General features: G+C 40.4%; 1 long non-coding RNA gene across 1 annotated transcript; it reads left to right on the top strand.

Annotated features, from left to right (window-relative positions):
* The first annotated feature begins 25236 nt into the window (after positions 1 to 25236).
* Positions 25237 to 109511, top strand: LOC125012550. The gene is made up of 3 exons (XR_007113297.1): positions 25237 to 25384; positions 26187 to 26252; positions 109399 to 109511. It is a non-coding gene; the product is annotated as an uncharacterized LOC125012550 (long non-coding RNA).
* Positions 109512 to 120383: the final 10872 nt, after the last annotated feature.

The following is a 120383-nucleotide window of genomic DNA, read 5'->3' as shown; positions in this document are numbered from 1 at the left end:
TCTCACCACCATTGAAGGCTGCTCTGAATTAAGTAGTTCCAGAGGCTAAAGCAGATGTCTGTTCATTTAGTGCCACTTCCATTATAGTGTCAGCTCTATAATACAAACTGAGCCTGGTAACATGCCAGGGGATTCCATTATGGGGCGTGTGCATGCAATTGGAGGTACAACCAATCAGAGCCGTTTTATTGTTTAGTGTTTTTATTATAACACATTCCACTTCATGGCACTCAGATTATGGGTATGACTACTTCATTGTCACTCTTCTGTTCATCACTGCATAAATTCTAAGTGATGTGAGTCAGCAGACTTTAAGCAGACCATCATCAGTTTCCAACAAAATGGTTCCAGACCATCTTTCCATCCCGGGTTAAATTTGTGTACAGGGAAAGTCTGGCTTCGGAACTGGTAAAAACTACAATAACACACGTAGTACTGTTTACACTTTACTAGACCGGCATGTTTCTAAAAAGTTGTTCCATACGGTACAAGGGAGTTTTGACCACTCTATTCTTTCCCTCCTTCGTGTACCTTGGACGTAGGCACAGTTGTACCAGAAATGCAGCTCTTAAGTTCCTCTTTCAGACCAGTGAGCACCCAGTGAGCACTCAGACTACACCCATCATTAAACTCGACTGATCTGATTTGATTAACTACCACTTGCGTGGTCGCAACATTCTCAAGGACATAATTCTCTTTCCACAGTAATACAGACACGCCGCATAAACACCTGCCAAATTACTCAACCCACCTTTGTGCCATTTCCTGCTACAGAAGATGTCTCCTGGACCGCATTCTGCCATGATGACGCAGATAAACTCAGAAGGCTGACTAATTAGCAACTGCAATTAACTAGCAACCGCATTTCTCTGTTGGAGTTCTTTTCATTTAGTAATTTCAAACCTTCCATACAATGCAGAGTTCTGTGCGTTAATACAATCAGTAGGACACATTAACAACAAAAAAGAGGAACAGGCTGGTCTACATGCGTGTCTGGTGTGTGTCGTGCATTTCCCACCAGAGTGTCACACGCTGCGAGGAGCTCTGCTGAAGTCTTTGCTCCGGATCGACAGTCATGAATATTTCATCGTTCATACCTTTACTTTTTACTGGTCTCTGTTGGTGGAATCTGCCGGTTACTTCTCCTTGCCACATGCAAGTGCAGATACACAAGTGGGAGGTGTTTGACAGTTTGTTTGTATAGGGGCATCATAAGGACAATCCAGCCTGCCTCAGCATGACTGTAATACATGAAAAGACTCGGTGGTGGTGCGGTGCAGAGAAGATGATTCCAGCGAGTTGACATGCTGTTTATCAGCAATAAAAAGGCAAATATGAAGGTGCCGGCCAGCAAGTCACAAAGCACAGAAACAGATGCTGTGCAGACAAAGAATTCATGTACGTCTGAGTGTCTGCCTCCAGCTTTCCCCAGCATGTGTTTGGGAAGGTGAAAGGAGAGAAACACTACACGCTGAGCTCAGCTGGGTGCAAGCTGAGCTTCCAAGGCAATTCATAGGTGTTTGCATGCTTCAAAATCGTCAACTTTTTTTTTTCATGAAAAGATTACACAGTGCTTCTGAGGTTCATATCACACCCACACTTACAGTTATATGTTCTTTAGTCTTTGATTTGCAGAATCTTTGCACATGTGCAGCTTGAAATCTAATTAGTAAACATTGGCTTCTTATGCCATCCGTCCTCCATCTGTGCAGGGGAAGGTAGTCTTATTAAACATGTATTGGCAACATATGCTGCATTTATGTCACATGAGAAGTCATGTTCTCATGGATTTGAATCCAAGAGTGGGTAAACACCATTTCTGTTGGCTTTTGAATTGATGTTTTACAGGGACATTTCTTATTTCTTATTGAGAGCTGTCAGGGTTTTAGGGTCAGAGTGAATACAATTAGCAATAGGGATTGAAATTTTTTTCTACTTAGTCACCGTTTAAGGTATTGCTCCTTTGTCGCTACCTTTATTTATTTTTCCTAACGCTGATATTTCAAATTTCAATATTTCTAAAATGGTTTGGCTATGGTCAATGAATTCTGTGTCCACACAGTCACACACACACACACACACACACACACACACACACACACACACACTTTCATATTGTGTAAAAAAAAAATGTGTTGAGATTGGAATCTGACTTTTTGATTTCTATTTTACATTTAAAATGTTGTAACAAAAGCTCAGAGGCTGCACTCTTACTACTGAGTTAGACTGGGCCAAAACCTTGTATCTACAGGTAATGGCTAAAACTAAAGCTAATTTAGTGGGAAGATTCTCAGTCATCCAGTTCAGTGTATATCTTCAGAGAGTCTGTGTTGCTCTGAAGTGGTGTGAACAATCACACTCCATTTCAGAACAAATTAATCGAATTGAAGCCAGTTGTCTGCCAGCTCACTGCTGGGTATGTGTGGCGGTGGCAGTGCACCTTCTCACCCTATATGTGTGAATATTGTTTTCATATACAGACCACTGGTACATGGACCAGAGAATGGCAATGAATACCAGCGCACACAATCTCTGCTGATGCTTCACTCTAGTTTCAATTACTTCCTGAAATCCATCTTTTCCCCAAAATTCTGATTAATCACAATAGTGTTTGAAAGACGATGGTTTTGAAGGGATGTTGAATCAGTTGTTCCCTGAATTAGAAAAAAATATAGGTGTGAAAGCCCCGAAGGAAGCAAGTTCTTGCAAAGGCTTTCTTGAGGATATGTAGGTAATCATAGATAAGGGTGTATGTATAGTATTTTTTGTATTATGTACCTCCATTGCTTAACGTAACGTTTTTTTGTGTTTATGTCTTGGGTCATTCTATGTTATGAATGGCCTACTCTGTTTCTCTGACCTCTTAGTTAATTACAGTGTGAGCTTGCAACACCTGTCCGACTTGCCAAAAAAAAAAGAAGACGGTCAGGTGGATTTTATGATGAAGAAGCACTGCACCAGGAAATTAGCCTGAGTTATGAATGTCCTTGTGTGTACCAGACAGGTCGTCTTTGTGGTGATAGCAGTTTACTTCGTGAGTGTAATTTAACTTTAACCATTAAACCATTAAGTCCTGAGCTGCAGTGAAGCATAACTGCCTTTAAGCTGGTGTTTACCAAAAGGAAAAAAAAAAGAAAAAAAGATGAACGATGTTCCCTAGTCTTATTTACACTGTGGCTCCACAGTGTTTGGCAGTATTCACTGACAGGGGAGATTCATTTTATTTTATTTTTTCCCCCAATCCTCCGCTTTCAGCACTAAATGTAGCACGAGGCAGCAGATGAGCAGATGTCAGCTCTTTGTCCAGTCATATATCCTTTTTCATGTCTGCCTCATTAATAATTAGCCCGCGATGGTGCAGGGAGGGGGGCTTAATCATGAGAGTGAGAGCAACAGATTGTGATTGATGGGTGGCATGTCTGCTGAGACGTGGGTGGAGGAGACAGTAATGGCACAGGCAGCGCGTCAGCAGATGGCTGGTGATATAGAGCGGCAGCCGTGCTCCAGATAGGTTAATTAGCCTGATAAGTAAAAAAATGTGTTGAATTCGGTGCCTTGTCTGCACCTGGTTGATAAGTCTTTCATATGGTCCCCACTTATCCATCAATGTTCGGAAGGCAGCGCGTAAGCCTTCCCGTGTACGTGAGAGTCAAACTGTCGGCGCTGCATGAGTAGGTGTTGTCAGCTTCCTCCGTTTTGTTGACCTGCGAGTGATTTTACTAGCACGCACCATTAAAAAAAGAAAAAAAATAGATTAAAAAAACAAAAACAGATGCAGCTTAAACCATGTTGTGGAAGCAAGCTGCTCCTGCACGTATATCAACCCTGTTTCTTGTAAAACCATGATTATATCAATCATATCATTTTCAGCACATTATAGGATATGTTCAGGATCAGGATAAACTTTGTTGTTCCTTGGAGGAATTAGAGAATCACTGCAGCATACGACATAAATGAACTAACATTTACCCTGAAAATGACAACATTGCAAAAAGTCAGTTTATAGAAACAAGAATCAAAATATCAAAATAAGATACATAGATGTGTAACTTAAAATGAGTAAAATGATCTGCCAATAGAATAAGAACATTTGACTTGCCAGGATTTCTTAAAACATGAAAATACACCGGTCAGTCATAACATTATGACCATGTTCCTAATATTGTGTAGTTCTCCCTTGTTCCTCCAAAACAGTTGTGCTTCATCAGAGAATGGACATGGGTCTTCTGAGGGTGTCCTGTGGTGTCTGGTAACAGAATGTTGTTAGTGGGTCCTGTGGGTTTAGGAGAGGGGCCTCTGTGGATCATCCCACAGATACTTGATCAGTTTGGGATCTAGTGAATTTAGTGACCAGATCAACACCTTGTGCTGTTCTTCATGTTTTTTTGTTTTGTTTTTGTTTGTTAGTTGTTTGTAAAGTTTTTTTTGTGTGTGTGTCTGTGTCAGGCTGCATCCTTATGGGAATCCATCAAGGAGTGTCATTGCTATAGTGTGGGGGTGTCTGGTCTGGTCTAGGTGGGTGCTACACGTCTAAGTAACATCCACATGAATGAATGCCAGGCCCAAAGGTTTCCCAGTAGAACACTATCACAAAATGTTTAATGTTATTTACTTCATCTCTCAGTGGTCATAATGTTATGCCTGAACTGAACTGTGTACATCAAGCCTCAAAGAACCCAACTATATGTCAAAACTAGAGCAGATTTGTATTATTGCCTTAGAACTGAGGAAAAGCACATTTGTTTAGAAACAAAGATGCTCCAAAAGCTGCTTGTCTAACCAGTACGCCACAGCTCCCAAATAAATACAAAATGTGTGTTATAAGGTTTACAGTAAATCAGTGCATGATATTTGGTGATTATCTGTTTTAAATATGTTAGGAGATTGAAATTCTAACTATAACAAATGTGTTAATTTATAACATTTAGAACTGCAGTAGTTCTCATTTGAAGCATTAAGTCACTAAGAAGAAAAAAATCTCAATAACAAACTACAATAGCATATCACAATAATTTAGGAACAAAGCGAGCGACTGAGACAAATGCCTTAACGCAAAAACTGCCTGGAAGAATTATTTTGGTCGACAAAAACAAGCATATTTCGCCGTGATTTAAGGTTTGTCATCTTAGTTAGATTTTTCAGTTTAAAAACTGTTCCTGTTGGTCCGCAGATCACAACAAGTATGTGTGCATTTGACCTGGAGAGGCTTAAGTTAACTTGTCAGACATGTGGACTGTAGCCGCATTCTTGATTGATGGACTGAAGAGAGGAACGTTTGAGCATAGTTTGCATAGAAAGCTTGCATTTTAAGTGGGTAGGCGTAAAGGCCGTGACTCACCGTCAGCTGTTTTCCAGTGTCAGGCTGTCGGCGGGCGTCAGTGACCCGCAGTGACCCTCGGTGAGACCCGTTGACCCTAGTCAGATGATTCAGCATGCTGAATAGGAGTTACGCAAACGACACTCAGAAACTGCTCTCTGCCATTTAAAACAGGTAAGCACAAAAAAACTGTTGCATGCATATTCTTCTTAATATTGCATAATCTGCTGCTAAGCACACTAACATCTGTGATAGGTTAGTGCCAAAATTCAGAAAATGGGACTAGTGGGTTTTATAGTCAAGTGTCTCCAGTACTTGACAAAAACTACATCACGGGGACTGGTTGCACCATGTGGAGACTCGAGCAGGCAGCTGACTGTGACTGGTTGTTTCATATTAAGGTTTGATTAGCTGCTGAAAGTAAGATAAGGCCGCTCCAGAGATAAGCCTGTCCTGCTCTGTTATAATGGTCATCTCATAAGTAAATACCCAGGTCAGCCACAACATAATGACCACTGACCATCTTGTGACAAATCAAATAGGAAACTTTTGAACCTGGTATTCATGTGGATGTTATTTAGACATCTACCACCCACCTAGACCAGACCTCCACGTCATAGCAATGACACTCCTTGATGGCAGCAGCCATCCCCAGCAGGATGCAGCCTGACACACACACAAAAACAGGAACAACTCAAAAAAAACCAAAAAGATATGCATGCACAAGGTGTCGACCTGGCCTCCAAATTCAGTAGATCCCAAACTGATCAAGTATCTGTGGGATGATCCACCAGACTCCACAGGACACCCTCAGAGGGCCCATGTCCATTCGTTCTCTAATGAGTCACAGCTGTTTTGGGAGACGTACACAATATTAGGAAGGTGATCTAAATGTTATGACTGATCAGTGTACGTCTAAACATGGCAACAGTTCAAAAATAGTCCAATATTGTTTGTTCTCAAAGGCAAAATAAATTGATGAATGGCCTTATAGGATGATATTAAGGGAATACTGTGCATAATAAGTGAAAGCTTCAGGGAGGCATGCAAATGTATGTTGCAGGGACTGTGGTGTTTGGCAGCAACATAGTTGCACCATCTGTTGAGTCTGTAACTAAGTACAAGTCAGTAAGAGTATCGCGCTCTGGGTTGTTTCTGCATTTTAAACTTTCCTATGTGCCCCTGCTGGCATCGCGTCAACTCCTGCCAGAGTCTCCACTGCTGCCCTCTCAGCCTTTCTGCAGCTGCTGGAAAAAAGAAAAAGAAAAAAAAGCACACACACACACAAAAAAACCCTGGCAGACTTTCTCTGCTCCTTTAAACAAATTTTTCAAAGGTGAGCAAGCAACATTAAAACTAGAATTGACCCTCTTTGTGCTGAATAGTGAACAGATGTATATAACACTGTGGCCAGCAAGCAGAAGGTATTTCATTAAGATGTGCTTATTCCCTAATACCTGCTGGCAACGTGGTATCACTAGCTTCCAATTTGCATATAAATGTATTCTCTTTTACTGGTGTATCGTGAGGAGGATTTATTGTGAGCAGCTTACTTAAACACAGCCTCTCTGACTCTATTATACCGTCATCAAAGAATGGTCTCTAGTATTAAGACTTCAACCACCAGAGCCCAAATACAGACCTGAATAATAGATTAGGGAACTTTGATTTGATGGTCCTACAAGGCGCTTCAAACATTTACTGGAGTCTGATGTAAACAAAATACTGTTTGTTCAAAGGATATCAGGGAAGGAGAAACACGTTCGTGGACCTGAATAATGCAAGACACCGAGAATGATCACAGCCCGCGTGAAACTCCATACATATTGCACCGTGTGCTGCTGGATGGGGGTGCCCTCGGATCGACATTTAAGACTTTCATTACTCCTTCTAACAGAACAGCAACAAGGTGTAGCAGTTGAACCCTGTGTGGTTGATAATACATTGCAAGAATCGTGCATGCCCCGTGCATGGCTTTGTGAACTCCCCATCGTTCGGCTTCACATCTAACAAATGTTTGATTTATTTCCAGCATGCAGTCCACGCTGGTGAGGAGGCCCGAGGAGGCTTTTAGTATGTAACACATGCTGAGCTGGATATTTTGTATAAAGATGGAACATGTCGTGACAGAAGTCAAACATAGCACAGATTCCAAATTGGATGGCCGTGAATGTAATTTCATTACAAAGAGCACCTCTTTGTACCGACTACCTTCATCAGACTAAACTTTTTTCTTCTTTTGTTAAGCTCCTAAAATGACCTAGACTGTAGCAAACTGCTGTAAAATAACTTAGAGAGTTTTAATCTAAAACATTGGCAAAAACTGGCAAAAACACTTCATTCTAATTACAGTTACATCAGTAAGACTTAAGATAAGTTTCTGCTTTAAGATTTACTGAGCTTACCTATTTGGAGACTTGTTTTCTCCTACTCTTTATGCATTATTACCTGTATGATTTAAAAGATGTTGCAGTTTAAAAGGCTGAAAGTGTATTCAAAGGTATGTGTTGTGTTGTTTGCGTCTACAGTCATGACGTGAACACCACATCACAAAGGAACAGACTGTATGTCTGTCCCATGTTGCACTTTGCAGGGGATCAGTGGGGATCATTCCAGAAAGAAAATCAACGTTCAGCCAGGGCAGGATTATCCAAAAATGACAAGGAAAGTTGTTCGGAAGAAGTCCTGAAACGTCAATTCCCACATCTCCTCTTTTCTGAGAAAATTTGTTGACATTAAATGGCATTTCATATGTCAGCGTGATCATCACTACAACCACATTTGTCATTTTTGTGTTAAAGCTTTGCCCTATCGTCAATTTGTTGTTATCTTTTTATATTCGATTTAAAAATGAGATACTGTACCTGTACAACATGATTTCTATTAAATAAATGTTGATATAGGTGTCTTTTCTGTCTGTGTTTTAGTAACACAAATCATTTAATATAAATGTTGAAGATTGTCATTGTAATAGTGTTAAAGTAATAGAAAAGGGCACCAGTATGTTGGTAATTTCATGCAAAATATAGACCTATGCTGCATATTTGAACTTGGTTATAAACAGTAATATTCTGTAAAATAGTTTTACAGCAAACTAAAACATTGTCAGCTCTACATAAATTCCTCACCTCCTCCAGGTCAGACATGCAGACACTGTTAGCCGAGCAACTTCTGATCCACAACCTTGGACACATCGTCAGACAGTTACAACAGACATCCCTCGCCCGGGCGACCCGATCAGACCCAGACCTGTGTCTGAGTGGTATTCTGCCGCCCCCACTGATCCAGCCTCCTCAACCAGAGCCATCTAGATGCCTTTTCTGCTGCCTCCACATCGCTGTCGATGGCTTTGCTTCTCCGAGCATGAGTCATGCCAAGGCCTTGCTTGGGGAGTGACTGGCAAGTAGTATTTACGGTTTCTTTATTTCATTGTGGTGTGTTTACTGTCAGTATGGTTGCCGTGCTATGGGCTTGTGCTTTCTTACAGTTTTTACAGGTGAGATATGGGATATGGACCTGAGAGACCAGAGTGGCTTCTCTGCATGTTCTCAAAAATATTGGCCACCATGCACAGCCATTTTGCATCACTGAACTTCTTATTAGGAATCTTTATCAATGTGCTAATAATACAGGGGTAATTATACTAAAATATGTTGCAGAGCAGCTGATGTAATCCAGAAGAAGTAGCACTTTGCAGCTTCTTTCCCAGTGCATTAACTGTCTCCCAAACACTTGTGCAGGTATCTGGATGATGCGGAAAATCCGTCAGGCAACTACTGCCGCTTGTTGTGTTTTATTTTGAGCAGCGCTGGTGAGCTTCAGAGCGCTGTCAGTGTAACATCTCCTCGCTCCGAATAAGATGAAGGAGCCAAAACTCCCCATGACAACTGAGAGTTGTTGTGTCTTCGCATGTGGTGCAGCCAGAGCATCAAGCATGCAGATTCTGACAGCGCTGATGAGCAGCTACACGTTTTATCCTGAAGGGCAATTCAGTGCTCTTCAGGAGAAGCTTTAGAAGAAGGGCTTTAGATGTTAGAAATTAAGGCAGAAGACAGGGGAACAAACTTTCATCTCGGTTTACATCGAGGTAGAATTAAATGACAAGAGGAAGTTCGGAGCTCAATCAGTGTAACCAGCTTTAATATATAATTTTATTTTATTTTCTTAAAAATATCATAACCAACTCCCTAGTTACTGAAACATCTTCTGATGCACAACCTTGGACACAGACACACAGCAACAGACACCCTCCTCCATCCACCATAGCTCCAGCAAGGTCAGTTGTCTTGTGGCCTCAGAGACCGAGGTGATGTCAGGTCTCACTGTGGACTGAGTGATATGTGGTGGAATCTTCGGTTGCCTGTCTAGGTCAACTGTCATCGCCCTGTCTCAGGCCATACAGAACAAACCAAAAGAGCAGCTATTCTGTGTTTTCTCTAGTCTTTGTCCTTCCTTGACAAGGTGAATGGCCTTGGCTGTGGCTCGGCGGTATTGGCTGTCCTTGATTCCCTTGCTGATTGCCTCTGCAATAGACTTCAGGACCTGGTCGTGCCTCCATCGATACCGGCCCTCGCTCAAGATGTGTTCTAGCGTCCCCGGTGCAGGTGTTTTAATTTTGTCCCATGTGCACAGGTTAGATTTACTATGTAGGACATCGTAGACCCCATGACTCAAGAACCTGATTCTCATTATATTAGCACACATTACTACATTACCGTAAAGAAACAAATTGGCAATTGTAAAGTAGTTAAATATCGTGATAAAATTACAAGTTGCATCCTCAACTTAACATGTAGCATCCCTTTTTTTAACTGACCAGGCCCCCAACATGTTTAGGTTTTGTTAATGCAGTTTTCAATAGCAATAGCCTGTAATGTAAAATTTAAAGAGCCTCAAATTGCTCTATTACATTTACAGTCTCTGAACAAATATTCATCAGAAATTTCTTCACCTCTCCCTCAAAGGTGTTGAAAACAGCAGCAATATAGAAATTATCACCTACTAACATTTATTTTGAGTGAAAGCTCATGTGAGTCTGAGTTGCAACAGTCAGTTAAGTAAGTGATTTACTTGCAGAAACTTGTTGAAAAAACAAAGATAAACTATTTCTTTCAAGGAACTGTTTTTGTATTGGTTTTATCCTGGATGAGATCATGTATAAAACATTATCAAAACTCTGATTATATTTACAGAGTTAGATTTTAATTGAGGGAAATTGTAAGAATACAAAACAACCCTAAACCCCTGATTGAGAATTTAATTAGAGTATAAATAATTGAAACAATAAATTTAAATACATTTAAAAGTGCATCGCAGTAATAGACCATTTCATTCAGTGTGTGCAATTTTAAAACACAGCTACAACAACAACAAGAACAACAACAACAACTGTCTGCAGTTTGTCCAGCAGAGGCTTTAGGTTTTTCAGAGAGAGGCATGAGATAGAGATGAATTTCAAAGGAACAACAAAGCCATTTATTAATAATCAGTTCCCTACAGTTGAAATTTAGAATTTCCAACTGTTTCTTGCAAAGGGTTAAGGTTTTTCTCATCTCACGTCAGGATGGCCAATTTTCCTTTTCACATCCATTGACAAAATGATTAAATAAATAATAAAATAAATAAAATCAAGTGCAAGAATAATATCTCATACATCCAGAAGGATATTTGTCCTTTTGATTTTTTATATACATATTTTTTTAAATTTGCCGCATTTCTTTGAGTATCCAACTCTCGCTGGCTTATGTTTAGCCTGCCAACAGCAAATTGCCTGCAATATTTCAAAGAGAAATGTAGCTGTGTTTTGGAAATTACATTCAATTGGGCTATTGTATGTTGGGCGAATGAATTAACAGTTTTGACTTATGAAAATTTGCATTCCTCATGGGTCCACTCTTTACAGCTCCCACCTTATGCCTACAATTCTTCAGGCCTTGATGAAAAATGGCATGGCTTTTTGAGTAAGCAAATGGCATTGAGACATCTTCCAGCTGCTGTGGATATTCCTTTATCTGCTCCCTCCTGGAATGGAGTGCTACAACCCAGAATCCCATGCTGCAGAGGTCAGCCCTCTGGATGAACAAGTGTGAGGACGTGCTAGACCCTGATATGACTCACTGTCAAAAACAGTCCTAGTTTGGCAGAAGACACTTTATCCACCAACCTGTCATTCTCCCCCTCCAAGTGAGAGTTCACTGAGCAAGCTTGATGTCATTCTGGCTAACAGAGGTTTGCTCTCCTTGTCACTAAAGCATCCAGTCAGCGGTGACCATCTTCAGAGAAATCTCTGCCCCACGACAAAAAAAACAAAAAAAAAACTCAGTGTGCCCCCTCTTGTGGTAAATGAAGGCGCAGCACAAACAGACAAACAGTGATTTGTAATTGCTTGCTTTAGTGGGTGTACTGGAGAAAAACTGCCACAGCCTGACTCATTGGCTGCACCAATAAAGAAAGTAGAGCCTGTGATTAATCATGAAGGGCTGGAAGTTCTTTCTGGATTAACTGCAGGCCATGGTGATGAGGGCATTTGTTTTACACCCTTTGGGAGATTCTTGTTTTGTTTGTGGACTGTTTTAATAGAGTTTCACTCATTTTCCGCATATCCTCGCCTCCAGAGTGATGGGGATCCAGGACATCAGCCAGGTTGTTGGAGATGCTATGGAAACTGACGCTAGTTTCCTGTGGAACCATACTGACAAATGTCTTCCTGAAGTATGTGAACCAGTCCTTCCTGTGATTTCTTTCCTCTGCAATACCTCCGGGACACAGAGATCAAATGACCTACAACAACAGCCTTCTGTTTTAATTTATGATGGCCAGACTAATGCTATTTCTGACTCTTCTCTCCTCCTTGGGGCATAGTCCAAAGTTAAGTTCAGCTAGCCTCATCAAATACAGTAAGTCAATAGTTGTGCCCTCCCTGCGGAAGCTCCTGGCGCCCATTCTCCCAGCTCTTCTTTGACTTATAATATGGCAAATGAAATGTGCTTTTGTGGAAGTTTTGCACGAGGACTTTTATCTGATGGATTTTTCCGACACTTCTTCTTGCAGATCATTGGACACGAGCGCCTTCTTCCTCTGCCTATTTCATGGCATTGTGGAAAAGCAAACGCTGGGGCAAATTAATCAGGATGTGCTCTCTAATCTACAAATGTAACATGCGTTCTATACAAACCAGAACGTCATGCACGGCATGGGGAAACCTGAGCTAAGTGATGTAGAACGGAACAAGCAGACAAAACCACTGTACACTCAAACTGAACTTCTTTCTTTGTACTAAACTTTTTCCTTCATTCCAGTTGCTAGCAGTCTGGGGGGGTTTGGCGTTCCACTGACATCTGCTTAAATCTGATATATTCTTTAGTAAATACGATGAAAAATGCAAAAAGGGAAAACTGGACGTATGCACTAAAGTAATTGAGGGGTTATAACTGTTAAAATATATTAATCAGGAAACTATTGATATTGATTTATCATCGTATAAAATAATGCCAGCATGCGTTACTAAGTTGTTAAAGAAGCAGCTACTCTTTGTGTGTGTAGTTGGGGAGCTGAAATAGTATAGTTTAAAGATCCAAATGTCAAAGTCATTCTCTCTGTAGTGCTCCTGGGCCAGGTGTCGTCTAACTGTCGCCTAAGGAGGGGGGATGATATTCTTGGGCACAAGCCTGGTTCACAGATCAATACTAGCGCCCAGTGAATCTTCCCAGATGAATCAGCAGAAGCAGCAACTCTCTCTGATGTATTACTTTGCTTAGCATGGCCACATGCGGCACTGATGAACACAATAGACACACAACAACGGTTCTTTGGGTCTTCTGATACAGTCAAGGCCGGCCCAGGTTGCAGGGTAATAATTCTCATGCCTGTATTCAAAGTTTTCCTGATTCCACGTTTTGTATTGGCGCAAATTCTGCAGACATTCGATATCGATGGGCGATTAGTCAAGCTGACATGTGGGAATTGATTTCACACTCCCGAGGGAACACTATGTAGCTGCACTGGATCTGAACCCTCACAATTCCACAAAGGGTTGGAGTGTGCTTGTCAAAGTGTCAGCCCAGCTCCTCGACTCACCAAAGTCTAGAAATTCACTGTTGAATAATGAAAAAAAAAAAGAAAGCAATTGTAACCAGAGTTATTCTGTGCATGTGACGCCTCAAGTCTCTGCATAATTTTTGAAGTAAGTCAAATATAAAATTCAAACCCAGAATTTCAAAGCAAGGTTGACGTGTGGAGTACTTTTGGCTTCTGATGGGTTTGATGTTCATGAGAACACTACTTGGAGCACGGGGGTGTTACAGTAAAAGAACAGTACAGTTACAGGCTTATCATATTAATGTAGTCATTGTCTGCCCTACAGTTACCTACTCTACCAAAGGGAAAGCTAGACTGAAACTGACATACAGGCCTATAAGTCTGGATCCGTAGGGATTTCTTTTGTTGTTTCTTTATTATTTTTATTTTTTATACCTGGGTCCAGATGTAGGACACCCTGTATGTCAATTCAAATATATCCATTAACCTAGTTTCAACCTATGCTCTGTCTCAGACAAAATAAAATCCTAGTTATTAAGCACTGAACATGGTCCACTCATAAAGTGTTACTTTATATTGCAACTACTACAACTACATGATATTGCAGAGCCAAAACCTTAAACACTTTTGGCTAAAATAGACAGTTTTCTGCCTAGGTATTTGTCTTATAACATGTCGGTAAGAATCAGTGCTCTAACATATAGCCTAACTGCTTGTTAGCTACAGTCATGTTGTTGAGAGTAAGGAGAAGCTTGTGGTCTTCCACCTCCCTGGAAGGTTGGGTTTCCTACCCAAGTCACCAGAATCTCCACTCTTGGAAACAAAATGACAATCAAAACAGCAATTTAACAGACTGAGAACTGTGTGTTTGCGCCTTTCGGTCCAATAGCTTGTTTTTATGCTGCAGTGAGAGCACCTCCATAAAAAGGTAATATAATGGAGAGTTTGAAGAGAGCACACTCAAACTTTGACATTTCCAGTGGGCTGTGAAGCTTTAACACACTGTCCTTATTTGAATTGTTACAGTTTGCTAAATTGTTAATTGCAGAGGGAGCCTCAGCATGATCCACAGTCCACATGATGTTGTAGAGAATATTTTATGATTATTGAATCTGACATTCCTAACATTCAGTTTTCCTCTGTAATATATATCCAACAGAGTATTTTAATTGGTTTAGACACATCTGAAAGTATTCAGGTCTCCTGGGGGTTATATATGAGAGTGCTGTATTCCTTGGCAAGATGCGTGCACTGCTCTTACCTTTAGCAGAGAACATCTTAACGATTTCCTCTGTGAGCAAAGTTTACCATAATCAGACACATCAGGCCTCAAATGGAACATCCACTAGTCTTTTGCATGCCACATATGCACAGAGACGCATAATGGCTTGGAGATAAAACCCCTTTTCAAAATGTGTATCCATCAACGTCTGGATTGCCGTCTTTTATCGCACACAGCTCAGGGCAATGGAGGAACAGTGCTTGAATTTCACAGACTCAGATTCCCATTGATCTGTCAGAGCCCATGAGCCGGATAGGCATACATGATGATAATGACAGCATTCCTCTTTTTATTCGTCTTATTGTAGTGGCAATGCTGGAGGAGCTTAAGGAGTTATACAGGCACTCTGGTGACTGTAGTAATAATGTAACGGTGGCATCGGTTTTAGCGTTGAAAAACCGTTTGCTCTGCCTTCCTTCCGTTATCCATTATCATTTACCTTCTTAGTAGAATTATATTGTATAAATCCTCTGTAAACTGCAGTCTCTGTGAACTTGAGCAGAATTATGGTGGGAAATGAGTTTAACCTTGAGTCCTAAATTACTGAATTTCAGGTGTAATGAAGTAAGCAATATCTGCAGTGACAGCACTGCACACCATACAAACTAACGCTGGTAAAACAAGCTTTGCAGCCAAACTCAGTTCAAATCCTTTATCAGAACTTATTTTAAATGAACTGTTTTATGACACTGAGCGTGATAACTACAAATTTTCTAGCATCTTCTAATCTGATGTTAATAACCCCGTTTGGTCGTTTTAATTATTTTGGGACCAATTAGTTAGCAAGCCTGACAGTGATTCAAACAGAAACCAGGATAATTAACGATCAAACCGTGGACATTGTGGCCTGCTGAAGGGTTTGTAGAGGTCTCACCACCTTTTTTAATCGCTGCTCTGTGGCATTAATTAACCTTGTCCTGACTTATTTTTTCCTGCCACAGAAGCTGAAGTAAAGAACAACACCATAAGAGTTAAGTTATTTGTTGTTTGACAGCTTGAGGTTAGGTTTCACTGTATTGTTGGCTTAGGCGTGATCAAGTTGACCATTGTGTTATTACCACATGGCACATTTATTATATAACACTAAGGATTTTGAATTTGTTTTGTACGTTTTCATTCAAATCTGCTTGTGGTAGTAAATCGGCCAGTCCAGATTAATACCTGGGCCGAGCTAAGCATTTTTTAAAATGATCAGACCTGGTTGCAGCCAAGCAAATCCAAAGCTCCCTGCAGCATCAGAACCCCTTCTTTGTCTTCTGTTATAACTAAGGAGCTAGCATCAAAGCTGCCAATAAAAACAAAGAAGAGGAACCAAATTGATACTGGAAATCAGAACAATGAATATAAACTACACAGATACTGATGAATGCCATGAAAGTTCTTACTGGTTCTAGGAATTCATTCTAGGAATCAGCCAAAATTGCAAAGCAGTAGGCCACAAGAACTGTAAGCCAAACCATAAAATGAAAAGACTTACAAAACATATTGTTTTGTTTGTTGTCTTATTATTTTGGTGAAGACACGAAGTTGCCTGCTTCCTTAATATATAGAGATATCTGCATGACAGCTTAGGACAGCTGTGCTTCATAAGAAAATCCAAAGCCAATTTTGTGGCTTGCATTTCCTGGTTGTGTGTTGTTGTCTGTTTTTCTTTTTTTTTCCTATTCTCATAGATAACAGGTTAAACAGATGTTGTGATGTCACGTTGAGATACTTCCAGCATCTGCTGAAAAATATTTTCAGCCGCATGGACTTGCCACCGTAATCATCTGGTTTTTCGATATTTTGTCTCTCTGTCTCTGTCTCTGTCAAACTCAGCATCAAAGCCTGAGGCATCCAACTGTTGTACAAGCAGAAATCTTTCAAACAACAGGTAGAAATTGGACTTTGTCTACATATGATGGCACAATAGGCCACGGGCACATGATTACACACACCAGTCCTCAGCAGGGTCAGGGCAGACTGTGGGCAAACAAAGCACAGAAGGTCTAGGTATTTCAGGATATTTTTTTCATAAGCCAACAACTATATAATAGTAGATACAGATTATTTACTAAAGAATGATTGGATACTATATCCTAATAATAAACCTTTACATAATGGTCAGTTTCCTGCCGATAGATTTGGACTGCTGGGACTAAAATGCTACATCTCATTGGATGAAGTTATAAATGTCATGAAAGCCAAAGTACAGGGAACTGCGGCTTCAGTATCAGTTATTTTCAGTTTTCTACACCACTTGATTGTACCGTCTTGCAGATAACCTCTCACGTGAGATCGTCTGCCTTCTGTTCCTTGGATTCAGACCCTATTTTTTCCAGACTGACACACGGCCATCATCAAAGGCCTGGCTTTTAAATGACCTCCAGTTTTTTTACCTGAGGAGATGCATAGTTGTGCTCATTTACTCATCAGTCGTGCTTAAAGTCCATTTCAATTTCTCTGTTTGAGATGCTGTTGTATCGAAAGCAACATCAGAAGAGGCAAACCTTTGCTCTTATAGTAAAATACACAGGGAGTAAATTCAGGTTACAATGCATTCTTAAAATCCTCCTGGCAAGTTTAGTCAATAATCTTTAACTCATGGCTGTACTGCAACTCTAATTTATTTAAAATCCGAGAGGACTAAAACTGTATTCATTTTTTATTTTGATTAATACAAAATCAGATTTTGCCCTATCATTTTCTAAAATGAAAATCTTCAAGACAAAGATCAGATTTTATTTCATTTTATTTCATTTTACACTAAGCTGCATGTTTTCCCATCTAGCTTACTAGTTACGTAGGTAGGTGCAAGTAGGTGTCATGTCCTTCCAGTGGCAGTCAATTATATTGCCTCATGCAAGACAAATGAAAAGTAGCATTGCATGGACACATTTTCTTATGAATGCATTTTGTTTCCACTTTTGGTCAGATCTCAGTTCTGTGCTCCATATGCAAGTCGTGTATGGAAGTGGAAGCTTTGTGGAAAGAGTTGCTGTCTCAATTTGAAGAGAGTGCTGTTTCAGACCCAAAAAGCGCTTGTTTTGTTGTGTTTATAAGGTTCATGAGGTTCATAATGTTCAAAAGTGTGTTTGTGTGTGAAATATAATGAGCAGTGAAGTCACCCTCGCTCTTAAAAAGCACACCAGTTACACCATTATTTATTAATTTGCAAGATGTCCTGTGTTATAAAAACAAATTATTAGTAGTATTTGCATTAAGGAAGACAGCACAGAGACACCACAGCCTGTGGTGAAAAGAGAAAGCGGCACACATCTTTTTATGTATTGATTAAATTAGAGCCAATTTCACAGAACTAAAAACTCATCCAACAGGAACAGAGTGAGTTAATAAGGAAGGGTGACTTTATGGGAAGGGGGAGGATAGATTCCAGTGGTCAGGGAAACAAATATGAGTTAGACCATGTATGATAGCGAGGTCAGTTTGAGTACCAAAGCAGAGCAATGTCAAGAGGAATAACTACTAACAGTACAACAATAAAGGCACAATGACACTAACCTACAATACACTCAAACGTCTCACCCATGTTCACTCTTATAGCTTCCTTCATTCATCCTTCATTCATCCTTCATTACCACAATCTGTTTCCTAGTTTATTGCAACCAATTGCTCCAAACTTCTTTATTCCTTTCTGAATACCAGACTGATCTCAGACGGGATGGAAGTGACTGTCACAATTTAAGAAGTTGTTACAGATAGCTTAATGAACTACTATAAACGTAGATTGATTTTCTTGTGTTTTCACTAGGGGTTTGCACACACCAGTTGGGTTGTCAACTTCACTGCAGTGTCATGATGCTGCATTATGTCAACAACCACTGATCACGTTACAGTAACAACATGGATGCCTCAGAGAAGACCGGTGAGTAGCTCAGTGGGTCGTGACAGCAGCAAGCAGCGGTTCATCAAGTGCGTAGAAATGCTTCATGAAGGATGAAGCCCATACTACTGTGACATGTCAGTCCCGAAATAGCTAGCAGAGGAACGGTCCCAGTCCTCTCAACAGCAGTCTTTTAACAACTTCACCAAATGCCCTGTGGTAACAGAGGGATGGAGGCTTCAAATCAACAATTTGCTGATGAAGTTATTAGACCTTTGGCTCCAGTACACAGAGAAGGCGTCAGAGACATACCACAAACCACACAGGACTATTATAGGACGTGGTTTAACTGATACAGAGAACTAAATATCTCTGCAATAAATTGAGTACACAACCAGTTGTTGTCAAAGAAATGCAACTCAACAGCGTTCAAATGAAATATACACTGCCTGGTGAAGGATAAAGTTTTGATTACAGCCGCCTTCACTGTGATCTTGTATTGATGATGGGAGAGTCTGACCACTGCGCAAAGCCATCTCCAGCACATCCCTGTTTCAAATATGTTTATTAGGAAACAATTAACAGTCAACAGTTATGTTTCCTTAGTTTTTACTGATGAAAAAAAGTAATCCCTGACAAAAAAAAACTAATGACTAACAAGTGGTGTATAGCAAGTAGACAAGCAGAGCCCTGCTTCAACAAAGCAGATGAAACAAAAAGGACAGGACAAAAAAGGAGGGGGGCAATAAATCGAACTCTTTACAAATGTAAGGTGTCTGTCAAAGCAGTCAACCAATGTTTAAATGAGGGGACCAGTTAAGAAGAATCAGCTTCTTGCTGTTAAAAGGCCATATGCCAGAAAGTGCTGTCGTGCACTATTTAGCTTTCATAGCCCCCCAGGCGTTCTGGGTCTAGTTGAATCCCCAAAATTAACAAAAACAAATCAAATATTTCATGGCAATAGTTTTGAAGTTTGGGGCAGGTAGTGAAACTATGAGATAGGGTAGCCTCCACTCACATTTCTCACATGAAGGAGAGACTCCAGGAAATATTTTATGCAGCTTCATTTTGGAGTAATGTAGTGCAATATTTTAAATTGAATTGTACAGTGTCGAGCGTTTATAGAACATTCATGGATGTGCTCCTCTCCAGCACATCCCAAAGATTCTCAGTGGGGTTAAGATCTAGATTCTGGACTGATTTCTCATGCTCCCTGAACCAGTCTTTTATAATTTCAGCCCCATGAATCCTTTCTTTGTCATCTTGGAATATGTCCAACTGCAGCAGCCCCAGATCATAGCGCTGCCCCAACAGGCTGGTACAGACACTAGGCATGATGGGAGCATCACTTCATCTGCCTCTCTTCTTACCCTGATGTTCCATCACTCTGAAACCCAATCTAGACTCATCAGACCAATGACCTTCTTTCAGTCCAATCTTTATGCTCCCTAGCAAATAGAAGCCTTTCTTTCCTGGTTAGCCTCACTGATCAGTGGTTACTTACACTATTAAACATAGCCCTGAGTTCTACCATTGTTTTTCTTAGATTTGATTTCACCAAACGTTAAATTGATCTCTGATCATGATCAATCAGGACTGTTTTCCAACCAAGACATTTATAATAATGCTTTTTCTGGGGATCAGTGAGTCACACAAGTAAATAAAGTAAAGCTCATATCTTCTAAACAGTGAAGGCGTGACGTGTTCCCAATGCTTTCGTAAATTTCGTAAATAAGCTGGTGCGGCTGAAGCCAGACGTTTTTAAGTGGCTGACTGAGGCTGAAGTAGCAGACGAGAAAAAAAGGGCCAGATAGGGTAGGAGGAAGAAAAAAAAAACACAACTTGATTTTTGATTTGCTTCTCAACTGCAGAAAGCAGAACTCCGCTCCTGCCTCCTCACTCGCTCTTCAAAAGTCAAGTCACTGTTAAAAATCCCCCTGAGGTTTCTGCTCACCGACTTTGCACCAGAGTGCACACTGCAGCTGAGATGATTTAAAATATAAAACATGCCATGACAGTGTTATCTCTCCCCTCTTCATTCCTACCAAGTGAGGAAGATGCGCTAGATCAGACGGCAACTACATTAGCTGACTTGTCTCTTGGCAACACTGGGCTTTTATGCTACATTTTTGATATGCTGCATTCACACTTAATGCAACCACTGGGGAAAGAATGTGGGGGAACTTTGTTAGTGCAAGCTGCTACTTTTCAGAACCGACTTTCACAAACACATCAACACAGGTTGGAAATGAAACAGACAATCTGGATATCAACTCCCTGTTCTTAAATCAAAGCTAACCTCCAAGAAAACCTGCTATATTGGTTCTTTGTAAAGATAACTTTCATTAATTAATCTTCAATGATGTTGATCAGGGCATTCAGAGTTGTATATTGAGGAAATGCATGCATACCAAAGAGACGAAGAAGGGCAGGTGCAAGGCCGAACTGGAGAAAATAATGAAACAAACCACGAACAAGTGGCTTGCACACTGCAGGGCTTCAATTTTCACTTGCTTTACGAAAATTATTCACCCGCTGTCTGATGAAGAGCAGTGGCGCTTGAAATGTCACTAGTATTTTGATGCAGTAAACAAGAGAAAATTGGAGCCCTGCAGCGTTCTAGCCATTTGCTCCTTGTTTGTTTCATTATTTAGAGTTAACCTGATGCACTGGATGGTTTGTTACACAGAAGCATTTGAGAACGTCCTTGGAAACTGTTTGAAAAAGGTGCACTTTCAAAAAATAATATCACTAGTACGATCACTAACCCTGAGTTGTGTCTTAAACACACCCATGGATGTCAATGGTTGTTGAGCCACATATGCAAAACTTGTATCCTGTCAGGATGGGTTCTCGTGTGATCTAACAAATCCTAAAAGTCATCAGTGCACGTGATGAAGTGTCCAGTTGCTGGTGGCAATTAGGACCAACAATAATGCTTATGATCTTTCCCTGGAACTTTAAAAATTTAATTCAGCTGCTGTCCAAATGATTTAGTTTCAGCTCAGTTCCGCTCTCATTTACCAGTCCAGCTATTCCTTCACAAACTTGATATCGCTTGTAAAGATGCACGATACATTTTCCTCTCTAGCCAGTACTAATTGGGATGTTCGTTGTTGCAGTGATGCGAGTCAGAGTTGGTTGGATCTTAAATTTGAAAAGGAAAAGCGCGTAGGACTGCAGAACCGGCTCATCTGTTTAATGCCGAATGTTCCAGTCTAACTGCTGCTAGTAGAATAGTCAGCAGTCACTGGGGTTAATGAAGGCCCTAGATTTAGCACCAGAATCCATAAAAAGGGTGATATTGCTGTTCTGCTGGATCACCATGCTTTCTCCAAGCTGTCCACAGTAAGCCCAGCAATACAGTGTGGTGTGCAATGCTAAATCAGCACAGTTTTTTTTTTAACGGTCTCAAGACCTGTAAAGATTAGACTGCTGATTAGTGAAAAAACAATAGGTTAGTGTAACTATACAGCAACTTACCCCTCTCTAGTCCAGTAGGTGGCGATGAAAGTAATTTTAAAAGGTAAAAATAACAGAAATGCTAAAAAAAAAAAAAAAAAGAGTATAAATACAGAACTTATGAAGTATTGCATGGCGTGACCATGAAACCCCAACAGATTTCTTCTTTTCACGCAGGAGCCACCAAGCTGGGATTTTATGTTTAGTTGGCAAAATGATTTTCCGAGAACTTAATTTAGATTTTGATTCCTCTTGTGGAAACCAAAAGTGTTTGTATCCCCTGAGGAAAAGTGCTTAACTGGAAACGCAGCTCATGATGTCACAGTGTACCGCCTAAAAATACTTCTACAGGCTTGTTTTTGCAGCTGTACTGCTCTTATACCAGGGTCTACTCTACTTAGATATAAGAGAGCAATAATGTGATGCTGGGGCCCAGGGTGACGAGATTCTCTCCAGTGTTAGAGGATGGAACAGGTATCTCAGGTAATCTAAGTTTTAATTTTGACTTCACAAATCACAACTTTCTTCGTAATAGTCACACAGTGGAAGCCATGTCTTGTATATGCAGCACTTAATAGATTATTTGAGTTTTTTTTAGAGTACATGTCCTGATCCAGGGTCATAATTTGAACATGCCTTGCCAACTGTTAAAAAGGGAATGAACAGTTCACTCTAAACTGTCATGAAAACGCAAATCAGTGAAAGAGCTGCTCTGTGGCAATACAGCAGCTCCAAAACTATTTCAGCCAGCTTTAAGTGTACTGAACAAGCTTTTACTAAACCCTAAAAAAGGATCAGTAATCGCACTGATTGAATCAAATATTTAATTTTTTGTCTGCTCCTGTGGATAAATAAATCACCATCTCACCATCTCTGACACGAGCACTCTCATTCTTCTTTTAGCCGCTGCCAGATGAATTTTCAAAAAACGTGTTAACACAGATTTCACACTTCCTGACCCACTGAGAGAAAGATTTGAGGAAACTCAGTGAGCTGCTGACACAGTAATAAAACCCATCCGGGGGGCAGATAAAAAGTATAATTTGTCAGAATGGTTCAGAAACCATCTTTCATGTTTTTGAATTTAAATGTTCAAAATGAGTTCAAAATCTTGTAGACGTCCAGATTGTTCTGTCTTTGTGATGTCCTTATGATGTCCCTGATAATCCTCATGATGCGGGTTGGCGTTTTCCTCAGGTAACCTGAAAGTGTCATGGGAAGCTCGTGTCTGTTAATCCAGCAACTCATTACCAATGCACAACTAAACCTCAGACACAGCCCAAGTGTCTTATACCAGCTGCTTAATTCATCTGCACATCACACTCCGTCCCATCCATTTGCAGCGCGTTGACAGTTACTCCCTCGTTATTTTGCATTGATTGCTGTTGTAGCAACTCAAACAGTCACTCCACTTGCCTTTACTGTGTGCTCAATATAATGTTGCTGCTACGCTATTCACATTTAATTAACCTGCTCACCCCGAGACATAAATCAATATGGGGATCAGGAAATCCAGCAGCTTGTGGCTAAGGCATACAAAAATCATTCTTCAAGCAACGGCTACTTCATTGTTAATGATGTGAATCGGGTAGGTTCAGAGGAAAGCAGTGGCCCTTGTTAGGTCTGGACTCACCTCATGCGTGACTCAAATTTCTGGTCACGACTTTGACACTGCATGGATATGTCTGCTTGCAAATGAGAAGCTGTCAAAAAGTGTTGCTCATGGCTGGTCGAGGCTGCTAGGGAGTCCGACTGGAAAGAAGGTTCGACGTGATTGTTGTGAGCCTTGAATGTTCAGAATCTTGTGAGTTAAGGGTCATTTTAAATCATGGTACCAGAGACTTGGGAATGATACAGCAATATGGAAATCACAACCCTAAAGTGTCTGGTGTAAATATCCACACATACGTCCTCACTCTTTCATCCTTAAATGATCTGTTAACCACTATTACGACTTGGTTTTTCAGTTAATTGCACTGATGGACTGTAAGCAGTTTCTATTATCCAATTTTGATTTTGCAGTGATTTCTGGTTTTGCAGTTATTGTAGCATTTCATGGTGTGTGCAATGGGCCTTGCTTGTTTGTTAAGATAGCAATGGTGCCTAACATGTTGGAGTATGCACTCCAGTGTCACTCCTCATGCTCCACTGCACTTCAGGTCATGTTCATGGCTTGTCTGGCACATACACGTTTAAATTATGTGTCTTTACAAGAGACCAGGGTCATGGGAGCCCAAAGGCTCATTGATTCTTGATACTTGATGCAAAGCAACAGACTGGCTAGACTGCCCATATTTTCTCATATACATGAGTGTCATTCTGTTTGACAGTTATATGCCATGCTACACTGCAATAAATATTCAGGAATAGTTTAAGAAACAAGATTTAAAATCTGAGTAGAGTCGAGAAGAAGGGCAGTAACAACCAAGGGGATGATTAGCATTTTTAATACAGTTTGTGCAAAAACAAATGGGACAAAAGTAACGTAAAGAAGCCAAAGCACTCTCACTGAGCCAGTAGATGCATTTAAATAAGCACTCAACAAGTAAAATGGTTGAAGCAGAAATGTAAGTGAATTACTCTGGATTTAGCCATAAAGAATCACCAGTGATTCTGTCAGTATCTTTATATTTATCTTTATTCTGTATGAAAAGCTTCTCCTTCAGTTCATTAAATCCCTGCAGCCGCCTGAAGTCAGCAGGACACAAACAGTATGTTCATAAATCTGTCCACTGGCTTACCTTCGTTAAATTCGCATACATGCATGCAGACACCAGTCTGCTGCAAAACAAGCACACACAGCAGGGGGGTTGGTTATTACTTCTTATTTTGTTCTTTTTTACTAGAGATATCAGATTATTACTGGACCTCATTAAGCATCGTGGTTTCCCTTTCAACTGTAAAACTAAGCAAAACTCTGCTGTTAGTTTTCATTATTGAAATATATACAGATTCCATTTTAGACCACATTTATGCTCTGTTAAAATGCAAATCTAAACATAAATAGATCTTTATTTATTTAATTTATCTCCATCATGATTTCAATAATTACATGAAAAACCCTTACCATTCACCCCAGGTGGAACTTTATTTCTTGAAGAAGTTGATTGCAAGCAACTCATTAAGTGAGTTAAATGTGGTAAGGATGGTGCATTTGTGTTATTTAACAACATTTGTTGTTTTAATATTTTCCTGTTTGAGGCTTTTGCTTTGTTGTTTCCTTATTTCTTTGATATAACATGGTTTTATTTTTTGTCAATACTTTTTCAGCGGTAACTTGTACTTCCGGTTACGCGTTAAATAGCGGTAACTTAACAGCGAGGAAAAATATTAGGGAAAACAGAAAAACGGAGACAAGGAACGAAAACGTGTCAGTGACAGAGAGAACAGAATAAAGCAAGGACAATGTTATTAAAAGAAAGGGTTAAGATAGTCAAAGTCCAGAGCCCCCGAAGAGACGAAGGTTGGTTTTCAGTTTATGTTAATATTCACCTGTTGTAAGCTAGCTAACGTTAATATCCGCTAATGTGGTTGATGTTTTTTATTTGTTCTTCAGCTCATACGGTGATTTGAGCACTGTGAAAATATCAATATAAAAACCATCAGTAAAGGTTCGACCGTCATTCTGAGGGCTCTTGATATTGATACTTTTAATCTCTGCAGTGCACAGTCCTTGAGCATAACACACACCTTGAGTCTGCCTCTTCTAAGATCATGTCTGCTCAGTTGTTGTAATTTTTTGATTAAAACTGGTCACACAGTCCCCAGCCAGTGTTTGATTACATATATAAAGCGCGTATCCTTGACATTTATCCAAATCTCAGCATTGCTCTTAGACTTCTTCTCACTCTCCCTGTCACAGTAGCTTCAGGTGAGAGAAGTTTTTTCAAAACTAAAAATGATTAAAACTGAGGTCAGCTATGTCCCAGGACAGGCTGTCAGCACTTGTAGTACTCTCCATTGAGCAGGAAGTCAGAAAGTCACTGCTGGGGCTACTCATTACAAAGTTTGCTGAGGCAAACGCTTGGAAGGTCAAATTTTAGTGTGTTAATTATGTGTGTGTCATGCACAAATATGATCTGATGGTGCAAGAGAAGAGGAAAGAAAAGCTGGAGGAGCACAGAGAAAAAATTAGAAAAGGGACAGCGAGACAGAGAAAGGGAGAAGAAGAAAACACGACAAAAGGTTAAATTTGATAAAATTGTATTGTTAAAATGTTTGTTCTCACAGTTGATGTTGTTATCTTTTGTGGTGTCCTTTTTTAGTAACACAAGATACAACAATCTCCAGGCTGGACCCACTTCTGCCCACACTGAAGACCTTGTGTTGAGGTGAGAATAAAACTTCTGTCAGTTAGTACAAGGATAGGGAGGCCCCCGATGACTGGGTTTCACTGGGCCCTCCCTTAAAATATGAATGGCTTTTTTAAGGGAGCCGGATCTTGTGGATCTGTTCCTTTCAAAGAGCCATTTAATGCAGCACTGTGATGAGGTAAAATCAGAATCATTCAAACTTAGTCGATACCAATACATATTCCCTTGATGGGGTGCCTGAATCTTAGGGTATAGGTTCCACATCAGGGGTACTCAAATACAAATCTTAAAGGCCACAAAGATTTTTTTTTATGAGTCAGAGGTCCAATTATTGATCAAGATCCCAGCAATCAGTGTAATGAAAAAACTATTTTACATTCAAAATGTGTGTGTCAAACACAGGTTAATGACAGAACTTGCTTCTTGTGTGTCTGCTGCCAATGCTTTGAACTTTGGCACAAAGGCGCACAAAGGCAGACGCATAGGCAGACACACGATGAGAATTGTATCTCTCGATAAATATGATAAAAGGCGTTGATGACAGTACACATACTTGAACATGGAACTGGTTTGGATATAATGAGGTGGATGTGGAACAAACTTGTCCCATATGTAAGGTTTGCAAAAAAGATAATGACTAAGGATAGAAACACAACACATTTATTCTATTGCTGAAGTACAACCACAAACTGGAGTACGACGAGAGCCAGGAAATGAGGCCATGTTTACATGAATCTGACTTGTGAATATATTGCATGTATTGTCTGAGAGTTGTATTTGACGTGTCATGGGAGCCCATGACTCTTGATACTTGATGCATAGCAACAGACTGGTTAGACTGTCCATACTGACTCCTATCCATGAGTGTCAGGACTTGACCGTGGAGTAATGGAAGAGGTTCATTTTTTTGACATAATTCAGATGACTGGATATAGTTTACTTGTTGCTTTGTAGCTTGCCCCGCTACACTCTTACATAGGGTGACAGTTTCCATTGTCTGTTCCACTAGCAGCTAAAACTTAATATAACTTCATGCTGTTTTATAATAATAATACTTTGTAGGTTTTATGATATGCAAAAACACATATATTGTTTAAGAGCTGAATTAGATATTTCTATTTCTATTGCTTTGTAATACAAACTCTGCGGCATAGAACCACCTCAGATGCAAGGGAAGGAGGGACAGTAATGTGGCATTCTGAAGAAGTCCAGGTTTATATCTAACCCTTCACATACATTTTCTTGGCCAGTGAAATGGTAACTACAGACATTCCAGCTGTACTCACTTTTGTTTTAACTCCAAACCCAATAGCCTAAAGTATTTGGTTAAACTATAACAATCTTTACATTGTAGGGAGCAAGCTGTCCATACTAGGATCATATCTTAAAAAACAAAAACAACAACAACAAAAAAACACATCATCATTTGTTTATTTTCTTTCTTTTTTCTGTGTACTTTTGTGGGAAAGCAAACAAATCTATTTCCCCTTATTTATGATTACTAACAATCGCTTTCCACTCAGCTGCAGCTGATATTGGAAAGAAACAACTGTTGTGTTCTTGCACAGAGGAGAGGGAGGTGGATGAGGCTGGATGTAAAAACACACTAGAGATTGTGGTTTGCGTCCTTTATCACATCTGTAGTTCTGTTTAAAGCTGGGCCGAAGAAGTTTATATTTGTGACGTTTTTTTTTTGTTGGCATTTAAATGCAAAGATAAATACTAAAAGGGTAGGGAAATTATAGACTATAGAAACTCAACCGTAACCCTAGCCCTTTGTTTAAGAATGTTTCAACACACACACGCATGTTTGTATGGCTGTCTTTGTGAGGACATTCACTGACATTATGCATTTCCTAGCCCCTTACCCTAACTGTAACCATCTTAACTAAGTGCCTAACCCTAATATTTATTAACATCTAAACAATAGGGATCTTAACAGGTAACTAATTGTTACCCGAAAACTAAGCGTTAACCCTCACACAGCCACCAGTCCTCACTTTGCACAAATGTCCTCACTCTGATGGCGTGTAATTGAAACTGGTCCTCAGAAAGATAGATGTAAACCGATGTGCACACACACATGCTTGTATGGCTGTCTTTGTGAGGACATTATTTGACGTAATGATGTTCCAAGCCCCTTACCCTAATGTAAATAAATAAATAAGTTGTTCCCTCATGGGGAAATTCCATCTCTGCATTTCCATCTCATCCATTTGTTCACACAGTAGTGCGCCTGGCGAGCAAATTGGGGGTTAGGTGCTTGCCCTAACCCTTACCTTGATCCTAACCATAACCTGATGGTAACCTTTACCCTCAAACCAAGTCTTAACCAGCCTTTTAAAGAAGTGAGGACCGACCAAAATGCCCTCACTTTGCACAAACGTCCTCACTCACTGGTGTAAAACTCAAACTGGTCCTCTAAAAGATAGCTGTACAAGAACACACACACACACACCAGTATCATAACAGTATCATCAGCTGGTTTCCGCAGACAGCACTTTTGTCCGCCAGGAAGTACATGCCGTAAATGTCAAGGCCACAGACAGCTGACACCATCTCAGGTGCACTGGGGGAAGGTCTTGCGGGTTGCCTCCGATCTGTCAAAGAGTTGCCAGATCAAAGCACGTTCTTTCTGAACATTTGTTTATAATAGTTTTCTGATGAGACCAGAGCTTGTGAATGAGCGGAACTCGTTCACAAGCTCCTACTCAGCCCGTCTTTGGTAAAGGTCACCGTTGATCATTTAATCTACTTTAGTTGCCTTGAGTTGCTTAAATGACAGAACCCGCACTCAAGTCAGCCAGCTTATCTGCTTAAAGTGCCCAAAGAAGCACACTGAAAAACTGTAGACTGTAAATGACAAGAAAACAATATGATAATATGATACTATGAGGTCTCTAACATACAGTAGAGTTTGGATGGTGCATGACGGTGAATGGATTTTAAATTATTTTCTTAATTTTACAGAAAATCAGAGGAGAAGGGAGATATGTGACCTCTTTCTAAGTCCTGTCAGTACGCTTGCTGTGGCATTTTGGATCAGCCAGAGAATTTTTAAAGAGATCGTTGAGCATCCATCAGGATAAAGTGCAGATATGATTTTTAATCATTCTGTCTTAAAACGTGCCTGGACTTTAAATATATCCCTGTCATTGTGCTAACACCTAGTGCTTTGATGCACACTAATAGACAGAGTAGTGAGCTTAGATGGACAGAATATTACCATATATAAATTAAAAAAAAATAATAGTACAACAAATACTTTTCTTCAGAATGCTGATATTGAAAAATACGGTTCTTGCATGAATACTATTTTGGGAGTAACGGACATTTCACTGGCACTGAGACTATAATTTTCTCTAAGAAAACCAATTTGCCATCCTTGTTGCATGCAGGTACTCTAAATCTTGATGATTGCCATGCCAACAAAACTTACAGGTGGCTGAATTGCTCATTCCCCAGATCTGAAAGCCATTCAGGATTAGGGATAGGACAGACCTCAAATAAATAAATAAGGACTTAAAAGGCATTGATGCATTTAAAATATGGCCCCCAAGGATTTTCAGCTCCGCAGAGCAAAGTGTTTGTCTCGATTAAAATCTGACAGACCTGTTGTTTGTGAGGTCAGATCTTTCACCTCTGAAAGAAACTCTTCTTTTGGAAACTAACGATGGCAAAGATCTGGCAGCCAAATCAAATTGTTTGGGAAGCCTGTAGGCCAGTACGTGAGAGAGGATGTGCAATTTGTAGATTTGTAGGTTATCTGCAGAGGTATTTCTTTTTGGCCCATAATGAAATTCAAATATTGAATCATATTCTGATAAGACTTGAGTTTAGCTATGAAAAAAACTACTTGTCAACTGCTTTCAGAATAGTTAGAACCCCATGGATACATTTGAATTAAGTAGGTGCACTTACTGCTATGTCATAACAATGTATTCAGTATTCTCCTTTTCCTTCTATATGACTCTTTGATGCACATTTCCTTGCTTTAAAAGCCGCCAACAGATGAACAAAATATCCATGCCGATGCTTTATGCAGATTCACAGCAGGCGATTCTGACAAGATGAGAAGCACGACTGGTTTTCACAGCAGTGGCCATATTTAACAAGTTTTGTAGCGGTGACTGTTTGTCTTTGAAAGACACATTTTGGATGTGACACCATTTCAAATGCGTTTGTTGGTATCAGAGCAAACAGGAGTAAAAGCTCTTTTTATGTAAATTAGATAGATTGTATAGCTCTTCTTAAGAAGCAAATTAATGCTCACTGTAGCACAGTGCACATCAACTGCCATGCCCTTCAGCATAGATACAGCGGGAAATATAAGTATTGAACACATCACAATTTTAAATAGTAAACATACTTTTAAAGGTGGTATTGACATGACATTTTCACCAGGTGTTGGTAACAACCCAAGTAATCCGTACATAGAAAAAAAAACAAAAACAAATAAGTTCAGAAATGAAGTTGTGTGCAATAGTGTAAAATAACAGAGGGAAAAAGTATTGAACAGCTTACTGATATTTATTTAATACTTTGTACAAAAGTCTTTGTTGGTAATGAAGCTTCAAGACGCCTCCTGTCTAGAAACTAGAAACTAGTCTCATGCATTGCTCAGGTGTGATTTTGGCCCATTCTTCCACACAAACAGTCTTTAAATCTTGAAGGTTTCGTGGGCCTCTTCTATTAATTCAGATTTTTAGTTGCCTTAGATTTTCAATTGGATTCAAGTCAGGTGATTGGCTGGGCCGTTCTAGCAGCTTTAGTTTCTTCCTCTGAAGCCAGGTGAAAGTTTCCTTGGCTCTGTGTTTGGGATCATTATCTTGCTGAAATGTCCACCCTCGTTTCATCTTCATCATTCTGGTAGATGGCAGCAGAATTTTCTCAATAATGCCTCAGTACATTTTTCCATTCATCCTCCCTTCAATTATATGAAGTTTGCCAGCACCATATGCAGCAAAACTAGTGACTGACTGATTATCGGTCCCCGATATATCGGGGCCTGCTAGGACGGCTCCAATTCTATCGGGGGTTCTATCGTATCGGTGAAATGTTGCGCCGATAGAAGAAAACAAAGTGTGACAATGAAAAAAGCACCCGCTGGTGTACTGATTTATTTTGTCCAGTGGAGCTGCGCTGTGCTCACCCAGATAGACTCAGCTCGCATTTCAGTGAGACCCTCCCCCACTCTACACCACGAAAGCAGACTTTTTCCCCCTTTCCACAAGTTATGGTAAGTTAGTTCATGAAATAAGTAACTGTAAACATGGTAAACATTGGAACAACAGTTATAGGCCACATTTCATTGCCCCTTTCAAAAGTGTCCCTGGCCAAAATCTCCGCTGTAAAATAACTGCAAGGCCACTGTGCTATATCATCGCAGATTTTGTCTCAGTAGTAGCATTACATGAGTGACATTACAGTGTAGGGTTACAGTTTAATATATGCTAAAAGGATTTAACCAAGAAAGCACTAGTCTTCCCGACACGACGCGGGATCACTTATATTTTATCGTCACTATATCGGTTGCATATGGGCTATCGGTGATTGCACCTCCTCTAATATCGGCTATCGCTATCGGGCCAAAAAATCCCTATCGGTTGGACACTAAGAAAAGCATCCCCACACCATGATGTTCCCACCTCCAAACTTCACTGTCAGTATTGTGTTTTCTTGGGGATGTGCAGTGCATTTTGTCCTCCAAACATGGTGTGTGTTATGGCATCCAAAGTGGTCAATTTTGCTCTCATCTGACCAGACTATGTTCTTCCAGTATTTTACAGGATTGTCCACATGAGTCTTGCATGGTGAGCATGCATACAGGCCATGGCTGTTCAGTGCATTGCTTTTTGTTTGACTGAACCAGCTGATATTTATTTTCACTGACAAGGGGCAGGATGACTTTCTGATCACTGATAGATTTCATCTGGTGTCTTGGCTTTCCATGCCTTTTTCCACCCCCCTTTCTGCGTGTGTTCAATACTTTTTCCTCCTGTTATTTTACATTATTAATTTCTGAACTTATTTGTTTTGGTTTCTTTCTATGTATGAATTACTTGGGTTGTTACCAACACCTGGAGAAAATTTTATGTCAGTAGCCTCTTTAGAAATATGTTTACTATGAAACATTGTGATGTGTTCAATACTTATTTTACCTGCTGTACATATAAGGTTGCTGACTTCAGTACTATACATAACGAAAGCATTCTGCGACTTCAACAACTGCAGCTGTATAGTGTTTGCCTTGTGTTATGGGGAACTGATCTGTTGTACGGGTAGTTTAACAAAACTAGGACTGTGGGTCATGATTATTCTGTTTTTTCTCTTTATGCCAGTGCTGTTTTCACTCAAGTGATTTGTAAGATGTATGATATCAGTAGTAGATATCACTTATTATTATACAGCATGACCTCACCTGCAGTAAACAGTAGTGAGGAATGAGGACAAATCATAGATGAGTCACCAACTCAAGTTGTTTAGCCTTCTACTTCTATGGCGAATTGGAAAGTGGAGTTGGGGTGGCACTAAGGTAGACAATGGACAGTAGATACATAAATTTATAATGCATTATTGCCTTCTTTCCCCAAGAAGTTTCACCCCCTTTCAAACCTTGAGACTAGAGCTTCTGATGACAATGTGTCACTAAAGTATAATTCACTAGAGAAAGAGGACAGGGTCAAAGGGCCTGTTCAGACCTTGCATTAACATCCAATCTTGGTGATCTGATCATGTAAAAGACAGGTGTGACCCCTCCCAGGAAACACTGAGATCTCATTTGAGAGATCCAATTTATGACCACATTTGGAGGTGGTCTGGGTCACATGTGTCTGGATATGCCCACATTTCTGTGGTAGTGTGAATGCAATGCAGCCTGAATCATGTTAAAGACCACGTATACTCAGCAGGGGTGCTCCTGCATCAGAGTTTTGCCCCATTCATTCAGAAAAAACAAAACAACACATCACCTCAATAGCTGATCTGATCTTTATTTACCTCTATTACCATAGATTACGGAGTGTATGGTAGTTTCTAGGAGTTATTATCTGAGATTTGTGCAGGTCTAACCATCATCGAGGCAGAGATCAATAAATATTAACTTAACATGTGTGCCAAATAGAGGTTAAATGATTTTGTATTTTTCAAAGTCGGTCGACTATTATGTGGTGAACGTCAAGTCAATATCGACGTCACACATAAAACACAGTAGAAAATAATGCTTTATAACAATGGAATCTATATTCTTGACCTGAATACATATTGTCGCGTCTCACGCAAAAGAAGCTAAGAAGGCTTTTCTGCAAGTAACTGAAGCTTGAACATGGACTGCTGTCAGTCATTGCCAACATCATAAACACTGTTAGTCTGACACTTCTAATATATGTGTCTCACTTGGCTAAACAAACAAAAAGCACGCTCTACAGCCACAGCAACAATGTCAACTAATAGAACAAGACTAAACATAGCAGATATGTTTAGCCTATATAAATCGGCACCATCAATACTGTCACAGCGTGTTGTGAGATAAGCATTGATAGAGACCCATTAGAGACAGACGCTGTTAAAATATTCTACTGTGCCCCAGATGATGTCAGGGTTTGCATACAGAGCGCGAAACTGAGGCTGCATCAAGGGACGCATGTTAATGCCAGGTCTCAACACGCATACCTAAAGCTGGTCACTTGCGATCAGATGGCCCAGATCGAGTCTTAATTCAAGGTCTGAACAGGCCTGAAGAGTCTACTCCAATGACTGGTGTATATCTAGCAGTTAACAGACACTATCCAAGTGAGTTTGTGATGGTTGACACTACCCGATGTTCCTATTTAAATCCAACCTACTACCTACTACAGACTTTTAGAACTGAAGAGGCTACCCCAGCAGGATGCAGCCTGACACAGGCACACACACAAAAGGTTTAGGAACAACTCAAAAAACATGTTGACCTGGCCTCCAAATTCACTAGAACCCAAACTGATCAAGTCTTTGTGGGATGATCCACAGAGTCCCCTCCCCTCAACCCATAGGACCCAAAGACCCCCACTAACACCAGACACCCTCAGAAGACCCATGTCCATTCTCTGATGAGTCACAACTGTTTTGGAGGCACAAGGGAGACCTACACAATATTAGGAACATGGTCATAATGTTAAGTATGATTGGTGTATACAAATATACAGTATTATATGGATAGCTCAGACAATAATTGAGAGCCCCTTTTTCCTTTGCAAATCTGCAGATGGACCAGCTCTAGCAACTTATTGATCTCTGTGATATCAGCATGTTTCAATTTAAACTTTCTAGTCTAGTTATGAGTCACAGTTTTTAAGGGGATTACTGTTTTAGTCTTCGACAAAATGGCCCACTAGTATTTCATGTCTATCTGCTGTACACTGTATGTGGTATCAGACTGGTAGCACCGAGAAGCCCTTGTATCCTTCTCCGAACTCTGCTGTGTAAGAACCGCGCGAGGAAATCAGGTCCATCAGTCTTCCGATGAAAAATTGTACACTGAAATGTTTCACCTCAAGCTTGGCAATTTGTAAGATGATTGAGCTCTGTTCACCATTTGCAAGGATATAGTCAAATCTGGATATTATTAGAATTGGAGATTACTTGTCTCAGACTCCACTGTAGCTACGTGGATCATTGCTGCCGTGATGGAGTACATGAATATGTCTGCATGACAGGTGACCCGCACACAGCACCCCTGCTCTCAATCAAGATTTGAAGTAATTTATGCTGGGCATAATTCAGGTTGCTTTTAATGTTCTCCATACCTGGGATTAAATTGACTTCATTCTTAGAGCACTTTTTTTCGGTTTCTTATCTGTTTTTTTTTTTTTTTTTTGTTTCTTTGATAGGATAGAATGTAGGCTGTGTGAATGTAGATAAATTGTGTGGGAAAAGGAATGTGCAACCCTCCTCCCAAAGGTTGTTGATAGAGGATCTATCTTTCCTGCTCCCCAGCAGCTGCCAGGGAAATGAGACCTTGAGAGAGGCTGGGGAATTTCACATTTTGTCATGTTCATTGTTTGCTCCTTCACATTTCCCAGCTTGCAAGTTAATGGTAATGGCACATCCGCTGACAAGATAACAAGGGAGCTGCTGTTTAAAGATGAAAAATGACTGTGTTTTCTTCTTTTTTTTCTGCCTTCTTGATATAATTAATATTGATATAATCATAGAGTTTTCTTTTTGGTTCAGTTTATACCACTTTCCACAAATAGCATGCTTGTCTAATTTAATAAGATTTAAAAGCAGGGAAAATGATAAGTAATTAGCATCTTTATAAGGGGTGATATTGTATTGATCTGCTAATTATGTTAGATGGAGAATTAGTTGTGTGAAAATTTCTGTTTCGCAAGGTGCTTTGGCATGATCATGCTTAGACTGCATTTATGCTTATAATACACTCACTGGCCACTTTATTAGGTACACCTGTTCGATTGCTTGTTAACACAAATAGCTAATCAGCCAGTCATATGGCTGCAATTCAATGCATTTAAGCACGTAGAAAGAGGATTCAGTGACTTTGAACATGGTGCGGTTGTTGGTGCCAGACAGGCTGGTCTGAGTATTTCACAAGCTGCTGTTCTGCTGGGATTTTCGCTGACAACCATGTCTAGGGTTTACAGAGAATGGTCAGAAAAAGAGAAAATATCCAGTGAGCGGCAGTTGTGCGGACGAAAAAGCCTTGTCGATGTGAGAGGTCAGACTGGTCCGAGACGATAGAAAGGCAACAGCAACTCAAATAACCACTTGTTACCACCAAGGAATTCAGAATACCATTTCTGAACGCACAACATGTTGAACCTTGAAGAAGATGAGCTACAGCAGCAGAAGACCACACTGGGTGCCACTCCTGTCAGCTAAGAACAGGAAACTGAGACTGCAGTTCACACAGACTCAGATCTCAGCTGTGACATTCGGACGGCAGGGTCAGAATGTGGTGTAATCAACATGAAAGCATGGATCCACCCTGCCTTGTATCAGCGGTTCAAGCTGGTGGTGGTGTTGTAATGGTGTGGGGGATATTTTCTTGGCACATTTAGTATAAAGTGAGCATGGTTTAAATGCCACAACCTACCTGAGTATTGTTTCTGACCATGTCCATCCCTTTATGACCACAGTGTACCATCTTCTGACGGCTACTTCCAGCAGAATAATGCATCATGTCACAAAGCTCATATCATTTCAAACTGGTTTCTGGAACATGACAGTGAGTTCACTGTACTCCAATGGCCTCCACAGTCACCAGATCTCAATCCAATAGAGCTCCTTTGGTGGAACAGGAGATTCGCATCATAGATGTGCAGCCGACAAATCTGCAGCAACTGTGTGATGCTATCATGTCAGTATGGACCAAAATCTCTGAAGGCAAAAGGGGGTCCAACCTTTTACTGGCAAGGTGTACCTAATGAAGTGGTCAGTGAGTGCATTAGCATAGCATCTGAATGTAGGTCATATGAATAAGGTCATTTAATGTAACATATATCATTGTTTTGGTAAATTTAGAACATGGATAAAATGAATGGTGTTACATATTGAGAGTCTGAAATTTTCATGAAAATGGAGGCCAGTTCAGCCACTTGCAGACAAAGCTTGAAAGACAACACTGACATACTTCCTGTACATACCCTCACTTGTTTTTCTATGTACACCACTGAAAATTAATACATTGCAACGGTCCTGCACTAAATCTGACCTCCGTGAAGGTTATGCTATTCAGCATTTGTTGTTTTCAAAGTTTGTAGTACTATTGAATTGTTTTGTGTTGTATTGACACGTGTTTCCCTTATTCATACAACCCCATTGTAGCGGATGATGAGCTAGACTAAATAACAAAAAAAAATAAAAAAATAAAATAACGCATCTACCCATTCACTCACTCAAGCTTATACACACATTCATACACCAGTGCCACGCACTGGGAGCAGCTGGGGGTTCAATGTCTTGCTCAGGGACACTTTGGCATGAAGAACACTTCAGGAATCAAACCTGCTCTACCTGCTGAGCCGCAGCCGCCCTGTTCTGCATCTTCCAAATGATCACAGCGTTGAATTACCACCTTCCCTAAGCAGTTTCAACATGAACTGAACATTAGAACAGCCATGAAGGGGGATTTAGTGAAAGCGTGTTATATTTGAATGCATCAATCTTCGCTAGTGCACCTAATCAACTGGTAAATGAGTGCAGTGGCTAACGTGCCAGCAAATTTTTCCTCTAGCAGAGGCTCATAAAGGTTTAGTAAGAACTCATGATTTTAGTGTTTGACCGACCACCTTAATAACTTTATGTAAACCCGTTTTGAATTTGCTCTACAAGCTTGTTCATAACATGAGGCATCTGATCAGAGTGACTGCAGGTGTGACTGACAGCTGTGAAGTGATTGTAATGAATATAGCAGTGAAGGGTAAATACTGGCTGCTAATCCTACCAGTAAATCCATGTACAGTAATGCTAATGCTACCTACAGACATGACAGAAGGGTGTTAAAGCAATCTGTAAATCAATGGCAAAACATGAAAACATACTGGGAGCATATTTTTGAGCTTTCAAGAAACCAAGCTAAGATGATGCTAGCATGGAAAGCTGGCTAATTTAAATCTGTTCTTTCTTTTCCTTAACAGCTAATTCTAGAGATAGCACTGTGAATGAATGCAAGACATGAGTACAGTGGGCAATTTGTTGACCATAGCATTCACTTCAAAAATATATTGTATCTGGAGTTGAGAACAGCAAAGGTATTAGGTAACTTAAAAACTATGCAGGTTTATTTTACTTTTCTTGTGCCAATAAGACGTAATGTGTCACGGTACAACTACCTTCCACCATGTTCATTTGAATGTTCGGGTCGAGGAAAGATGTCAGTAAGTGAGGAGGATAAATATTCTACAACCTCTGTCATGTATCAAGCATGAGGAGGACATGAACACAAGACAGGAGTTGATGGGAAAAAGGAATTCTTTATCATCTGGAGAGTATCTCTCTTTGAGGTGTACCATGTCCCATCAAAAGAAAAGTCAGTCTTGTGTTGTAGCACTTTTGATGTGCTCCACTTTCATTTGGCTCTTGGTGCGTCTCTGTGGTAGAGGTGAGACATCCCCTGCTGTAGGTACACACTTTGAAATGCAGGGCTGCTTTCACAGACATTAATTAAATCTAGCTTTTGACTAAAATCTCTCCCTCTTCTGGGACCAAAACCGCTCTGTGGGTCTGGGATGGGACTTAACGACTGCACTCAGAAGGATGCCACATGCTGCTTATGTGACAAAAATAGACTTGGGCACAGCTCCAGAACAAAGTTTGAGCAACACAGGCCTTATAGAGCTGTTGCATTTTGCCAAAATGACCCATTGTTTCTTATAAATAACGACTGGAGGAAATATTCAGGTGCTTTACTGAAGTGTCTCAATCAAGAAAACTAGGATAGTTCTATTCAGTCCACAAATACAAATAAATGTGCTAGTTCATGTAGTATGATGACTTATAAAGTATGACTGGATTTAATACATATATTTATTTGTAAATAATATTTTAATGAGTCTCGTTGTGTACATCTATTTTATATTGGAGATATATTAAATAATCTCACTACAGTACGTGTGTGTGTAAATATTAAACTACAAAACAACTAAAAAATATATAAAGTATATATAAAATAAATATCCTCTGAATAATGTTTCAGAGGATTAAAATCACACTTATTTAAGAACTTGGATGTTTTCCATGGTGACATTCCATTAGTGTACGTAATATTATATTTTTCCTTATACGATATAGTGTACATAAGCAACAGCACAGACACCTTTTAGAGTGATAGGCTACTCTAGTGTTCACAATCCATTTGGGCTTCAGTATCTGAGAACACTGTGCCCCTCTCTCACCCATAACTGTCTCTCTACTGATCTGCCCAATAAAAGCACATTAGCCCAAATAAACTATTTCATTTAATCAAAAGGTATAATCTTATACTAACAATATCTAAGTATTTGTTTTGCTATTTGTAATAATAGAATAAGCTGTGGCTGGTGGCCAGTGCCCCAATAAAGGGTAATAGTGTTAAAAGCTGAGCCTGGAGTACAGTCTATTCCTGCTGTGTAGCCATCATTCCTGTTTGTCAAACACATTCACCCGACTGCTTCTAACTTCATGTGTAAATCAAGCATACGTGCCTATGCATAAGTCCACAGAGCATGAATTATAAACTTGTTTGTTCCCGTAGGTACAGTATATCTCATGTGTATATCAATTCATTCTGTATTAAGCCCTGATTATAAGCTATACTGACTGCATACGTATGAACAATTAGAGCCTTTCTAAGACTATTGCCTTGTGATGCCTATGTCTACATGTATGTATCTTTCTCACCGATGCGCTGCATGACACACGTTGCCATTACCCCTAGAAATGCACAAAACCTTAATATCGCAACAAAAAACTTCAAAGTGAAGTCTGGTGAGGTGAGACTTTACAAGAGTCACAGCTCATTTGTGAAACAACTTTCAGTGAAAACATGTACAAAGCTCAATTGTACATTTTAGAAATTTCAGGAATATTGCTTTTACTGTGTGAAAAACTATAAAGGAAACACAGCTACTGACACTCGACCATGGCTCACTGGAACACGGCGACCATCAGCTTGTTGTGTCAACACCTTAAGAATTGAATAGGTTCCATCACACAACAACACTTATCTAAATCTTAAATCCTAACAGAAATGAAAGTAAACTAAATATGAGCCTAGATTGCCAGATTATCAGTAAGTATAATGTCTGTGTATCTGATTTGAAATGCAATTCATTTGTAAAGCACATTTACACACATATATATATATTCTACATATTTAAATATATACTATGTATTTATGAAGATCCTTCTTCAGTTCAAATGGACCAAATAAGAAGGGTCAAATACACTCTCTATTTGCAGGTAAGAAGTTTTCCTGATAGAATTTCTAAAGGTCAACCCTCCAGCAGCAGCCGTAATATACAGGAATAGTGATAGTAAAGTTTTTCCTCGGTTTCCTGTTTGTGTTACTCCCTATGTTTTCCTCTTTATTGCTTCATTGGGGTCTCCTTGTGCGTCCCACCCACATTAGTTTCACCTGTGTCTCGTCACCCCTCTGCCCACTTGTGTATATATAGATCTGCCTTTCCCTTTGTTCTCTGTCGTGTCATTTTGTCTGCCTGCCATGTTTTCATCATCCTGCCGTCCTGTTATCCTTCCATGTTCTTGTCTCCTTGTGTTTTTTCTTTATTTGGATTGTCCTGCCATTTTTGCAGAGCATTTTGTCACCCGGCGTCCTGCACTTGGGTCGTACAACACAACCTACTTTTCTTGACATGGGGTTAAATCTTGTTGCCAGCTGAAAGATAATCACCCATCCAGTAATTATCCAATAGGAGGCTTGTACCTATTTGCTTAGTTAAATCCAGGTAGCGACTTTTTTTGGGAGAGGGGGTGCAGGCGGTGTATAAGCCAACAGGGCATCTGGACGGTGGGCTTGATCATGTGGCATCAGGTCAGCCAATCCATTGCTGGATTGGGATAAAACATAAATTCTCAACATTTCTTATAGGTTTCATTTAAGGTTGTGACTTTAATAGCAAACTCCTCTCAAATCTGATTGTTTTGTGACTTTCTCTTCAGAGCAGGACAGCTGCACTAACCAGAGGCTAAAACCTCTAAAACCTCAATGGATCAATAATGTGCCGCATCAAACTCTTAGCTATACCTGATAATACACACCGTAGTAGTATTTTGGTGTTGGTTGCATTCCATAATAGGATGACTTCAGTTATTAATTACTATACTCAAACTAATTTTGTTAATTAAAATACTGAACATTACATTAAATCATATTTTCACTGCATTTATTTAACAGCTTGCTTGCTCCTACACCCTTAATCGCAATCAACTCTTTCTTTCTCTTTCTTAAAACGAGATGCATTTACAACATACAAAAATATGTGAAAACGCAGCTTATGGTGAATTTTGTCCCTAGAGCCTGATCCAGTATGAACAATAGCTGCAATGGTTCCGTGCACCTATACAATCCCAGATGACATGTGAGAACAGATGCTGGGGAAATAATAAACACACATGTAGAAGACACCGTAGGGGAAATTAAGGCACCATATTAGTGCTTAGCTTCATCAGTATGCGAAACACTGAAATGAATACATTCTTTTCCGCCTTGACAAATCATTTGTCAGTGTGGAAAGGTCGTGATGAAAACAGAGCATAACAAGAAAACATGCTAGAATTAAAGAAATCTGTATGTAAGACCTTTTTGTTCATTGGATAAGAAGCAATGTAACCTCTGTATTAAATGCCTCAGTTAAAGCCATTTATACTGATACAAAATCTTGCCTCTGAGCATCTCCTTTGAGCTGTGAAGTGGGCACTGAAGTAACGTCTAGTGAGCAGAGGAACACTGTCATGTATCTCCAAGGGCTTCGATGCTGAGGGCTGATTACTGCAGTGAGGATCGTGATCCCAGCCTCTCTAATGTTACCATTACTCAAAAGAAAGCGTGCTATTTGTCTAAATGCGTATATTAAACATGATAGAAATGGGAGCAATTATTCTAAAGACCAATTTAGCTATCCAGGGGGAATTTCCTTAAACATGTTTTAAGGAGACACTGGTGTGATGATGCATACCTGTGAGATATTAGTGTATTAGAGGAGCGGACTGGATGGCTAGAGCGAGGAGATTGCTCTGAGATGAATCTTTTTTTTCCCTGACTACAGGATGATGTGTTTGCTATGAGCCATGGAGTGTTCCTCGCAGTACAAATACCATTCAGCTATTTTGTCTTTGTGTTCACAGGCCAAGGTGTAACTTAAATGCAAAACAATATTGCTTCACAATGCAGTCCCCTCGTCTGCTCCTGCTAAGGTCAGGCTAAAACACGAAATAAAACCGGAGACTGCCATCCTTAATGCGAACATGGCGAAGCAGCAGCTGCTCTGTGCCACCGGTTCGGGGCGGGGGGTGGGATCAGACGCCGCCGGCATGGAAGGGCGTATGCGTGAGCGCATTCTAGTCACTTACACCAGGTTTCATAAATGCAATCCTGTTTTCCTTGCTGTCCCCCGGAGAACGCCTCCGAGAATACAATTCACCTGTCAGCGGAGGATGTAGCGGAGAACAATAGAGATGCAGAGGTCAGGCTTTTGGAGAAACAGCAGCGCCGAGGGTCTCGCATGTGCCTCTGCCACGATGGTGTCACATCGCGCCTGCCCACACTATGCAAACAATGCGGCTCATTATAACGACACGGTCACAGTCATACAGTATATATTTACAGAGAGCAGGGCTGTTTTCTCATGGTCTTGTGGGCTCCTTCATTGTGTCAGCCTTCTGACATGTTAAAATTAAAAATGCAAAGCAGGCAGGTTTTTGGGATTAACCTGCTTGAATAGATTAGGCAGCAGCATCTTTTTTTTATACCGTAAACCAGTGCCAGTCAAGCCTACGCCTACTGATTCAAGGGTTCTCCCTTATTTTCACGGTTGTGTTTTTTACATACAAAACACACAGGTAATTCTCCAGTACACAAGACGTGTGGATTCCTCAAAGTAGACACTATTTGCATGCTGACAGCACATGATACTAATAGTGCAGCACATTGGTGCAATGATTACCACGACCTAATGGTCACCTGGGGCCTTTTTATCTGGAGTTTGCCTGTGTTCCCTCTTACCCCATGTCAGCAACCTATATTTGGCTACAGTTGAGTCTCTGTTTACAATTTTTGTAAATTATACATCAACAATGAACCCTTCAAAGTAGAGCCAGTCTCAAAACTACAAAAAAGTGTGGGGGCAGGAATCAGTCAGACACTAACTTGTGATTAAAATAAATATCGATCTAGTAAGCGATAACTATCAGTTTTAATAAAACCTTTAAAACCTCAAGTAAGTCAAATACTAAGTGAAGCAGAAGCTTAAAGTGCAGTTGTGTATTCAGAAGCTCTGTAGCGTGGAACAGTCTATGTGCAGGGTGGGTAAAGTCTCTCATTTACCACCTTCTGCAGCGCCTGCTTCTCTGCCCCGGTGCAGCTGCAGTACCACACCGTGATGTAGGAAGTCAGCGTGCTCTCCCCAACACACCTGTAGAAGGAGCTGAGGTTGTTGGAGTTTAGCCCCGCCCTCTTCAGCTTCCTCAGGACATACAGGTGTTAATGAGCCTTTTTGATAATGCTCATGGTGTTGTCACACCAACTGAGGGTGTTGGAGAGGTGTACCCCGAGGTACTTAAAGCTGGGAACCAACCACCGGCTGTGGCTCGGTAGGTAGAGCAGGTTGTCCACGAACAGGTGGGTTAGCGGTTCGATCCTGTGCCACATGCTGAACCGTCCTTAAGCAAGACACTGAACCCCTAGTTGCTCCCAGTGTGTGGCACTGGTGTGTGCTTCTGTGAGCGAGCGCCATGTTGCATTATGATGGTTATGTTGATGTTGACAGAGACCTAGTTTTGACACAGCCAGTCGAATACTGCATAAAGCAGTAACAGAGTTATATCCAAGGTACTTTTGGGTTACTTCATAACAATGTTATATTACAGTTTCAGAAAAACACTTGAACACCCTGAATCTTGGACTGCAGAAGTCCCGAAGCTTTGAGCTTTCAAAAACAATTAGTCTTTGAATGTCCGTACTTTTGGCTGCTACTATATGCTGTATAATTTGGATTATTTATTATCGTCCCACTTGCAAATGGGTATACCTGCAATATTCCCAAACCACCAAGTCGTACTATGACATAATCTGTGTAGAACTAAATTATATGAAGGGAAACAAAGCACAGTTGAAATAAATTGTACATAAAAGCAAAACAAGTGTGATTGTTTGGTGTTCTCGGGTACGCAACAATGTACCCATCTGCAACTCGCCAGAATTCTCATTTCCTCCACAGCAGAAAATGCTTCACAGTGAGTTTTTTTGTTCTAACAAGTGCTTTAAATTTGAAAAAGGAGCTGTATTGAATGAATTGCAACAATGTTACAATCAATTGTTCCTTTGAGGTCTGAAAATCTCTCCCTGCAACAAATTACATCTAAATTGAAAGTTTCTAAGGCAACAGTGCAGAGAATGCTGGAAAGATTCATACAAAACCAAGTCATTTTCACACAAAGTCAGACATAACACCATCTGAAGTTCAGTTTCACTGTGACGGGACTAAATCTACATCCAAGACCTAGAACAAAGCCCTTCATCCCTCCCGGCTATACGTTCTGCGGAGGGGTGGAGATTTATTTTCCTGCAGGACTCTAACATGTACTGAAGCTCTGCCAGGCCTATTTGAAGTCCAGGGATGAGCAAGCAGTGCTGACTGCATGACTTCCCTTGCACAGTCATCAGACTTCAGCGGCACTGAAAGCCAAAACTTACTGTAACATCATGAGGCCCTGAGGGAGCTCTGGGATGCCCCGACAGAGCTGGACTAATATGGATTTTCCGGTTTTGCACAAGAATACATCCTGAAGTGTAAAATGTAAATCAAAAGCAATGCCACATATTAGGAAAGTTTGCCTTTAAACCATCTCATCTAATGTCTCATGCGGGATGCCTTTGGGGAAAATATTAAGCTTTTCTTTTCTACATTACTTTCCAGTGCAGAAGCGGAGCTCAGAAAACCCTTCAGCTCAGTAAAAAAAAAAACAAAAAACAAAAAACACCTCCAGTAGTACTGCTACTTGTGACATTTCAGCTCCTCTCCAAAATCAGTAAAACTCACCAACATCCTCTTCTGAACTCATTTCCCTCCTGTTCTCTGCCCTGCTGTTCTTCCAGACATATGTGAACTGGCTGCGACCTGTCAAAGCTCCCATGAATATCTTTTATTTGTGGTGCTATGACATTTGTTGTGCATTCACACAGTGCCAGCAGAGAATAGGCACTTAAATTAAATATGTGGTTCCTGAGTCTCACAATACTCCAGACAAATAGTCTAAATGAGCAACTTTGTATTTCTACTAGTGACACATTTGGGGCCGTTTTACCCACAGTTTGTGGACAGGTCTGCAGGTCTTTATTCAAGTGGAATATGTCACTGCTGTCTGACATTCCAAATAAGACCAACACTGAAATACAAATTGGAGGCTGAAGGAGCTGCTTGTAGCCACAAGATGTGACATAAATGCAGCACTAGTGTGCAAACATTTTCGACCTATTCTCTGCTTAAGGGCAGCTTACATGCATATGTTTAGAGGAATGGCATCGTGTTTTCAATGAGCTACCGTCCATATCTGAAGTTAGAAAGTTAGCAACATGGCTTACATGTTCCAAACACATATCTTTAGTCTGTACCAGGGGTGGAACCACTTTCAATTTTTTTAAAGTCAATGTCAAGTCAACGTTACTAATATGAACATAGTACAAAGTAATGCTTTGCAACAGTGAAATATATGTTCTTAGCCTGAATACGAATATGAATAGAGGCTATGGAGGGATTTCTGCAAAGTCACTGAAGCTTGAACACAAACTCCTGTTGGCCGTACCCCATGTCACACCATAAACATGGAGTCTGATGCTTCTAACATGTGGCTTTTGCTCTGCAATCTCATCTCTACCACGTCCTCCGTCTCTCGCATGGTACATAAGCAGACCTGCCAACCTGTACGCCAGGGCTATTCAACTTAGAAAGCAAGTGGGCCAAATATGAAAATATACTGGAGGTTCGTGGGCTGCACAGAATATTTGTCAACTGATAGCTACAAAATAACTCTTGATAATAGAGAACAAATGACACGCATCCATTTTTTTTCTACTTTAATACTTTCACATAAGGAGCTTTTATAACCAAAGTCCATATTTATATAAATGCTACATTCAAGATGAACAAAACAAAGCCATCAGACCATAAAAGGGACTGTTCACAACATAACATGAGATAAACAATTCCAAACATAGGTCCATACCCACAGTCAAATGTGTTAGAGCTGGACAGTAAAACAGACAAAATAAATAACATAAAACATAACTGTTGTCAGAGAGACTGATATTGGTTAACATGGTTAGACCAAAAGTTCTCCCTCAGACTGCAAGTGCTGTTTTAACGCAAAGGAAAGAATTGCACATGGATCATTAAAATCTGAGAGATGCTGTCATCAATAGAAGACATTGCCATTAGCATACATCACACTGCTGTCATGTTGAGCCTGTTCAGGTTAATGGGAGAAATTACACTGCCTTGACTTTGCTATTTTAACAAAGTTTGGCTCGCATGTAGTGAGGGCGATCCTCAGACACTCATGCAACTTCTCATTGGTCATGGAGCAACGTGCCCTTGTTTTTATGGCATTCATATGAGAAGAGCTAGACTCACATGTATAAGTGGACCCAAACATTGTCAGTATTAGCATGGCCACTTTCCTCATTGTGGGGAACTGGTATTAGTTAACTCGGTTAGACCAAGAGCTCTCCACACCCTCAGACTGCAAGTGCTGTTTTGATGAAGCAAAGGAGGATTGCACATCAACATTTTCCAACTGAAAGATGTTCTCATCAACAGAAGACATTGCCTTTTTTTACTTTTGCACAAAAGTCTGCCTCAGGTTTGACAGAAAAGGGGTCACGGGCAAAGTGTGTCCCTGTTGTGTGTCCCTCCATTGGAATAACTCAGTTTTGTCATGAAATCTGTCGTGATGGGCGTTATCCGTGCCTCAGGTGCTGTGTTCATGAATCCACACAGCTGTGGAAATCGGGCTTTGTAAAATGGTTAGCTTTGTTTTGAAAGCACAAAGCTTCTCAACCACATAGACTTTTCTTGTCCCTGCAGTCCAAGAGTCAGGGTGTTCAAGTGTTTGAAAATGTCACACAGAAAGAACAGTTCTGCCATGAACTGTTCATCCAGCACGTGCTCCAGGAGGTAAAGGCGAAAAAGGCGGTTTTGTAGGCTGGAGGTTGAGCGGATGAAATTCTCAATGTTCATGACAGTGTCCATGGTGTTTTTCAGATTACCGCTCAACTTCGCACACAACACAGACTGATGAATGATGCAGTGTAAAATCTGCATGTGTGGAGCGGTTGATAGCCTCGCTGTCAGCTCTTGTAGCCATTGGTGACCAAAAGGCAAACTTTCTGGAAATCCGGTTCACGCTTGTTAAAAAATGCGAAATCTTTTGAAACATCGCCTCACTGTGTCCCTCCATGTTCTTCTCTAAAGCGCACTCTGTCGCGAGATCTGACATCAATGCACAGCTGAGGCATGTCAGTACAGTCGGTTGATTCATCCACAGCGATGCTCATAACATCAGTTTTTTTAGGTAATCCAAGAGCTTCCTTGAGACATCCTTTGCGAGTAATTCCACTCTGCGAAGACTTGACGTGTCCGAGAGAGGCACTCTTTTAATGGATCAGCCACTTCATCAATGACAGCGAGCATTCAGTCTTTAACTGTCTCCACCACGGTAAAAGGCCTCTTCTGTCTCGTTAGTGTCCAGGCTACATTAAGGGACGCTATCATAGCCCTCTCTTGCTCCGTGCAAAAGCGACCAAAGGGGGCCTGACCCTGTTGAAATGACGCTGGCAGATGCTGCACTTTGCTTCGCCATTCATCTGAACCCTCTGGAAAATGGCCGAAAACGAGCCGTGGTTTGACTTGTAGTGCCACTCCAAGCTGTATTCTTTCATCACAGATATGCATTCGTTGCACGGTAGACAGACCAGTTTAGTACTGGTCATGGCGAAATAAATAAATATTTGTCCGTCCATTTGCTCTGGGGCAGGCGGTTTTCCAAGACAATTTTCTTCAAGTTTCTTCGGTTTTGAGAGCAGCGCTGTGATTGGTGTGTTTGACTACGCATCACGCGTCTATGTCACACACCATTGTTGATATAATAATTTTCCTACATCACACACTGTTTTTTTACTGGCAGTCTTGCGGGCCACAAAAAATTTCAAAAGGGCCCAGGCCCAGGTCCGCTAGCCGAATAGGCCTGCTGTACGCATTTTGCGTAGCAGGTACTCAATTTCACATCAAAATACGCTGGTGCGGTCCGCCTCTTTAAACTACTCAAAAAGCTGCTGACATCTGTGAGTGTTGTTAGAAATGTGCACGTGCAATACTCATGTCCGACAGCACGATGCAGCAGTGTGGTAGTGAAGCATTTTCAACCAATCATTGTAGAGGGTGGAGAATAACGATTCTGCCAAACCTGTAGCATTAACCCCGCTTCCTTCCTGCCCTGTGCCTCCCTCCCAGTTCCCCCGTGTCCCTACTCGCAGCAGCTGGCGGTTAAAAAGGTAAAGTAGTGTGTGTGTGAGTCTTTTGGCAAACGTGTACCGTTACTTTCACGTTAGAAATACGACGTCATATCGGAGTCAAAGGGAAAATAAGCAACAACAGTTTTTTTTCTTTTTCTTCTTCTAGCGAAATTAGTGCAAGCAGTGTGTGTATCTGTGAAGAAAGTACCAAGATTGTAGTCAAGTACTGTATAATTGTGAGTAAATGTACGTATGTACTTTGTATTTTCCACACAGTTTTCTCTTAATTTAAGGTTTCTCTTATTTTAAGGTTAGGAATCAAAGTTTAAACGAGTAAAAGAAACCCAGCCCTGCCACTATGGCAGACGAGGATGACAGGGAGGGACAGGGCAGCAGGCCCTCCAAAAAGCAGAGGGTCCACGTCCCCTAGAAGTGTTTGGAAAAATATAAAGATCAGTGGCCATGCCTGCAACCATCCACCAAAAACACATAATGCATTTTGCAGTGTGCAATTATGATGTGGACAAAGGCCACCAGGGAGCTGCAGGTAGTATATGAATTAGGCCTGTGATGTGTGCTTATGTGCTGTAAGCCAATTTAATTATCACATTCATGGAAATAAAAAATATCTCTTGCATTATACAAAATAAATTATTATGATTTTAATTAAATAACTTAATGCTGTTAACTTGTGGCTGTGAGCTCTTATAAGCACACATATAATGTAAGCAGGTGCAACTTTTGAATTTTACTGTTCAGTGTCCATGTTGCCCAGACAGTGCATTGCACATCATATTTGGATATATGGTCATATTGTTAGTTGTCTAAACCAGTCAAAATGAACAAGTTTGCGTGTGTGTGTCTTACAGACTGTCGACGACATGTGGACGGCAAAAAACACTCGGAGATTGTGGCCAGTATAGATGCTGTTCCAAAAATTCAAACTTTTTATCATCAAGCGATAGATCTAAGACCTATTCGCTGCACGACACAAGTGGTACTCAAAATATTTTGCCAAGGTTGGCAGGTCTGATTAAGTGACATCAAGGACATAAACACGCTGACATTCTTACAACCACAGGAACAACAACTAATAGAGTCCAACAGAAGTGAACATAAAAACATGTACCTATCAATACTGTGTTCTGCAGATATGTTTAGCCTATATAATAGCATTACATTGTACTTCACAGTGTGTTGTGAGGTAGGCTAATGTAGCCGGGATAAAGAAAAAATAAATCTGGTATATCTGAATCCTTTTCCATAGCAAATTATTGATTGGACGGTTCCTCTGTTAGCATTAGCAGATGCCTTTTCAGATGAGTCTGCTTTCCAGTAGTAGGCTAGTTTTGTGGTATTTCAGGGCTGACATGTCATGGTAGAATGGGCTTCATCACCAGCAGAACAGCTTCATCTTTTTTTGCTACAGTGACCCACACAGGGCTCCTCACCTGTCGTCTAGGAGACGTCCATGTTGTCATTGTCACGTGATCAGTGACTAGACATACTGAGGTCTCCCGGTGAGATAGTCCACTATCCAGGAAACGAAGTGTGAGTCCACACCCATCTCTACTAACTTGTCCTTCAGTAGTAGGGGCTGGGTGGTGTTGAATGCACTCGAAAATAAAAAAAAACATGATCCTCACAGCAGGATTCTCTCTGTCCAAGTGTGAGAGTCTGTTTGAGCAGGTAGAGGATGGTGTTCTCCACCTCCACCTTTTTCCTGGTACGCAAATTGTAGTGGATCTAGAGTGTGGCGGACCTGCGGCCTGATGTGATGGAGCAGCAACCGTTCCATGGTGTTCATGATGCTGGAAGTCATAAGATTATCATAAGATTATGTGAGATGAAATCTCAAATGTCATTTTGATTCATTTTGTGTAATGTAATATCATGCGTTCAATTGATATTTACAAAATTGTCCTTCTTATGTATGTATGTGCACTCAGAGGCCCCGCAGTGATAAATGGAGTTTTTGGTGATACAGTAAACTTTTTTATTATTTGAATTTAAACATCACACACTCAGATTTAATAATCACAGTAATAACCGATGTCATAATATTTTTTCTCCAAGTGGGTTTTATTTGCTTTCACCTATCAAGACTGCATACTGTTTATTTTGACGCTCAGAAGCTGTACAGTACAGCGGATATGCACATTATACACACACACACACACACACACACACATTTATATATATTCAACACTCTGACAGCATACGAACACTTTTTTTCTTACTGCATTAGGCCATATGACATGTATTTTAATGAGCTGAAATACGCTGTGTTTTTGACATAATCGCAGCGTTAATATTAAGTGTTAAATGTATTAAATTCCATGAGACATTGGAGTTACAGAAATGAATGGCCACATGTGTCCTGTATGGGCCCAGGTTGGATGAACTGCTCAGGCATGGATCAGGTAATGTGTTATCATAAAGTTCAAATACTTCCGCACAAATAGCTATTATATTGACTCTGGTGGTGCAGTCAAGACCTCGGGAACGTCTGGAACTCGGCACACGTGACTCTGAACTGACGCAACGTTCTTTGGGGAAGTCAGAATAAGAAGCATGTTGCATGTTGTCTGAATTCTTCCCACGCTTCTCTGAACTCTCACACTGCTGTCACCTAACCTCCCTCCCTCAGTTTTTGTCTCAGCTTTGAGTGGGTCTCTCATACAGCTGTAAGTCCCCTAAGTCCCACATGTGTACGAGTGTTATTGGAATAGAGGATGACATTTTAAACAAAATTGTCATCTAATCTGTCTCAGCGAGGGCAGAGCTTGACAGGTGAACTTGGAACTTTGAGTAAGATAGCTTTGGAAATGTCACCTGCAATAAGAAAAAATAACACAGTGCTACACACAATGGAAAATATGGCCTGTGTTTTCAAGAGCTTGACGCAGGGTTTGGTTCTGGCAGAACGTAAATCCAGTAACTGCATCACAGCCCTGCGCCTTCTGAGGTTTGACTCAGCATGTGCGCATTTACTTTCCAATCTGCTGCCATTTTCTTTCAGGTTTTCACTTAATTTAGTGACAACCGTTGCTGCTGTAAAGTCCCCTCACGTTCACTCCAGCCATAGATCTTTCATGATTTTCAAAAGAGCCGCAACACAAATAATCACCCTCTCTGCTGTTTAAAATGAGTCGGCATGTCTTTTGAGGCAGGGATGCCAGATGTACAGCATGGCGAGGCGGACAGTAATGGATGTGAGGGGGGATGAGACAATCCATATACTGATAATAAACTGGCGAGTGGCCTCACTCAGGGAATTATAGAGGAGCTGACTGGTAATCTACTTCAAAAGTGGCTTGCACTGGGAAGAGAGACATACTGAGTTAAAAGGAGGAACAAATCCCCCTGTCCAAATGTGCACCTCTGTATCTCCCCATGACTGACAGTTGTTGCAATGAAATACTGGGCTCCAGGCACTGCCAGAAGGAATAAAACCTCCACTGATTCTATTCCAATTTGTGGCAGCCGGGTTACAGACTGGTGCATTCATTGAAAAAGACAAGAGTTTAGGAATTGACATTCTGCAAGGTGCTCTTGAAGTGGGCGGGCGGGCAGTGTTGCATTTGGGGGGATCGATGGTGTTTCTGGCGTAGCGCCGCGTGTGCACACATGCACGCTCGTCAGCCAGCAGCTCTTCAGGCCAGGCTGATAGTGGACCCTGTGCTGAGGATGAAACCCAGTGCTCTAATCCAGCGGCCCAGCGTAAAGCCCCTGCCCTCCAGAAGGCCGTACTTTCCCATGTCAGCATCGCCGCATTCTCCTGCTGTAATTGGGATTGAAAGAGAACTCTGGGTTGGCGGTGGTATGTGCTGTTCTGCTGGTGAAAATAATTTGCCGTTTCCACTGTGAACAAGAATGGAGTGATGTAATTCTGGTCACATTCCTCAATCCTTTCACACGTCTCCCAAAACTCTTCCCGAAATTATTGCAACAATGATGCAATGTGCACATAAGAGTAATTGCTTAGGCTGCATAAAGGAAGCTTTAGACATGCAACATACAGTGCCTTCTGTAATACAGTACTGTACAGTATTATACGTGGATATACAATATAATGGGAAAGCATGCCTTTCAAAGCAATACTCATCTTACCTCTGGTAACCTAAATGAACACTTTTGTTTTCCCACAGCGAATGGCACAATAAGCTACCACATTCTCAGGCTAATAAGCAGCCCTGTGCTGAGTAATCACTGCCGTGTACATCTAGTGCATGGAAAAGTGCCTCTTAAACTTCTTGAAAAACCACAAACATCATCAGGCTTGATGAAAATGCCACTGGAGAACCTTCAAAGTGTCACTTTTTTACCCATGGAAAGCTGTCCTGTCATGCCTTAAGTACCGTATGGGAAAAAAAAAAAAAAAGCCTCCAGCCCCAGAGAGTTTATTAAGGTGCACTTTGCAGAAAATTGTCATGCAAGAGAGATTAGCATTTTATCCAGTGAGATGATTCCTGTGAGATTCTGTGGGACACGGAACATATGGTGCAATTTCCAAAGCAAATGTCATAAATAAGTCAGCCCATAGTATATTCAGCATTAAACTCTGTCAGAGGCAGGTGTGAAGTTCAGGGCTTCGGGGCAGAAACATTCTGTAGACTCGAATGATTTCTCCTCGTGAGCACAGATCGTCGTCTTGGTCTTGGTCATAGTTTTTATAGGTAATGATCTTAAGCTTAGTCTCAGCTATTAACTGTTGCAGTACATGTTAAGATTACTGTTTTGGTACACTGTGAAGAGACAGAAAATAACTAAATGAAATGAAATCCAAGGATCACATTCGGCATGATTCACATATGATTCCGAAACTGTTACTTGCAAATGCACACAGCGACCACAGGAAAAAAAAAAGCAGCACAAATATACACAAAATGACAAGGAAGAAGCTAAAAAGCTTAGGGACTCTAAAGAACCTGAGCCACAAAACGGCCACAAATACATTTAAAAGGACCACAATTTCCACAAATTTGTACCAATGACAACAATTTTAACCAGAGCGGCTGAGAATTGTTTACACATGACAAAGACCCCAAAAAAACGACCAAAGAGACAGAAAACAAACAGAACAAGAGACAAAAGTCCCAAAATGACCCATGCAAAAGGAATACGCAACATCCCATTTCTTGGCAGTTGTCAGTGTTTTTCCAGCTCCTTAGACAACTGCTATTTGCAAATGATCCAAAAGAGACAAAAGGACCACAACACCAGAAAAGACACAAAAGACCTCTCCCACCAATTATCATTTACAGCATGCAACAACCACTGCTATTAACTCATGTTTGCTTTTGTTTCATCTACTTGTACATATTTCTTTATATATTTGTTGGACTCTGGACTCGCCATGTGCATTAATTTCCTGCTGTGCAATACCCCATATTCAGTGTTGTTACAGAGCAGCAACTTGGAACACATGTTCACTTAAACATATATTTATATATATTTTTTACATTGACAAGTGTATTCTTATTCTAATTGCTTACTTATTCTTACATATTCTTCCTTACATTAGTCTTTGTTCTGAACACTGGTACACTGCTGTAACGACAAGTAATTTCCCCTTGGGATCAATAAAGTAATTCTGATTCTGATTCTGATTACTATGGAAGACAACAATGGACTCTGACAGATTCAGAGTTTCCAGTCTCCAGCTACCGCACAGCTTAGGTTAGTTAATCTATGTCAGACTTGTAGTTTTGTCTCTACCACCGTCTAATTTGACCAACGGTGACATGTTTAGCCACATGTTACCAATCCATCACAGGATGGACCCTGGCAAATGATAAAACTTGGAGTACTTGAAGGAGAAAGCCTGGTTAATACAAATAAAATGGTTACATTGGACATGTATAAGTGAGTTTACGTCTTTCCTGCTACGAGGTCAGAAGACTGTTATACATAGGGCTAAACTTCCAATGAAGATGAACGTGTGAAAATTAGAGAGCCCAGGTGTCAGCCCACTCTGAAAACTCTAATCTCATGATTTGTGATTGTCACCACATTCAGCTATCCACTCTGCAGCGTTAGTTGTTACTAAGTTATTCGGTAGATTGTTGGTGAGTTGTCATGTATTTTAATTCAGATTCAAGACTAATCCAGTTCCTCATGTATTAAGGAAGTTGACAATTTGAAATCTTGCCTGAGTGGGCTCACTGGACGAGACGAGAGCTACGACAGATTGTGGCTTATAAAGGATAAACAAGGAGTGTTTTCATCTAATGGTATGCCAAAAACAGTCCCGGAATAAAAATTCTGAAGTTTAGACTTTGGGCATGGGCATGATATGCTCACTTTAAATAGGCCATAGTCAGCATCCTCACAAACTGATGACTCATGCTGAAAGCAAATAAAGGAGTGGTATCGTGTATTGCAGGACAGAGCTTGTTATCGATTGGCCTTGTTATTGGGTATTTTCTATAAAGTAAATGAACCCCATCCAATAATTTAAGTGTGTAATGCTTGGTCCCTTTCAGTAGGGCTTTACTTGTGTTTCAGTGTAGACAATTCCATTTAAAAAGGCCCTATAATGTGTATGTACAGTAATACATGTGTGTATATGTGCCATGGTGCTTTTAAACAGGAAGTCGATTAGTCACGTGACAGTAACAGCATGGACGCCTCCTAGAAGACAGTTGAGAATCCCAGTAGGTCATTTCAGTAAACTAGCAGCAGTTCATCAAATGTGTGGAGATACTTCACTAAAGATGAAGCCCATTCTACCATGACATGCAGAGTATGTGAGTCAGTCCTGAAATATAACAAAAGTACTACCACAATGTACACTCGTCTGAAAAGGTATCAGCTAACGCTAGCAGAGGAATGATTCAGATCCTCTCAACAGAAGTCAGTTAGCAACTTCACCCAACAACCTGTGGCAACAAAGAGATCTGTCTTTGTTCTTTCTTCTCTGGTTTTCTTGAAATGGAAATCCCCGATAGTTCAGCCAGCTTATCTGTTTTTTTTTTCATGGATATTTTAGTTCACTGAAGAAATAATATCAAACAGACGCAATATCATGTTTGTACCATCATGTTGCCTGGACGAATCCTGTGCACAAATTTTTATGCAGCTGCATCCGACTGAGTTAAGTGAAGTGCAGTGGAGTTGAGTCGTTATTCACTTGTCCAGTTGTTCTGTTTGTTATTTGGAGGGGTCTTTTGAGACCAGTTTTGTCCTCACCACACTGGCTGAGGATCTACTCACCCGGCCACTAAACACTTCTCACAGTCCACCTTGCCATGAACAACTTCAGTACCAGAAAATCACCGCAGAACTTGACCTATCTAATTTAAAAACATTTTTTTACATAGGCGTATTACCTGAGGATGTCATTAGAATTACATTTGAGTAGTAGTGAGTAAAAAATCATCCCCTATGTCTGTATTGCACACAGCACATTTACGCAGGATAAGTGAAATCTTTATTTCATGAGAGCAGTTTCACACAAATTTGCCGATTTTGTATTCTAGTTTGCAGGTAAAAAGTAGAATTGGGAAGGGGAACAAAATTAATTTTAAATGTAGATTTAAAAAAAAACAAAAAGACATTTTGTTTCCAACTCCTTAAAGAGAGTATAGCAGTGCCCTATAGGCCTATCAGTGTACCACATGGCGTCATCTGATGGTTTCTAGTGGCTGGATGTGAGCAGTTGTCGTGGTTGCATGCTGCAATTGCTGCAGTAGGATTTCCATGCTTCGATCTGCTTCCGAAGCAATCTGAGGGGTTACTGAGCAAAATATAGGTCTGTATTTTGGGCTGAAAAACCATCTGACAGCACTGCCCCTGTATGATGTGAAGACTCTGCTATTGTCTGCTTCTGCTCCACTACATGTCAAAGGTAATACTGTGACTCTTACAGATTTGGAGTAAAACAAAAAATAGATTTAAAACAAAACAAAAAAAACAACAACAAATAATAAAAAAAACACACCAAAATGTGTTGTTGTGCATGCCATATGTCTCATCATCCTTGGAAATTTTCTTTTTCTGTTGGTTTTGAGCCACTTTGTTCATATGAAGACAGAGAAACGTCCTCCTAAACTGCTCTCCAAAACATTATCTTTAATGAGGCCGACACAACCTCTATAGTCTTTGAGTTTGAAATACACAGAGCAAAGGCGCAGAGGAAACAAATGTAATGAAATAAAAATATCACAGCGATGCCAATTCACAGAGGACGAGGAGATTCACAGGACTTGTGTTTGGAGAGTTACAGTGGGTAATTTGCTGTGTAATGTTGTGACAATTCAGTGTTCTGCTGGGAAACGTTTGGACCTGGCATTTGTGTGGATGTTGCTTAGACATGCAGCACCCACTTGGACCAGATCAGGCCCCCCACCCAATAGAAAAGACTCTCCTTGATGGCACCAGCCATCCACAGCATTTCCTCCAGTGTAAAACAAATTTCACGTTGAAGGACAACTCAGGACTTTAAAATGACCGTTGTCAGTGGGGTTCCCCAGAAAAACAAAAGGTAGCCTAGTCAAGGCTGTAACTATTATATAATTGCAGTAACAAAAATATGCCATGCATCTTGTGAACAGGATTAGAATCAGACCATAAAGTATGGGGCTGGAGCCACTTAGTTTAGCACAAGAACTGGAAGCAGGGTATGCATACCAAAGTAAAACCACTAAAGCTTAGCAATTAACATGTCATTTACACCTTGTTGTATAAGCACAAAATATCCAATGTGTTAATTAGTGACTTTAAGAAGCGCTGGTAGATGTGTTGTTAAACTTTGAGCAATGTCAGACTCCGTCTAGCCACAGTCTGGGGCCAGCAAAGATATGCATACATTCAGGTCACAAAGTGATGCATCGGGTTTCTAGACATTTCCCACAATTCTGAAGAAGATGTTCTGATTACTCAAAAACATCTGTATAAAAAAACAAAAACAAAACCAGCAATGTACACCAAATCAGTGTGCAGACAAAAAAAAGAATCCAAACCGATGGAACAAATAAATGTACAAGTATAATTTTAAGCATTTACATGAAAATCTGCAATTTTTTTGGAATCATTACGATGCAGAAAATGAGTACTTCAGATGCGTAGTGGCACTGTAACTCCTCAATCTTTAAAATTATTTTAGTAATTTAGAATTGTCGAACAGGTTCCTTATTAATCACATATAATCCCATGATATTAATACACACATGGAAAAACAAGCAATGGTGGGCTTCTTTGGGTTATTTTAGTGTCTTCTATTTAGAGGCAGCCTGACTCATAAGTTATACACATTTGGAATAAAACCTGCCACTGCCCACCCTCATGTAGTGAACGGGATGCTCTGCTGCAGGAAACCACAGTAACATCTAAACTAACAGTCTACACCCTGACAATGGCAGGTTGTGACAAAGATGTGGATTGATCTGCTCCGCACATTTGGCAAACGCTTGTAAAGATCCACAAAGAATATATTTACGTCTGCCGTCTCAAAATGACGTTGTTGCATGAACCCTTTTCTGATGCACCTATTGTCAGAGCTGATTTGACACATCCTTCTACCAGTGAGATTGAATTGACCAGTGGATCGATCTGTTCCGTTCCACACAGGTCTTTTCAAATCCTTTTAATACATTCCTGAAAGAGATACAGCTGGCACACTGTGGTTTTAATGACTGAAGTGCACTCCTCCAGAGTTTAAGTATAGGCAGCCTTCACCTCTAGGGCACCGATTTTAAAATGGTGTCTGTCTTTTTTTCAACAGACAAATTCATAAAAGACAGTTAACATATTGTATGTCTTAGTATTTTGTGACATTTTATTTTGCAGGGAATTGGATGTTTTGGTGTTTTGGTGAAAGTGCTTGCATCCCTTGGTGAAAATGTTCCTTCCTTGACATCGCTCTGCAAGGGCACCATTGCTGCATCCTGGGCTTAGCGCCACCCAAGAAAATCCTACAAGCCAGAAGGTTTTTGCCCTTGTTCCAGAATGATAATGAGCACAGCCAGATAATTCTCCAGTGCTGACTCAGTGCTGTGGAAGCAGGTCTGGCAATGTGAGACTACAATCAAGGTGTTAATGGGGTGGATTTTTTAATGTTGCAGTGTTACATAGTTTGGAAGTGGACCGTTTCATTTAACATTTATTGTCGCCATTGCTAATTTGCATGACTTGATATCGTCAGTATTATCATCAACATTACGTCTTCCTGAGGAAACAGATTTTTTATTTTGTTTTGCTATTACAACTGTGAAAATGGCGTCATCCATACCCCACTCCCCCCCAAAAAAGTCCTGTGGGTGTCTTTGTCTGGAATAATGTTTTAGCATCTTAGAGATTCATTAAAAATTCTGGTTCAGATGGGATTGGATTTTCTGGAAATACCTTTAGAAGCAGGTTGAATGTTGTCAACAGTTTATTTTTTCCTGTCTAATATGTGATGTTTGCCAAAAGAATTAATACTTACCTCTGACCAGAATTGATCCTAAAACTAATCTGGGACTATGCTCCTTGCTCCTTTCAGTATATATGCTAAGCTAAGCTAATGGCTTTCTCTCCTTAACTTTATTCTTAAACCAAATGAAAGAGTAGTAATAACTTCAGCAAAGAAGCGACTCCCAAAATGTTAAATGTTAAACCATTCGTTAACCACCCCACCCTCTTAACACCATCATTAGCACATACTTTTTAAACTTTTGTCTCTAAAATATCTAGTATAACGTCACCGCACATTCATATCCCATGTGGATAAAAAAGAATCCCATGACGGGTTGTATAAATTGTTAATGCAAGTGTGCATAGTACCAGCGCTGTTCCCCAGAGGGGAATGACCCAGTAAGGTGTTGGGTAGAAGTGGGGAGATTGACACTACCTGCCTGGAAAAGTCAGTGTGCAGTTGACAGACAGGAAGCCTGTTTTGATCCATGCCAGTGTCTCCCCTTACAGGGCTCATTGATTGATGGAGGCTGTCATGTGCTAAACAGGTCTATTTTTCTCCCGCCGCTTCATATGCTAAGGTTAGACTGTAAGCAAGCATGTTGTTGAGTTACCAGGCACCAGACGTTTTCAGTTGCCCCTGAATGTCGGCCTTGATCTGCTGGAGGAAGCCAGTTTTCTTTCTTCCATATTGTCATTGAAAATTCATGTCGGTTCAGTCCCTCTTAGTGCAAAGTGGCCAGCTAACATTAAAAACCAGGCCTCCTAATGTGGGCTGCATGCATCATTGCCATAAACAGGACGCAGCTGTAAATATTAAACAGAAGAGCCTTGACTTAAAGTAGAAAGCCTGTGTCTGCTCCTCTGGGAAAGGCCATTTGCTTCAATGCGCATGCTTCCCATTTGGCCTGAATTAGTGTGTTTCACTTCTAATAAATAGGAGACAGACTATGAAGATCTGATAAAGACCCTGCCAGTGTGTTTTTTTATGGATGTGTGCTCCCCCACATGAAGATTTATTTATGACAGTCTGTTTTGCTGTTGATACATACCTTTTTATTAATGTGTTCTCCAGGGCTGAAGGCAGCATCTAAACTGTCCAGTTGGTGCATGCTGGGTGCTACACTTAAGTATTTTTTAATAGATATCTCTACAGTATTTTCAGGGGGTAAAAAGTTCATTAGTTTTCGATAAAAGATACCAAATACACAGGACATAACAAATAAATATACCAGTCATCCCCAGCAGGATGCAGCCTGACACACACACAAAAACCGTTTAGGATCAAGTCAGAAAACAAGATGTTGACCTGACCTCCAAATTCTCTAGATCCCAAACTGATGAAGTATCTGTGGGATGATCCACAGAGCCCCCCCCCCCCCCCCTCAACCCATAGGACCCAAAGACTGCCACTAACAACATAGTGTTTCCAGACACCACAGGACACCCTCAGGAGACCCATGTCCATTCTCTGATGACTCACAACTGTTTTGGAGGCACAAGACAGACCTACACAATATTAGGAAGGTGGTCATAATGTTATGACTGACCGGTGTATGTCCTGAGAGTGGAGCTGGAGTCTTTGGTGGAGATGTCAGTGAGGAGGATGCCGAGTGAACTTCTCAGTATTCTTCACCCCCTGCACCCATGTGGATCTTTTTCATCATTTTCCATCTGAGGACACTACACAGTATGTAATGTTCCAAGTTTTTCCTCAAACTATTCTACCTTAGTACACAAAAGACATTTTCTCTGTGGCACACAGCCATGTTGTAATGTTCACAGTGAGAAAGAAAAATCTTCTTCTGTGGATTCAGCTCATTGAGCAGGGAATTACAGTGATTTACACTGAAATACATTTTTTCCATGTATAGACAGTTTGAGAAATTATGAATGGAAGAATATCCGTTCCGGCTTTATGGCATTCACTTGTTGGCAAGTCTCCTAACTCCCCAGATTTCACTTGTTTCACATCATGCTTCTTTTTCCTCTAACCCACACATGGAATCTTGTTTTATTGATTACACTCCATGCTTGTTTGAGTCCAGCTATCTAGTTTTGGTGTTAGACTCAGGCTTTATGCACGTTTTCCAAGCTGCACTGTTTAAGCGTAATGTGTGACTTACTGCCTCAGATGGAAAATGACTTATTCCAGTGTCTCCTTGCTGGGGTTGGACAGCTGTAAGGGTGTCAGAGTGCTGGTCTTAAACCATAGGAATCCAAAGTCAAAATTACCAAACCTGTACTGAACCACGTCTAACCTGATGACGTGAAAGACAGACTTTGTCTCGAGTCTTTATTGCTTGTTCATAAACAACAATATTCAACAAAGTGCAGAACCAGACACATGCTGACATTACCATAAATTAGATAAGGAGACTTTAGCAGGGAAGTTAATGTGAGCTGGTGTTCAGAGTCCGTGGCCCTGGCGTTGTGTAGCATCTGCTGTGTGGCTCAGTGTGACCATCTGCTCTGCCAGTGATACAGCACTGGCGTGTTATTGAACGTTTGATTGGCTGCGTCAAAACCGGGTCACATAGGCCCTGTTCACATCTGATATTGCATCTTATGTGTCTGAGCGGATCACCAGTGAGCAGCTCCGAGTGGCATTAGAATGTATCTTTTGTGACCACTTGTGATCCGATCTCAGTTTCACACTTTATGTGCAAATACATGTGACTATCACTTGGTTAAAAGAAAAAAAAAGGTTATGACCTGAGTCAGCAAGGCAGGCTTTCACACCCAGTAGCCTAATATTTGACATGGAAATACACTAATGTAACTCTACTAGTCTACTTTGCACATATCAACATGTTCATGTAGCAAAACTGTTACTGACATCACAACTGATAGAGACCAATAATAACAGGACAACCGCTTAGACCAAGAAACACAAAGAACAGATATTCAACCTGGACTCTTTGGTATCAACCATTGTGTCTTTGTGAGACTCATAGGAAGTGAACCAATGATATCTGCTTGCATGTTTCCCACTGTGGAGCGTGGAGGAAAACGTAAATGGTTCAGCGGATTTTTCTGCTGATACAAGTGGAGATTTATTCAGAATTCAGGGCAACACATAACCAGTAAGCCTGCCACAACATTCTGTAGGAACATGCCATCCCATCTGGATTGAGCTTGGTCGAACCCCTTCACTCTGAATCACTGACCTAAACCCAACGGAGATTGTTTGAGATGAGCTGGACTGCAAAATGTAAAGAAGGAAAAACAACTCAAGTGCTCAATGTGTGGTAAATCATTCATTTTGGAAAAGCTAAATGTCACCAGAAACTGAAGGAAAAATATGCTGCTTTCAAAATATATCTGCTGTTCAAACTGTATTGTATATACAGTATGTTGTTGCCTTTAGCCTCCTTTGATAAACTGTAATACTTTTGTGCTAAAAGCACTTTAAATTAAATTTGGCTTTAGGTGCCTCTGCTCTGCCTTGGTGCCCTTTTAAAGCTACATTTAAATTACCTGCTTTAAATTCTAAAGAGAAAAAAAAAGAAATTTCTGTGCACCACAAATCCAATAAAAGAGTTGAATGATTGGCTGGAGCCAGTGCTGCACGCAGTGAGCTAATGTAAGTATGTTTATTGGATCACTGTACACAGATATTATTCTGTGACCTTATTGCTACTTTATGTTTCCTCTGAACAATTTCAGAGGCAAATATTTTATTTTGCATTACAGCTGTATTTACTGGTTACATTGCAGACACAAGGTTTTGCATAAAAAGCACACCACCAGCTTAAAAAAAGTACGATGCTTTGTTGAACCGCAAAATATCCAGTGGGTTAAACTACAGTAATAAGCTCCATCAGCCGCCATGTCAATATATGACTCATGTTTACAGTACATACGATATCTACTGTATATAATAAGGACAGACCCAACTGTATATATACTATGAATACCAGAACGTACTCATCTCTGAAATACGTGAAACAGTATTTGTGTTATGATCCAATCGAGAGAAGAGACTTTCTAATAAAAATGTTGACACACTCATGGAAGAGAGCTTCAGTTTTTATGATGAGCAGATATTTGGTGGACTTACCTTGCCCTGGTTTCACCTCTCGGGTTGCGTACTGTAGATGATGCCTTACACAGTTGCTAAAGGGCACAGCCTGAGAGGAGGACTGCAGTCGATGAAAACAAACTGATGAGATTTTTCGGGTTAAGAAGTGTAGAGGCACACTGCAGTACTGAAGCACAAAACTCTTCGGACACCCTTTTCCCCCATCATTATTATTTCCTTCCTCATGAACACAAGGAAAGGCCATAATATCAGAGTAATAATGATAGTTTCATTTACACTTTATATACATCTACAAACAAGATATTCTGCCTTAAATCAAGGCACAATATGCTTGTTTTTTTTTTTTGTCTACTGAGTTAAGTTTTATTCTTAACTTAAGCCAAGCTTAAGTTTGTAAATGTGTTGGGCCTTCTTATTTGTCTGACTTACTTTTACCATATCAACCCTCACGAACCCTGAGGTCCTGTGGTACCGGCCTTTTAACAATACCACAAGTTAGATTGAGGACACATGGGGAGGCGGCATTCAGTTATTATGGCCCCCGACTGTGGAACAGCCTGTAACAGCCACAGAGACTGTTGATACTTTTAAAAAGAGGCTCAACACTCACCTTTTTAATCAGGCTTTTTCATGATTTTAATTCCTATTAACTCTATTTTATCACATTGGATTTTTTAGTTATCTTATTTGTGTTTTGTGTGGCTTACTTTTACATGGTTCATTTACTTACTTTTATAACCAGTATTTCTACTTTGTATTTACTGTTTTATTACTTATTTACTTTATCTTTTAATTTATTTATTATCTACTTGTTTCAGTGTTTTACCACATTTTATTGTCTTATTGTTTTAGTCTTTTAGTCCTCCAGTGTTTCCTCATGGGGGGGCCTGACACGCTCTGGGTTGTTCCTGTGTGCCCATGGGGGCGCCGTCCCTTAGGGTCCCTTTGGCCTGGGTGGCATTCTGCACCTTGGTGGGGGGGCCTCTCTGCCCGGGTAAGGGTGACGCTTGAGCGCTGCCCTTATGGTTTAAGGGCTGGGACCCCTCGGCATGGCAGGTACACGTGACAGACAAAAATATCTGAGCATCAATCAAAGATAAACCACTGACAGACTATTTTTGTAATAAATATATATATGTATTTTATAATTATTGTCATTACAATACTTCCTCACCTCCGAATCCAAATCTGTGCCCTTGTACATGGTGTACAATACATCATTCTGAAAGAGGACATTTAACTTAATGAGGTTAAATGTTTTTGCTCCTGGTATTTCTACCTTTACTGCCAAGATTGAATTCCCTTTTGGCTTTAAGTTAAATCCCCCTTGGAATGTAGGAAAAGAACATCGCCCCTAATGAAAAAGGAATTATATACATAAAAGACACTGTGTTATTCATTAGAATTTATTAAGAGTACATGAGGTCATGCATTTCAGTGTGTAGACATTTCTGAAACTTTATACTGACCTTGATTCAGAGACAGGTCCTACGAGGCACCCATGAATAATTTTAGGAAACTGCATTTCCTGCCGGGCAAACAATAAAAAGCTTCCCACCTCATATATTACACCCTCGTCGTCACTTTCTGTGTGAGATGCAGCATCATGTCAGGGAGGAAACATGTCTTCCGAGTGCATATTGTAGTTCACTTTTTTGTGTGTTTAGGTCTTGCACATGTTAGATGTATTATTCATCTTGGAATTATCACCTGGTTTCGTATGGGTGTTATCACGCCTTACACATCATGTTTCCGTAGGGATGGAAATCTGATTTGGCTCTATATACATGTCAGGGATGTGTTGTTTGATAACCCATGTTGTGTTTGCAGAGGAGCATCGTGTTGTTTGCGTTGGGATTTCCATTTGAACCTCCAAATGTCATTACAGCAAAGTAAAGAAACTTAGAAAATTAAGATACTGACTGTCGACGGTTCAAATACATCCACCTCTGTTGGAACAAGATTTAATTAGCTACTTAAAATAACCTGGGCTTTAATTAACCAGATCTGCTTAATCGAAACTGTACACAAACATCTTAATTAAAACTGCTTAATCTATAGTGCTAAGATAACTGCTAATACCTCACCCTCTAATCGAAGTACTTGCTGGAAAGGCAATATTGCAGTGAAGAGGAAGCGAAGTGAAGCACAAATGGAGAAAAGGGGCAAAGACGGGAGAGAGGAGGGCGGGGTTGACTTGTTGGCTGCTGATGGACGTGCCCAGTGTAGTATGTTACGGATTAGTGTCATACCGGATAACATTTCTATCTGCAGACATTCACGCTGCATGTGCACTAGAGATGACGTCTTAATGATTTTATTATTGCTCCCTCCGTCACGGCACCGTTATCCGATTTATAGCTGTGGGTGTTCCAGTCTGTACATAACTGTGTCCAAGTTCTGTTTGGTTTATGTCTGGGCAAAAAAGTCACTGTGGTAAATCCAGCAGGAGTAAATAGAATGTAAATCTCTATGACACGACATATACAGTATGATCATTGTTCCAAAATAAGAGCTCTACCGTCATGGCACATTTTATAGCACGTGGACTTGATGTTTGTAAAAAAAATCAAACAACAGAATGTATGTTATTTTAGCAACCTTAAGATCCTAACGGGAGCAAGGCCCAGGATGGTTCAGAGGAAAGAAATCCTACCTTACATTAGCAATCAGTCTCAGGTACATGTATATCCAGTTTCAGTTCTCAGCAAGCTATTTGCCACCTAGCTTGGTGTGCAAGCTACCCAATTTAGTTAACTCGCAGATGTAGCTAATGCATTATTAACTTTGTCAGAGACTGAGCGGACAGGGCATGTGGGGATGCACTTTTGCTCCTGAGTGCATCAAGTGAGGTCATATACAGTAAATCTATGTCAGGAGGAGATGATTTTCCAGGTTCACAAAAACTCACTTGCAAATCAGGAACAGACGTAATATGAATTAGCAATTCTATCAACTCCTTGCCCTTTATTCATGGGTGTCAGATGGCATAGCGATTTATCTGGCTCATTATAACCAGGGACAATTTGCCAAAATGAGTAAATCGAAGCGATATAATTGGTTGGTGGGGATGGTGGGATGTGGATGTGAGTAAGAAAAAAAAAAACATTGAATTTTTTTGTATTATTTTGGGTGATCACCATAAGCCGTTCTGATCTTAAATTTTTAGAGCATACTTCAGATATTTGAAGAGTTGTGGATAGAGGAGCTGAAACTTTTTCTGGGCGAGTGCATTATTCTAAGTCTTGTGTCTGTTTTAACAAGCGGAGATTAGAGGATCCAATCCTTTCAAGGAGCTATTCAGAAGACTGGCTCCTTTAGATATTTATTTATTTTTAGGATGTCAGCTTGGGACATCCTTGAAGTAAGCACTGTGATAGGGTAAGACTGGATGTGAATCATTCAAACTCCATCCCATACATATTCTCTTGGTGTGACATCTCAGTCTATCTATATCTAAAATATGTATTCTAGATAGACAGATGGTTTATTTATCACATGAGAAATTCAGCCCGTGGCCTGGCTGGAAATCGAACGTGTGTCCACTGCTGTGCTCACCACTACACTAACTGCGTCACCGTCTCACGCAAAAAATGAACACAAGCAAACCAAAATAAAATGGCTCGCAGCTGCGATTTGGTTCCCGCTGTTTGTTTTAAAGAGACGGTCAATACGTTTGGTTTGTTTGCGAACGTCGCACCTGCAGCAGACGTCGAGTTCAGACACACGCAGTGATATTTACATTCTTCTTCATCTGGCAGCGTGTAATACACTACCTGAAACATAAATGGTACACAGTGTTGATATGATGGTCAACCTTTTCAACAAAATATTCACTGAGCGCTTCTTTCATCCTTTCATAATTATTTTGCAGTGCAGATATCTTGCTTCCTCTCTCTGCTTGCTTCTGCTTATTTTTCACCTTCCTCTCAGCCCTCTGTTTCTGTGTCTACCCAGCTCACCTCAATTGATTGGAGAGGTAGTTTTCCCTCTCTACGGAACTTACGTAAGCTGAAATTCACCTAAATGCCCCCACTGCTGCTCATCCTCTCTTCTCGCTCTACAGCTCCCGCCATGCCTGTGCACTTATCTGCTTCATTTAATCTCATATCTCTAAATGACCTGATTGATTAGATGTTTGATTATCATCATGTTGGAGTGGCCTGTGGAGCTTGCGATAGCAGCCTCGTCCCCGAGCGTTTAACCGTCCTACAATGGTTTGGGCGCATTGTGTTGGTGCGTTTCAGTGATTATAGGCCTCAGCCAATGGAAGCCTTCTCCAGGGCTATGTGAGGCTATCAGCTGCAACAATTACTTTGCTCTCAGACTTGCTCTACATACTTCAAACAGAATTGCCGAGACTGCAACCCCAGAGCAGATAAGATGAAGAGAAGATCAAAATCCTCCTATTTGCCTTATCAGACGGCTACTGGGTGCTAGGATGATTGTAGCTGTGCGCTGAAGACTGACCCTAAAACTTATTTTCATGTGTTAAAATCCACATTTTCTTCAGTTATATCACATCCAATGTGCCATTTTATATCACAGCTTAATGGAAAAAATTGGGCTCTTTAGCACACAGATCCTTTGGTGAAACACTTCATGGGTTCTTTGTTAAAGACTTCTTAATGCAAAGCAACTCAACGTTGTTTGTGTGAATACATCATATATGGGTCACTGAGAACCTTCACAGATTTATTTAAGAACATGTTTTAGCACTAGCAAACACAGCAAATGTACAGTTTCGCTACAGATGTGTAAATTCACTGGATATTTTCAGTCGAAATGTACTATTCACATGGGTTTAGTATTGCCTGAGGATGTCATGTGATTTAGCAATTACCTCCTGCACATGTGTTTTGTGTGGCTCATTTAATAAGTAATCTCTGTGCTTCACTCAGGTTAGGTTATGATGACTAGGTTATGATGACTCTTCTGCTTTCTACTTGTAGATTTATAATAAAACATATATTTAAAAAAATTAAACATGATGCAATGAGACCGTATTGATCCCAAAGTTTTATTTACAAACTACCTGGCCGATGTAACGAACACATTAATGCATAACTAACAACCAGGCGACGTCTTGACTTTGCACCCAACCAGCAGTCCACACTTTAATATCTAACACAGCCTTCATAATTAAGAGAAAATGGGCAAAAAAAATGACGTTATATATGCACAGAATTAAGATGATCACAGATGATCCCTGCAGCTGTTACAAATTACTATAGATCCCCAGGTAGAACTAGTCCCCTGACAATAGGCTTTTAGTGATATATTTCATGCCTTATATTCCATGTTATTAGTGACTCTAAATTGGCCGTAGGTGTGGATGGTTGTCTGTCTGTCTGTGTCAGCCTGTGATATACCTGTCCATGGTGTACATCGCCTCTCGTCCAAGGCAGCTGGGATAGGCTCCAGCTGCCCCGTGACCCTCTAGAGGACAAGTGGTTACAGAAAATGAATGCTGTCTGCTGTATGTTGTCATGTAAAACCTCCCAAGGCCAAATTAGTGAGCACAGTGTAACCCTCCTTACGGTCATTAAACCTCAGACAGGTCATTCCAGTGTTTTGCCGAGCATGGGTGAATGCTACATTGCCAGGATTTTTTTGCATTGCGCTGCATTATTTTCTGGCTTTAATTCGGCAGTTGAACCAAAACTACAAACGTCATACAAACACCATACCTTCAAATACAAAACTACTACTGAAGACAATTATGTTCTCCATTACTGTTTGTCCATTTATTTACTGTAAAAATCATGATGAAGTCAAACTGGAAAAGCGTCACTGTCATTTGGTCCAGCATCACAGGAAAAAACAACACGGCCAGAGTTCTGCCTGAGAGGGTTCAGTGCAAATTACCCTCAGTGTAATGTCTTAGTATGAGGTTTGTGAGTCTTAGGTTTGGGTTAATAACATAATGGTTAAAATAGTCCACATTGTGCAAAGTATCATCCCTGATTATGTGTCTCAATCAACACATCAATATAGAGGTGAGAGGTAGAATGTAAACTTTCTACGTAGCTAGTTGGAAGTCTTCTGCCAGTCAAAGGAACAGGAGTAACCTGCCAGATCATCAGCTTTTTGGAATTGTCAGTCTTTGTGCTCTGTCATTATTAGGGTCCATTCAGACTGGGTCTGGGTAAACTCTGCTCCCCCTCAGACTATTACTTTCTGTCTTTTTAGAAAACATGCTGTTTGAATGAAATGAATTACGAGTGTTGTAATACAGTGCTGGGCACCGGGTTAAACAGTGGAGTAGTAAGTGAGGGTGCAGTGAGCAGCAGCAGCACACTTAACATGTTCCCGTGGAGTTTGCACTTTGTTTCTCGAGAGCTGCCACCTCATTGGGAGAAACGCTGATCTTTGTGATGCAGTGTTGTTTTTGCCCCTTTGTTTTTCATGACGATAACATGACGATGACGAGCTAAACAGGACTTGATGAATAAAACATGAGACGTGTGTGAGTTTTTGCCAACGAGACGAGACTGGACGCGCACATTCTGCACAACACGTCTGCAGCCGGTCACTAGTCACACAGACGGACACGCAATTGGCAGACAAGGTCAAGTTGAGCGTATGTGTTCCTCATCCATTGCTCATATTTTGGGCATGTGTCTGTTTGTTTCACTTCAGCACATTCTCTGAAATAAAGCCACAGTTGACTGAGATTGTTTTTGTTTGGAGTAAAGAACATTGATTCCACAAACTTTTGCTATTTTCACAACTTTTGTGTGACACTCTTGTATGGTGAAGTAGGGCATCAATTCATTAAAAAAAGTGTTGAAATATGGAGATAAAAGGTTTCTGCCCAACAGCAATGAAGTACAGCACAGTAGCGTTGCATCTCCATCAATGGGAAAGTCTGTGCTGGAGCTATAAATCCAGTATGAATCTGGGTGTAAAGGTTAACTGATGTTATATGAATTGCAGTGCTCGATACAACCTGTGCAACCTAGAATAAAACCTTTTAGAGTTTTCATCGACTAAAACTAGACCAAAACTATCACATAGAAATGACTAAAATGTGACTAAAACTAATAATAACTCCAAAGAAATAAGACTAAATCTAAAATGGCTGCCAAAAACAACACTGCTGTGCTGTTGCTTTGTTTTTGGGGAAAACACCAAGCCTGGCCCCTCCCGCTGTTCCCGGCTCAGCTGTAGTTATTCTGTTGTTTGAGGAATATTTGGCCTGACATTTTGTGTTCCCTTCGCAGGCCAGGGAGATTGGAACAAAAGCATGCATTACGACTTGCCATGTGGCAAGCTTATTGCTTTGGATGTATATGTCTTGGTTTTTACTGAGCTGGATTGCACAGTTTGATCATCGCTGCGTTACTTTTGACATAGTGTTGTGTTTGCGTAAGGTTTCATGTGTTGTTTTTTTCAGTTATGGGCAGTCATGCAGAAAATATCAAAATTATTCATACAGTAGCTGCAGAGCTTATTCTGTGCAATCTGTATATGAGTGCACAGTCATTATATGAATTCAGCACTTGAGTCTTTATATTTATATTGCTGTATTCACAAAGGATCTTACTTTAACACTAGAAATCTTCCTGAATGCCCCAGTTCACCAGTGTCCTGTTACGACCTTTTTTCTTCAAACCTGCTGAGAGCAAGTTTTAGAAAAGAGTGGAGAGGTCATCCATTACACTGGATGACATTGCATGTCATGAATTTAGCAATTCACTTGAAATGTATTTTTTCATAAAAATATGGGTTTGTGAGTGTGTGTGTGTGTGTGTGTGTGTGTGTGTATATATAGTACTGTACAAAGGTTTAAGGCAGGTGTGTAAAAAATGCTGTAAACTAAGAACGCCTTCAGAAATGGAAGTGTTTAATAGTTTATTTTCATCAGTTAACAAAATGCAGTGAATGAACAGAAGAGAAATCTAAATCATATCAATATCTTCAAAACAGCATCAATTCTTCTAGGTACACTTGCACACCGTTTTTGAAGGAACTCGGCTGGTAGGTTGTTGAGAACTAACCTAGGATCTTCCATCTCTTTATGTATCCCAGGCACACTCCATGATGTTGAGATCAGGGCTCTGTGGGGGCCATGCTTGCTATATGTATGGGGTCTTTGTCACGCTGCAGAATAAATTTGGGGCCAATCATATGCCTCCCTGATGGTATTGCATGATGGATAATTATCTGCCTACATTTCTCAGCATTGAGGACACCATTTATCTTGACCAAACTCCATTTGCAGAAATGCAGCCCCAAACTTGCAGGAACCTCCACCATCACTGTTGCCAGCAGTCACACATTATTGTATCACTCTCCAGCCCTTCAGGTGAACAAACTGCCTTCTGCTACAGCAGAATATTTCAAATTTTGACTCATCAGTTCAGAGCACCATTTTTCTGCTCCCCAGTTCCAATGTTTTGGAACTTTGGACTGTAGTTCAGTCTCTTGGCCTTGTTTCCATGTCAGAGGTTTGGATTTTTGGCTGCAGGTCTTCCATGAAGACCACTTCTAGCCGGAATTCTCCAGACAGTAGATGGGTGTACCTGGGTCCCACTGTTTTTGGACAGTTCTCAACTGATGGCTCTGCTTAAGTTATGGTAATTATATTAGTTAGGCACTAACACGCTAAGTCTGGCCAGCTCGATGTCAACTAGCTAGCTGTGTCTATGGTTTTAGCCCATTCTAGATGGAGATGGAAATCTGCAGACTGATCTACAGTTACCACAGAATCTAGAGCTAAGGAAATGTGGGATTTATATTTGTTTTAAGTTATAAGTTGAATTACATGGAACAATGGAACACTGTAAAATATTAACTTGACCAAATCAAGCTTTGGCATCAAGTCGAATTTTTCCAGCTCATCTTACATGACTGCATCACTTATTATTGATTTAATATGTATTGTATAAATTTTGCCATGGCCAGTAAATCGCCTATATATAGATATATATTTATCTGTTGAATTTGCTTGGTAATGTTTTCATGCATCCGTGATAAACTACTGTATTAAGTAGTCTGGATAGTGAATTTTGGTTACATGGATTTTGACGTAACTGAGATATTCCAAATGTATCATCAATGCAAACTGCCTTTTTTCTAGTGTCCATTAAGTGCGGGGTTGCGTAAACCGTTACCTCCAGCATTATTGGATTATTTCACTCTATAATGAAATGTACAGAAAAACCATGCATGCATTTAATACAGAAAACTTTCATGTGGTTGCTACCATCTGCTAAAATAAATGCTGCTGCCTCATGTTAAAAGCATTCACCTGTTAAATCAGATTGGCCATTATTGTGGAACAGTCATAAAACCGTATGATTTTTGTCACCACAGCTAAACAAATGTACGAAATGGTTGGTTTTTAAAGATGTATTAACGTTCCTGGAGATATTCCATAATTATTTGGTACATGATACTGTGATACTGATAATTAGTAGATGATAGTGTCTTCTGTTGTGGGAATACATACAGTGTATGCAGTACTAATCTGTGGTCCTCTGTTATAGTATGTCGGGTGACATCTTGTTAAGACAACTTGATTTTATTTGGCTCAACTATAAATAAAATTACCTACTGCTTTCTGACAAAATAGCACAGTGCTATGAAACACAGTTCTGTTTAACATTAAAACAATGGGACCCACACAAACTGACTTTTTGCAGTGGAGGGATATATCCAAAATATTAAAATATGCAACAAAGGCAAAATCTGAGAAACCCCATGACCTCTACCTCAAATACAACCAGCAGCCTCAAGTTTAGGCTGTCCATTCACAAAATGCTAAATGAGAGATTAAAATAAAATAAGTTTTAATTGCCTGTTGGGACACTATGTTCAACTTTGATGCAAACTGATGAAACTTGATGTTAGAGAGAGCTCCCAGCATTGAACCCAACGCACTAGCTAGCTAACTAACATTAAGTTAGAGTAACTACATTAGTTAGGCACTAATATTCGCCAATAGTAATCATAACTTTGATATACATCTTGTTAGCTCGATGTTAACTAGTTAACTGTGGATTTAGCCCATGCTAGCCTTACCTTGGAGCAGATGCATGTATGGGGAGCGTATACCTATGTTCCCCAGGTCCTATGTTCCCTGACTTTGCCACCGCTGCACTGTAGACCCTTCATATTGGGACTGTGGGCTCCCTCTGTACCTCTGCTGGGACCACTTGCTGGAAATCTGCCTGGTGCACCATTTCTCGGTCAGGGGGGTGCACTTGCTCTCCAACATCCTCCACAATGATGTGAGGATCCTCCTCCTCCACATCAAAGATGTTCATCCTCAGCACTGCCCTGCAGTTTAATCTCCAACTTCTCCATCTGTTATGATCCAGGTTGGTGTGGTGCCTGTGGTACCAACACCTTACCATCGCAATCTCCATGAATTAACCTTGCCAACGTCTCCTCCTGGGTGATAAACTATGGGTATAGGAAGTGGGGGTGCTGGGAGTGCTGCTGCTCCCCTACTGGCTGGACTAAAATTGTAAAAAAAGAAATGTTTCAAATAATTATAAATACGTAGCCTACTCATAATTTATGTTGAATGTCTTGGTGACTATTTAGATCTTCCAATGTGGAACTGTTTTTATAGGCCATATATATATATATATATAGTGTGTGTGTAGAGGGGGGGATCATAATATAATTGTCAACAGGAACCCAAACAACTCGGGTCCAGAAAACATTTAATAACCCAGGTCAGGTCTTTTCTTTCTCTCGCTCTCTCTTTTTTTTTTTCTTTTTGTGGTGGTCTGGACGAGAATTAATGCACGTGCGTCTGGCTGCATTAGCGGACCATCACAGCACTTTGAGAGGTTTTGTTTGATCACAAGAAGTTCTATTTTTCACGGGAGCTGTGAGCGCCGTTGTCTAGCTGGATAGACTAGATCTTAATCAGACAGGAAGTCGGGCACAGAAAAGGCGAGAGAATCCGATCAATTTTCAAAATAAAATAATTAAATGATGACTAAGTTGTTGGTTGTCCGTCTATAAATACTTGTCAGTTGCGTCTGCACACGAGAGACACAGACACACACAGCACATCTGTCAGCAGCTGCTCCAAACAGGCACCTCAAACGTTGTAGGGAGAGAGAGAGAGAGAGAGATCCCTGGTTTGTTCATTGACCGGCAACAGCAGGGGGCATAGGACCTTTTTTTAAAAAAAGGGTCCTATGTTCCCGGTCACATACAAAGCAGGGAACATAGGACCCGGGGAACATAGGGATGATCCCCATGTATGCCTGCTTATTTTCTTGAGATTTAGTCTGTTTGATCCACTTAAGGTGCCACTCCTGTTGTGTTTTGGGCTTCGGGAAGAACACGACTCTTCCAGCTAAACTCATGGGATACCTATTGTCCAACTTACATATGCCATAGGCACGCCGGTTCACTATTTGGCTTGCTTTTGAAAGGGTAATTGTTGGTCTTTTGGTGGTGTACTATCAGAACTTCCAAATGATGATGATCGGTAAATCATTGTGTTGTCTGATTTATAAGGACTGCAGGATACTACAAACAACTTGATGGAAAACCTTCATGTGTGCTTTGGTCTTTGTAGTGGTGTGTCCCATCCTTTACAAAAATTACCAAGTAATCAATTTTAGATTCAAAAGTCATATGCCCGACTTTGAGAGAACAAGAGTTCCTACTGCCTCCATGACGGGTCATGTGAGTGTTGCAGCAGTGGGTGTGGGCATGCATCCAACCAACTTCTTATTCTGGCCAAGGTGTTTTGTACAGCTGAAATGTTTGTTGCTGCAAAGTTGGTTGCGTTGGTTTATACGTATGACACATTCAGTGTTCACTTTTATAGAATTTATGGCCGAACCTGGGTGAAAACATTGTAATGAGATTCCTGGAGAAAGAGGAACCACTGGAGCAGAGATATGTTGTGTAATGGGGAGCCATGAGGAGAGCACAACTTCTGTCTCATAATTAATTCATTAGAGAGGAAAGACCAAATGGTCTGTGAGGATAATGTGACAAGCTGAGACAAGGACTGAGATGACCCGTGTCGTGTCATGCGCTCTGTTGTTGTAGCCTGTAATTATACTGAAGCAGACAAGCAGCGATATATCCACCACTCGAGAATAGCCCAGATATAAATAATCTTGTAATTAGCCAGTTGAGTGTTTCACTTTTCGTGATTTTACTCCCAAATGGCTCGGGGTAAAAAAAAAAGAAAAAAAAAGTGATATACTCTGGAAATAAACATTGCTTTGCAGTGTGCTCACAGTCTCAATACTGACCCAGAGAAAAAACATCTCTAATTCCAAGGGTAAACCTTCTGAGGTGAAGCTCAAAACTGCAAAAAAACAACAAAAAAAACATGACTTGAGATATTCCAGGGGAGCCAATCAGGAGAATGGCAAGCAGTGATGGATTTGGTTGGTCAGTCAATCTTGCGCAAGTACTTAAGATGCATTTATTATTCATACAAGAGTATACTGTAGTCTTACAATAATCATATATTATCTGTAAAATATGGGACTGATCCCCAGACAGAGTAATCTATCTACGGTATGCTAGCTGAATTGCATGACATAAGAGCTGCCAGACAATACTTAATGATGATGAGTGGTTGACTGACCACGCACCAGAGGACTGCTACCCTTTGTCAAGTTTCAAGTTCTATGTGACTATTGCTAGTGCAATAGGAAGTTTTAGACTATGACTTGTTGGGGCGTACTAGCCATGCTGGATGCCATGCTGCAAGGCTGACACATTTCCACATGCTTCTGATTTGCCTTATTGTATTGTGCCTTTTTGGTCATTGCCTTTGTATATACCTCCTTTTTGGTTTGACCATATTGCTTTGCCTTCATTTTTTTGCTTTGGCTTTGCAGTCTCCATCCTTTTTATCCATCTGCCTTCAGAAACCTGTTTGCCTCTGGAATCCATTTGCCTGTGGACCGCTGAGCTATTAACTGCCTTTCCCCTAAGGTGTGCTTTAGGAGCGTTTGAGGCCACATCCCCATTATTGATATGATGTTATATCATCATTGGCACAGTGATGTGGTGGTTAGTGCTCATGCCTCCCGGCAAGAAGGTCTGGGTTCGAGTCTGACTCTGGCCTTTCTGGGTGAAGAGTTTGCGTGTTGCGTGGGCTTTCTCCAGGTACTCAGGCTGCTGTTATTGATTATGGTATTTCTGGATTCCATCATAAGATTTTCCTGCATGACCCCACCACAATTTCCAAACCAAATTCGCCACTGCATAAGTGTCTATTTCACAAGAGCTGGAAGTCCTCCAGTTAGCCAACTATTGGTCAGTTCTTTTTTGAATATATATTCATCTGGTGGATCTATGATGGCATATAGGTTAGAGTCCTTACTGCCAGACTAAATTAGGGAAGTCTCAGGATAACATGCAGAATAAAAAGAAAATTTGACTTCCGCAATAATGTTAACAAAAAGCCACATAACATGCCATCTGCCAGAATTATAAAATGAATGAGAATTTAAGACATACCTTTACTCTCGGGAGGGGGGTGCTGTGAGGGGTGCGTCTGCTCTACTTGACATTGTGGAATTGCTTATAAATAGCATGCCACTTCAAGCATTTCGTGTGTCATGACAATGCTTTTTAAGCTTTTGAAATGGTTAGCGCTAAGGGCAGGGGGAGGCCTTTATCATAATTACTTGGCATTAGATAATACCAGCCTGATATGAGCTCCCCTCTTTGGTAGATTGGCCAGATTGTCAGTCTGAGCCGGCTGTTAGGAACTAAAAGTAGATTGGGGATGTTTTTTTTTTGTTTTGTTTTTTTTTTTGTCCTCCATGAAGTTTATTGATAAATTAAAAAAAAAATAAAAGTGCAGTAAGGAAGGGAAGAACTGAATCTCATCAATATTTGACTAGAGAAACCCTTAAAAGAGCACCAGTCCTCCTCAGTACAGTCTTGTCTTGGTTTTCCCAGCATCTTGGAGAACTTGGATTTATTCTGTGGTTTCTGAATTGACTCCATGATGCTGAGACCAGGTGACAGCAACAGGACTACTTGTTTGTCCCATGGTTGAACATACAGTAGTCCTTGATGTTGGAGAATAAATTCGGTAGCACCCGGACATATGTCTGATTTTATTATGAGCTGGATAAAAATCGAAGTAGTAGCTGCAGTGTTGCTCTGTGGGGGATGAAATAAGTAACTGAATAATTCCTCACTCAAATATTTTCTGTCATTTTTACCACGTTTACTCAATTAAGAGGCTCATGATTTTAAAAGCAATGGAGTTCATTCATATACTCTATTAGCACTGTTTGATTAAAGTAAATGAAAAAAAAATGAAAAAGAATGTTCAGTATTGGTATATCAACATTGCATTGCTATACTTATGAGAGTGTACAGTGCAGGATTATTAGACCTGGATTCAATATACTGTATATGATCTTACTGACTTGCCATCAAGACGTCTGCTCTAAATGAAAAGTCCTGTTCTAGTTTAGAAAGCAACAATGAAACTTCAGCTGAGCACCTGAATAATTAAAGGTAAAACTTGCCAGTATTCTGCAACCCATTTGTGCTGCCTATTCTTGTCGAACGAAGCGGCTGAAAAAACTTTTCCAGTGAAAGTATGAAAGTACCTTCGTGCCTCTGAAGAGCAGCTTTTTGCTGTTTCCACTAAAAGCAGCACCGAACCCAAAACACAGACAAAAGTCAAATTACCTCCAAGCTGCTCTGAAGGCTCCCCTCATCCCCGCAGCTCTGGATCCTTTCTCCAGCATCCATCACCTGATATGCAGGAGAATGTCTCATCTAACTAAACTCAGCTCACTCCTCCGTCTTCCACATGTTCGTGTCTTACAGTAAACGCCCCGCGGCTGTGATTTATCGGGAGGGGAGGGGATTGGGGGTTGGAGCGAAGCTGTTCGAGTGTGTATTATAATGCAACATCAAACCGGTCTCACACAGAAGGCAAATTTGCACTCTGATCCTCTGTCAGGCTTTCTTCTGGCACGGTGAAGTTATCACAGGAGTGAGAGCTTTCAGAGCTATAAGATATGGTGTGTATTTTATAATATTTTGGGCCATTTGAAGAGAGGGACTTCTCAAATGGTAGCAGCCATTAAGTTGGGTTTCAACAGCAGGATCAAATCATGACTCCACCCTTACAGGAAATATCCACCCACATGCTTTTATTCATTCTTTCCTGGTCTGTGTTAAGCAAGTATCAACTGGTGGGAAATCCTTCATAATTAGCTAAATATATGGGGATTTTTGGTCCAACTTGTAGTTCTGAGAGTAAAAGCAATACATTTATTTTAGGAAACCACCACTACCATGGCTAGAATGTGGGTGTCCTAACAGCAGCAGCAGTGTAACAGAAGAGACAGCCATGGATGTATGAGGAGAAGAAGAGATAGTGGACTTTTTTATGTATATGTATATATTTAGGGTAATGATAATGCAGCAAGAGGGACTTCTGGGCCTTTTTTTTGGCATACTCCTTGAGCAAACTACTCCAGCTGTCTTAGGTTTGAAGGGTTCCTTCTCCAGACTGCATATTTCAGCTCTATCCACAGACGTTCAACAGGATTTAGGTCAGGGCTCGTGGACGGCCACTGCAGAATAGCCCAATGTTTTGTTCCTAGCCATTCTTGGATGTTTTTTAGCTGTTTGTTTTGGGTCATTATCCTTTTGGATGACCAATGTCCTGCGAATGAGACCACGCTTTCAGACACTGGGCAGCACATTTCGCTGCAGACTGCCGTGATAACCCTCTGTGCTAGATGCAGCAAGGCAGCCCCAGAACATAACCGAGGCTGCTTCATGTTTCACAGTGGCTACAGTGTTCGTTTACTGGGATGCTTCATTTTTGCATCTGTGAACATAGAGCTGTTGTGACTTGCCAGAAAGCTTGTGGGCAGATAGTTAGTGCGTTGAGGGGGTTTGTTGCCGCGCGTTCATTACAGGAGACACATTAGTTTAACATATCCCTATGGTCAAATTATTTTCAATCTCATCTGCATGAGTAAACAATAAGATGGACATGATTGTTCAATTCAGCAGGGGAGTAAATACAAAATTATGTTTCTGTTTAGTCTAGACACTTTAGCGTCTTGCGTTTCACACTGCCATGTAGACTTGCTGGTATGTCTTTGCCCATCCTTGCTAAAAAGGGGTTTTAGAGATTCGTCTCGTCCTTTGAGATCACTGCTAGACAGCTTTCTCTTGACAGGACTGTTTCTGGCTGGAGTTCGTGCATTCTTTAGTCAGCAAAGTCTGTATCTGTGATGATGTTGCTCCACTGTTGCCCAGTGAATAAAGCTTCAATGTATTGATGTCCTGACAGTGTGCTCATTTTTAGTGTGCCTGTCCATGCTTTGGCTGCAAGAGATCCAGTTTCCACAAAGTGTTTCCAGAGTTCCATGCTCTGCCACACAGAAACCCACATAGAAACTTTTTCTTGAAGACATGTCACACACCATCACAGGGCAGCTCAATAGGCAATGTTCTGCTGGAAACTGGTGAACAATAGCAGCAGGCTGATTTACTTGAACGCACTATGTCAAATAAGCCCTAAATCTCTCACCTCGTTGATCACAGTACTTCGAGTGAATCAAGCCACTGCTATTGTTCACTTTTTTTTCTGCAGAGCATTGCCCACTAAGCAGCCTCTCTTCAGTCGACTCAATTATCAAGAGTGCTACTTCAGTGACAGACTACAAATCAGGGAAATGTGACATTTTGCACATGCAAGAGTTAACATCAGATTAAATATGTTGGATACATGTGTTTAGAAGCGGTGTTAATGTTTGGACTCATTTGTTTAATGGGACCTACACTTAATAGTTTCAGTGTTAAATTATATGCCATAGTCTGCATTTATATTTTTACGCGGGGTGGCGCAGTGTTATGGTGGTTAGCCCTGATGCCACACAGCAAAAATGTTTTGAGTTCAAATCCTTCGGCCGACTGGGGCCTCTCTGTGTGGAGTTTGCATGTTCTTCCTGTGTCTTGATGGGTTTTCTCCAGGTACTCCAGCTTACTCCAGCCATCCAAAGACACTCTCGGTAGGTTCTATGGACTGGAGACCTGTCCAAGGTGTATCCAGCCTTTTGCCCAATGACAGCTGGGACCCTCCAGAGGACAAGCAGTTACAGAAAATGAATGCATGTGTTTACCACTAATATTTGGATTTCATGTGAAAAACAATACCTCATGATTTCTACTTTGTGGATCTGGATGTCTGCTTTGGAGTTTTCCACTTAATATTCCTGCCCCAAGGAAAGAGTGTTTTTGGTTTAAATTTCATCTCACTTCCTATAGGGCTGCTTCCCTCGGACACATTGTGGGTGATTTATCTTTTCCTCAACTTGCCTCAGTAACTTTTCCTTTGAATACTTTCCTTGATCCCCCAGAGGTCCTCCCCAAACCCCACATAGACCTCATCTGGACTTGTTGCACGCAGTCACAGTTTTTACTTCAGATTGACCCCACTCCCCTAAGCTCTGCGTAAGCCCCTCGGCCCGTGCACTGAGCCTCGATTTTTGCAATTCTTAGCGAGTGAAACTTGGCAAGGGCAAGATGCTGTTCAGCCATCCGAAACGAAGTCAACTAAAGTGCAGTTTTAAGCGCAAGTACCATCCCAGAGGGCGCCTCGAGTCAAGTCACCAGTCAGAGAGAGCATGACAGAGAGAAAGAGACAGAGGGATTTATACAGCACATTAGAGGCTGAGCTATAATTCGCAACATAAGTGGAAGTTAAATGATGTGTTGCATGATGAATCTTTGTGCTATTTAAAGCACAGAGACACACTACCTATGACAAAATTCTTGCCCGAAAATTAAATCCAGCATATACTCTTCTAGTTTATGTCTCCAGCTGAAATGGATATTAACCCATCTCTTAATATTTAGTTTCCCTGCCTTGTTCTCGGTACTGAGGATGTCTTGAAAAAGTGGATATTCTGTGTCTTCTGCAATATTTCCAAACGAAGAGGAAGCATTATATTTTACCCTAGAACATATCATTATAATCAGAGACAGTGGTGCTGCTCATTATCTGTTAGACTTTGAAAAGGGATAGCCAGTTTCACTTGTGGATTAGTCCACATTTGGTGCTCTAGTGAGTATGTCCAGCAGCACGACACATGGAACTGAGTCAAATCAAACTGCAGAGCGTGTGTTCATGGTAATGATGGAAATTGTCAGCCAAAACAACGAGGGACAGTGAAACCATGTGGATCACTTGAGTCAACAACAGATTTCCATGATACAAAGTAAAAGGAGGAGTCAGGCATTGTAAATAAGATTTATGAATTGTTTGCTTTTATCTTTTTGCTGGATTTTCATGATTATTAATTGTGAATTAATAAAAACAGATACCACCCATTTGAATCCATAATTATGGATTCAAGGCCAAGTGTGATGTTTTTTATTTAAAACCGCCGAGATCTACGAAGTTCTCTAAGGCCTTCAGTAAAGGAAAAAAAAATAGTTTGAAAATGAATCCTTATTATTGGCAGACTTTTCAAACAGCTGCCACTTTGCGCAACTACTGGCTGTCTGAGCAAAATCAGTTTGATGCACAAAAAGTCTCTAAGAACCCCCAAATCACAGCGTCAAAGTATATTAATCTACAATCAGAAAGAGATTGCACCAATTTGTCCTGCATGGGAGGTGTGTCAGACAACAACAAAAAAAATCTAAACAAATCTTTGCTGTCAACTACGAGTATCAGAGCAAAGCTGCACTTTGTCAGAGAACCAGAGAAGTTGAACTTTTGAAGTAATGGACAGACAAGTCAAAGATAGAGTTGTTTGCCACAGTGACAGCAGATGTGTTTGATGCAGATCAAAGACAGCCTTTCAGGAGGAAAAACTCCGGCAGAGAAGTATGGTGCAACAAATGTTGTGGTTTGGAGTTGCTTTGCCGCCTCAGGGACTGGAAAGTTTGCAGCTATTGATCCAACTGTGAAATCTGCCTCATATCAGAAAGCGCTTGAAGAAAGTATGCAACCCGAAAGTTGAGCCGAAAGTTGACCTTTGTGCAGCAGAATGATCCCATGTGCACCTTTAAACCCATCACGAAATGGATGGTTATGGAATGGACTAGTCTGGAAAAGAAAATCAGTCGGTTCATTTAACAAAACTCTCCAACATCTTCCAGGTGAATGAAAGTGTGGTCAAACGATTCAGGCAGTCGATGTCAGGCTGGTGGACAGTTAGTGCTTCTATTTCCACTACTAAATATTCGCTTAAATCTGCTAAACATCAGCGTAGCAGGCTCAAATGCATGAGCGAAAACTAGAGCCTAGCTCCATTTATTGTTTATTTGTTAGCTTTTAGTTGAACTTATTGCTTTGTACACAGTAAGTCCACCCTATCTGATCTGCTAGCATGTCTGTAGGCTGTTGTGCACAAGGGCAATGATGCATAACCAAATGTGATAATGCACCAAAAAGGCAATGCGGGATGCCAGAAAGCAAACAAGGATGTAAGCAAACACTGGCTTTGTTTATTTGCAAGGAAACTCCACAGGGTCCCTTTAGTCTTCAAATGAAGAAATCTCTACTTCCGTGGAGCAGTGACGGGTGTTTTGGCAAGTGAATTATTTGTGGCATTTGCTGTGGCGTCTGTGGAGCGTTGGGTCATGGGTATGTCACTGTCCATATGCACTGTGAGAATAGTTTCTGAATATGCTTTCTCTTGTGCGTTATGTTCTGTTTGGTGTATGCTGACTTGTGCACTGCTCAACAGTCCTTGGTGATTTCTGTGTAAGAGGTTGACTTCTGTTTCTTCAATCATTCCTGTTTTTCAACCTTTTCCCTCGGCTCACATAGGTCAAATGCCACAGTATTGGCTCCCACAGTGAGTGTAGAGGCTCAACATACTGTGCAATAAGACATCCACTATAACCCAGTTTTCTCCCCTGTAACTTTCCAGTTGCAGGACATTCTGGGGGCAATATTAGGTAATGGCATAGTATGTTAATACATTTTGCATTGAGCTGCCAGGAGTCAGATTCTTATCAGTCCCTCCATTGTGGCTTTAGGGGCAGAGTCCTATATGAGAAACCTTTGCCTTACAATCTCCCATCTTTGATCCAATACTGTCACTGAAGTTTTTATTGCCACTTGGACGTGATGGTGACAGTCTTGCAAAATTGATAAGGGACTCCTGGTGTAAGAAAGATATCATAAGATGCCATTGCTATAGTGATGGATTCATCCATCATTTATACTTGAAACTATGTCCTCAAGAATTTCAAGTTTGGCTCTAGTTTAGCTTTTGTTCAAATAACATTTTGAATGTATAGAGTAGAAAATCGATCTGGATCATAGCTGCATCTAAAATTAACAACGTTGTTTACCTGGTAATGGATCGTACAGGAATTTGTAACTGATGGGAATGTTTCTTACCACATAAAATACCATATGCACATTTTTCATACCAAAATATTGCCTATTTGTAAAGCTATTTTCTGTATGGAATGGTGCACTGTGTAAAGCATTCATTAAAGAGATAAATGATGGTGGGTGAAAATAACAGAGGAGGTTAGGGCGCACACGGTTAAAGTGACATTTTGAGTTATCATGATCTGTTATGTTGCAGAGCGTGATGGATTTAGCTCCCGTGTGGAAGCAGGAATCAGGATTTTCCTCATTGAGAGAGTGAGGAAGCATGCACTGCTATTTATTTGTTGCTTTGATTTGATGGTGTATTATGCTAGCCGATGTGGAGGGCGGGTTCTGCGGTAGGGGCAGAGCTGGAGTCCTTGACATTGGTGGCAGAGACAAGGACCTTGAACAAACTCTGGTCCATCATGAACAATGTCCATCACCCTCTATGACACCATAACCAGACAGAGGAGCTCATTCAGTGACAGGCTGCTGTGTCTGTCCAGTTTGAGGATGTTTTTTCAATCAGGACATATGACTCTACAACTCTATAACGGAACCAACTGAACAGGCGTTGCTCTGCTACTACTTACTGCAACTATATATATATATTTTTATACAGCATTTCTTTACTCTAGACTCTTCGATTTAGACAGTTTGAGTTGAATGGTTTCAGTGAATGGATTTAGACATTCTATGGGCAAATGCATGTAAGATTAAATACAGTATCAGCGAATAACTCATTTATAGTAAACATGTGACCTTCAATCTAACTTTGTTAACTAGCACTTTTAAGTTTAGCTAGTCTGGAGTAAATTCCTCCGAGTTGCGGTCCACGGCAATGTAACTTCTTATTAGTGAACAAAAGGCATATCTTCTCATGCTATGTGAGTTGCCCGTGCCATTTTCCCTGCCAGGTTAAATTCAGAACAGATTTGAACAGATGAGCAACTGTGGAAACCCCTGCATTGCAGAGTTTGAAGTTGTCTAGATTAGTGGTCGTACTATTTTGTCTAAAAGTTGTTATCTGTTGAGCTTTCATGACAGGCAAGCGACTAGTGGGGCTCCCAACCATTAGAGGGTCCTCAAGGGCTGACAAACTTTACGGAAAAGCAATGTCTCAAAATGTGGCAACCGCAGTGGCAACCTTGATAGGTACAACTGATCCAGTTTTTCTGGTTATGATTTGCTCCTGACAATGCTCCTCCAATCTTTGGACTTCTGACTCAGTTTTCGCCTAGTTCCTGTTTCCCACTACTTGCTCAGTGTTCAGCTGGAAATTTGCACAGCCATATTAAAAAAAGATGGATGATAATTGCAAGTTGATTTACTTGAACAAGCCTCTGATGAGGGTCATGTGAATGGCTGGTTACCTTTTGTCGCCAAAAAGGTTAAACATGGCCAATAGCACTAATTAGTTTAGATGGGTGGTTTGAGATGGCTTGACTGTTGACATAACACTCAAACTAAATATTTCTCCACTTTACATGTCATAACTTTTTTTTTCATTTTTGAATGTTTCTCAGTTGTCAAAATGTATAATTATTTCCCTGTTTAGGGGAACTTATGACAGAATTTTAATGTGGTCTCAGACTCAGATTCCTCTGAGCTGTACATTACATCTACCAGTAACTAATTACCAGTAGCTGTTAATTCACTAGCCCCCAAGTTTTGCATTTGACAAAGTATGGTATCCCTCTATATATTTTGATACAGCCAATCCAATCACACATAAAGCAGTGTTGTGTCATGCAGAGAACAGCACTGATTTGATTTAGATTTTTTAAGGGTTATTATCGTGATAATATAGATGATGTTGACAAGAAATTTCTTATGTTATTTCTTGGACTGATTTGCAATCAGAGCCTGTCTCTGTGGCATCAGAAGGTCGGCCACATTTCATAAGTCTAATTTCAAAAATGGATAGGCCTAATGAAATCTGCAAAATTAAAATGTGTCGTCAGTGCATGCTGTAGCCCTCTGCAGCATTCTGCTGAAGAGTTGCTCCATTAATTGCAGTGGGCTGTGATTATTCACAAGGGTTTATAATTAGGAGGGAGTCAGGAGTGTGTTATGCTGGGTAATTGCATGTGTCTACCCACCACCATTTAGCAGGGGAGCAGTAAGCTACAGTACCATTGTCAAATCAAGGGAGGCTGCTTTGACCCTTGTTGCTTGAAATTGATTTCGAAGCACTCATCAAACAGATTGCTTTTGGTACACATCACTCATCCTTAATTTTACAGATTCTGATGATACGCTACAGAGCCATTATCAATTTTCAGTTGAATATGGGTGCTTCGTTTAGCTTCACACAAGTGTTCTGGAGGAGGAAAAGGCTACATAATATGCAAATTGCTTAATATTTTTTTCACAATTTATAGCTCTAGAACGAAATGTATAATCAGTTGTGAACGGCCAGGCAATTGGAAAAGCTTGTCACCTTCAATTTCTTTGTAATATGAAATGAACAGCCTACATGGTATTTTATCTGGAAATGTGTCCTTGCTTGTCAAGTGGAACAAAGATAAAGTAAAGCTATATTTTTTGGGTGCAGGTTTAGAGCCTGTTTTTGAATAAAACTTACATGAGCACTTGTGTTCAATGTATTTAATAGCTTCCCGTTTTTTCTACATGTAAGTACCTGCTTTCTCAAAGCAATTTAAATCTTACACCATTCTTTTATGCTTTAAAAATCTTGTCCATTCAAATATGACTGTGTTAACATTTCCCAACCGTTCTTTTGGCTCTGTGCGTCTACCATATGGTGCCATGTGGTGTTGTTGAACAGGCTGCTCAAAATGCAGAAAATTCAAATTAATTTCCCTCTATAAAGTTGGGGGCATCCATTTGGATTTGCATGATGTGTCACAGGAGCCACATGGGGACTCTGTGTAAGAGTGCGGGACCAGTCGGCGGCTCCAACAAGGACTGCTGCAGCAGCTGTTTTCCTGGATGTCTGTTCCTAGGTAATGTGCCTCTAAACTTGATGGGCTAGAACAGCTTGGTCTTGTTTCATTCTGTTCGGCGGGGTTGACTAGTACCGGAGTTAACTTGTCACAAACTCAGCGTCTGCTGTGAAGAGTTGAGGGCTGGATGCCAGCTTTAGCGCACTCTAGAGCGAAATGGCAGAAACTCCACCATGAGACATGATGCCAGTAGACAAGAGATGAAGGAAGACTGGTTGGTGGGATTTTCATTATTCAGCAGCAGTGGTTGACTGGTCTCTTGGTTGATTTGAAATGGCATGTCACCGCAGTGTTGAGCATTTCAGAAAATGAAGATGGTTGCAGTTGAAGAAGGTGATGTAAGGTAAAGTATATTAATAACTTTATTTTAGGAGGCTTGTACAACCTAAAAAATATGTTTATATGCATGATTCCATCAATGGGAATAATTTGGAAATGGCTTTTATTGGGATGAGGTGCCACTGCAATGTGAGCAACTGTGTCAAACCATTGAGAGGGTCAATGTCAGCAGTGAAAGGAAGGATTTTTGGACAGCTTCTCAGAATGTCAGTTGTGACAGACTCTATGAGCCTTTTCCACAGCCTTCCTGTTAAGGTCTGGACTCCAAAGTCGGATTCTTCTTAAGCCACTATGTAGTGGCTACATGGTTGCTCTGGTGTTATCCTGGGGGATATCTTTGTAAATGAACTGATGACATGCTGTCCAGGCCCAGACGTAGCAGCTCCAAATCACGATGCTTCCTCTTTGGGATGATGCTGACATGCCTTTTTCTCTGTTCTTCCAGGTTGACTGAGGGTTAAGAACATGACAAAAGCACTTTCAAAAAGAGTGATAACGCAAAGTGTTGGCTCACAGTTAGACTTCCACCTATGAGGTAAGCCAACAATCAGACGAGTTATTGCAGCTCAGCCTTGCAGAAACCTAGACGTAAGCATGGAAACGAGACTACCCTCTCCCCAGCTCCCTGGAGCCATCAGCAACAACCGTAACAACAGCCAAAGTAACTATTGGCTTCGTCATGGGCAACCAGTAAGACAAAAAAACAAACTAAATTTATAACATTAGTTTTAAGACAAAGCTGAACCTAAACGAGGGCTAGTGCTAAGAAACTGGCTGACACACATGTTGCTGATGTGTTGTCTATGGTGTTGACCTCTCTGTTGATAGTATAAGAGGTGTTTTTTTGATGTACATTAATCAGTCAGAACATTATGACCACCTTCCTAATATTGTTTAGGTCCCTCTAAAACAGTTGTGACTCATCAGAGAATGGACATGGGTCTTCTGAGGGTGTCCTGTGGTGTCCGGAAACACAATGTTGTTAGTGGAGGTCTTTGGGTCCTATGGGTTGAGGGGAGGGGCCTCTGTGGATCATCCCACAGATACGTGATCAGTTTTGGAGGTCAGGTCAACACCTTGTGCTGTTCTTCATGTTTGTTGAATTGTTCCTAAACTATTTTTGTGTGTGTGTGTGTAAGTGTGTGTGTCTCCCATCAAGCAGTCATTGCTATGGGGTGGGGTGCTTGGTCTGGTCTAGATGGGTGCTACGTGTGCTACAAGTAACATCCTCATGAAAGTCAGGTCCAAAGGTTTCCTAGAACACTGTGTTGTCGCAAGCTGGTCAATGTTATTTACTTCTCCTGTCAGTGGTTTTAATGTTGTGGCTGATCGGTGTATGTAGGCAGGCATGCATACAGTACTTGTTGTTGTGTTCATGAGTGTGGGGTTTAGCGCATGCAATGGCGTCTTTGGTGTGCCGTTGTTTTTCTGTTGCGAGATTAGCCCCTGAAATTCCATTTGTATGATGCATGATATTAGAATATATGGTAAATAATACTAATATAATAGGTGCAGTATTATGTATTTTTCAAATGGAAAAAAAAGGACTGATAAAGCCAAGTGAACCACCAGTAAAATTATAATAACTTCTCAGGAAAAAATGTAGAGATTTTTTCTTTTGTAACAAATGGGAACACTTAAATTGTAATAATTCGGTAAAAAACTATCTGTACTATTGCAAACAGGATTTTTCTGTATTCAACAAAACTATTCTTTACCTTGACCTTTTTGCACACGTTATTGTGTTATTCAATTTTAAATGCAATGTAGTCATCAACACATCTCAAGGATTAGTAAAGCACAGGATGACTTGCATTCCTATTAGTAGTAAATTACATGTTTCATCTTACAAGCATGTGAACATACAGGGAGAACATGCAAACTCCACCCATAAAAGCCCAAGAAAGGTCCTAAATTAAATATTTAATTATCATAAACGTTTCAAATTCTCTGACACAACTAGATGTTTTTTTCTGTCCTTTGTTGCTTTTTATTTTATTTGACTTTTTATCTCTCATTTTTTCTTTTGGGGACTGCTTGAGGTTGTTATTGTCCAACGCCTCCAAAAAGTGTCCTTGGGATATGCTTTTTTTTTTTTTCTTCACACTCTGATGGTGTTAAATTTGGCCTTGACACTGACGTTATTTACCAAATGGCACATGTGGCCTGAAAATAGACACCCCTGGAGTCACGGCTTATAACTACCGGGGAAAAGACTGTCAGAAAAAAACTTGACGCTTGTGATTTGTTGCTAGTTTCCCTTATTACAACTTATCGTCAACAAGGAGATTTACCACAGACCGAGTCGCTCTACGGGGCGCGTCATTGTGTGACTACACTCCATTAAGCAGGTTTATCGCTCCGACCACCGCAGACCATGCAGCACAGCGGTACGGTCAAATGGAGCACGCTTCTTGTTCCAGCATGCGGTGTGAAGGTGACAGTGTTTCCCTCTCTTCGGTATAGACTGTGAGTGGTGCTCCATGTGTTCAGTGTACTCCTTGTCCTCAGGCAAGTGAATTAATATTTTAATCTTTGACCTTTATTGCGTGCTGTTGTCCAAAGTATTATTTAGTTTGCTTCCGCAGTGAACGGGCATCGGGTGCATCCACTCATTTGGTGATATCTGTTGAGTCCGCTGTGTCACCGCTAAAACCCTGGACCGCATGGTTTGCTGCAAACTACAAGTAACAGCAAAGGCATTATGGCAGTCACAGTGGTTACTGATGCATGCAGCCTGCCTGACAAGGTTATTTTTAAGGTGATGTATAGTGAAGTAATTTATTACTACAGTGCTGTGTAAAAGTATTGTGGGGCTGGCTAGTAACATTTATTTTTTTTTTTTATTATTCTTATTAACACATTTAAACCTGATTTACACTCCCAGTCAAAAGTTTGGAAGTGATTGAGAAGGTGTGCCCAAACCTTTGACTGGTAGTGTATGTTTCACTATCCCTATTGTTCTCCTCTTTTGCAAAAAAGGTCGCCACAACCTTCCTGTCACATCAGCATCCGTCAGCACCGCACCAAAACACGTCAATCAAAGCAATGCTATCTTTAATCCTATCTGACGTGGCAATCTGTGTTCGATGGTCTGCCACCCCATGATTACCATTTTCCAGAGTGGGATCAAAATTTTGCAGCCACACATGAATCAGAGCTCAATATTTCTAACAACCTTGCTCCCAAGGTGCCTCTGCAAACAGGCAACATGATGATGCTGCCTCTAGATGCCAGAATGACTCTTGGCACCTCTAGGAAGGAACTATAAACAGAGTACAAATGAGCAGATGTCACAAAGGCAAAGTAAACATGTTTTTCACAACAAATGAAACCATCATTTCCTGCAAGCATCTGTTATAAAAGAAAAAGTCTTATGATACTGTAAAATATTCAGACGTGAGATGCATTGTTTGTTCCAGTCAGGATAACTGTGTAAATGTGTGATTTAGGAAATGTGTTTATTCACTTCTTTGCCAAGTGAGAAGATCGATACTTCCACCCTTCCATCTATACACTGAGATTAGGCTGCAGTCTAGCATTAAGAGTATAGTTAAGTAAAATCCGCCTACGTCTTTTGTTTTGGTAAATGATACAAAAAGTGTTAACTTGAGCCAGTGGTTCTCAACCTTTTTGGGCCACCCATCTTCAAAGAAAGGAGGCCGGTTCTCTTTTCAGAATACGAATGTTCATTGTTGTTAAAAATTGTACATGCTGCTTCACCATTAATGCCATGTTGGTGAAATATTATAAGGCTGTTGCTATGGGGATGATTCAGCATCTCATCTAGTCATGTTTTTGCAAACTGGGCAGGTTTTATAAATTTGGAGACCCATTTATTTTGCCAATAGTTGAAGGTTTCAGCCTGTATTGTGGTGAATCTTGTGCCTTACACAAACACCCCTTTAAAACACTTGAAACACCAAACACCTCTTTCAAAATATTGCAAAAATTCTGAGTGCCCCTGTTGAGAAACACTGTGCTATGCTAATCATCTGCTGGTGCTCGATAGTAGCATTTCCTTAAATGTCAAACAAAGTTATTTTTTGTATTTTTTGGCCTTTATCCATCAGTTGCCTATATATATATATATATATGTATATATATATATATATATATATATATATATATATATATATAGTTCTATAGTTATATCACAGTTTATATCACAGTATATATCACAATATATTATACTACTATATTTACCTAGGAGGTCCATATTGCTCTCTTACCTGTCCATTATAATAGATATAACAGACATGTCAGAAAATCAAACTTGCTGAGAGTTGCAGTAATAATAATGTGTTGCGGTTTTGTCATGTTTTTATGCAAGGTTAACTAGCTGCATGTAGCCTTATATGTAACAGGTGTAGCTGGACAGACCATCATAAAGAAAGCAGGCACGGGGGATTCAGTGAACATCTGTAGTAATGGAGGCAACATATTTGAAAGGGAGGTGTTGAAGCGAACTGTAACATCTAATTATACTGTATATTGTGTAACAGATTTAAACCATAAAATGCCCCAACTAGGGCTATACTAATATACTAATACTAATCTCTCACAGGAGTAGTAGTTCTCCAGCATCACCAGAAAATTTGGTGCATGTGCAAATTAGTTAAGATCAAATGCTGTGTGTGTGTGTGCTCACAGTAACGAAGGGACATGTAGCCAGTGCAACAGTGTGGCTCACTGATGAGATTTTAATGGTTTTTGGACCACAATGGATAGCTCGGTAGAATGGGGTCCTCTTATCTATTGCAATTGCAGCTAAATTGGCTGCAATTTAAAAGGTTTTATCATCATGAATGCATTATGTATTATTCTCTGCTACTCAATATACAGTTATGATTTTTAATAAGTTCAAGTAAGCCTCTGTATTAAAGCTATACTTTTTGGGGGGACTTCACCACAATGGATCTCTTGATGCGAGCTGAGTCAGTCATAAGCAATGACTGGTGTATGCAGAGAACAGAGTGTAATGAAGCCATGAATCTTCCACAGCGGAATAGATGGCGGCGCACAGTGAAAGTGATAACTGGAGCCTTGTTTGAAATGAAAGATCTCAGATGTCTTTTTCTTCTCAGCTTGACTTACTGCATTTACACTTTTAGAGCTGGAGACATTGTGGTTGAACAAAATTAATAAGTAAAACACCTTACTCCTCTTCTTAACTCACCTTGGAGCTGTTGATCAGCAAGAAGTATCAAGTAGCTGCTGCTGTGAGTAATGCAATACCTGCATACTGAGCTGAGCAGAATAAACTCTCACACAACCTGAATAAGGTTTTATTTCCTAGGCACTGTCAGAGAACAACCAGATCTTTTGTTCACGTCCTGCAGGGTTTAGACTCACTGCTCCTGCATGGCCGTGCCAGTTCCCATGTATAGACTTACCAGAGACTAATGGCAGCTGATTCCAAATATTCTTTCCTGTAGATCTACACTGGCTTCTGAAAGTGTTACAAAATTGTCTGTGTTAAAGTCAGATATATTTTACAAAATGAGGTGTAGAATAACAATGAAGCTGCTGTGTACGTGTGGTTTAGTTCATAGTTGTGATGTTGGATACCATCAATTTCCTTTCCGATCCGATACTGAGTAAAATTCGGGCTGGTATTGGCGATACCGATCCGATACCGATACTTTGTGCGAATACACCTAATGTGTTTGGTAAATCTAAATTAAGCAGTGGATCTCAAATCATAGCTTCATAAAGAATACAAGACATCAGGGTAATTTATGTATTTTAAACTCTGAAGTATATTGAGGTAATAGCCTCATTTACTATATAGCTGAGCTACCGCAACAGAAAAACCAAACACAGGACACAATCATACAAAATATGTTTCCACTGTGCTCCTGTTAATGGTATACGTCTTCTGAAATGATTGAAGTATCAAAAGTATTGATACTTTGATTTGAGAATCGATTTTAGAGCATAAAGATCTGGTATCAAAGGTATCGCTATTTCAGTATTGATCCAACCTGAATAAGGTTTTATTTTCTAAGCACTGTCAGATATTTCAGTATCGATCCGCACATCACTAGTTCACAGTCTACTCAATCTAGTGCTCACAGTAAAATGTAAGGTGCACAAAATTTCATGTTTTTTTTTCAAGTACTGTTGCTCCATGGATGACTGGCAAATGAGCGGCAATGCAAATAAAACGAAACAAACCAAACAGCTCCAGTCAGCTCGAACAAAGCTAACAGAAACTAAGCAGCACACAGACCTGTTCACTTAGAGCTATAATCCTCTACTTTCAGTGCTGTTTTATTTATTTTTTCTATTTATTTTTTATTTTTTTACCTTCTGTTAGTGCTTGAAAACCCTACTGCTGCAGTGTCTTTGCACTGTTTGTCCCAAACGTCAGCTGTTAGTTCAACTGTGAATCCTTGGATGTGAGGCAGGAAGACTTTTGAGTCATGGTTCATCCAAGATTCAATGCAGCGAAATAAATGCAGAAAACACCAAGGAAATATGTAATATCTTTATAATAAGACTCAAAAACCCAAACATTTGCCACCCCGAAGAAATGGTAAAATGTGAAGTGATGTGCACACACCTCTGAACGACATATGTCAACATGTGTGCAGCTCTACAGCAGAAGTCAGGCGATCATTTGGACATACAGCGCCATCTAGGAGCCGGGCAGCCATTAGCGTTTGAGGCTTGGCTTTGCTGCGACAAGGGTTAGTTTGTAGCTTACTAACAATGGCTCCCAATAACAATTACTTTAAGACAGTCACTTTTTCACCTGTAGTCTAAACAAACCATAAGGGAGTAGCCCAGCTAACAAAGTTAGCCACTACAGCATGAGTAGCCTGGTTAGCCACGCCCAGTTCTCATCAGACTTTGAGTCTGGTAACACGCTATTTTGAAATGCGTCTCCACACAGTCGGAAATTTCTACAACCAATCAGGCCCATTTTGTTCTAAACACCAAAGCACTCAGCTGATGAGTAGGACCACACCGCTCTTACTCCTCTTTCCTTCACCACATAAAGCCCACCAAAATGACTTGTGGCTTGGCAGATCTTTGCCATTTTGTGGGCAATGGAAGTCGAGCAGGTTTTCAGGCTAGCTGTGGAATACATTGAAGTATAAATCAGCAAATGAGCCAGTGGGCAATTTATGTCCTTGAGACTACCAAAGAACATGAAAGCGTCCCAGAGTTTTACCTTTCATGCTTTGACAAATGCGATTCATTTTGTGGTGCATTCACGTATAAGCCCTTTTTAAAGTTGAATCTGGTTGATGTGGACCAGGGTTGTTTTACTTAACGTATCACAACTGACGATATTTCATCAACATGACTTATAAGACGCCATAAGATAACAGTTTTAATATAGCCCAGCAAAACATTCAAGATTATGTCAAGTTACCTTGATTTCTACCAGTGGATTTAAACAAGGTCACTAAGACATATTGGAGGTTAATAATGAAAGTGTGGATCATTATTGTTTCAGAGAGCCTTGTTTTAACACCGGCCCTATTTGAATTAGGGTCTAGAGCTAAAATATCCCAGTATTTCTGTGTACAGTGAAGTATGACATGTGCAGTGGAAGTGCTTGCTCACTAGGGAAGACCTCAGTGCTGAAAGGTTTGCTGCATGATTATTCCTGAAATGATCAAAGAACTATAAATAGAAAAAAATATGGAAATGGAGCCAGCCCAAACATTGTTTCATTTTGGAGTGTGGACGTTTTTTCTTCTTCAGTAGTTTCATCTTATCCAGTAGGATTTCATTTCCAAAATGTCAAGACCTTGACGGTTTACCTTTCTTGCTTCTGTGCACTACCACCTTGCAATACGGGCCTGCAGCATAATGTTTCCTTCTCCTCCTCCTCCTCGTCCTCCTCCTCCTCCTCCTCCTCCTCCTCCTCCACCTCCACCCACTTCAGACCTGATCCCGGCCAATCTCAGTGGCGCTTCCTTTTATCATCAGCTGGATTTTATGCTGTCCACAGCAGCTCTGCTCTCTATGATATTGCTGTGTGTGATTCTATACAGGTACTTGGAGGAAAGTAAGAGACAGACTGCTGTTTCCTCCTCTGAGGTAACTGGAGGACTTGGTGGGTACGATCACACACTCCACCTGGAACGCTTTCATCATTCAGGGCTGTTTCCTCTGGATCCTGATTTCTGCCTGACCTTTTGATATTACCTTTAATTTCTACCTCAGGGAAACATAAAACGCCTTCTCCTGCTAGTCAGTTCCCCTTCCACTAGATTAAATGATATACTCTCGAGCCTTATAATGTATGTGTAGCAGATACGAGATTCACAGTTTTAACTGAAATAATAATAAAAGAGTAAAAGAATAAGGATAAAACAGAAATACTTGAGAAAGTTTGGAACTTATTATTCTGCTAATAGGCATTACACATCCAGTACACATCTATTCCTTGTCTGTTAATTGGTTCAGTTACAACAAAACTGAATCTTTTGCTACTATAATGTTACTTTTCTGTGACAAATACATAAATCATTTACAAGAACAAACCCAAAGTTTGGGGGCTCCGTTTGTATACTGTCTTAAAGGGAATACCACCCCTATGTGAAATGTAGTCACTCACTGTATTCCCCAGAGTTTGGTAAGTGAGAAAAAGTGTTTTTAAATTGGTCCAGACATTGTCTGAATCCGGCAGCGCAGCTATTACCTTTAGCTTGGTATTGGCACTGTAAGGTAGGGATGCCAATTAGCCAGTCCTTCGTAAAAGTGATAAAGTCAAGAATTTTCCTAATTACTTCTTGTGACCTGTATATTCACATCAAGTACAAATGCCACTACAATTAACACAAAGGGTTGCCTAGGGCAGATATGGACTTCATATAGGCAAAGTATCGGCAAAGACACCACGCAGCACCTGAAAACCCCCAGCTTCTGTCAACACACGACGTGACTGGTTTTCAGATGCTGCGTGGTGTCTTTGCACCTGGCAGCAGTGCTTGGTTTGCCGGTTTTAGTTGCACTGACATTTGAACTCGATGTGAATGTACAGGTCACAAGAAGTAATTGGGAAAATTCTTGAGTTTATGAGTTTTCCGAACAACTGGCTAAATGGCAACTCTACATTACGCCTATGCTAAACTAAAGGTAACAACCGCGCAGCCGGATTAGGACAATGTCTGGACCATTTTTAAAAACGTCTTTTCTCACTTATCCAACTCAGGGTAATACGGTAAATTTCACATAGGGGTGACGTATATCACTTTAAGGCCCAGGCACATTAAAACCAATGTCAAAAAACTAGGTAAGGCCAACTTTAGTTGTGTCTAGTGAACAAGTTGGACTTCATATGAGCAGGTGGGAGTAGTGTAATCTATCATTTACATGATATTTTACTTTTCTTGACAATGCAATAAAGCCAGCTTGAGTCGACCTAAAGAGGTGAAACATTACTTCTCCGAAGTTTGCTTTTTCACATATTTGTTGCTCTACAGCTAAACCTAAAGTATGTTCCATACTCCACATGGTTGGTGTTTAGATAGTTAGTTACTAATAGAGCAAAAACACTTTCCACGTCTGTATTTGTATGGTACTAGAAGTCTTCATTACAAATCTGGAGCGACATAACTTGTCTCATTTAGGTCTCAGCTGTATGACTCTACAAGCGCATGGAATCTTTAGCCGTAGTTAAAAACCTGTTGATTAAACACTGAAGTCGTGAATAACTCAAACCATACTGTAACAATATATGTTGAATAGTATTTAATAAGAGTAATCAATTACAAGATTTTGTTATTTGCCTAACACTAGAAGTACAATAATGGGAGTTATGAATTTAACATTGCTAATAAATGAAAGCCACTGTATGCTCTGATAGTCAGCTATTTAAATTCCAGTAAAGCTCTAGCTGAATATTATGCATTAACACTGGACGGCCATTTACATATGACTTAAAATATTTCATACTAAGCTTACGAGCATTATCAAGCATTTATCACTTCATATCATACCAGGCTTCATGGGTTAGATGTACTCCAGTGTACTTAAAAGTGTGTGGTCCTTTTCATAGCTACAATGTATTTAAGTATGTGATAGTGCAACATGTCCCAGGTGAAAACACTGAACAACACAGAAACAAAAGAATAGCAAATAATTATCTTTACAATTAACCAAGAAGTCAGAATATTCCCATTACTAAAGGATTTCTGTTTGAGGAGGTGTTTTATGTTGCATCTGCAAGGTTCCTAATTAAAATCCATACCCCTAATGAGTTTTTAGCACCCCTATTGGTTAACATGATTACCTAAGATAAGAGCAGTAAATTGAGGTCCTTTTAATTAAGTGTAAGATTTATAATGGTTTTTACTTGGAGAGGCTCTAAATTGACTTTACTCTGTACTTCCCATGGCCAAGCAGGCTCAATGAGGGGTCACACTCTTACCTTCAAGTGCTCACATATTAAGTTTACAAATTCAGCCTAATGCTTCACATTCAAGGTTTGTGGCTTTGCAGAAAATAAGTTTTTGAATCCTTGTAATCGATGTTATTTGCTGGAATAAGTTTCCTCCCTTTTGTTGGAATTGCGGTGGTTAGTAAGAGGATAGGTGCATGGTGGTCTTTCAACCACATCACGTTCTACGCAGTTAATGGCTGGTCTGTCTGTTGTTCAGTCCACCACTTTGGTCTAGACTGAATCATCAGCATCAACAACCTGATGTATTGCTTTTACATTTGTTACAAATAGTCATAGTCCATAGAGGATGACTAATGAGTGTGTTGCCACTTACAAGGCTTCCATTTGTGGTTCAGAGTGAAATACTGCATCTCACAAAAAAGACAGTAGATGGAAATGTCAGTGCTGGGTTTTAGTAAATCCCAGCAGACATTCAAACATCTAACACTGCCAACTCATGAGTCTCATTTAGCAATACAGTCAAGCGAATAGTAGGATCTAAGATCTCCAGTCCTCTTTGTTTTCCAGGTCTGCTCAACCCTCCACTACCTCTAGAGAGGTGCTCTCCTGAGGCTTGAGACAGGCCAATATCACTATCGCTTCACATCACATCACCTTGGTGATGTTAAGCCGGTCAGTTAATAGTCACGGAGAGCATATGGATAAGACTTCTTATGAACAAGGCAAGATGTTGTCAGCACACAGCATTCGAACTTTCTCCTGGATCAGGCCAATGTTAATGAGTTGCTTTAGAATCCCACGTACTGCAGCTGATCCACACAGGCCTTCGGGAGTCTGGGCCTAACACCATCCAGACCTGCAGCCTTGTTCTGGTTGAAGAGGCAGCTGCCTCCTCATCTCACTGCTGGAAACAGACAGGCTTAGTCCTGTCCCACTGCATTTTCCATCTGTCAGGCAAACTGTAGCTTGTTTGAGTGCATGGTGGTCTGTTTATCTGTTCAACCATGTTCATCATGGTAAATCACATCCAACAGCACACTGCAAAAGCTTTTCATGGACAACAAAAACAGTTATTTCTGTGAGAAAAAAAAAAGTCATGGATTGTTACATAACATATTGCAATTCCAAACAGAGCCCATCTCTTTCTATGTGATTAAACAGCAATGCACAGAGTATTAAATTGTATTGCAGCACAGACAGCGGTGGCCTGGTGCTGCCACTCTGGGCCCCCTGTGTCAGCGCGTCAGCCCCTTTGTCTAGGCTGCAGGGTAATTGCTTTCTTGCACCGAGGTTATTCATGTTATGTGATTGGATCATCCGACCTAGAGCTAGGGAAGCCACATTTGTAGCAAGGTTGGGTTGTTTTAGTGGTTTGCCTCTGAGCTGATTGTTTCAGCGAGTCTCTGTACCCACCAGCCAAGAGTCGTTGATACTGGCATATTCCATATTCCGCCTACCCCACTGTGAAGAAAACCGACTGCTTTTTATTAAAACTCATTACCCATCAGAGCCACCTTTCCCCAGTCTATTTATTTCTACCTATGAAGCCTATTAATTTTTTTTTTTCCATTGACCCTTTTGGATTTTAAAAACACAGCTGAGTCCTCTATGTCTATTCTAATGGGATTTTTCAAATGATTTATTCACCCCTGATTCTCCTAAGCTCAGGTTTTAATTGGTTTTGTTAAAAAAAAAAAAAAATGGCAAGAATATCTTGCATTCTGTCATCATGAACTATGTGACATTGAGATGAACAGTTAGAAAATCTAGAAAACAGTCTCCTCATTAAAACTGAGTAATATTAATGCTACTTGTACATTGCTTTACAGCCCGAATTCACTGAAGCATGTTGCCATCGCCTCTGTCAAATGCAATACCTCACTGTATCCTGGATATTTAAATAAATAAATGTAAAACTATGCCAGAAAAGAAGTCTAATCATTTATTTCTAATCAGCTAAACAAATAGCTTGTCACGGCTGGTGGTATTTATTACGCATGTGGGGCAGTAGGATTTACTGCAGCCTGCTCTAGCAGACAACGTGCGTGCTTTCTGAATACTGACACTGATCTCTTGAGTGACATCTCACTTCATCCCAGCATATATTTGTCTGACATTTTGCACTGGGTCTCTTACAGATCCTGCATATAGCCTCTTTTGATTTTCTCCTCACCCCAGGGTCACAAATTATCAGATTGTCTGGCTGACATTTGGCGTGGTCAGAGTAGCTGATACCTGACCTTTCTACCAACCAGTCCCTCCTCGCTTTCAACTGTTGCCCAGCCTCGGTACACTAGCAGCAGAATGAATTGAACTCTTAAATATTCCACACCTAGTTGACAGCGCCAAGATTTTATTAGACTTATAAAACATGCAGGGATGTGAAATTGATTGTCTCATTTGAATGGAGGAAGTAAATGGTGTATGGACAGAACACCTGGATACAGGGGGGTTTCAGTGTCAGTGAATTATTGATCGGGGAAGCTTTTTGACCCTCAGCCAGTTAAAGACATATGTGGTCTGTTAGGATGCTGACTCAAAGCTGGATTCTGTTCGTTATCGGTTGATTTTTTTTTCCACCAAACACTTACAGGATCAGTGCCTCTGTTAACACACGCATGCATGCATGATTAAAAATATAGTCCTTTTGTTTCAGTCTAGATTTGATCCTCAAAGCTTTGGCCACACTGTAATCATGCCAACTTTCCACCTTCTTTTTGACATTCAGAAAATGAGCATTCATCCAGACACTGAATATAGATGTTCTTAAAGGGGAGTGTCCGGATGTATGAAATATACAATGTAGGTTAATAATAAAAAAATAAAATAATAAAACAGTTTGTTCTTCAGCCTGAAGGGGTAAAGGGAAACTTGTATATTACACACTTGTTATGCAAACAAGTAATTGGTTTTATGAACACCTGGATACTGTGGAATACATTTTTAACTCACTGGTACCTTTAACAGTGTTGTACTCAGTGAGAACAATGATGCTGCATATAACTGTGTCTGTAGACATGTTAACGTTGAATGCCTTTTTTATAGGCACATTACTCCTGCGACTTTAGTGAGGCGCACTTTTATGAAGTTACCATTTATGAAGTTGCCATTTCAGAAAGGTTCCCCATGTTGGGCAATGAGCTGACTGAACTGCTTATCTTCTCATTCTCATATGTTTTGTTGGCATGGAAATAAACTGGCATGAAGTTAAGCAGACCTGCTGGTCTTTGCTTAACTTCATGCCAGTTGGGACATAGTTGGACATGGTTCTAGAGCTCCGACTCAAACATTATTCTACATATACATTTGGGTCAGTAAGTAAAAATGAAATAACATGGATATGGATGACGTGGATGTTGCATACGTGGCAGAATTAGGTTGTTGTAGAGCAGTGGATATTAATCTGGTTGCTAAATAATGGATAGATTTCCAGGCAGGAAGACGACAAGCTGTCCTTCCTACAAGCATCATCAAGAACTTCTTAATAATGTGTTTCATTTATTTCATTTTCATTCATGAACCTCCCTCCATGAAGCATTTCATTTGATGTCCACAACAAAAACGCTTGTTTAAATTAAATGATGACAAATTTATGTTGATATAACAGCAATATCATTATATATTAGTTTCTAGGGCTACTGAAACTAGTGAAATGGCTTAGGTAGCCAGTATATTACCATTGCCTGAGTTTCCACTATCGGGGCTCAATAAATCTTATCTTGTTGTGCAGTTACTGCAGTTAGAATAGCTAGGCCACATTTTGTGTTCAGTCCTTTACTTCTGCTTACCTGCTTTTTTTTATTTTTTTTATTTTTTTATTCCATTTAAAATGATTTATTTAAATGTATTAAGAATTCATTTAAGTGATGAGTCTGCGTTTCCCTGACTCTTTCTCCCAAATATGAGAATAAAAACTGGAACTTTCCTTAAAGACTTTATCTGCTGTTATCTCCATATATCGGCATGATTTGTGAAGCTGAAGGGGAATCAGCCTCTAAAACCGTTTTTGTCTGAACTGGTGATTTGCCACAATAAAATATTCAAATGTCTGTGCTTGTTGGGGTTGATGTTGAGCTGTAATGCCATGTAAACCTAATGGGCGGCTGCCTCCCTCACATCACTGTCCATCAGACACTTTCCTGAGTGAAGCAGTACAGTTTTTCACGGCTTGCCCGTTCCCATGGCGATTTTAAACAGCAGAACATGTCTGCAATGGGGAGAATTAAAACTAGCATGGAGATTACCACTGCTCACTGCTGACCAACCAGAATTAAGAAAGAAGAGAGAGGGGATATTACTTATTAGCTCAGTAAAGCCACACACACACATACACTCCCTGACCTTGGCCAAATGGTTGTCTGTCAGGCAGGGATCTCTTCCTACATGTGGGTGAAACATTGTCAGATGTCAGATGGCAGGACACTTCTCTGGAGCAGCTGCTGTGCCTCCTCCAGGACAGATATGCCCGTTGGCTCATAATAAAAGGGCCACACAGATGTTGCTCTACCCTTACCTCATCCTTAACTACCACTGTGTTTTTTACTTTTACTGAGCAGCTGGGTTAGAAACTGCAATTTTCTCAAAGAAAATAATATAAAATACTTTTATGTTTGTGCTTTTTAGTTGGGGGCAAATAATGAGCCAACATTCCCAACATTCAACCACAGGGTTTTGTCCGTCAGTGATTATCACTGTTGTGGACTGTTTTTGTGTCACGTGCCTACACAGGTCGGTTACCTGAATGAAAATTCTAGTTTCGGCACCTTCCTAATCGGTAGCTATGGCATTCTGGCTGGGTGAGCCTTGAACACAAGGCTGATACTTTGCCAGTTTTCATGCACAACGTCTAGAACATTTCATGTTTTAATTCGCATTTCTGCGCTGCTGGAATACTTCTCTGCTCCCACTGTACAGCTCCAATGACCAAACTTAGGCCAAGTACTTCTTGTCCATTTTTTTTCCACCATTGTTAAATCAGACTCGGTGAAAGTTGGCATTTCCTGCAATTATCTGTAGTGGTACAAAGGATGCTTTTGTCAGAAACATCTGCAATGCTTGGTTTCATTGATGGCAAAAATAAATTAATAAATGACGAAAAATATGAAAAAAAAAAAACATACCAACCAACGGCAAGATACAATAAACTGATGAGAAAAAATTATCTTTATTTCTTTTAAAATACCACCAGCTGACCAAACTATGCAGGTTGCAAGCGTGGCACAATTGTTGTTTTAGAGCAGCGGATGTTGATCTGATTGGTAAAGAATGGATAGATTTACAGGCAGGAAGATGTCCTTTCTACAAGCATAATCAAGAACTTCTTAATAATGTATTTTCTTTATTTGATTTTCATTTATGAACTGATGTCCACAACAAAAACGCTTGTTTAAATTAAATGATGAGAAATTCATGTTGATATAACAGCAATATCATTAGGCAGGTTGCTATGGCTACTGAAGCTAGTGAAATGGCTTGGGTAGCCAGTATATTACCATTGCCTGAGTTTCCACTATCTATTTTTTTTGGAAGACTGGAAAACTGCCAGTTGACACCATAACATTGAACAATTTGCCTCAATAAGCATGAATCTTTATTCTGAAAAGATGACTTGCACACAAGCTCTTTTATGCTCTTCAGGAAAACATTTCACAGAAAATGTGTCAGAACAAGGGAACAATTTGTCATTTAAATTCATCTCTAAAACCTGTATCCTAATTAAATGTCTTTCTATTTACAGTCCATTCGTCAAACTTTACAATACAACGTAACTTGAAACTTCAAAATTATATCTGTAAATCTGTACATAAATGAAGTATCTGGCCTTCACGACAATATTAGATGATGATGAGAATACGAAGGAAAACAACATAGAATATGAAATGTAATTTGAGCTGTATTTAACAAGCCAAACTTAATGTAGCTCACTCAACAAACTATGGCTTTACAGCTATTTTTTCCCCCATCTTACTGAACATTCCTGACAAGGAAGTGGTTCTACCTCATGAGGAGGAGTCATTCAAATCGTTTGTCAGACAGTCTGTTCCTCCTCGGCTCAGCACCAGACTGCCCAAGTGCTAAGACTGCCTGTTTTGTTGGTGTCAGATTTGGCAGCACCATCTCGTCACCATCACTGTCAGTCCGACGATCCTCAGCAGCCAGTAGCTTCACGGCAGCGTGCTGCTGCTGCAGGCGCTCGGTCAGGTTAGAAGTCGTGTTCGCAGCGGCTGATAAACTGTTTCTGCCCTGGACACAGATTACATTTCACTGTCAGCATTATTTATTTCCTACAAATTGGAAGTAGTGGGAAAATTTCCACCTCACAGATGATGTTTCCATTTCTGTCGCGTCTCCTTGCTCGTCTTCTTCTTCCCCTCGAGTCAAGTCTACATGTCACTGAAAGGGACTTTGGTTTGTGTTTTCGCTCCTCCAGTAAAGAAGTGCAAGTAACGAGATCATTTTTGATACGTAACTGTAATTAAATTACTGATGTTATCAACAGTAATGCGTTACAGACTAATGTAATCTGATTACAGTAACATATTACGCTGCTCACAGATGAAGCTCCCGGTTTGAGACGTGAGCTGTTAAAGAAGAAAATCTTTACTCGGGGTTCAACCTGGTCTCTTGTATCAAATTACTGCTGCTGAGGTGAAAAATATCTTCAAGCTCAATTCTCAGTGATGTTTTGAATCATGGGTTTGGACTTATCCAGAGCAGAGGCATCAGCTCTTTGACATGAAAATCTGATTTCTGGCAGAGGGGTTCTGGGGCGGAGAGATTTATCAATGAGGCCCAAATAATTTTACAAACTGCCAGCATGACTCACATACTATAAAAACTTTACTCAAGTAGTGATACAAATCATGATGCATCGACTTGAATTTTCTAGGATTTTGACATTGATATTTTAAAATCGACAAGTCATGGTGGTACTTACAGCTGGAATAGCAAAGCTTGCTAATAATGATTATCAAGATGAGCTGGATTTGTCTTGATGCACAGTTAAAGAAATAATATCTATAGATAAAAAGGTCTTCTGTGTAATAGACTAGGGTTCATAACAAACTGAAATGTCTACATCCTGATATATTCTGATATTTCAGATATTTAAATTAAATGTAAAATAATTAAACCAACCTAAAAAGAAATAAAATTTGTCTAACAAGAGTGAGCATCACATCTTTGAAGCTGCTCTAATGCAAAGAAAACTGTATTGTTCCTTTGAAATGTCACGAGCCACTGTAGAGCAGGTAATTGTACACGTTTCACTATAGTCTGATGTGACTGTGTCGTCACAGTGTGATTCATAGATAATCCTGGCTCGCTCATGACTCATGGCTGATCAACTGTAATAATCACTGAGGTAATAATCACTGTAATTATTACCCAGCTCTAACTTCTAATGTTTGAGAGCACATCCAGAAAGGAACAAATGTCACCAACATGTCTGTGAAGATTCTCAGTCATCCAGGTCGCGTTACGTCTAATTCAAAGCCAAATGGGACTAGTTTGAGTTTTCTTGAACGAATTGTGAGTTCCAAATAAAAGGCATTTCAAACTAAAGGAGCCACTTGGATGAACTGTCTTCAAGAAAACTCCAAGTTCAGCTGCCTCAGTTTTCTGTCAGCAACATTACTGCTTAGTGTATTGTATCGTATATAATACTGCTAGTCGTAAGTCGACTATACAAGCAACCCAAGGCCCACTACACTCCGACATTAGGAAACACGTCATGTATGAGAAGAGACAGAAAGCTGGTACTGTCAGCAGGATTATAAGTGCATATGATGGATCTCCACTGCGTCTGAGCTGTGCAATTGATCTGCGATGGCTCTGAATAAGCTCCGTGTCATCAGCTAGTTTCTTTGCAATGTCACATCCCTGACTTGACTTAATGTAGTCTTCTATAATACCCCCAAAGTCAATATCACCATTTGGATTCCCCCCGCAGGCCTCTAGGGACTAAGTCCAGACTGTTGGCTGTTAAGCATTGCAACCTATATTAACAGCCAAGAGATAAACTCATGCGTCCCACATTATGAGACGGAGCCATGCATCAGAGCTCATTTGGGTTATCTACGTTCACACATCTGAGCTGGGGTTGTGGAGGGGAAATCTGATTATGTGGGACTGCAACTTATTTCACAGCAAAGCCAAAGCTGCCACAGAATCACATTACTGACAATTGCACATTGAATTACAACTTATTTTTGGAGACTGTGCGAGAATTAGATGTGCTCAATTGCGTGTATTTAATAGTCGCATTACTAATTCACTGTATTGATGCATCGGGGCTTTACATGTTCCGATATGAAACTTTATCTACAAATTAGCCCACACACGTCACCACTTGTCACTTGCTGCGTTTCCATTGTAGTTTTCTGCTAAATAAAAGCGATATTTCTGAAGTTTTGAAAGTACAATTGGACTTTGTATGTGTTTCCATTGAAAGGTGTTTTTCGAGTGTAACTTTCGTAAAGTCTCGTCTGGCAATATCCCATAATACTCTTAAATTCTTGTCACGCAAGACTTTGAGGAAGAGGGACTTCAGAAGAATTCGTCACATGATCCCTCGCATCATTTGCATATGATTCCAGTGTTTCCATTGCAGTTCTGCGATAAACCTTTATATCGATACGTCTGAAAAACCACCTCATGAGAACGTGAAAGTGTTCTAGCGATATTTGAGAGGTTCAAAATGTAGGCATTTCCTTTACCAGTTTTTTATTGCAATATTTAGGTTTTGTGCATTTCTAGGGGTAATGGGGACAAAAATATATTGCTTTATGTGCCATCAGCATATCCATTCCCCTAACCAGGGTACTTATAAGCCTGGTATCTTCTGACTTTGGTAGAGGGGGCACCAGGAGTAGCCTGGTGCTAACTGTAGCCTCCCCATGGACCCCAACTATATGCACTTCACTCCAGAAGTTTTACTGCAAGTGTCAACAATCTATCTCTGGTTCCATTACAGCTCCTCTCTGAGACTATATCCGCACAGTTAAAAGGAGAATAGGTGTGACCCTAAAACAAGCACTGCAGGCTGAAGGCAAGGAAGTGGAGCACTGCTGTGCTTAAGGTTACTGCTTGGTGGGGGCAACCGGCTCCTGTGTGAAGCTATGATAAATAAAATGGAAGGGGAAGGCACTGTCTGTGCAATTCACCAAGATTAATGACCGAAGCACTACATAAAGTGAAATAGTTTATCTCAGGCCTAACAACATGAAACTTGTAAATGTGCCTGCCATTATTCTTTCTTGGACACTGCGGCCAGGCTCATGTTGCATTCAGCTCAGACATTACACATTCAGAAAGAAAAGCTGCAGAAAATATTCTCCCTTTGGACTCCACATTGGCTATTTGTCCAATCTATAGGCGGCTGGGGTGTTGCCTGTCCTCATATTTTGTGTCATTTGTGTTGAAATCTTGGCAGATTCGCAAAACAGAGCCGAGCCCAGTGTTTCATACACAGTGCTTTCAAGGCTGCGCAGATGAGAAAGGGCAGGATAACATCAATTCCACTCAATTTCCTCAGGACCTTGAAATGTGGGCCATGCTTTGTGCCGCATTTCTTTACAAAACACTGATGAACAGCTTTTGGTCTTCACTAAAACAAGTGGGGGTTTTTTAAAACCACTTGAAGATTGTGCTGTACCGCTTCAGGTAATTGGCCCTGACAACCCTGTTAGTCAGATTTAGCAGAGTTTTGTTACCACTGCTGCTGCTGCTGAGTTTGTGTTGATGCATTATTAACAGCTTAAATGAAGGCTCCTCAATACTATGCCACTCAGCTTGGCTGCTACTGCAAGTGAACTTGTGATTTCTGTTTCATCAAGGAACAATCATTGATCACGAGGACGGCAGACAGGAGCTAAATGACACTATTTTTCTGTGTGAAGTCATGCGACATTATTCCATAAAGACCATTTTCTAAGGCAGAGCCATTACACAAGCGTACAATGAAAGGTTTTTCAGGATCTATTTGGCCAAATAAATGGACTTACCTGTAGGTCCACCAGAGATGGGTAATATGTGTGTGTGTGTGTGTGTGTGTGTGTGTGTGTGTGTGTTACATCAGAGAAGGTCAGCTATGGTAACAGGAATTCTTCTCACTGTTAGCGTGCAGGGAATTAGCACTGCCAGCGGCTATCAATTTTGTCCTTTTAATCAGTCCCATTGTGTCAGAGAAAGAAGAAATAGATGGACGCGTTCAGGCAAATGGAGCACACTGGTTTACCATGCTGAAATGAATCATCACAAAGCAATAAAAGACGTGAAAAGTCTTGTTTCAGCCACTGCCTCTATCTTTCAAATGAAAAATGTCTGAATTCAATGTGGCATTAAATCTAGCCAGTCTATCAACATAGTGAGAATTTTTTTTTTTTTTGTTTTGTAAATATCAGTGTGGGGTAGGGTTTAAATGAATAATACCTTATTTCTAGAAACATACAGTCGCTTCTGAAAGTATTCCAAACCCTTTCCCTTTTTTGCATAATTGGCCGCTTTGTAGATGTGATTTCAAATGGATAAAATTCCTAGTTCCCATCATTCCATACTCAGTGCAGGCACTTTATAGAAGTTTTTCCAAAGTAAACAAAAATTAACTCTGTCATTTACAAAAGTGTTCAACCCCTTTGCGGTGGTGTTCCAAATTGTGTTCAGGTGCATCCTCAAAAAGAAGACTTTTTGCCTGGCTGTTGTTGAGCAAATGTGGAACTATTTTTTCCTGTGTCCTATATTGTTGGTTAGGGCTGGGCAGTATACCGGTCCATACTGTATACTGGTATTTGTTTCCGTTTTTGAATTTCTGAATATACCGGCATACCAGTGTGTTTGATTACACAGTGTTTGAAACACTCCACAAGACAGTGTTTCATACTGGACCATTGTCACTGTAGCGCTACCAAACACGCATGCAACTACCGTAGTTGTATCCGTGTTTGGAAGCACTACTTTGAAGATGGCCCAGTGGTCTAGTTGAAATACATCAACTACATCACTGTGAGGTGGTGAAGACTCGTGCCAAAAAAAAAAAAAGTGCCATGTTGGTTGTTTGGGGTGACCAGACATCCCCCCTGATTTCTGGGGACAGTCTCCAGTTTGGATGACCTGTCCCCCGGCAAAAGCTGTCCCCAAAAATGTCCCCCATTTTAGCTTTATTAATGAGAGAAAAAAAAAAAAAGGTTTCGCACAGACTACAATTATTAAAGTTGTTGTCAAACTGCTATTGACATTACAGACATAGCAGTTTAAATATATTTAATTATGGATAAATGTGAAAAATGTGAAATGTGAAAAATAAATGAAACCGTAACTGTCCCTGTCTGTTCATTTCATCTTGATAACATTTATTTTTTTATTTATCTCTGAGTGCTAACACAGGGCCACGCAAACCTGTCACACTGGGTTATTCTACAATATTTACTCATCATCACAGTAAAATATTCTATCCTTAGTCAATCTACTGCACTAATTCTTCTCTCAACCAGTTGAAAATGTTGTTAACACATGATGCGCATAAAAAAAAAATACCATGATACCATCTGAGTTTTGAAAAATGCCATGATATACATTTTTGTCATATTTCCCAGTGCTACTGTTGGTACAAGTCTTGTGTCGCGGCCTTCAGCGGACCAGTTCAGTGAGTGATCACTCAGATTGACTGATCAGTTTAGAGGACTTGCAAAACAACAGATTTGCCACACAGTGTTTTTCCTCATTTTGGCTCTTAATCTAATCTGAACAATCAAATACAGGAATATTTCCACAACAACATGGTGATTTATAAGGAGTAAACTGTAGAGCAACTGATCAGCATGATTCAGGAGGCCAGCTCCGTACGACGACACTTTGTAGCTCTCCCTTGGTTCCTAGCCTTCAGCTCATAGTAGCACCGCCGGTTTCCTGATCTTTGACACATTTGCTGTGAATGTGCCATTGGCTGTAGTTTTTGTGATGTGTTCAAGTGAAACTTTTTCAGACACAGTCAACGTAAGGTGAAATCACTGTGGACCTTGGTTGCCAGTATTTCTTTAAAATCAGTTTGGTGTGTCACTGGTGAGTCACCCCACCCAGGTTGACCTTCTCAGCAGTGCTCAAATTCCACAATTTTCTGTTTAAAATTGTACTTACAAAAATACAAATGTAAAAACTGAGAGGACTTTCTGAAGTGAATATGTTTTACCCTCCATTTCTAAATCTGTTTTCCTCTGTGGCAGTAAATTTGTCGTGACCAAAGGTGGAGATGTTTTCAGTTGCTACTGTGTGGTTTAATAGCAAAAACTCTAACTTCTTCATGAAAGAGAACGATAAACATCCAGGACAATCAAAGAGTCAAGCCTTGTTTTCATAGTCTTCCACATACTAAATATTCCACTGCAAGAAACAATCAAGAAACAACAGACAAAGACACCTATTTCTCTGCAACAGAGCGAAATGCACTACAGAGTAAATGGAAGCAAGTATTATGTCTTGTGTTTTTCAGCTAAAGACGCTACTTCAGCACCTTCACTGGCGCCACCGCTGTTGTTACCAGCTCCTCCACCTACAAATAAAACGCAGCAGGGTGCAGCAATTGTGGGTGAGTCTCTGGGGAACGTAGAGAATCACTGTCTGAAGGAGAAGTTCAAGTAGACGAGGCAGACTGAGGAAAACAGGAAGGTAAGTCGCACTTATTCACAAAATAAGTTATTAAACACGATGATGTTACAATACTAATCATTTGTTGGATTGAACCTCTATTGCTGGTGTTCTTCAAGCAGCCATACACTGAATATAATAGTGTTGATTGCGACTGTGTTAGATTGAGTATCGGGTTTCACTGCCACAATGAAGCTCATTCTGTGGTACACAAGGAAAATATTTCCTGCACACACCGCATCATTTCTGTGGTTTTTAAGACACCTGTGCAGTTTAGATGAACTCTTCTTCCACTTGAATCCTCAAACATGAAAGATGAACTGGTGGGTTTTAGCAAAATAAAGACAAGATCTTTTACTTTATTACTCTAGGGTCATGATGAATTCCTAACATCCACAGCTGAAACTTATCTAATGTCTGCTAGAGATCTGAAAGGTAATTATTGTGCTTTTTAAAACAGTTTGGTTTAAGATTCCAGGTTACTTTTGGATTTATCTGCAATCTGTTGTACCCTTTGTGTTCTACCAAATGTTTTCTGATTCATGCCTCCAAATGGCTTCTTCTCCACAGCCACAGGCACTGACTTTGCCTGTGTACTTAAAGTGTTTTAACTGTGTTCTCCATATACATAAAACACACTGCGTAGTGTGGTGGTGTTTTCCTTTTAGTTTTAGATGCTTAATTCTAATAACTGCATCAGTGCTGGCTCCTCTGTGCCACATTGCCGTTATGTCATGTCAGGTCTCTTTTGTCAAGCTTTGACATTTATCCAGTGAAAGCCTGAGGCCTGCAGAAAATGGCGTTTGTCCAAGGCCACAAATAACACAATAATATACACTGCCTGGCCAAAAAAAAAAAAGTTGCACACTCTTTGATTCCAGCAGCGTTCACTGTGGCATTGTTTCAAAAACAAGCTTCTGCAATGTCACAAGATTTATTTCCATCTAGTGTTGCATTAATTCACCAAGATCTTGTATTGGTGATGGGAGTGGCCTATTTGCAAACGGGGGTTAATCACTCAGTGGGGTTAAGGTCTGGACTCTGGACTGATGTCTCATGCTCCCTGAACCACTCTTTTATAATTTGGCCCATGAATCCTTTCATTGTCATCTTGGAATATGTCCATGTCATCAGGGAAGAAAAACTCCATTGATGCCATAATCATTCAGTATACTCAGGTAGTCAGCTGACCTCATTATTTGGGCAGAATGTTACTGAACCCTAGACCAGAGCCACTGCAGCAGCCCCAGATCATAGCACTGCCCCAACAGGCTGGTACAGACACTAGGCATGATGGGAGCATGACTTCATCTGCCTCTCTTCTTGCCCTGATGTCCCATCACTCTGGAACACAATCTGGACTCATCAGACCAATGACCTTCTTCCAGTCCAATCTTTATGCTCCCTAGCAAACTGAAGCCTTTCTTTCCCGGTTAGCCTCACTGATTAGTGGTTTTCTTTAGGGTACATGGCTGTTCAGTCCCAATCCCTTGAGTTCCTTTGGCAGTGTGGAAATGCTCTTACTTTCACTCAAATAGAGGAAAAACAGTGGTAGAGCTCAGGGCTATATTTAAGTGAGCGCTGATCACCATTTTCCAAACACATTTCTTCCTTGGAGACCATGGTTCCCGACTATCCTTCCAATATTTAATAATATGTTGGACAGTTCTTGACCCAATTTTAGCAGTTTCTTAGATATTTTCTCTGCTTGATGCTTGCCAATGATTTGACCCTTCTCAAACAGACTAACATCTTTTCCACGTCCACAGGATATATGTTGACATGGTTGTTTAAGAAATGAGAAGATATTCATGGCATCAGTTGGGGTTAAATAACTTGTTGCCAGCTGATGATGCCAGCAGATAATCACCCATGCAGGAGACTTGTATCTATTTGCTTAGTTAAATCCAGGTGGTGGCTTTTTTTTTTTTTTGGCCAGGCAGTATACACTATATTTCCGTACATATTCTCTCGCGTGCCATTACATGCATATGAACTTAAGTGACATCCAGGGCTTGAGTTTAACACCTGCCAGCCCACCAAATGTGGGTGCATTTCAGCAGTGGCAGGTAGCACAGCCACTCCCACTAGCCACTTTGGCAGGCTGAATTTTATATACTTTTTTTAATTGTAGTTTTGTGATACGGCATCTGAAATGCAAAGTGAGACTACGATACTACAACTCCCATTCATTGCATGCGCACAGTGTTTGATCATTGGTCCATTTGTGACTGACTGTATTAAGGCGTTCTCTGGAGAGTACATAGTTGTAAAGTGATAATGTGGAGGCATATCGAAGGTGTCAGAAAACCCCGGGGAGGAGACAAACAAAAGAAAAGCTGAAGATGAAACACAGGGTAGGGAGACAAAGAAAGAGAAAAGCTTGTTTGATGAAAATTAGAACACAGCTCTCTTGAATACTTTATTGGCAAATCGCCAATATTCAATGGCGATTATTTCTTGATGGGCCACTGTTGCCCCTGGAAATCATCAACACCCAACTTTAACTCACTTAATAACGAGGAAAATTGAATTTTTTCCAAGTATAACATTTAATTTATTTGGAGAGGTGAAAACCGTGGATAGATGGCTGAAGAATAACATGTCCAAGGTAACGAAGAAAAAAAAGAAAAGAGAGGTAAGAGAAGTGAAATTAACTAGGAACCTAATTTTACATGTATAAAATCTCCTTGAATCATTATTTTGAGTCACATTATTAAATAATTTAGTTGTAATCTAATGTTTTTAATGTGATAAGAGACCACACTTTTTATTACCATAAACTGCATATTTTCATATAAAAGGAGCTTTAGGCCTAGGCAGAACCTTATCGGAGCTGATTACTCGATTAATGACCACTAGTGTTAAACATTTCATGATATGTGTGTACACGGGCCACTTTGAGGCTGAGTTGCTGTCGTTCCCAATCAACTTCCACTTTATATATATAATATATATAATACCACTGACAGTTGACTGTGGAATATTTAGTAGGCTGGAAATTTCACGACTGGGCTTGTTGCACAGGTGGCATCCTATCACAGTACCACGCTGGAATTCACTGAGCTCCTGAGAGCGACCCATTGTTTCACAAATGTTTGTAGAAGCAGTCTGCATGAGTAGGTGCTTGATTTTATTCACCCAATTCAGTTATTTGAATGGTGAGTGAATACTTTTGGCAGTATAGTGTGCATTGGATTTTACAAAATAACCTACATTCTTTCTTTTTTTTTGCATAAACGTGAGTTACACTTTTTAATGAAGCTTTCTTTCTTTTGCAGAGACTTTTAGTTTGGCCCTCTATAGTAGTGCGGCTAAATACATACAAAGGCCAACACCCCAGAGTCAGTGCACAACGGGCAAGATTCCGTCATAATAATGACTAACTCTTTGTATTCTCTCCATCACGTGCCATCTAATCTAAGGGAAATTGACAGACAGAACAAATGACATTTCTCATGCACAGGTCCCAACCATAGAATGTGTAAATATGGACAATGTGTCCTCCATTCCTTGCATTGACCAAACTGACTTTATTTTCCTGGGGATACAGGCGATGCCATCTTACAAGTTTTGAGCCGGGAGCCTCCCAGCACAAGCAAAATTGCGTGTAAACGCCCCATATTGCATATTCAATGAGACAAATATGCAAATAGATGCCAACACGCTATTTTGCACCTTTGAAAGACACAACCCCACAGTGCGCGCTGTTAGTAAATCAGTTTGTACGTTTTTTTTGCGGGTGCAATGGATTTGCACATGTTTTTATACATGCAAACTTTTAGTAGATCTGGCCCAGAGTCTATGCAGTACGGTCCAAGAGTGAAGCCACACATTATCCATGACTTGCCCACACTTCCTCTAGACTCACTCACGTTTTCTTCTAATTCATACAGAGCTCTGCTCTACCTCCACCAGTTACAAAGAAATGTTGGTTTATGAACTGTACTTATTTATTTATTTCCCCATCTCTCACAGTCTCACTGGACTGCTTCACTGAGCTGTTGACATGGTAACTGGTCATGATCATGATCTTGTTTCTATACCATCAAATAGCTGACTAAAACTAAACTGAAGTGCTTAAAACCATCATTAAAAAAAGATTTGAAATGTATTTTAGTCTTTTAGTTTGACTGATTAACATGAAGGCTTGGAGCTTATGACCAGTGCTGCTTTGGCTTCACTTTTGGTCCAACTTTGTTATGGTGACTGCTTGCTATTGGGTAGTGTCAAAAATTCACATCTCATCAAAGTACAGCAAGAACGGTGTCTGATTTCATTTTCTCCCTACAGATGAATGTTTTCAGTGGTTCAGTATATTCTTTGTTGCATTTGCTACTAATTTTATTTCTTAAAATACAAATGAAATTGCCACCATCAGCTACAAATCTGGACCAAATCAGCTCAACATGACTGAAGGAGTAGCTTAATGAGTAGGACTTTTTGTACCTTCTATATTCTATGTTGCTCACTCATATTAGAAATGTATGTAGTGGATTAGTGTAATTTATACAACAGACAGTCCTGTCCCCGATGTATTCATTGCCAAGCATTAAGTGTTCTGAGTAGCCCTTCTCTTTTATGTTTTGTAGTGCTCTTGCATCAACAGTGGAGAATGACTCGAATATCAATATGTTCCTGTTTGGAAAAATAATAATCTAGGCCCATTATTTTGAAGATACACTTGTTTCTTTTATCTACGTAGCGTTATCGTTGGCATTTCGCCTTTTGCCCTCCCCCATCACGTACCATATTCCAACCCTCCTCATTTTCACGCTTATAAATTTCAATGCTGTTTCACGCTAAAAGACTCAGTATAATTTCTCCTGACTCACCGCTTTCCTTTTAATCTCTCATCACAAACCAGACGTCCAATGACCTTGCTGGGGGGGAAAGATTTTTTGACGAGTCAAGACCAAAATTTAATCCATGGATGGATATATATGTCAGATGATGAGTGATCTCTTTGTGTGAATAGAAGCCGGGTGGAACTAGAGCATACCAAAGGCTCACCAGACTGAACATCCCTTTCGTTTTTTTTATTGTGGCCATTAATGATCAGCTCTAACTTTTTCAGATGCAAGATTCCAGTGGTCCTCTGCAGGTAGATTACACAAGTGAGAGCCTGTAAACAGGCTGTCAAGTAACTTCCCTTTAATTGGAAGTGCATAAAATGTGCCACAAGTCGCACATCAGACTGTGCCTGCCAAAACCTTGTGTTTCCCATTATATTGGGTGGCGCCCCACAAACATAAACTCTGCTGCTAGTAGTAGCCACAATAGCTCTGCTGTAATGCTGCCAGAGAGGAAGTATTCCTAAGAAATCTCCTAAGAAATACCTCTTACAGTGGGATTCCCTGCTTTAAGGTATCTTTTCAAGCTTTACAGTCCGCAGTCGACAAAAATCTGCAGTAGGTTGCAGCGGGACCATCTTGCAGCCTGCATGCAGATCTCCATAAATGGGCCAGATGTGTCCAATGTTGCATATCAAGAGGCACTGGAAATGTTCTTTCAGAGGCTGAGAAAGATCCAAAAAAAAAAAGAAAAAATATGGATAAAACCATTACGAAGTGTTGTTATAAATAGTTGTTAATTTTATCTGTAATTTTGTACAAAAAAAGGAAAGATATTGTAAAAGTTGTAATTGTTGGAGAGAAAAATATTGTAAAAGAGTGTTCTAAAGCAGGGGTAATTAAAGTTTTTTAGGCCAAGGACCCCATTACTGTTGGAGAGATAAAGTAGGGACCACCTACCTACTATATGTGTTCTATATTAAACTCAGCCTAGTGCTATTCATACATATACATCATTATTAACATTTTGCGTTAAATAATCCTACTGTGTACAGGAAGCTTAGATTGACTGGTCTAGTGTGGCGCTCTCTATTGAGACAGCTCCTGTATCCCTGAATGAGTGAAACATCACAAACATCAATGAATATTCATCTAACCTCTGAACAGTCAGACCCTGACTTCATCTAACATGTCTCTAATACCTGTCTTCAGATGTTCACTATTCACCAGATCCTTACAAAAGCCAACCCCTGCATGAAGCCCTGCATATGCCACAGATGATGTATCACACAAATATATATACAGGTGCTGGCCAGTAAATTAGAATATCATCAAAAAGTTGAATTATTTCAGTAATTCCATTCAAAAGGTGAAACTTGTATACTGTATACTTTCCTTCCACACATAGTGATATATTTCAAGTGTTTATTCATTTTCATTTTTATTATTACAACTGACAGCTAATGAAAACACCAAATTCAGTATCTCAGAAAATTAGAATATTCTGAAAAGGCTCAATATAGAAGACACCTGGTGCCACACTAATCAGCTGATTAACTCAAAACGCCTGCAAAGGCCTTTAAAAGGTTCCTCAGTCTTGTTCTGAAGGCTCCACAATCATGGGGAAGACTTCTGACTTAACAGTTGTCCAAAAGACGACCATTGACACCTTGTACAAGGAGGGCAAGACACAAAAGTTGATTGCTAAAGAAGCTGGCTGTTCGCAGAGCTCTGTGTCCAAGCACATTAACAGACAGGCGAAGGGACGGAAAAAATGTGGTAGAAAAAAGTGTACAAGCTCTAGGGATAACCGCACCCTGCAGAGAATTGTGACGACAAACCCATTCAAAAATGTGGGGGAGATCCACAAAGAGTGGACTGCAGCTGGAGTCAGCGCTTCAAGAACCACCACGAAGAGACGCATGAAAGACATGGGATTCAGCTGTCGCATTCCGTGTGTCAAGCCACTCTTGAACAAGAAACAGCGTAAGAAGCGTCTCGCCTGGGCCAAGGACTGGACTGCTGCTGAGTGGTCCAAAGTTATGTTTTCTGATGAAAGCAAATTTTGCATTTCCTTTGGAAATCAAGGACCCAGAGTCTGGAGGAAGAGCGGAGAAGCACAGAATCCACGTTGCATGAGGTCCAGTGTAAAGTTTCCACCGTCAGTGATGGTGTGGGGTGCCATGTCATCTGCCGGTGTTGGCCCACTCTGTTTCCTGAGGTCCAAGGTCAATGCAGCTGTCTACCAGGAAGTTTTAGAGCACTTCATGCTTCCTGCTGCTGACCAACTTTATGGAGATGCAGATTTCACTTTTCAACAGGACTTGGCACCTGCACACAGTGCCAAAACCACCAGTACCTGGTTCAAGGACCATGGTATCCCTGTCCTTGATTGGCCAGCAAACTCGCCTGACCTTAACCCCATAGAAAATCTATGGGGTATTGTGAAGCGGAAGATGCAATGCGCTAGACCCAACAATGCAGAGGAGCTGAAGACGACTATCAGAGCAACCTGGGCTCTCATAACACCTGAGCAGTGCCACAGACTGATCGAGTCCATGCCACGCCGCATTAATGCAGTGATTGAGGCAAAAGGAGCCCCGACTAAGTATTGAGTGCTATACATGCGCATGCTTTTCATGTTCATTCTTTTCAGTTGGCCAACATTTCTAAAAAAAACATTTTTTTCATTGGCCTTTTCAGAATATTCTAATTTTCTGAGATACTGAATTTGGTGTTTTCATTAGCTGTCAGTTGTAATAATAAAAATGAAAATGAATAAACACTTGAAATATATCACTATGTGTGGAAGGAAAGTATACAGTATACAAGTTTCACCTTTTGAATGGAATTACTGAAATAATTCAACTTTTTGATGATATTCTAATTTACTGGCCAGCACCTGTATATATGAAGAAATGTAAATTTAAGTTTGCCGGTTGTGATAGACATTCACGTGGCTCACATCACTTGATATATGCAAAGGAATTACCAGGCTGACATTCTGAGAGAAAAGGGCCCAGGCAGAGGAAAATCACCTGCTATGATCTTTTTTTGATTGTTCATTTCACGTTAGCCCATACACCACCTGCGCACACTCCGGATGCTGAACGCGGGGCGCTGACAGGTCGAGTCACAAAAAATAAAGAATAGGTGCTGGAGACGGAGCCCCGTCACAGAGAGGCACGTCACTTTCTAATGAATGGTCGCCCCGAGTCTCCCACCCTCGTCCACCCTGTGCAAATGTGACACTTTGCGAGGCAATCTGCAGCGAGCAGCAGAGGTCACGCCAGTCATATTGCTCACGCCGTCGTCAACACATCCCCTTCATAATCTGCTGTCACAAGCTCCAGCAGGGGCGTCAGGAGTGACACACGAGAGCTTAGCATCCGGGAGAAGGGAGGAAGAATAAAACGGTGTGACACGACACATCTTCAACCCACTCAGTCTTTGAACTCCTGTTAATATTATTATTATTATTTTTTAATTATTTTTGAAGGTACCTGGCTGTGAAGATTGATTCAGCCCAGTAATTTGGACTTCTGCTTCTGAGTCCAACTTCAGCTTTTCATTTTTTATCTGGTGCTCATTTGAATATTTTTCCCCCTTGTGATAATATCTCCCCCAAGTTCAAATGTTGGATGGCTGACACGTAATATCTAATATTGGCAGCAGGTTGGATTATAACCCCCCACACTTGCAAATCCATTGAAAGCCACTCTCCATATACTATCTATATACAGTAGCTTTTACTCCCCACTCTCTCTGTTCCTTGCTGTTATCTGTTGTTGGAGAAGTCTTTCTTATCTTAAAAAGAAGTTTCCGCTGCACTTCTTTAACTGTCGTTTTGTATCTCTCTGCCCTCTCTCTCTCTGAAAGCTCATTTCTTCCTCTCCTCCATCTTGACTTCTTAGCTCATGTTAGCCATCCCCTTCTGTTCCAACATTTGTGAGAGGTTGTGAATTAATAAGGTGTCTGATATTCAAATTTTGGCTTCTGATGTTTCTGCTGATATGAGCACGCAGTCCTTATCCAGCTACGGCCACGGACTCCCAGTTGTGCATCCCGGTCCCAAAGATGTTTAATGAACCCTGAGTTGACAATGAGGATGTCAGATGCTAACTCATTTTGATAATGTCCCTGTGGCCAATGTCCCTGTGTGTGACCAAACCCTGGCTTTACAGCTGATCTTTTATTGAGTCATTAGTAACAGGCAACTTTTATTTTCCATGGAATGCCACATTAAAATTTTTGTGTTGCTCTGTATTTTTCCATGTTTTTGACTATACAGACAATAATTACAGTGTTGCTTGTTCACATTACTGGGGAATGATTTCATTCCCTCATGTGTTTGTCTGTTTGGATCGAGACCTAAGGTGTGAGACCTAAAGACAGATATGTTTGCTTAATTAAATTACTGTTTAAGCCCACAGGTCTGATTGGATTAATCTGTATTGTTTGAGGTGTTAGCATCAAACCTAACTTGTGTCAACATTCCAGGCTGCTGGTCTCCCCTCTCCTACTCGCATGGCGAACAGTTTTTTCCCATTCACAGAGCATCTGCTGAACAATGTCATTTTTTTTGGTTCTTCCTGCACTCATTATTACACAGGATGAGATGTTACAAGCCCTTGTGCCAAGATCCGAGGCAAAACACATTTAGAAGCCCAGTACAACTGAAAAACCAACCAGCAGGCTAGCAGTCAGCTACCAACTAGCTAACAACAAGAAGACACCAGCTAACTAGCCTAGCCAACAGCAGTAAGTAAGAAGTGACGGGATATGACTACATGTCAGCCAACATCTCATTTAGAAACCCAGTCCAACTGATCAGAACAAGAGAGATTAAGTAAGGGTAAATTTTGCCACAAATTCATGGCTGTTCATCTTATGCTGCCTTCTCCACATATCTAGCTTGCACTCATTAGCCTCCTCAACTCTGTCTTCCCATGGGAAAGTAAGTTCAATAAAATAAACTACATTCTCTACTTCTAACCGCAACAGCAAATCCAGTTTCAATTGGTTGCTCCCTATCTGCTGCACATTCCTATCTCAAACTTCATATTTTTTTATCTTCTTAATGTACTGTATGCTTTGTTATTTTATTGATCTGTTCAGTATTCATTTTTTATTACTTAAGCTAATAAATAAAAATTAATAAAGGGTGTGGAGTATGTGTCTCTTGGCCCACCGTGGGGCCCTCAATACCAATCAATCATGGTTTGAATGCCACAGCTTATCTGGCCACAATTTACCTTCTTCTAATGACCATTTCCAGCAGAGATATTTAACATATCACAAAGTAAACGCATTTTTAATAAACATGTCAATGAGCCATCTTCAGAGCTGTATTTATGGACATGACCAACAGTGACTGCCTTTGTGGTATTGTTTGGCATCCCAACTTGGCTTGTCAACAGCAAACTATAGTGTTTTGGGAAACTATAGTGTTTCAAATGAATACAGCTAGCATGTCTGAGTCATTACCAATTGTGTCCCATAGTAAGAAATTGAAATGGACATCATCCTTCCAGACAAATCCAACCTCACGACACGTCACTCCATCTGAATCCTGTTCTGTAACGTTGACAACCAATTCATTATGTCTCAATAAAAAGATTAGGAAAGGCTTTGACAGGCTTATTTGTCATGTACTGTTTTGATATGTATCCAGTAGGCTTGGGTTATGAATTGTTTGTTCCCTTGTATTTGCCTGCAGGCAAAGAGAGAAATCCATCTAATAAATGCCGAACATAATCCCCCGAAGTGGGATCCACAAAGATGATGAAGCAGACACTGAGAGGTGTAGTGGAGCTGATTTCTTATACAACATTGTGGAGACGGGGAGTATCTGAAGCTTGTGTTTTCACTGAGATTTCTTTAAGCGAAATGCTTGTGTGTGTGCCTGCATGTGTTGGGGTTCTGATTATCGTCTCCCACATTTTGACTTCAGTCTGATAGTATGTCATGGCTTAATGTGTTTGATAGTATTTTTGAGGTAGTAAATTGTTTTATCATTGTCAGTTATGAAGCATTA

The sequence above is a fragment of the Mugil cephalus genome, chromosome 8 (assembly GCF_022458985.1).
Source record: "Mugil cephalus isolate CIBA_MC_2020 chromosome 8, CIBA_Mcephalus_1.1, whole genome shotgun sequence".
NCBI lineage: Eukaryota > Metazoa > Chordata > Actinopteri > Mugiliformes > Mugilidae > Mugil > Mugil cephalus.
This window is presented reverse-complemented; position numbering and strand designations above follow the sequence as displayed.